Source organism: Rattus norvegicus, chromosome 12, assembly GCF_021556685.1.
Source record: "Rattus norvegicus strain SHRSP/BbbUtx chromosome 12, alternate assembly SHRSP_T2T, whole genome shotgun sequence".
Lineage (NCBI taxonomy): Eukaryota > Metazoa > Chordata > Mammalia > Rodentia > Muridae > Rattus > Rattus norvegicus.
In genome coordinates this window covers 44,359,857-44,504,035 of record NC_141545.1, presented here as the reverse complement: position 1 = coordinate 44,504,035, position 144,179 = coordinate 44,359,857, and positions in this window count along the sequence as shown.

Below are 144,179 nucleotides of genomic sequence, written 5' to 3'. Positions count from 1 at the left end.
CATCACTCGTACCTCTAAGGAAGTGATAACATCTAAGCTTAAGTCTCACTCTTGGGTTCTGGGGATCCCCAAGGTTAAGCGGTGCTAAATCTAGAATTCCCAAAGAACATTTACTCTTTGCCACTCCGTCTTGCAGTTCCCTACCATTGCGCCTACAACAGTTTCTGCTACCTAAAGGGGTCCGTGGATAGTTATGGTTGTGTAGGCAATTCTACTATTACAAAATAAATAATAACTTCATCATGGTGGGGTTGGAGCTGGCAAAGCAGTTGTATTGTATTGGAGTTTGTTATCTGTTCATAATCCATGAGTCTGTCTACTGGTTATCTAGTTAGCTAGCTGTCATCTGACCATGATTCTACATAACTGCCTATAATCTATGTGTCTATATTTTATCAGTCATCTACCTATCATCTGTCATGTATCTATTGTCTTTCTGCTCATTGTATCTACTTCTCTGTATCATCATTATCATCTATCACATATCTATTATCTGTTAATTATATCTACCTACCTGTATCTATCATGTGTAATCTATAAATCTATGTATCCATATATCATCTATTATCTATCTGTGCATCAATCCATCATCTATCTATCATCTATCTATCTATCTATCTATCTATCTATCTATCTATCACATATCTATGTCTGTTAACCATCTCTACTTCTCTGTATCTATCATGTATAATCTATCTATATATATCATCTATTATCTGTGTATCTATCATCTATCTATAATGTGTCTATCTACCATCTATCTATATATCTATCATCTACCTACCTATCTATCTTTCTATCTATCCATCATCTATCATTTCTCTCTTTTTATCTATCTATCCATCATCTGTCTCCCCTTGTCTGTTTTGTCTGTCTATCTGTCTGCCTGTCTATGTGTCTTTCTCTTTATATAGTACATTGCATATTTGCTTTGTTTTATGGACCTAGGTAGAAAGTATAACAAGCACAGGGCAAGACTGTCTCTGAGAGTGAGGTTTTGTGTGTGTGTGTGTGTGTGTGTGTGTGTGTGTGTGTGTGTGAGTGTGTGTGTGAGAGTGAGAGAAGAGAGAGAAAGAGAGAGTGTGCCTGTTGTGTTAACATGTGTGTGTGTGTGCGTGCGTGCATGCTTGTGTATGTTTGCCTGTGCACATGTGTGTGTGTGTGCGCGCGTGTATTTGCATGCAAGCACGTGCCTGACTCTGAGTATTTTGTGGAATATTCTTATTATTTAATTCATGGGTGATAATTCCCTAACCATCGACAACTTCTGAGAGTGCAGCAAACACTGACATACTAGATGTGACAAAGACTTTTTTTTATGCACAATAACAGTGGTGGATGGTGCCATCAGGAAAGTGTGGCCAATGGCTGGGAAGAGCCCTCTCCTCTGGGAAGGTGGAAATCCATCCATCATTTTCAAGTCGTATCTGAAAAGTGATCCCCCTCACTGACCACAGGATGGGCACCTGCTGGGAAGTGAATCCCCAGGACTGGAAGGAGGAAACAAGGCTCCCCAGGCCTGAAAGGCGAAACCACAGGCTTGTCACACGTGGCTCAGCCCAATTAGTGATGATGAAAATGGTTTCCTTCAGGGACAGGGTTTGTTCACCCGGGATGTGGCTCAACCAACCTTGGACCAGAATCTAGTACACTGAGCACAGCAGCTAACTAGCTGCTGGCCTCTCCCACAAGGTCACCAGGCTGACACATGGGTAGGTTTCCTTTCAGCTCAGACACAAGCCGGAGGTGATCGTACTTATCATAGGATGACAAATGACCACCTGTCCAGGGTCACATCACTCCATGGAGACACAGGGTCCTGTGTGTGTGTTGTGCGTGTTGGGCTGCACATTGTGCGTGTGATGGATTCTACAGTATGTACTGTGTGTGCTGCATACACTGTGCATACAATGTGTGTATTGTGCACGCTGAAGTGTGAACATTGTACGAAGGCTGTGTGTTTGTGTGGTACTACATAGATTCCACTCTATTATCATATTCTATATATTATATTGATTATTGTGATGAGGGTGCTGAGTATGTCCTACTGTGTATATTGTATCACATTGTACATTATATTGCATGCACTGCATTGTATGTATCATGCATATCACATGTGTGTACAGACATGTAACCTTCCCCAACGCTACTCTGACCTATTTCCCCTGAACTATATACCCTTAAGCTCTTCTCCTTGTGTATGTGTGTGCATGTGTGCACACATGTGTGCAGTTTAGATGCCAGTCGTTGATCCGTAAATTCCATTCTGCTCCTATTTTCACTCCAGGGTCTAGAACCTCTCCCTATAGCTGCATGGAAGCCTTCTTCACACACATTCATCCATACTCTGGTCATCTGTCCCCAACTTATGACATAGTTCTCACTTCCCACGTTACCCTCTGTCCCCAGCTCCCCTGCAGCATGCTAAGACTGGTACAAATCTTTCCCATGTACATTTTCATTTCGAGACCTAAGACCCTTCTCCTTGAGAGTCAACTCGAGTCAAATTGAAATGAAGCCATCAAAGCCACGCAGAGGAGATCCTGCACAGTCCTCCGTGCGTATGTATTCATCTGTATTTTGTAAAGTGGGCTTCAGATGAGAAACGATGTCTTTGAGGACCCACTCCGTACAACAACCTCATCCCTCCTTTGCAGGGCCAGCTGTGTTTGTCAAATAAAAGGAAGGGAAGCTAGCCCATGTACGGTAGTCTGCTGTGCAAATATTTGGAAAATAGTCAGATGCTTAGTGGCTTGTCTACACTCAGCCAGTGTTCCACGGGGACATCTTGGGACATCTGTGTTCTTGCATCTCTTAAAAGATTCTCTTCTTCTCGGAGAGGTGGAACAGAGGCGCTCCCGGGGATCCTGCTCTCAACTTCACCCAACCCAGGGTTAGCATCTACTCTTTTCCCAGCTGTCTGTCACCTGTCTAACTTCTACCAAAATTCCTCTCGCTGTCAATGACTCTTTTCTGACTTTAGCCCTCCCTTCTCCATCTCTTTTGCTCCTCCCTTTCCCCATTACCATCTCTTCATCCCTGTATATATCCGTTATTTTAAGGGTACTGGATGCCCAGTGTTCTGTGGTTAGCGGAAACACGGACACTGGGGCCAGACCAGTTGCTCAGACACATGGGGTTCATGTGACTAGTTGCTGGCCTTGGACAGCACACTCCTTGCCAGCCTCACTGTCCTTATGACTGCATCATGGCATTCAAGTGGCCGTCCCTACTTCTTGGGTCACTGTAACAATCAAATGTGATTGTGTACAGTTTACAGGCAGGATTTGGTGGCACAGGCCCATAACCCTGGCTACTTGAGGGCTAAGGCAGGAAGATCCGCAGGTCAAGCCTATTGGTGTCTATAGAAGAAGGCCTAGGGAATGTTTCTAGGCTGTACAACCCTTGCTTTAAGCGCACAAAGGCTCTGTTGCAACCCTTAGTTCTGCAAACAAAAACAAAAACAAAAGAAAAAGTGCACAGCAACGACAAACCCTGAAGAAGCTCCATCTTCTCTTCCGGGAACCCGTCAACACTGTGGAGTCTGAGTCATGGTGTTTGCATCAAAGTGTGGTGTGTGTGTGTGTGTGTGTGTGTGTGTGTGTGTGTGTGTGTGTGTGCGCGCGCTCAAGTGTGCCCTTACCCTCAGTAAGATATTCTGCGTGGCACAGAGGCCCCCAGATGATGACACCTATGGAGAAAACCAGTGAGGGGCATCATCTGAAGCTGCCTCGGGAGGAGAGCAAGGAGACAGAGCAATGCTCCTGTGGTTCAGCCCTGGATCCCAGGAACGGCCCATGGCTCTCAGGAGACACTGGAACTTCCAAACATGGATGAGGTCTTCAAACTGCCGGTCACAGCTAGGATGAGCTTTAAAATACCACACACTACATGACGCCGTTTAATGTTTCTGCTGTGCTGGGATATCTCCCTCATTCCCCCACCCCCTTGTGTGTGTGTGTGTGTGTGTGTGTGTGTGTGTGTGTGCGTGCGCGCGCATGCGTGTGTATAGGCCAGAGGACAGCCTCAGCTTGGTTTTTTTGTTTGTTTGTTTGTTTTTGGGACGAGGTCTCTCACCAGCCTGTAACTTGCTGATTAAGCCATGACAGTGGGCCTATGAGCCCCATTAGTCTGTCTCTACCTCCAGCACTGGGATTCTAAGCTGCTACCCCAGCTAACCTGCCTGCCCTCCCTTCCTTCCTTCCCTCCCTCCATTCCTCCTTCCCTCCCTCCCTTCCCATTGAATTCTGGGGATAAAACTGAACTCTGTGTGTGCAAGCAAGACAGTTACTTTACACAGATTGGTATCTGCAGCCCTGACTGAAATAAACCTGGGACAACATTAGAGGACATTTCAGCTTGGAGTCAGACTCAGAGCAACACTACAGCCATTTGCAGGCCTGTGCACTGAGGCACACCAGGCCACCCACAAGTGGGTGTGTGCAAGCATGCACACACACACACACACACACACACACACACACACACACACACCAGTTGTTGGTAGTTTTCTCTCAAGGAAAAGGAGTTTATGAGTCTTTCATGTGAATCTATGTGGATAGTAGACTCTAAGGCTGAGTAGTGCACAGAAAAGATAGCATGCCATTTTAGGACTAGGTCATTAAAGTTAAATGAAGCATTTGCCAAACTGAGTTTCGAGGGGCAAGTCCAGCTACCTGCAGGCCTCCATCTTGGCAAGGCCCCTGCTCAGCTTGGCTGCAACAGGGCCTGCTGAGCCAGCTTCCAAGTACAGGGGTTCTGGTCCTCCTGTCTCCACCTCCGGGGTGCTGGAGCCACAGATGCAATCCACTATACCTAGTTTATGTTGCGGTGCTGGGGACTGAACCTAGGACTTCCAGCATGCTAGGCAGGCAGGCCACCAAAGGAACTACGTCCCCTAGACATATTCTAGTTTTTCTTTTCTGGAACCATTTCCCACAACTTGCACCTTACAAGTCTGTCAGCCTGAACTTGAACTTTGACCTCTTGGGCCCACACACCATTGGTTTCCGGTGACCTCACAATCATTAACTGTGGTTTTCATAGGTCTTTCCATCCTCCATACTTCGAGACCAATTATTAGCGCCCACCCTGTTTCTACTCCTTGCTTGAAAACCGAGTGGGTTTTTCACAATAGGCACTGTAATGCTCATTGGTCACGGTGTGCAAAGGCAAGTTTCTAGAGAAATCCTAGAGAAAGAAAACCAGAAGATACAAGGCAGAGTATACAATCACCTAAAACAATGAGAATTACCCACAAAGCCATGGGTGCTGAGGGATAAGATCAGTACAGGTCCAGAGATGGGCAGAGCCACTCACCCCACGCTTTCAACCTGCATCTTCAGTGAGGGTAAGCCAAGGGTAAAAACATCCCCTGGTTCTATTTACCCAGCTGCGAGGCTGGGTCTCTGCCTGTCAGTTCAATGCTTTCTCCCTTTTCTCTCTTCCACAAAACCCAGGCCCCTCCCACGGAAGGAGCACGCTGGGAAAACACTCCCACCTGAGTGGCACAAAAGACCTCAGGAGTAGAGGAAGCTGGCTTGAGGCCAGATGGAGGCATCCTGGCTGCTGGGCCAAGCAGGGAGGTCTGGTGGTGTAGCCTCCGATCTCACATCCTCCACAATCCAAAGGCAAACAGCCCTGGAGGTTTTTGAAGAACAGAGGTAGGGGTGGCGGCTACTGTGTGGCCTCTGGATTGCTTTAATCTGTTTTATGAATGAATGTGGACTTAGAGAAAAAAACACGCACACAGTAAACATAACCAATGTCTCAGCGAACAGACTGAGTGAACATCCATCCAGCTCAGAGAGCTAGAACATTGTCTGCCCTACATAACCAGCCCATTCCCCGCTCCAAGCGGAATCCATCCCCGTCTGCCCCCACCTTCCCCAAATTGGAATCCATCTCTCATTACGCATCTCGCACAAACCAACTGCATTTCTTTATAATTGGCTTTTATTTGTCAACACAAAAACACAACACTCACCTCAGAGACGACGGGAGAAATTTATTCTGGAGCCAAACACAAGTGGTGTGGTCACAGGCTCACGTCACGCCCAGTTCCACTCCTCGAGGTAACAGCTTCATGGTGACGGAACAACATAAGTCAAAACACCATTCGAATGCCTGGACGGGGTCATCAGGTAGGTAAGTTACGTCTCAGAGCGAAAATCGCTGCTATAGAGCTCAACTGCTGATCCACCCTAAGCCTTTTTGGTTGGTGAAAGCAATAGGATGTTCAATCAATACATTCCAAGGGGCTGGGGATTTAGCTCAGTGGTAGAGCGCTTACCTAGGAAGCGCAAGGCCCTGGGTTCGGTCCCCAGCTCCGAAAAAAAGAACCCCCCCAAAAAAATACATTCCAAACGGTTTCACCTGCTAGTCTCCGCATGTTAGGTCAGACACGGTAGTCAAGGGATGGCCATTAACGAGACGAATGATAGGTAAATTGGATTCAGGGTCTAGACCAGCAACATTCCAGCTCTCTGCAATTGCTGAAGTGCTAATCAGTTACTCATTCTTGGAGAAGGTTCAGTGCTCTGTGTGGTTTGTTTCTGTGGGAACTCTTCCTTCACGTGTTCAACACACCATTTGTGAATTCACTGTCAGGGAGTCAGAGAACTTTGTTTCTGTTGCACGTGGAGGCGTTTGGTTCTTGCTGGATGGTCCTTCTTGCACCCTGTGAACCCACCTCGACTTATGGGCCAGTTTGACTGTTGGCGGACACTTGGGTTGTCACTAGTTTGGAATTCCTGTGAACAGAGTCACCATGAATGTTTTTTTTTTTTTTTCTGTGTGTGCCTCCGTGTGTTCATGCCTTCTAGGCACCTTCCGAGGAATGAGGTGGTAGGGATAAAGGATGTGTGTGTATCCTTAGCGATGGCCAGTTGTTTTCAGAAGTACTTGCATCTAGGTATGACCCCATGACAGTGTGTGAGGGTTTATGCACTCGTATTGTTTCTCATCTCTCACATAAACCGTGGCATCCACTGTTCTTTTCTAGTAACTGAGGCTTTTCTGGTAACCGGGTGATACACTCTTACGGGGACTTCTAAGGTCACTATCAAAGCTGATCACCTTTTACATGCTTGTTTATCCTTTAGAGACCGTGTGTATGTGTGTGTGTGTGTGTGTGTGTGTGTTTGTGTGTGTGTGTCTGTGTATGTGTTGGGGTACCTGTGTGTGGTGTGTGTATATGGGGGTTATGTCTGTGTCTGTGTTGGGGTACCTATGTGTGGTGTGTGTGTATGGGGGGTACGTGTGTTTATGTGTGTTGGGGTACCTGTGTGTGGTGTGTGTGTGTGTCTGTGTTTCTGTGTGTGTGTGTGTGTGTGTGTGTGTGTGTGTGTGTGTGTGTGTGTGAGAAATATCTGGGCTGGGCGGAGGTGGCACACACTTTTAATCCTAGTACTCAGGAGGCAGAGGCAGGTGGATCTCTGTGAGTTCAAGGCCAGAGTAAGTTCCAGGGCAGCCAGGGCTCCATAGTGAAATCCTGCCTTAAAACCCCCAAACCAGAAAAACTGAAAACAAAACAAACAAACAAAAAAAAAAACAACGACAGCTGTAAGGGATCAATCAATCACCCCTCCCAAGGGCAAACTGAGGTCACTGGCTTCTGCTTTGAGAGAAATATCTGATCATATCTCATGTAGCCCAGGCTAACCTCCAACTGACCCTGCAGCCAAGGTTGATCTTGAATGCCTGATCCTTCTGTGTGGTGGGCTTCAGGCTTGTGTGCACCACCATGCCTGGGCTAGAGTTTATATTTCTAAGAAAATGTTCTGACCTGCCCCACTCTCAGTGCTTTATCCCTGGAGTGTTTGGGGGCCCTTGCTGTGTGTCCTCAGGACTGGGATGCCCTTAGTGGTGGGAAGTCTGCAGGCTGGCAGTGAGAGCAACCTCCTACAGCCAGGAACAATGCGGAACCCTAGGGTTTCCCTTAGTGACTCTTCATTGACTGCAACACAATGGAACGAAGGAAGGAAGGTTTAGTTTAGCTCAGAAAGCAGGTACAGTGCATCCCGGTGGCAGCCCCTTGAAGAAGGTGGTCTCATGGCATCAGTGGAAAGGAAGCAGAGGGAGATGAACGCCCTCTTTCTCCTTTTTATTCAGTCATAGGATGGCACCATCCCCATGTAGGAGGGGTCTCCCCACTTCAGTTAGTCTAATCTACACCTTTGCTCACAGGTGTACTTAGAGGCCTGTTTCCCAGGTGACGTTAGATCCTATCATAGTATCAACCATTATCAATGAGTGCATGGCAGGGTCCGCCCAAACACTTTGCATTGGCATGTCGCTTTGGACAGGATTCCCAGGAGACTCTCATGCATATTCAGTTGGAATGTTCTAGAACTTTTGCCTTACTTTTTCCACCTCGCCCATCCATCATTCTAGAAGGCTTGAACACGAGCAGAATGAATGTCCTCAGCTCCTAGCACGGGGCGTCCGATTCGTGACCGCACGGGACGATCACTGGATGCAGCTTCCAGGCTGAGAAGGAAACAGATGTCTGTGTGTTACTGTCACTGATGTGCAAAGTGAGGTTCACAGTGTCCTAGGAAAAGGGGCCAGAGGTCTCATCCAGCTGGGGAGCCGGCCTCCCTCAAAGAGGGCATGAACTAGAGGTGCCCGCGTTTCCTGCAGTATAGCCATTTCTTTTCTCTCCAATGCCGCAGACTTCCAGAAGCTTCCATTCAGGGTTGTTTTGCTCGGGTGGAATGGGGCTGTCTGCATTTAAATTGTCTCTAAGGAAAACTACCCTGATGCCACATATCTATACACATACACCCAGAAAAGTGCACACGTGGCTACCCAAGATGCACTTGGGTCAGAGAAAGAGGCGGGGGGTGGGGGTTGTAGATGAGAGACAGGAAGCAGCATCTAGACTTCCAGGCCAGGACGGTCTATTTAAAACTTCGTGGATTCCAGGCCCAGAACTTATCTTCCCTGCTCTCTCTGCCTGTGGAGGCCAGAGGTGGACTTCATGTTTCTTCTCAGTTCCTCTCCACTTGCGATAGAGATACTCATCCGGAGCTTGCCAATTGTCTGGGCTGGCCACCAGAGAGCCCCAGGGACCCACCTGTCTTCTGCCTCCTTGGCTCTGGGAGCCTAGATATCTTTTCCCATACACTACTTCTGTGTGGCAATGGGGACCACACTCAGGACTTCAGGCTTTCTCAGTAGGCTCCTCCTTTATTGACGGTTACCTTTCCCAGTTCCCGTAAAAGGAACTCACAAGTTTGAGAATATTCTAGCTGCAAGAGGCCAAGACGTTGTTCCTTCAACTTGGGAGGGAAACGGATCACGTTTCCTGTGATGACTTCTGCAGGGAACCCAAAGCCTTTGACACCCAGAACCCAGGACTAAATACAGGCCCTCCCACTCCCACCCCACTGAATGGTGGGAGTATGTTCTGAGAAATGCTTCCTTAGGCTAGTTGGTCACCATGCCCGTGTGGTAGCTTGTTGTGCATGTGCACAAACTGAGGCCTGTAGGTTGGTCACTTCGTGTGGCTTTTGTAGAGAACACTTTGTTTCGACAAGGTCAGCTGTCTTCCACTTACCACCAAAGCGTGGTGAAGTCTGGCTGGCAGGAGTCATTTATCTTTACCCTCAAGTCCTAGCATTAATTGTTAAGCACTATACTTTCCTATAAATGGACAGTGCTTATAGAACACTGTCATAATTACCCTGGACTGAAGATATGGTTGAGGCTCACAGCATGTGTTTGCCATGCAAAAGAAAGCCTCTCCTCACCTCCCGAAAAATAAGACTTGACACATCTTGTCTTTTTCGTGAGCATGCCTGTCGGGGAGGGGCATGGGCATGTCACATTATGAGGGAGGGGCACGGACATGTGACACTAGAGGTCCATGTGTGGTGTCTTCCTTTACCACATTCTGTCTTATTTGCTGAGGCAGGATCTCACTGAACCTGGAGCTTCAGTTTTGGTGAGCATGACCAGCTGGTGAGCTCCGGAGATTCACCTGTCTCACTCCCCTACCCCCAAGTGCTAGGTTTTCAACATGTGGGTTGTGTCAGGCTTCTGTGGGATTTCTGGGTACCCGAACTCATCTCCTCCTGCTTGGGCAAGAAGGAACTTACCTACTGAACTAAGTCCTTCAGTGATCCATTCTTAACCAGCTATAGAAAACAGACTAAACATTCACCAGTGTTAAAATTGACACAAAGATTTATCATATCCCAGTGTTAAGACAGCTGTGGTGCCACTGACCCGACCTCAGGTCTACATAATATTCATTCATTCATTCATTCATTCGTTCACTCATTTGTTAATTAATTCATTCATTCATTATAACTAGTAGTTGCCCAATATTTAAGATAATGTCTTGCTATAACACAGGCTGCCCTCAAAATTTCAATCCTCCTGTCTCAACCCCCTATATGTTGTAATAACAGGTGTGTGCCTCTGTGCTCAGCAGTTCCATATAATCTGAGGGAACTGCTGTGGTGTGAGCTGTGTTTCACTGACCCGAATGTCACCCTGAAGCACAAGAATACGTAGATTAGAATTCCCAGTAAAAATAGGTAAAGGGTTGGAGCATTGTAGGATATGCCTTTATTTAATCCCAGCACTTGAGAGGTAGAGGTAGGCAGATCTTGAGGCCAGACTGGTCTACACAGTGAGTTCTAAGATAGTCAGAGCCATGTAGAGAGACTACATTTCAAATAATAAAAAAAAACCCAACTAAATAAATGTGTGTGGAATTGGAGATATGGCTCAGTAGCTAAGAGTATCCATAATTGTCTGTAACTTTAGACTTAGGGTACCTGGTGCTCTCTTCTGGCTTCTGCATGTACCTGCATTCCTGTGCACATATACACACAGGCATGCATATTTTTAAAGAAATATTTAGTGCACATGCATAATTTAAAAATTAAATATTCAGGATAACAGGGAATAGCACAATAACCTTTTTCATGCCGGCTGTCTTAGTTAGGGTTTTACTGCTGTGAACAGATACCATGACCAAGGCAACTCTTACAAAGACAACATGTAATTGGTTACTCTGGCTTACAGGTTCAGAGGTTCAGTCCCGTATCATCATGGCAGCATCCAGGCAGGCATGGTGCAGGAGCTGAGGGTTCTACATCTTTATCTGAAGGCTGCTAGTGGAAGACTGACTTCCAGGAAGCTAGCATGAAAGTCTTAAAGCCCATGCCCACAGTGCCATGCATACCCTAGGGCCACACCCACTCCAACAAGGCCACACCCACTCCAACAAGGCCACACCTATTCCAACAAGGCCACACCCACTCCAACAAGGCTACACCTACTCCAACAAGGCCACACCTTCTAATAGTAACACTCGCTGGGCCGAGCATATACCAACCATCACACTGGGCTTTCCTAGTTATAATAAACTCCCCAGGGTCTGTGAGAATTACTCAGATTGACTTAAAGTTGGTTAAAGCATAGGGACCTGAGGACATGGCTCAACTGGTAAAGCCTTCACTGCACAAGGACCTAGGCCTGATCCCTAGAACTCACACAAGAATGCCGAGCACAGAGGGCTGAGGTGTGTCTAAGACATTGTGGCCTACCGCGAGCCACACCCAGCACCACAGAAACATACTTTAAAAGACACTCAATACAGTGGGATGTGTCTGCCTTGTCAGTAAAGATGAAATGGGACAAGAGGATCCCTGGGACTCGCTGGCCTCTCTTCAATGAGAGACTGTCTCAAAAGGTAAGGTGGAGTCAGGCATGGTGACTCAAGCCTCTGCTTCCGGCACTTGAGAGGGAGAAGCAGGCAGATTTCTGTGAGCTGAAGACCAAGCTGGTTAACATAGTAAGCTCCAGGGCAGATAGGGCTGTACAGTGAGACTCTGTCTCAAAACAAAACAAATAAAAAAAATATAATAAAGAGGAGACTGAGACTGAGAACCTCTGGCCTCCAGCCATATGGGAGAGAGAAAGAGAGAGAGAGAGAGAGAGAGAGAGAGAGAGAGAGAGAGAGAGAGATAGGAGACAGAGACACACAGAGAGAGACAGAGACAGAGAGACAGAGAGACAGAGAGAGACAGAGAGAGAGACAGAGAGAGAGATGAGACAGAGAGAGAGACAGAGAGAGAGACAGAGAGAGACAGAGAGAGACAGAGAGAGAGACAGGGACACAGAGAGAGACAGAGACAGAGACACAAACAGAGATAGAGAGAGACAGAGAGAGACAGAGAGAGACAGAGAGAGAGAGACAGGGACACAGAGAGAGACAGAGACAGAGACACAAACAGAGATAGACAGAGACAGAGAGACAGACAGAGACAGAGAGACAGAGATATATAGAGATACAGAGATATACAGAGATACAGAGATATACAGAGATACAGAGATATACAGAGACACACAGAGAGAGACAGAGATGTACAGAGACAGAAAGACAGAGATAGAGAGGCAGAGATACAGAGATATACAGAGACAAAGAGAGAGTCAGAGACACACAGAGACGGGAATACATTAATATTCCTTTTCTCACTGATCTGGGAGTAGAACCCAGGGCCTGATATGAGTTAGGCAAGCTTTCTGTGGCTAAGCCGCGTCACCACCCAGAGCACGCACCATTGTCAACAATACTCTGCTAACAATCAATTCAGGATATTATCTGACCAACCACATGATACATTCCATGAAAACTGCTGGGAAGCCTGGTTTGTGAACATACAAATTCTTCAAGATGCCGGGGCTCCAATGCGGTAGCCAGATGCAGAAGGGCGGCTGACAGCTTGGGGATGCTCGAGCCAGCTGTGGGGGGGGATGGTTCTGAATGCATCATCTCCCCGAATGCTCACCACATTCTTAGTTTCCATCTCATTATTACTGGATGGACAGAGCTCAAATGAACTGAGGCTCCCTATATCCGCCATGGCGGATGTGCTGGACAGTTGCAACTTGACATAACATAGTATCACCTAGAAAGAGACTCTTAATGGGGAATTCTCTAGATCAGGTTGACCGGCTTGTGTGCAATGTGGGGGGATTGCCTTGGTTATTAATTGATGTGGGAGGGCCCAGCCCACTGTGGGCGGCACCATTTCTAGGCAGTGGAGAAAGTGAGCAGAGAACAATCAAGGTGTGTTCCTTCCTCTCCGTTCCTGTGTTTGAGATGGTGTGACTCAAGTTCCTCAGTGATAGACAGCGACTTGGAATTGTAAGTTGAATCAACCCCTTTCAGCCCAAAGTTGCTTTATACCGGGGTAACAGATATGTAATGAGGGCAGCCTCTGAATTCAGAGTAGTCTGCCATAAATACCACAGTGGGGGGTGTTATCCGATAAAGATGAGGTGGATGAGCAGCAGCTAGAGGCATAGGGATAGATGGGATACTAGAGGAGAGGATAACCCTCTTTGGTCCCTGTCTTATTGACTTTACCATGAACATCTCCTCCTCCAGCAGGCCTTCCCTCGTTATACAGACAGGCTTAGCTACCTCCTTCGTTATCCCCCACCCCCTTAGCTAACAGGAATCAACACGGAATGGGTCACGAAGCTATGATGTACTTAATCCCCTCTGTACTTCACTGGACACTAGACTCCATCAAAGCAAGTACTGCCCTCACCTAACTCGACCCTGTGGCCGTCCCACAGTGCACCACCCTCAGTATTCTGTTACTAACTGGATCTGCGAGGAAGAGTGCCCCCCACAACCCAGCCTCAGCTTCCCCACAGTGCTTCGTCTCAGGAGCTTTGAGGCAGGGGTGAAAGAGACCGAGATGCATCTTCATTCGTGATCGCGTTAGCGCGTTTTCGATGATCGGAAGTCAACTAGGCTCTGAGGTAGGTCAGGTGTGCATCTGTGGGGACGTTTGCTGTGCTCTCATGGGACTCAATAGGTCATAACAATTAACAGTGAGCACATCACCGATGTGTGGGTGTGAGTTCAGGAAATATGGCTGCCTCACGGGAACATAGGTGGGTAGAGATTTTACTGGGATTTTCATGAAACTCTCCTGCTAAAGAGATTTGTTCATTTCAGCAAGTGGTCCTCCTCCTCCTCCTCATGTCTGTTCTACCCTCAGATTCTTTTCATCCCATTGCAAAATTTGGGGGCGCAGAGAGCTGAGCAGGTCAAGGTACCTTGAAAGTAGATTCTGTTGATGTCTTCAGTTTCACACTTACATGAAATAGCCATGCTGCAGAGGCCTGCACAGCAAGGTCTTGGAGTAGATTCAAAGCAAGAGCTAGCACAGAGCTGAAACCTACAGTCCAACAGCTTGTGGAGAACCGAGCCTTGCCAAGAGCCCAGTGGTCTCGAAAGCAAGTCCTTTACTATTTACTTTTGGGGGAGACTTCAAATCCTGACAGTCTTTATGTAGCCCTGGGAGAGACCCAAAGTCGGGAACTCAGTGGCTACGTCAGAGCTAGACTCTTGACCCACCCAAACTGGGAAGCCATAAAATACATTTGTGTAAGCTAAAGCTTTTTAAATTTTGATTTACTTTTCATTTCATGGGCACCGAGATTGGTGTCTTGGCCCACCTGCGTGCCTGTGTGTGTCAGATCCCCTGGTCTGGAGTTACAGCCCGTTGTGAGCTGATGTATGGGTGCTGGGGATTCAACTTGGGTCATCTTGTAGAGCAGCCAATCACCTTAAGCACTGAGCCATCTTTCCAGCCCCCTAAGCAAAGCTTTTCATAGTTTCTTATGCAGCATGGCTGACAATCGCAAAGAATGGATTCCTGGTCCTCATGCACGTATGCCGTGCCTTCTACATACTGAACCACTCCTAACCCCTGCTGTTTGAGAATAGGATACTTTCAATGGATATATTCTTAAAATTACTTATTTACAGGTGGGGTGACATGTCACAGCACATGCGTGGAGGTCAGAGGACAACTTTAAGAGTCAGTTCTCTCCTTCCACCACGTGGGCGCCAGGGACCCAAAGTAGGCAATTGCTAAATCCCTTTAGCCACTGAGCCATCTCTCTGGGACCCATAAATATTTTTTGCATCAGGATGAAAAGGCTCTGACGGCAGGGTAGACAGGGACAGGGATGGGGCCATCTGTTGAAGCGAAGAAAGAAGTCTGTGGTTTGAGTACTTTGAGGGCGTTAGAAGGTTCTGGATCACTCTGGGGTGCTTAATGGCTAAAGTGCCTATCTGCCTTTGATCTCAGCTTCTGTTTGGGGTTGTTTTCAAGTCCCTCAGGCAGCACTGTTAAGGTTTGCCTAGTTGCTGGGCACAATTAATGCAGTGTGTAAAGATTTCATTAGCATGCGAAGAGAGCTGGGTTAAATCTTCCCGTTGTGGTAATACTAATGATTTCATCTAAAAATGTTCAGCCCCGTGACTGTACTTTGATCAAAGGAAATTTGTTTGTGTCCCTGGGGAGTCAAGCTCAGTCCCACATGACACACATTTATTTAGGATGGATAGGGTTTCTTGAATTGTGGATCTCCCAGGGATGTGCCATTTGTAGGAAGAGGGTGAGTATGGAGGGGCAACAAAAAGGGCTTGGCTCCTACTGGAAGGAGCTTGGGAGCCAGGGCCTTGATCCTCTTCCTCTTCTATCCTAAGTTTCTCTCTTCGGCCATGATGAAACAGACTAAAAACAATCTGAAGGAAGAAAGGGTTTATTTAGCATCTACGTCCAACTTTGAAGAATGTCAGGGCGAGGACTCAAGGTGGGAACCTAGAAGGCCTGCTTACTATTCCATGTAATATTATTTCTAACCCGGGAAAGCACTCACAGCCATGGAAGTACAGCATGAACCGTGGAAGGTGGTTCCTTGTTTGTAGGGCTCATGCTAACTTTCTTACACAGCCGAGTAGCTCCTGCCTAGGGAATGGTGCCACCCATAGTGGGCTGGACCATCCTAGAGCAGTGCCTCCCATAGATACGATCACAGGCCAATCTGTTCTAGGCCATTCCTCAGTCTAGGCTTCTCCCCTCAGATGACTCTAGGCTGCTTCAAAATGCCGGAAGAAGTTAACCAGGATATCCTCTTCTAACATACTTATATTGTCTTTTCTTCTTTTGTAGAACTCATCTGTAAAGTCTTTGGTGATCCCTTGGGAAAGCTAGTTACTCTTTCTGTGTGTCATTTTTTCCTGAGGTCTAAGTGTTGGTACTCGGCCTTTGAAATCCAACATTCTGGGTTCAGATCTTGGTTGGAGGGTGCCATTATTTCCTCCTGAAGTAGAAGGCTCTAGAAAGCTAACACATATTTGTTTTATGCATTTCTGTGTGATTTGGGGGGCTGTTTGGTTATTCGATAAACAAACAAACAAACAGCACATGTACGGCACGTAAGACCTAGAGCCCCAGGAGATGACAGGAATACCCATCTCTCTTAGCCTCACTTTCTCCTCCCAGATGCCACTCTTTCTAAGCTCCACTCTCCCACCTCTGTCATCATCTTCTTGGATCTGGGAGAAGGAGGGTACATTGGATTGAATGAGAAATGTTCTCCTTAAGCTAAAGCATTTGAACACTTATTCCCTGGTTGGTGGCACTGTCTGGGAAGGTGGACTTGCTGGATGAAGTGTGTCCGAGTGTTTAGAACTTTGCCTACTTTGGGTTTGCTCTCTCTGGTTCAAGTTTTGGGGTTGAGTTGTGATTTCTCAGCCTTCTGCTCGTGCCACCATACATTCCCACAGTGATGGAATCTTAGCCTTCTGAACACGTGGACCACAATAAACTGCCTTCCTTTTGGTGACAGGGTCTCAATTCATTCTTCCTTTTAGGGAGGTGGCTGGTAAGTTCCATGGCTGTTCTGGGCTTAGACGCTTTTTCCTCAGTTCTGGGAAAATGAAAGGTCACCCAGAGAATGAAAAGCAGGAGCAGAGGCAAGAGTTTAATTCATACCTCCTCACAATGACATACTCATTCTTTATCCATTCGCACATCCATACACCCAGCCATCGCTCATTTACTCATTCATTCATTCATTCATTCACTCATTCACTAATTCATTCACTCATTCACTAACTCACCTAGGCCTTCTGTTTAAGAGACAGATGTGGAAGAGTTCTGTGCTCAGCCTTGTGTTAGGAACAAGGAAGACCATGGTGATCTAAATAGATATTTGTTCTTCCACAGAAGGTCATGCAGTCCAGTGCTGGTAGCTCTCAGACTGTTAGTCAGGGAGGTCTATGAGGAAGGGTGGCATCTTAATCTGGTATTTGTGGGTCTCTACAAATTCAGGACTTTTTTTTTCTTTACTTCTGTGAGAAAGTCCTGCTGGGGGTTTTGATAGGGCTGCTTCTGACAGCTTTTGGGAGTCTGAACGCTTTAACAAAAGTAAGTGTTTCGGCTCTCCAACCTGTTTTTCTTCTTTCATGCACATCTTGCATTTGTTGCTCCACAATTCTTCAACCTTCTTAGGCAAGTTTGTTCCTAAGGACACCATTCATTCATTCATTCATTCATTCATTCATTCATCATTCGTTTTGTTTACTTAATTAATTTGTTGAGCCAACTTCTTGCTGTACAGATGAGGCTGGCTTTGAACTGGCGGCCACCCCTTCTGCCTCTACATCCTCCACCACACTTGGAAATTGTTGGAGACGATAGTGTATGGGACCAGACTGATTTCCTGTCTCCACGACTCAGTGTTAATGTACAGAGATGCATCTGATTCTCAATGTTGCTTTTGTATCCCGCGACTTTCTTCACTCTCTTTCTCCGTGTGTGTGTGTGTGTGTGTGTGTGTGTGTGTGTGTGTGTGTGTGATATGAGTGGGTGTATCTGAAGGTATGTGTGGGTGAATGTGGAGGGGGTGCTTTAAACACGTGTACATGTATGAACATGTCCAATTCAGCTAAATACTTCTGTTTCTTTCCAGTTTGGATGCTATTTCCTCTTCTTATCTGATTGCCCTGTGTGGGATCTCAGTATTATTTGGAGCAGGAACACACAGGGCATATCTGTCTTATTTTTCACCTCGGAGTCAGTTTTCCTCCTCGAGCATAATGTTAGTAAATGAATTTTTCACACTGGGCCTTCTTATTTGAAGTTGGTTTTCTTGTGTCATGAGCCCACTAAGAACCTTTGTTAATACACTATAAGCTCCCCTTCCCCCAAAAAAGATGTTTTCTGCTTGTATTGAGATAATCATATGAATTTTGTCCCTCTATGATGATCTATTACCCTGATTTCTCGACACACCCTGAACCTTCCTTGCATCAGAAAAATAAACCCCACCTTACTCTGACTTGTGATGCTTTCCATAAACTGTTGAATTTGGTTTATTAATTTTTGTTATGGATTTTTTTTGCATTCTTTCCTTTCATGACTGGAGTGTTTCTTCCTTGGGACATCTTTATTTGGCTTTGCCCTCAACTTTTCCTTTCTTTCCTTCTTCTTTCTTTTTATTATAAAAAGAGTTTTGCCGTTTTGTTGCTTTGGGGAAGATTTTAAAGAAGGATCGGTTTCACTGTTTAGTAGTATTCTGAGTAGCAGAGCCAGGTGTGGTGGTGTATGCCTTTAATCCCAGCACTCGGGAGGCAGACAGATGGGTCTCTGTGAGTTTGGGGCTAGCCTGGTCTACAGAGTGAGTTCCAGGACAGCCAGGGCTACATAAGGTAATCCTGTCTTGAAAAAAACAAATCAAACATAGAAACAAGCAAAAAATGTAAATAGAACTTATGGGGGAGTTGTTGATTCTGGCATTTTCTTTGTTGGTGTGTTCATGGTTATTGGTTTATTTATTTATTATTTATATTTGTTATTGATCTGCTGAACCTTATAGTTTATTAGTCTCAAGGGGTCGCATATTTCAGGGAATTTATCCATTCCTTCTACTTTGCCCAAAGCTGAAGTATAGCTTTTCATATCAGTCCTGTATGAACATTTTAAAATTTCGGTGGTATTATTTACTGCATATATTCCTTTTTTTTTCAGTTTATATTTTACTTGCCATTTTTAATTCTTCTTTTCCCAAGGCAGTCAGATCATCTCCTGCCCTCTACCCTTCTGTTTTCAATCCATTCGCTTCGTGAATCTTTTCTGTCACGATCTTTACTGTTCTCTACCTTCTGCTAACTTTGGATTCAGTTTGGCTGTTTTTAGTCCCTTGGGGTGCAGGGTTCAATTGTTTGCTTGACTTCTTACCTTAACTATTGATGCAAACCACCGTAATCATCGGCTCGTACGACCCTTTTGAATAGAACATTTTACCTGTTATCTCACTGTATTTATCTTTTATTCCCTTGCTGTTCAAGAGTTCGCTATTTAATTTTAATGTGTTTGTGAGTTTTCCTGTGTTCTTCTAGTTATTCATCTCCGGTTTCGCTCTGCCCTGGTGAAGGAGACACTTCGGAGTGTCCTGGTCCTCTTAAATTCGTTCGGACTTATTTTGTTTGCAGCGGATGCTTCCGGTCTGCTCGGAAGGATGAGCCTTCCAGAAGCCCCGGGTAGTCTGTTAAACTCATTTGGTCTCTTGTGCTGTTTGAGTCTGCTGTTTTCTTATTGATTTTCTGTCCGAGTGATCTATCTGCTATTGAAAATGGGGTATTGAATTCTCCTATTATTGTACTGCTGTCCATTTCTCCGTTCAGGTCTATCAATATTTGGGATTTTTTTAGATTTACGTTGAGCGCACACAACATGTAATCGGCTCACCTTCCTGTTGAGTCTGCTTCTCTTTACCATTACGCAATGACCTTGCTTCCCTCTTGTGATAGGTTCTTTACAGAAGCCTATTTTCCCTTAATATAAGCATAGCCACTCCCCTACTCTTGGGGCTAAACTTTACATAGGATACTTTCCCCCATTGCTTAACTTTCAACCTAGGTGTGTCCTTAAAGCCACAGTGGGCCTCTTGCAAATGGTACTCAATAGAATCTTCTCTATTAGCCTGGTCCTCAGCTGCTCCACATCATTTGACTGATGAGTTTAATCCACTTACATTAGAGACGTTATTGATAGTTGCAGACTTATTACCAGCATTTTCCTAATTGTTGTTCTTTGTTTCAGAGGTTCTTTCTCCTGCCTCCCTTGTCATATCTATGGCTGAGCCCGCCACGAAGTTTACGTAAAACTTCATAGGTCATGACATTATTTTAACCTAATCATCATTACTCAGCTTTAACTGCACTTAAAAGTTCTACACTTTGCTCTCGGTGCCCTTATTCCACCGAATGGGTGTCAAAATTTACTATTATATACTATATTTTTACTATAATATACTATTATGTATCCATTAAGAGCGTTTGTGTGTCGGTGGTGGGGATGAGGTGAGTATGCGCATGCGCTTGTGCATGCGCATGCTCTGTAGTTATCACTTCAGTCTTCTACCTAAGATGGCGTAGACCCAGACTCCCTATTACTGTGCATTTAGAATGATGTTGCACTTGGATATTTTCCCTCAGCACCTTTTGGTTTAAGTTGAACAACTTCCTTTAGTAGGTAGTGACCGTCTCACCTCCAGTTTCTATGTACTTAGATTCTTAATGATGGCTTTGCAGGGTATAGGATCCTTGACTGAAAGGTCTGGTTCATTTTAGCTTAGTTATATAACTCGCTTAGCCCAGTCCCCTGGCCTGAAGCATTTTTTTCTGAGAGACCTGATCATATTATAGGGACTCGGTTGTGTGTCACACCCTGTTTCCCTGCTACTTTCAAGATTCTCATCTTTTTTTTGAATTTTGATGGTTTAATTACAGTGTGACCTGGATAGGTCTCTTTTGGCTCCATCTCTTTGGGGGCCCTTGGAGTTGAGGAATCTGGGTGCCCATTTCCCATCTCAGACTTGGGACGTTTAATGTTTGTGTTTCTTTGGGTGTTTTCTTCTTCAGTGGAGCTTAACTGGAGCCAGCCTAATGCCGTGGCTTGCTTGCTTTATTTATTTATTTATTTATTTATTTATTTATTTATTTATTTATTTATTTAGACATATTCTCTCAATGATCAAAAGATTTGTCCACGTGTCTCCTTAGAATGCAATACAAAGTCACCAAGGCCAGGAAAGGGCTAAAGGAGTCTGAGCTGTGACAAGAATCCATGTTCCCGTGTTCTGTGCCCAGCACCAAAGTAAAGTAATCCTGGAATGAGGATGTGTGCTCAAAACTCCAGCACGGGGGAGGCAGAGTTAGGAGGGTCCTTGGGGTGGTGGGCTAGCTGGTCCCATCTGCTCGTGAGGTCAGGGTTCACAAAATGGTGGAGTCATGAGGAACCAGACTCTCAAGCACGCTCACACTCACTCGTGCCTGCATTTGTATGTGAGTATTCTCCCTCCCTTCCTTCTTCCCTCCCCCTCCCTCCTTGTCTATCTTTCTCTCTTTCCTTCTCTCTCTCCTCCCTCTCCCCCTCCCCTCCCTCTCCCCCCCTCATCCCCCCTCCACATCCTGCAGATTCTGAGTTAGGAAATTTGAGCATGGTGATCAATGAAGTAATACTGTGGGTGAGATTGCCACTGATTTAGTCCAGTCTTCTCTCATACATGTGGTTCCTTTATACAGTCTTTCTATCTCTAGTGGGCCAGGTGTGGTGATCCTCACTTTTAATCCCAGCCTTGTGAGTTCAAGGCTAGCCTGAGCTACATAGTGAGTTCCGGGACATCTGGGGTTAAATAGAGAGACCTTGTCTCCAAACCAAACCAAACGAAACCAACCAACCAACAAAACAAACAAACAAAACAATGACAAACCCCACAATTGATCAACTAATTTAACTTAATTTAAATACATATGTTTATTCTGGTACTTTCTTTCTCCAGCCCAGATCCTGGCTGATAGAGAAAAATGATGCAATAAAAAAATTAAATTGCATACATCATAGAGGAGAAAGAAATAAAAAGAAGTGCTAAGAGAAAAGTAGCCATAGTCTGGAACGGTACCCAGGCCTATGATCTCTGTGGAGGTGGAGGCAGGAGGCTCAGGAGTCAGAGACTATTCCTGGCTGTATGGCAAGTTCAAGGCCAACTTGGGATTCAGTTTAAATAGGAAGAGGGGGGCTGGAGGAGGATGAAGGAGAAGAGGAAGAGCAGGAAGAGGAAGAGGAGGAAGAGAAGGAGGAGGAGGGAGAGGAAGAGGAGGAGGAAGGAGAGGAGGAGGGAGAGGAGGAGGAGAAAAAGGAGGAAGAAGAGGAGGAGGAGGAGAAAAGGGAGGAGGAAGAGGAGTAGGGAGAGGAGGAGGAAAAGGAGGAGGAGGAAGAGGAGGAAAAGGATGAAAAGGAGGAAGAGGAGGAGGAAGAGGAGGAGGAGGGAGAGGAAGGAAACATGCTACCAGTGGCAGCCTTGGATGAGCAGTGTGCTCATCCATAGGATAGAAGCCCCTAAGACCTGACTACATCTCCTTCTGCTGTGTCTCACTTGGATGCTCCTCGCCAAGCCTGTGTCTCCTCTGGAGGCCTCTGACTTGTCTCTCATCTGCCTGCTTTTTTCCCCTCACCCAGCCCTGTGGAGGTCTGAGGGGGCCCTGGGTGCTGCCTCTTCCATGGAGAAGTCCAAGAGGCTCCTTTGATGTGGGTATGGTCTAGGAAGGAGTCATTTTGGAAAGACAGCCTGAAGGTCTCAGGTCTGTTGCCATGGTGTCCAAGCTGCATATTCTGGAAGTCTGATTTTGTTTTAGGATGTGGTGGCTGCCAATTACAGACAGCTATGAGTTCCTTTGCCTACCCCTAGGATATATTCTCTCTCTCTCTCTCTCTCTCTCTCTCTCTCTCTCTCTCTTTCTCTCTCTCTCTCCAAGATTTCTGACTATTTTCCTTTTGAACTACACATTTTTCCTATCCTTTTCTTGTGATTCGCCTTGCATATACATCCATGCACCACATATATGTGCTACATATTATATGCGTGACAGAGATGAAATGAGAGAGGGGGGAGGGAGAGGGAGAGGAGGGCTTGTCATATTTGAGGCTGTTTACTTTTTTGGTTGTCATGGAGGCCGAAACCTAGATTAGAAACCTAAAATAGTTAAGCCAGACCCAGGAAGGGAAGAGTGGGCAGATGGGATCCAAGTAGACCTTGGCCCAGCCGTGACTCAGAAGGGACAGGTTTGGGCTTTAGGAGAATGCAGAGAGGTGAGGGGTGTGAAGCAGAAGGGGGATGAGTCAGGGCCTGGAGGCTGACTCCTGAGGTCCTCTGTTCTCCTGAGCGGGCAGGGTGTCTCCTTCAGCACTCGCCGTGTCTTCTGTGGAGCTTCTGCCTGGACGCATCGTCTGAGTTCCCCTTGCCTGTGGTCTGATCTCTGGGTATCACCACTTGGAGGGCTGAAGCACCTTTGGGGTGTTGGTGAATCCTTGGCAACATCCGTGATCCCATGGAGAGCTCGGGCTCATCCAGAATGAGGGCCGCAGAGCCTCCTGCATCTTCAGCTTTTTCCTCTTCCGTCTCCCTTGGTGCACGCATCAGCCATTGGCCATGTCTGATAGACTCCGCAAAACCTGTTAACGCATTTGGTTAGAACATAAAATAAGAGATTGCTTGGGACGGTTAATTAATTAGTGTGTGTGTGCGGGTATGTGCGGGTTGATGTCGACTGTCTTTTCCCATCATGTTCTACCTTATTTACTGGGGTAGAGTTTCTTGTTCAAACTCAGAGCTCACTGAGGTGAGCAGGTGTTCTGTGGAGCAGTTTGCTCCGGGAACCCTCGTCAGCCTTCCCAGGCTGGACTTACAGGTGGGGTGGCCCTTGGTCACCTGACACTTACGTGGGTTCTGGGGATCTGTTTCTCCAGTCCTCTGCAGCTGATGCACCTGCCCGAACCCTGGGACAAGTCTTGAGAATCCTTAATGGGTATATTTTCATAAAAGGCCATTGAGGCAGACTAGGGCACCCCTGTCTGCAAGCCTCTAGGAGGCTTGAGGTTGCCCTAGGCATCAACTGCTGAGCTTCCATGAGTGCTGAGGGCAGCGGGTGCTTGCTCTAACTAGAGTGGAGCAGCAGCTGCTTTGAGATGGTAGACTGTGCCAATCAGTAAAGCGCCCGGTCACTCCCTACGCTGCCTCACCACCCTGGCTGGTGGCCTGACCTACTTCATGTTCACACAGGCCCGGAGCTCATCGACACATCACAAGGAGTGAGTCATTTCTCTTTGCCAGTGTACGCTTCAGGAAGGCAGCCCCTTTGTGTGGCCGGGATCACTCCGTGGCCCCTTAGGAAGTTACTCTGATGTGTAAGCCTTGCTCACCTGGCCTTGGCATATACTTGGCTCTTTGCTGGTCACCTCACCAACAAGCCGGGTCCCCTTAGGTCTACAGATGAGGCAGAAGACAAAGAGCTCAGTCTTGTAACCAAGGAGACGGGGTCATGAACCCCGGTCATGCTGTTTGTTGTCTGAAGCCAAGTTGCTCAAGATGACAAGCTTCTGTAATATCCTCTCTTGTAAAGTAGGTTATGTATAGGTTGCATCAGTGTCAAACATGGCCACGAAGATTGAACCCACTACTGTCTGTCCAATGCCCGTCAATAGATATGAACACACTAATATCCGTTGACCCTAGGGTAGACTTAGTTCTGGGAGCTTGCCGTCCATCCACACATTGAACCTCCCCACTAACTCTGTAGATAGTGTCATTGTCCCCTGTTTAAGGATGGGGAAGCAGGCAGAGGGGTGAGGCCACTTCCCAGGATGATGTCTAAGTAAGTAGGGAAGCCAAGATTGGAAGGAAGACCTCATGGCTTTAAACATCTGTCTAATTTATGCAGTGATTGTGTCAGGGTTTTATGAATCCAGTCTCTTTGGGACTTCCTGTAAGACATTTGAACCCCAGTGGGAACCCCCAAAATAACTCCAGGTTTGTATTTTTCCCACTGTGGGATATAATATCAGGTCCCAGGGTTTGAGGTCTCCATAGTGCTAGACTGACTTATAGCAAGCTATAACTAAATTCTGCCCCATTTGGCTATCTCTTTTTCTCTCTCCCTCTTTTTTCTCCCTTCCCCCTCTTCTTCCTTCTCTCCTTTCTCTCTCTTTCTCCCAGAGTGACTCTTAGTCTCTTATTCAAAGTGAACACTACCAAGAGGAAAAAAAAAAAAAAAACTAAACCCAGAAATCAAGACATCAGCGGAGGTTGCTGACAGGACCTTTGATCTGACCGGAAAGAAATATAAAGGAAGTCACAGAGAGCTCTCTTGACTGATTTCCGTTTAAACTAAGAAAAATCGACACCAGTCCCCAATCCCCTGATGAGGAGCAGCGGCTGACCTGCGTTTGGCACTGCACGGGAAAGCCGGAGGTCACATGGCCTACCCTGTGTGTGGAGAGCCCGGCTGTGAGGTCACGTGGCTTACCCTGTATGAGGAGAGCCGGGCTGTGGGGCGCAGATATCCACCGAAATCAGGACGTGGAATGGGGTTCGGTGAATCCGGCCTTGTGGGAAGTACGGAGTGGAGGTCTGTGAAGACGGACTTGACCCCATGGGAAACGAGATTGGTCACAGATGGTGTCTGTTTATTGCCTCCCTCTTGGACAGAGGTCCGATCTGCCTTTTCACAGCAGCCCCAGGAACGGTGGGGTGGGTTATTTTCATCTCAGATGTGAGAACTCTGAGGTTTAGGGTGTTTGGGCAGCAAACCTAGGATTGCCAGAGTTAATACCAACCCTATGACTCTGATATGGGGGTGCTAAACCACTCATCTCTTTTAAGGACTTATTTTTTATTTGTTCTCTCTCTCTCTCTCTCTCTCTCTCTCTCTCTCTCTCTCTCTCTCTGTATGTGTGTGTGTGTATGAGAGACAGACAGAGAGACAGAGAGAGACAGAGAGAAACGAAGATTTTTTTTCCCTAGAGCTGAGGACTGACCCAGGGCCTTGTGCCCTCTACCACTGAGCTAAATCCCAACCCCGAAGAGAAAGCAAGATTAAGCTGAAGTCACGCACATGAGCCACCACATGTGGGTGCTAGGAAACAAACTCACATATTCAGGAAAAGCAGCCGAGCTAGGAGCTAGTTCTCCAGTAACCCCATCTCCCCTCCTTCCCCCAACTAATCCATTTTAAATTAATTATGGGAGCTCAGAAATTTGCAATATTTTCTTTTATGGAAAATTCCTAGCTCACTCATTTGCTCTTTGAGCTTCTGTGTGAGAACAAAACGAATGGTGACATTTATGGAGCACCTACTGTGTGCTCAGCACCACACTTTAAAGTTTGGAGGTCAGAAAGGGTGGAAGAGAACAGGAAAGGAGGAGGGGGGTAGAGTAGAGTATGTCAGAGGCCTGGGATGATTTGGCCGTTAGGAGATATGGACCTGTGTGTCTGGCTTGGAAGGAAGTTTCATAGACACTGGCAAAATCCATGAACTGGAGAAGGGAACCACAAGGGGAAGACTTTTCTGAGACCCCTCATATCATTGCTGGGTTTTGCATTTTTTATTTATTTGTGTGTGCATTCGTCAACTGATCGCTCGCTTTCTCGCTTGCTCAAGTGTTACTGTGTCCACATGTGAATGCCTCTGTCAAGTTGTTGCTATGGTAGCATGGTAGCATGTGGGTGTGTCAAGGTGTTACTATGGAAGCATGCTCACACGTGATTGGGTGTGTCAGGTGTTGCTATGGGAGCATGTGATTGTGTGTGTCCAGGTGTTGCTATGGGAGCATGTGATTGTGTGTGTTCAGATGTAACTATGGAAGCATGCTCACACGTGATTGGGTGTGTCGAGGTGTTGCTATGGGAGCATGTGATTGTGTGTGTCGAGGTGTTACTATGGAAGCATGTTCACATGTGAGCATGTGTGTCAAGGTGTTGCTATGGAACTCAGAGAACAATCTGCATGAGTCAGAGTTTTTCCTTCCACTGTGCGGCTCCCCGGGATCGAACTCAGGTCATCAGATTTAATCACAACCCCTATTATCTGCTGAGCCACCTCACTAGGCCCCCCACACCCATAATGATTTCTCCCACTACTGCCTACAAAGAGGTTCTGTTTGCATTTTGACCTGTGGGCTGGAGGTGGCCTCGAGACCCTGTTGTTATCGTGGAGACCTGGATGGAGGACTCTGGAAATGCTGGTTGTGTAGTGATCCAAGGGCAAAGCTATTCAGCAAAGTCTCGTTCCTGTTCCTGCACTCTGCCTTTGGTGCCTGGGGCTAAGGCTGCCATCTTGGGAGCTGACAAATTCAAAAACAGTCAAGGGGGCTGAGACTGGAGCTCTGTGGGGAGACCGGTTGGCTAGCATGAGTTGACTCCTAGCACCTCACAAGCCAGGTGTGGCTGTCACACCTGTAATTCCTGCACTTGGGAGTCAGATGCAGGGGGATGGTGAGTTCTGTACCAGCCTGAATCACATAAAGATATATTCTACATCTAGAATACAAATAAATAAATAAACAAACAAACAAACAAACTAAACCCAGGTTTTTAGTGCTGGGCTTGCATATGCTGTGTACTCACCAATGTCCTTGGGGTCTCATCTGCAAGCATTTTTCAGGTCTTCATCTACAGGGACCGGAGCCCTGACCTCTCCCCTAACACTTCCCCGCTGAAGTTGAAGGGCGCGTGGTGGCTGGCTTCTCTGTCAGAGCCCCACCCCCACCCCCAGCTTCAGCATGGTCCTGGGAGATCCCTACTTGGCAGCATTTGTTAAAGGTTGACAACCTCTACTTCCCCTCTGACTTTTACATCTCCCCGGATTTCTTTTTCCTCACCGGTCCTTCAGGGGCTTCGACCCTCAGCGTGCATGTGCTGACCTCCACACGCTCCCGGAATCAACGGATTTGTGCCTCACAGGTGAAAGAAGAGAGCAATTTTCTTCAAGATGTGGCCTAAACCATTCAATGTCTCCGAAGGGCAGGGATGAAAGGGCTCCCACCTCACAGGCAGTGCTGTCTGGACATCCATCCAGAGGGCTCTCAACTGCGTCTGGGTCATTGGTTCAGCCTCTGCCTCAGGAAGGATCCGTCTGATTGTTGTAGAATTCAGTCCACACAGCAGGGATAGCCTCAGCTAGATTGGAGAACCTGAAAGTAATTGATGTAGAAAAATAACTAAAGAGTAAATATAACTGAGCTATTTTAGAAAGTGACTGGATGCTCATCTGAGAGGAAGATCCAACCCTGAATCTTTGCGACAGATATAATAGTACTGAGATCTGAAATGGTTTCTATCTCATTCTTTTTTTTTTTTCTTTTGAGATAGCATCTCCCACTGTAGCCCAAACTGGCTTTGAACATGCAGTAATCCTCCTGCCACAGCTTTCTGAGTGCTGGAATTACATATTTGAGCCAATGCTCCTGAGTGGGTCAGGGTGGGAATTGCAAGCTAGGACTCCAACCCACAGATTTCTCTGCCCACAGCCTACTCCTCTTCTGAAATGAGTGGTTAAAGTCCTGGGCCATTGGGGGAGCTTACATTCGGGGGTGGGGAAGGATCCCTGTGTCTCCAGGTTCCAAACTGAAAGACATAGAGCTCAGACCCTATGCCCCATTTCCTGTGAATTATAGTTGCTTCTTGGATAAGATGCTTCTCTCTGAGCTTCAGTTTCCCCAAAGATCCAGTGCAAGGATTGATAGGGGGGTGGGGCTGGGCTGTGAAGTGGCTGGATGTGGGGTTGGCCCCTACTGTGCGCTAATAGAACCCAGGTCAGGTTCACGTGTCCCTGGAGAGAATGCTTACAACATGGAGAAACAGAAGAGACCAAAGGGTCCCAGTTTCTGGTCCAGGGCCTCTTGCTCTTCTAGATATCTTTTGGTGGCTTGTCTCTACCCACTGACAGTGGGCTTCCTGGAGGCGAAACCCTCAACAAGCCAAATGATGATATAATCCTCTTGTGAGTGGTTAACATCATGGGGTACGTGTGGCTTTGGACAGATGACTCGCTAGGCCTCAGTTTGCCTCACTGGGAAATGGGACTCAGAACCTTAGAGGTCAAGGAGATGGTTTGGCTGCTAAAAGTGCTTGCTTTGCAAAGCTTATGGATCCAAGTTGAGTAGGGGAGCAGGCATCTATGCAATCACAGTTCTGTGAAGGCAGAGGTAAGGAGATACTCGAGGCTCTCTGATCAGCCAGCCTCACCTACATAATGAATGCCAGACCAGACCCCTCCTCTTCCTCAAAAAAAAAAAAAAAGAGAGAGAAAGAAAGAAAGAAGAGATGGATGGTACCTAAGGAATAGCATCTTGGCTACTCCTTTGACCTCTACACACATGAACAGACATGTGCACACAAGTGCATGTGCAAGCACACAGGTGCCCGCGTACACATCAACGCAGTACTTTCCCCACAAGAGGGATGATGAGAATTGAATGAGGCCAACCACATACAATGCCTGAAACAGGAAGTGCCTTAGCAACCCCCATTGGGCTCTTATTGTTGAGTTTTCCTTTTGTGTAGGAAGCTAACCATCCTGTCTCGGAGCTGCCCTTTTCAGATGGCCTCACTGAAAGGCAACCGTGGTTTCTTCTCTTTCTGGAATATCTGGGAAAGTTCAGCAATCGAGGGCAAATGGTGCTGGCAAGCTATCACCAAAGATGCTTCCTTGGGCATCCGTGTCTGCCTGGTTCTAGATATGTCTCACTCCTGCAAGCCAGAGTGAACGTCCATCACTGTCAAGTGCCTTGATCCACGTGCGTCTCCAGCTCTACCCAGAACTTGCAACAGCTTAGACCATCCACCTGGCCCATAAAAACCAATTAAAGGTAAATGTGTGCAGCCAGCAATTCCACCTTCCCATTCCCCTTGCAAAAATGCTCTCTCGGAGGCCCGTAAAAGGGTTGTCCGTCACCTCTCTGTTTGCGGCGGCAGCAAAATAGAGACCGCTTGCCTGGGCAGCAAGAGGAGACTGACTGAATAAATCACGGTCTGTGTCTGGAATGAAGACACTCAGCAGCTTAAAGCTGTGGGGGCGATCTATGGAAAGATCTTCAGGACGTATTGATAGATTGGGGGAAATGGTGGGATAATCGCATCTTCGTAAAATCAAGGCGGAAAGCTGAGTTATTGAACATGGCATGTAGCTGGGCACAGAGAAAGCCCTGGGAAGTAACTCGGCTGTGAAGCTGAGTGAGTCAGATTACAGGGCAAAGAGAGCAAGCCAGAGACGTGCTTGAAAATAAGGACGTTTTTTAACAAGAACTCACCAGGCAACATGCATGCACACTCATGCACTCACACACATGAATGCTTGTATGCATACACAGATGTGCATGCACACACAAGTGCATGAAGCCATACATGCCCATAGATCTGCATGTGCACAGACTCGCACACTCATGCATGAAGACATGCACACACATGCACAGGCAGGCACACACACACAGACATGCATACACGTGGACATATACACACAGACCTGTATACACACACAAGTGCATGAAGTCATACATGCACACAGATACATACATGCACAGACACACAGTCACACATGCATGAAGGCATGCATGCACACACATGAACACATATATACAGACATGGATACACAAGGGCGTGCACATAGACACATATGCACACACAAGTGCACGAAGCATGCATGCACACACATGTCCATGCACAGGCACAAGTGCATGTATGCACACACACATGTGCACACATAGACAGGCATGAGCACACACATTGACATGTGTGCACACACGCACACTGAGCTTGGGGTATAGCTCAGTGGGTAGCATACTTGCTGAGCATGCACAAAGCCCTGGGTTTGACTCCCCAGAACCACATGAACTGAGGTGTGGTAGCCCCTGTCTGTCATTCCAACACTTAGGTAGGGGAAAGATGTTTAAGTTCATCCTTAGCTACCAAAGGAGCTGGAGGCCAGCCTGGGCTACATAAGACTCTATCTCAAACCTTTATTCAGGCATGGAGCATTACAATCACAACACCGATTAACACAAACCAAATTCAATGCTGCAGAAATGAAAGTAATGACGTAATGGAGTGTTCACGGGAAATCGCAGGCTGCTCTAGGCTGCACACTCCATGGTGTAGGGCAAGAACCCAGCGAAGTGTTGGATGCAAGGAGCTATGCATAACTCAAGTCACAAGCAAAACCAGGCAGAAGGGAGCTAGGCTGTGTAAGACAAGCTCCTGGCAACATTGGGTGGTGAAGCAGCCCCGGGGGGATGCCTATAGAAGCTTCTAGACACAACAGCGCTCTCTTGATCTGTGTTCAGGCTGTACTACTGGTCTGCCCAGTTTAGGAAAATTCATTAAGTCGAGCGCCTGTGATTTGTGTACCTTTCCATATGCGTGTCGCACACCAGTAAATGTTAAAAAGAAAAAGAGTAGAGGCATTAACTTTTTTTTTTTTTATATGACAGGAGGAGAAAGCCCTTTATCTTCCTAGAAAATCCACCATAAACCAGTCCGTTCCATTCGGGGAGGCTTTAACAGGAGTAAACAATCATTTATTTAATGAAGGGAGGAGCCCAGAGCTTTCATCAGATTTTCAAAGAGAGCCTTCACCCCCAGAGCGATTAAGAACAAATGCTAGGACTGGAGGGGGTGGAGGGACCGAAGAAAGAGATTCAGAGAGAAATATGCTTCCTGCTATCAAGGTATCCGCCAGGAAATGTCAAGGGAAGGCTACAGGAAGCATGGGGGTCATGGTCGGTTCGAAGCGCAGCCCTGCTTCAAGTTCTTGGCCATTGGTGCCTCTCTCCTGCCCGCAGGGTGGGGGCTCACCTCTCCCCGCACACGTGCAGTTCACAGCAGCCCAGACGCTAAAAGGTGATTTAGAGGGAGGCTCAGGCTGGGGGTGGGATGCTCTGGGGGGGGTGTCTCCCCCAGACTCTCTTGTAATTTAGGGACGATTCTTGAATTCCCCCGGGGGCATTGACTCCTGGCAGAAAATAAATGTGGGTCACTCCTGGGATAGATGCTCCTCGGCATGTGTGTCCCTGTGAAGAGAGATGGATGGCCGGGGCAAGAGACTTTCCTCCATAAATCACACGGCATTTGAAATAGACCTCTTTCCTTATGAGATGTGAAGGGAGACAGGAAGTCAGGGTAGACACAGGTGCGGGCCATTTGCAAAGGCAGAGGGATGAGTTAGGGGGCAGAGGCAAGAACTGGGACACTGGAGGACACAGTATCCTTCAGGCGTGCCCCTAGTCAGCAAAGCATTGCGAGGACCCATGATGGACCAGCCTCCGTTTCTGGACTCCTTGGCTCCCATCTTGCATTCGGTTGCTAAGTTTCTTTTCTTGGTCCGCCCACTTTCTGTCTTTTGTTTCCCTCTCTCAGCAGCACGGTGTGGAGGGGGCAGGGAGGGCATGGTTGGGGGTGAGGAGAGTAGTTTACAGACGCAGGTTCAAAGCCCTGGCTCTGTTGCAAGCTGGCTGTGCGAACTTCTTCAGTTACTGCAGCTCCCTGATCCTTGCGTATCCTGTCTATAAAACGTCCACCCCGCAGTGTTCTCGTGAAGGATTAAATGAGATTAAAGGAGACCAGAGGCCTTCTGCGTGGCACTTAACTGATTTTCAATCCTCAACTATGACTGTTCCTTATGCTTTCCTCCATGTCAATGGGCCTTTGATATGCCGGGTGACTTTCTCCCGGGAGACTTTGGCAACGTCTGCAGACATTTCTGGATGTCACACTGGAGGCGGGAAGGTGGTGCTGGCATCTGAGAGAGACAAGCCAGCCATGCTTGCCGCCTGTCCTAGAAGGCACAGGGAACCTTTCCATGGCAAAGAGGCGCTCAGCCCAACCCAGATGTTGACAGAGGCTGAGGAAGCTTGCTTTAGGCTGTACATAGTGTGCTTGCCTTCCGTGGGGCTCCCAAGCTGTTTCACCGGTCCTCTCCTCTTGCCTTTGTATCGCTCAGAGGAGGGCAAGAGTGAACTCTAAGATTTATTTGCGATAAGGCTGGGTTCAGAGCTGGGGGTGGTGGTGGCATTTACCAGCTGTGTGTCCTGGGATCATTTAAACAACCTCTCTGAGTCATAGAATGATAGTAAGCACCTTTTGGGGGTGGGGGTGGGGTAGCTAGGATGGGATATAGGAATGACAGCCCCAAACACTGCTCAGAAACACATCTGTGACATGAGGGGGACCCCACACCTTTAAGAAGATGATGCCCGTCTGATGGGTTTCTTTGTTCTCAGAAGAACCTCTTTCCTCTTAAGTTTCTGCCCTTCCTTCCTCCCTTCCTTCCTCCCTTCCTTCCTTCCTTTCCTCTCCTTTCCTTTCCTTTTCTTTCTTCCTTCCTTTTTTCTTTACTTCCCCTGAGGTGGGAATGGGGGGTGCATGAGCGGGGAGGGGGGGCGGCAGAACCAAGTATGTCAGCTGCGGGTTAAACTCACCCAGTTTCAAAGCCAGTCCCCACCCCCAAGCTCTAAGATGAGGCCTGCTCAACAGGGAGAATTCGATGGTCTGGTTTCTTTCTCTTTCACTCCCTGGATCTGGTTATTAAAGTTTGGTTCCTGTAGACGGAGAGAGCTTTGAAAACCTTGGACTCAGCGCTCCCCGCCAGCCTTCTTATCCTGTCCCCCTCACCTCCTGTCTTTCCTCCCTTGGGGTGGATCAGAGGCTCCTGGGGTGGGCTGAGCTGAGCGCCATTCCCAGTTCACGCCATTGACAAGCAGCTGAGGTCCATGTGCACTTCCTGGCTCTGTGCATATGAGAGCCACCTGCCCTGTGCCCCGGCACGCAGGGCAGAGGGCATCCAGATCCTCAGCGGGAGTTTTTCAGCCTTGCTGCCCTCCCTGAGATTTCTATGTGTTGCCTGGGGCTCTGTCCCAAACGGTTACATCAAAGGAGGGGCTGGGAGACATGGCTCAGCTGGTAGAGTGCCTGCCTAACACATACCGAAGGGCCTGTATTTGATCCCCAGCATCCCATAAAATAGTGGAAAGCAGTGAGCACACCTGTAACCACAGCACTGGGGAGGTAGAGGCAGGAGAATCAGAAGTCCAAGGTCATTCTAAGCTATGAAGTGAGTTAAAGGATATCCTGGGGTATTTGAGACCCCTGTCTCAGTTTTTTTTTTAATAAAAAAAAAAGAAAGAAAAAGAAATCAAGAAAGAGAGTGTCATCAACTCCAAAGACAGATCATCAAACACCAGGCATGTGGCCAAGAATGTCCCACGCCTGGTTCCTGTCATTCAGTCTTCATGCTTTATACCAACCGGAGGGGACAACTAACCTTGCTTCCCTAGACCCATATCAGAGATGAGGAAACTGAGGCTCACAGAAGTAAAAATGATCTATGGGAGGTGTAAACCCATTATGTGAAAGAGATAGGGCAGAGCCCCCCCCCCCTATCCTCAGCAGGAACCCATGATTCTTAAATTCCGGAGTTGTGGTGATAATGTCCTGATTCATCTGGTTTTAGCTCTAGAATTTCCAGAGGCCAGCGGGCTGGTGAGAAGGCTCAGCAGAGAAAGGGAGCTTAGCAGCAGGATTTAGTCGGAGTCCCAGTTCAATCCCGGGAAGCCCACACCGTGAAAGGAGAGGTTTGACTCCCCTGGGTTGTTCTCTGACCTCCAGATGTTTGTCCTGCCCCACAAACAAATAAACAAACAAGTGTTTGTTAAAGTCAGGGCGCTGCATACCTGTGATCCCTTGGCCCTGGAGGGGCTGTGGCAGAAGGACCGTGTTTTCAAGGGTAGCCTGGGCTACGCACATGGGGAGACATTGGCACAAACACAAAATAAAGCAAAGCAACTCCACGTTCCCTGCCCCACATTGTTCTCCTTCCCAGCTCTTCCTCTCTCTTTTCTTCCCACTCCCTCTCCCTCTCTTCCTCATTTGGTTTTCCTTCTTGACCTGCTGGAAGGGAGGAGGTTGGATCCACTGTGATTTTTGTTGAGTGAGGAAAAGAGTGTAGCCAGGGTAGGATCATGGCTCATTGTAAAGAGAGCCATTATTTGGCACTAAAGATGCCTAAAGGGAGACCCAGCTCTGGCCTTGGGACCTTTCCCAACCCCTTCCTGACAGACATCGCCTTGTGTTTTCTGAACCACACCCTGTTAGTGGGAGCTGTGAACTTCCTCGATGAAGGCCTCCAGACTGGTACTCAGGGCTCTCAGGCAGCTCCTAGCAGCCTCCACCCCTGAGGCACCTGAGGCCGGCCTCCTCTTCAACCCACTGAACCACATCTCCCCGCAGCCGGGTAAGACTGCATAACCGCGTTCTGACCCACAGTGTGGGCGCGGTTAGCCTCTGTACCTGTGGGTCCCACATCTGAGGACGCTGCCAAATGTACCTCAAAAATATCAGGGGCCGGGAAAGGAGGATGGGGCAAGCAAGATGGCTTGGTGGATAAAGGGCTTGCTGCACAGGTGGGAGGGCTAGAGTTTAGATCCCCAGAGCTCATGTAAAGACTCATGCGTGGTGCACATCTGTAACCCCAGTGCTCCTGCAGAAAAATGGGAGGCGGAGGCTGGAGTGTCCTCGGAAGCTCTCAGGCTTCCTAGCCTGGCTTGAAAAGTGAGGAGCAGGAGACAGTAAGACACCACAAGGTGGAAGACAAAGACTGACTACCGGGCTGCCTTCTGACCTCCACGTGCGTGCCATGACAGGCACGCATCTGCACAAACACACATTATCAACTATCGCACGTGCACCGAGCACTTTCTCATGTTGCAAACATCTGATCCGAGTGGTTTAACAGCTACTTTTATGTTGTGACAGGTGTTACAAGGTCTGAGATGGTTTAAAAACCCACGATTCCAGGTTGTATGCAAACATGTCATTTTTATTTCAGGACCCAGAGCCTCTCTAGACCCTGGTGTCCATGAGGGGCCTGGTGACAGCATCCTAGAACCACCTCCTAGGCTGTGTAGGTTGAGGAGGGTTGTGATACCTATCCTGTGGTTCTTTTTTTTTTTTTTGGAGCTGGGGACCGAACCCAGGGCCCTGCACTTGCTAGGCAAGCGCTCTACCACTGAGCTAAATCCCCAACCCCTACCCTGTGGTTCTTAAACAGAGTCCAGTTATGACTTGTGACACTCATGGGACTGTTAGCCTTGGAAGGTCACGGGAACAAAATCTGGTTCCAGAATCCCCTTTTGGAGGCAAGCTGCCCCTGGATCAGTCACACCTACTTTGGCCTTTTAGGTTGGTGGGAAACAGGTCCACTAGGGTGAGCTGTGAGGTTTTATTTCTTATATCGGTATGGCCTGAAACAAAGGGGTGCCTAGTTAGAACTCTCTACACCTTTGTACATAGGAGCTCTATGCTCTTCAGTGGCGTAGACATGGTCGCTCCTCCCCTCCCCCACTAGCCAAGTTCATAAGGATAGTCTGAGAATATCTTATATTATTTTCTTTGTTTCTTTGTTTCTTTCTTTGTTTCTTTCTTTTGTCTATAGGGATTTGGAAGACCCCAAGCCAGCAGCCTCTTGAGGCCTATACAATATACATATGGAAAGAAAGAAACTTCCAGAGCCTGGACCAAGCCATAGGTTTAGGAAACAGGACACCCAAACAAGACACGTACTCAGGCAGAGAAACTGAGTCACAGCAAATCTCACGCATCTGTTTCTCTTTTCTGTTTCCTGCTGAGGCCTCCAGTATGTTCAGATCAATCAGTCATTGTTAACACTGATCACACAGGAGAGTTCTTCAGTCAGGCAGTCTGGAGAGGCAGGAGAGGGGATATGGGCAGAACATGTAGCAGGTAAGAACTGCCTCTCCCATCCCGTGCAGGAAGACTGATCTGCTCTTGTGGGTTCCTTTAAGAGTAGTTCTTGTATTTTAGCCACACAACTGTTCCCTTCAGTAGAAATATAACCCCAGACAAGGTGAACAATCTATTGCCCCCCCAGACTATGAATAAACCACGCAGTGTATGGGTGCTGGGAATGGATATCTCTGGAATACATGATGGTGGGCCAGTATGAGCCTGGTGGACAGGCCACGCTTCCTGAGACAAATGGGAAATCACCTTTTGAAGTTAAACATCTGCTTTTCACCACTGGGACCAGGGACACCAAAGCAGTACATGGTAGAACCTTCACAGATCAAACAGATATAGAAGGGAGGCTTCTCAGAGATGGCTCTCCCCGAAAGGGGAGTCAGAGAACAACAGAAAACTCACTGGGATCAGAAGACAAGATCCTCAGACAGATTTCAGAGCCGCAGTTCTCAACTTGTAAGTTCCAACCTTCTGGGGGGTCTACCTACCCTCTCACAGGCAGCGGCGTCTAAAACCATCAGAAACCATTACTATTCATAACAGTAGCAAAATTAGAGTTACAAAGTAGCAACGAAAATAACTTTATAGTTGGGGGTCACCACAATGTGGAGAACAGCATTAAAGGGTCGCAGCCTTGGAAAGGTTGAGAACCGCTGTTTCTGAGCCTTCTGCAGGGCAAGAAAGAGGGTGCAAACAGGAGAGAGGGGGAAAGAGAGAGAGAGAGAGAGAGAGAGAGAGAGAGAGAGAGAGAGAGAGAGAGAGAGAGAGAGAGGAAAAAAGGAACTCAAAACAAAACCATCCATTTCTGATTTCCTGAGCTCTCAATATGGGGATGGTTAACAGGGACGCTCTGGTTAATCTTAATTGCTGGGCTAGGGAAGGGAATTTTGGGGGTAATCAGATCCCAAAACATACAGGGCTTTATAGATTAAAGCCCAGTTATCTCTTAATCCCATCAAAACGTCATAATCTTGTGTCACAGCGGCATCTAAACACATCTGATTGAGATGCCATGAGTGCGGAATCTGGGATCCATCACAGCCCTGCCGTCCGGAAAGCAAATAACCCCAAATGAGAAGATTGGATTTAGTGTGGTCTGGAGACATTTACTACAAAGGCCGGAGCCCTGGCTCCATCCCTCCCTCGGGCTTCGCAGGGGGGAAACACTGCTGTCCCCAGATGCGTTCCTTTGAAAGGAAAATTTCCCCAAATGGAAAGAAAGAGACATCTTTTTTTCCCCTCTTTTTTGGCTGATTGTAAAATTAATATGTGCCTGCTGTTAAACACACACACACACACACACACACACACACACACACACACCCCACAAAGAAAAAAAGAAAAGGATAAAAAACATCTCGCCAGCAGGAAAAAAAAATAGCGTGTGTGTGCATATACACATGCGTGCATATGCATGTGCATGTGTGTGCATATATGCGTGTGTGCATGTATGTACACATGTGCATATCTGTGTGTTCATGTCCATACATATGTGTACATGCATGCATATGCATGTATGTGTGTATGGTGTTTGCACACCTATGGGCTAAAGTGTGCATGCCTTTCTACAAGCCTGCCAAGGCCAGAGGACATCTGGTGTCCTGCTCTATCACCCTCTATCTATTCCTTTGAGACAGGAACTCTCAGTGAACCTGGAGCTGCCAACAAGACCCACTCATCCTCCTGTCTGCTCACAAACCCTCATAGCACTGGAGTTACGGACATGCCCTACAGTGCCCAGCTTCCTACATAAGACCTTGGGATTCTAACTCTCTCTCTCTCTCTCTCTCTCTCTCTCTCTCTCTCACACACACACACACACACACACACACACACACACACACACACACACAGAGAGAGAGAGAGAGAGAGAGAGAGAGAGAGAGAGAGAGAGAGAGAATATGGGGGACAGGACATGTCACTGAACTCCCAGAGCTGGTGTCATCAGAGGGAATGCTGTGTCACTGCTGTGCACATGCATGGATGGGTGTGGACCGAGGGCTAGCAAAAAAAAACAAGGCCCAGCTTTCATGCTGTGAGGACTCCCCTTCCTCTTTCTCATCTCCCCTCCTGCACTCTTGCAAGGTTCCCAACGATGGTGGCCTGGCACTAGAGACCCTGGAGAACTAACAGTTGAATTCCATGAGATCACATGAAGGTCAGAGGTAGCTTGTGACTCCGAAGTTGATGGAAATCCACTAGGCATTTGATGGTCCCACAACGGGACTTCTGCTCTGAGGTGTAACACGGAGCGAGCTAGAGGAGTCTCTTCAGTCCCGTTGGTTGAGTGCACTCCATTGTCCCTCCAGAGCCTGTGATTTGATTTTGATGGCTTCCTTACGTGACTCTCTAGAAAGGCAAATGCATTTTGTCCGTGTGAAGATATTCTCTGCTAATCTCATGCAGATAGTGACCCCAAAGCTCCAGCAAACTCGGTCTGAACCGCCCCCCCTTCATCACACCTCACAAGAATTAACCAGTGGCATTTTAATGCTGCATTATTTCTGAGTAATGGGTGGGGGTGGCATCTTAACAATGTTGGAGCCCTTTGTGTAACCCGGGCTTTTATGTGCACGGTGGGAATGTTTAGACACATTCTGCATGTGGGGATTATGTATTTTGTATTGAGTTTGCCCCCCTTAGGCAGTTTATAAAAATTGTGACCTTTGAAGTCGAATCTATTTTTGGTGTGGAACTGCTATTGCGTAGAGGAAGGATAATGATTTGTGGGTGTTTTCTACGGCCATTGGCAGGAGAACTCTTTCTGTTTTGATCTTTTCCAAACAGATTTCTCTGGATCTCAAAGCGAGAGTGCCGCGTCGTCTGTAAGTGGCACATACACTCTCCTTCCTCTTGTCTGTTTGCGTTTAAAGATGTATTATTTTAAGGCGTTTGTTCACTCATGCCTGCGTGCGTGTGCGCACGCATATGAATGCAGGTAACCACGGAGGTCACTAGAGGGCACCAGATCCTCTGGAGCTGGAGTTACAGGCAGTGTTGAGCCACCCAATATGAGTGGTGGGAAGTGACCACTAGCCGACTGCAAGAGTTTATGCTTCTGATAGCTGTGCAATCTCTCCATCCCTATCTTAAAAAAAAAGAGGATTTATTTATTTATTGATTGATTGATTGATTGATTGATTGATTGTATGTGAGTACACTGTTGCTCTCTTCAGACACACCAGAAGAAGGCATTGGATTCCATTACATATGGTTGTGAGCCACCAAGTGGTTGCTGGGAATTGAACTCAGGTCCTCTGAAAGAACAGTCCACGGGTGCTCTTAACCACTGAGCCATCTCTCCAGATCACCTACAATGTTCAGAAAACCATTTAACACTGACAGCGATAAAAGCCTTGTCTTAATTTCCATAGACACCATTCTTGTTGTAAGTCACCATTAAATATGATCCTGCATGAAGTCTTGACATGACTCGGAATGTCTTTTAAAAAGAAAAAAAAAATGAGCCCTATTCTATTTCAGATTTCCTGTAAGGAGTTTTGGTGAATGGATTATGTTTTCAAGTTCCTCGAATAGATCTTTGCATACATTTCTATTTAGGGGTGTAAGTGTGCAGTATCATTTATTATTACTTATTTACCATATATAAGATATATGGTAAGGAGTTTTGCCTTTGAGGTTTTGGATAAGTTACATCTCTGTCTGTTTTTTTCTGGGCCGATTTGGCTTTGCGTTTCTTGGCGTAAGGCTTCAATGGAGAAAGACACATTTCGCCTTTGTGCCCTGTGATACATTGAAATCGCAGTTGTCAACGTCTTTCATGTAAAAAGAGCTGACTATTTAAGGAACCATTTTTGGTAAGCATGTTTTCAAAACATTCCCCCACCTCTGTGTCAGTTGTTTTATTCAAACCTTCACTTTTCTTTTGATTTAGTCCTCTGAATGCCCCCAAATACTAACTAATAACATTTATTGTTTAAGTGCATGTGTGGACACCTGTGCATGTGTGGAGTGCGCTTCCGTGGTATATTATTTATTTCTTACATTTATTTGTATGTGCACACCACAGCATGCGTATGGTGGCCAGGAGACAACTTACAGGAGTCAGTTCTCTCCTTATACCTTGTGAGACCCAAGGATCGAACTCAGGACACCAGGCTTGGCAGCAAGCATCTTTACCTGCTGAGCCATCTAGTTGACCCCTAGTATATTCTTTATTTAAAGAATCTAGGTTCTGTGAAAAGGCAAAAGTGACCAGGGGAAGAGAAGAGGGCTAATGTGTGTGGAGGGGGAAGTAGGTGGGAGGGAATATGGCTCAAAATACATATATATACATATATATGTATATATGTATACACATACATATGTATATATGTTTGTATGTATGTATGTATGTATGTATGTATGTATGTATGTATGTATATAAAATAAAGTGTAAGTCTGGAAAAATACCTTTCCTGAAAATCACATAGCTGGTACAGAGTGGATATCCCAAATATACAAGAACCCCTGTACTTTAGTTATAAACTCACCAGTGAACCAGGTTCAAAAATGGACAACTCCCTCTGAGTGGATCTTGCTGTAAAGGTGAGAGGAGACAGCCTCTCCCTTTTGTGAGGATTGGTGTGATATTTTAAAGGCAAGACAAGAAGTACTTAGCATGTGTAAGGAGGTCGGTCCCATGCAGTGCTGGTGTTAAGTGCTGGGTGTTAAGTGCTGGGTGTTAAGTGCTGGGTGTTAAGTGCTGGGTATTAAGTGCTGGTGTTAAGTGCTGGGTGTTAAGTGCTGGTGTTAAGTGCTGGGTGTTAAGTTGGGGTGGTCACTGTGGGAGACAGATGTTGATGCCTCAGAAAATTAAATGAAGATAAAGCCAAGGATCCAGCCATTCTGCCTCTGAATACCCTTCAAAGGACACAGAAGGAGAACCCAAGAGTCATTGCTCCGACTGTTTAGATGCACACAAGCAGATTAGGGCTGGTGGATAGGTGGTTGCCCAGAGCAACCGAAGAGGAAACCGTGGAAAATTGCCGTCTTCCAACGGAGAACCATGTCATTATTTGTGTCTGCAGAGAGATTCCGAACAATGTTTTGCTAGAGGAGTAATCTAGAAACTCACTGATAGGAGGAGTCTGAAGTAACCAACAGAGTTAAATGGAAGAAAGAGCCCAGGGCCAGAGCCTGGGAGAGAGCAACAAGGAAGAGGCTGTGCCCACAGGACTTGGAGTTTCAGGCCCGGAAGACAAATGAGCGCTGAAGAGCACAACATTGCCCAGAACCTCAGGCACTTATGAATTGGCTAAGAGGGAAGTCTCTTGCTAAATACCTTTATTATTGCTACTTATAAGGTTGCCGCTGGAGGTGTCAGAAAGGTGTGGAGGGAGTGGATCTTCCCACAGCAAACATTTGAGCTTCCCATGGGTTTCTGCATGGATGCTACTGCCATCACGCTCTTTAAGCTAAGTTACATACACTCGTGTGTTCCGTTGTCAACCAGACGCCAATCAAGGGGCTATCCAAGTAGCCAATGTTTATTTATTTATTTCCCCCTTCTTTTCTAGTATCATTTATAACCTTCCTATTGTCTGGGCGAGATTTACTTTTAAATATGTCAGCACCCAGTATTGGCAACAGCTACCAGTGCTCCAGGCATGGCTCTTGAGCCTCACAAGAACCTGATTATGTAGGTTCTGTATTTGTCACCGTCCTATAAATGGACTCACGGAAGTCCGGTAACCTGACCAAAGTCACCAGCCTTTAAGGGAGGAATATGGAGACCAAGAAATATGGCTTACACAGTTTGTAACCCGGAACATTAAACAAAAGGTTTGTCTTCCCGGAGGGCTGGCCCAAAGGAACTCTGTGTTTAGTCACTCATTCAACAATCTGTTTGATACATCTTCGCAGTGTTTGCCTCATGGCTCAGACTCTGCACCTTGTATGTAAGATCTGCCCATTTGGATCTTAAGTGTGAGGCAGGGGGATGGAAACTGTTGGGAAGAAAGAATGAAATTCTAGGGCCATAGCACGGGGCATCTGGATGTCACATGGATGTCACATGAACCCTAAAGCTTCTATGGTTCCAGTCAGTCTACCAATAATTACAGAGAAAGAAACTTATGCTGGACTCTTATATCAATCTAGAAAGCCAGCAGAGGGGAGACTGAGGAGAGAGAAGACTAAATATGTCCTCTCTGTTCCTAATATGGAGGGGACATACCTTGACGTGCCCCTTCTCCTATGCACAGAATTGCACAAGGACAAAAAAAAAAAAAATCGGCCCACGTGTATAGAATGCAGGGATGATGTTGCACGGAGACTTCCAGGAAGGTGAGTGTGTTAGAAGCCCCATCATCCAAAGCTTGCTCGGAGAGAAACATGAAACTGACCCCATAGCCCACAGGAAGCTGGGACATTTAGCTGGTACTGGGAGACCTTTAAATCATGACATGAGGACTCGGGGCGCTCTCAGATTGAAAGAGACAGGCATCAAAGTGGCTGTGCCTGGGCCTCACCTCCTCCTGTGGTCATGGGGGACAGCTGAGCTGCAGATGGCCTCGCTGCCTTCAACACGGGCCTCGCATTAGATGGTGTCAACAGAGATGATCTCAGCCCACACGTGGCCATGTGCCCCTGGTTAGCTCACCTCCATCAACCCCGTAATCTAATCTAGGCTTCAGCAATGCCTCTTCCAGGTTAAATACATTAAGAACTGGGCGGGGAGACGTGGGTCGTTCCAGGCGGCTGTGGCTTTTGCCTTCCTGACAAGCCTGACACCCCCCTTCCCCACCGCTCCGAAGCTTGATTCCCTAGAGACGCCAGGGGTCAGAACCTCACTGGGGTAGAAACAGGCAAGACACTAACAGAGGGAGACGGAGGATATTGGAAACACATTCTCCCCACACTGTGCGTTTTGGAAATCCGAGAAGAACCGAGGTGACAACTAAAGCTTCCAGTACTGGGGAGATTTCTCCTCTCCGTGTTTCAAAAAGGGTTTGATAAAGATGTTGGTGGGTGGGGAGAGAGCACATGCGCGGGAGAGCCAGCGAGCAAGAGCGACCCAATGCGGATGGTAACTGGGGGAAAGGAGGTTGCTCTTGATGCCTTGAGAACATCTTCATGCACATAGCTGTCCATGGCGTCCATCTGTCCTTCTTAGCAGTGGGCCCTTGGCTTCTCTTCTCCCCCCGCCTTCTTTCTCATTTTTCCTTTCTTCAAATAAGTTTTTATCAGAATATCTTGGCTTCCTTTTTCTCGTCATTACAAACCCTGACCTCGTGCAGAGGGGGAACGTCCACACAGCTTTCTGCTGTTCTTCCTCCTGTGCCCAGACTGCTTCAGGGCAGAGATTCTCTGCCCTGGATGCTGTTCCTGACTGCTTCCCGGGCTCCCTCAGTCTCCACCCACCTTTGCAGATCCAGGACTCACAGGCTTTTTCTCCTATGAAGCATCTCTCAACTCCACCCCCTTCAAAGTGAATAGCCACCTCCCCCACATCGACTGCTGTGATTTCCAAATGGGGCCTGAACGGGTGGCTTTTTTGCAACTCCAGTTCCACGGGAGCGGCGTGATGTGATAGTATACACGATTCCAGTGATGCAGTGGGATGGCCTACCAGATTCCAGTGACACAGTATGACGAGGTACCACATTCCAGGGGTGCAAGGTGTAATGTATTCCACTGTGTACAACATCCCTTTGCTCGTCCCCAAGGTCAATCAGTTCTTGCACTTCTAGTGCCACACTCTCAACCCGCCATTGTGGCAGTGTCTGGAGTTTTATGGTTCACACTCTGTTGTGTCTGATTTTCTTTTCTTTTTTTTTTTTTACCCCCCCAGAATAATCGTCATCATGTGAGTCAAAAGTTGAAGGTGATTGGTTTCCATCTGTGCATAAGAGTCACCAGGCGATTATGTCTCCAGTCCACTGTCATGAGGACTTAGCTCCTTTTGGAAGAGGTACTTTCATTGAAACTACTGTCATAAGCCATGAGCCACAAACAGACAAACAGTCCAGACTGTATCTTCTGGTGAACCCTGGGCATGTACCAGGGTAGGTTTTACCACACACCACCTTGGAGCAGCATTGAGTTTACCTGTCTGGTTCCCTTGTTAGTAACTGTTCTGTGTGGAGACCTATGATAGCCACGGTTTGGCTCCTCATGAGTTTATTAAACACACAAAGCAAGAATAAGAGAAAAGCAGGGAGCAGTGGGTAGATGAAGCAGCAGATAGATAACCAGATAGCATTGGATCGGGTATTCATAACACCCGGTGTGAGCTGACTGAGAGAATTATTGAGGGTAACATCACCACCAATAGCATCCAGCCAGAAGTACCTGGGGAGATGCAGTCTTGCTGAGTTTCATATTGGGTAAATTGTAACTTCTGCTGGTCATGTTTTACCCTCTAGCTGTTCCAAGGGACACAATGTTTTTAATCCCCGTGCTTTCTGTTTCTCCCTCGTCCTGGAAGGCCAGCCTGACCCAGGACTGGATGGGTTGGAGATCACTTGACATAAGCAGAATTGAATCTGAGTCATGGGCCTCTTCTCTCCCTTGTGCCCTTTTGTCAAGCCTAAACAGCACACGAACATTTACCAATATGATGTAGATTACAGTCATAAAAGGCCCCTCTCGTCATGCTGCTTCAGCCCTGCTCCAAACTCCTTAAGGAGCCCAGTGATGAGCATTAGATGCTCAGATGTTCACGGAGTTACAGCAAGGAAGAAATGAATAAGTGGACTAAGTATAACATAGGGACTGGTGGGGACTGAGGCCAAAAGAAGAGTCTGGGTAGAAGAAAAATGTCTTTATTCTTATTACTGGAACGAGGCTTGGATCATGACAGCTTTGTACTGAACACATGCAGAGGGCAAAGAACCAGCTCTCTCTCTCTCTCTCTCTCTCTCTCTCTCTCTCTCTCTCTCTCTCTCTCTCTCTCCCATTGAAGAATCCCTGTGACATGTGGGGTAGGGCACTGCTGCTCTAAATCCACACTGGCATACAGTGAGGTCTGGGTCCTACAAAGGGGACTTGGTAGCACTACTGAAGGTGAGGATAGAGGTGACCCCTGAGGCCCAGCAGTACATTAGGGGGTACGTATTAGGACTTGGTAGGTGATGTCTGTTCTTGCGGGGTGACATCTTGAAATCATGACAGCCACAACAGAGATGCAGAAGGGCCTTGGTGGCATGAGAAAAAGAGAAGGAGAGAGAAATGAGCCATAGATGGTGACAGTACCATCTATGTGATCCTCCATGCAAGCGAGTAAGGTGGAGCTTGGGCATTAGGAGACAGGGAAGATGTCTTTGAAGATGATCGAACACCCAGATAGCCATGTCTTAAGGAAGAATGTCCCAGGAAGAGAGAGTGTCAAGAGCAAAAGGCCCCAGGGGCAGGGACCAGCTTGGCATATTAAGAGACGAACACAAAGACCAGTGGAAATTGACGTGAGGCTGGGTACTCTGAGATGGAACAATGAGTGGTGCTCCTAGGGGAGACGGGGCAGAATCTCATGGGCCATGCTGCAAGGCACAGCCTTCCACTGAGTTTAGGCAAGAACCTTCTGGGTCTGGGCTCCAGCTCTCAGCTTCATTGGTGATTCAGCCACTTGGCATTTTCCTCTGATTCTTGTCTACTCCAAATAACAACACTCACACTCTTCCCTTGGGCCTGAGCCCCACCCGGCCCTGCTGAATCATGCTCTCTGGGGAGGAGTCCAGACTTGTGTGTGTGTTCTGAGAGATCTATGTGTGGTTTGGGTGTGTATTCAATGCAGGAAGATGAGAGACTCCTGTGGTGGATATATTCATATGTCTCTGTCTGTCTGTCTATCATCTACCTACCAATAATCTATCATTTAATAATCTGTATTGATTTGTTGACCTGTCATCTGTTAGCTACTATCTATTTGTATTCTCACTTTTAATTATGCAAAAGAAGCTCAAGGAATGTTGTCTTAATTACTTTTCTATTGCTGTGATGAAACACCATGACCTAGGCAACTTATAAGAGAAAACATTTAGTCTTGGGCTTACAGCTTCAGAGTTAGAATCCAGGAGGGTGGAACAAACGCATGGAGTCAGGAACAGCTGAGCGCTCACATCTTGATCCATAAGCAGGAGGCATGGTATGGGTGTTCTGAGACCTCAAAGCCTACCCCCAGCAATATACCTTTTCCAACAAGGCCACACCTCCTAATCCTTCCCAAACAGCTCCACCAACTATAGACCAAACATTCAAACATATGAACCTGGGAGCTCATTAGCATACAAGCAGCCACAAATCTTGAAATTGCATCTTCCCCCCTTTTATTTCAGCAATCAAAAATCCAATCCAAACCCTGGAACAGAGACCTGGAGATGAACTGATCACTCAGTTCTCACTAAATTGAACAAAGACCCAGTTTTGCTGTCATAGGTAACACTGGGATAGCTACTAGATATGGAACAATTTCAGTCTATTCATAGGGATTTCCTGTGGATGGGGAGTCACTGCATGTTGGATACCTTCTTTCAAGTCATACTCCGTTTTTAAATTTTTGATACATAGTGTTAAATTGCTTTTATAAAGCTCATACTCACTCATATCCTTCCCAAGAACATTCATTAGTTTTTTGTTTGTTTGTTTGTTTTTGTTGTTTTTAAAGTCAGCTAAGCCAGGAATGGCAGCATCCACCTGTGAGTCTGGGGTCTGGAGAGTAGAGAAAGAAGGATCGGGATGCAAGGCATTCAGCCTACACATCAAATCTTAGACTTGTGTGGGCTGCATGGTCAAAAAAAAAAATCGCAAAACAAACAAAAAAACCTAACTAATCATCATCATCATCATCAACAACAACAACATACACACACACATGCACACACACACACACACACACACATGTGCACGCATACACACACAACCCAAATAAGAAACAAAACAACCAAAAGTCAAGAGAAACACTGGAGAGACTGCAGCTACATGCAGGTTAAACAAAAGGTTAAGTGATCCTTTCCACAAACTCATTACAAAACGAGTAAAATTGAAATAATAATGGTAATAAAAAAACATGAGCTAATAAATAAAATGGAATGAAAAATTTATTAACGAATATTTTAAACGTATATATTCACACATGTTAGTTACCGAAGAAACACAGCCATACTGGTAATAAAATAGTTTGCTCATGAATTCACAATTAAATCATATTTATCATTTTGAGGAAAATGAACTTTCACATAACATCTGGACTGGCATAGACTTAATGGCAGCATTTTGACACTACATATCAAAACTCTTAAAAGCATTCCTATTCTTCACTGGATAATTCTCTTCACAGGATCGTCTTTTTTTTTTCCCCTAAAGAAATTAAAATGTGGGAATACTTAACTGTCAACTAGCTTATTGTGTGAACTTAGCACAGGCATTCTAGAAGAACACGGCAGAGGTTCCTGGAAAAGGATTAAAAATAAAACTATGACCCAGAAATTTCACTGCCTGCTAGGCAATTTAAAGAAAATAAAATCTTCCATTTGTATAAGTGGAGAGGAAACTGGAAAGGTTGTGCTGAGTGGAACCAACGAGTCACATAAAGAAAAAGGTGGCCCACTCTCACATGTGATATACAAAGGAGTTGGACACAGAATCAAGGAATAGAAAGGTGGGTTCTGGAGAGGAAGGGAGGAGAGGAAGGAAGCCTTTGGCAAATGTGGGTCAAGAATACAAAATGTCATCTAGACAAGAGGAATAAGTCCACAGGATCTGTTGTACAGTATGGCAGGCATAACTAATAGCCATGTATGACATTAAATTCCTAAGAAAGAAAGTAGTTCTCATAATACCATCTGAGTAAACTATGCCTCAGGCCTCCATCACCACAGACAGTAGCTGGCACACTGTCTCCATGCCGTGTCCACCATGAAACTGTGAGCTCATGCAAACCCTTCTTCCCTGAGGTTGGTCACAACAGGGTAGGAAACTAGTGTAGAAAGTTGGTATCAGGAGTGGGGTTGTTGTTGTGATCATTGTGAAACTGGTATCACAGGGGTCGGGGGTGGGGGAGATTTGAAAGAGTTTATGTCTGTGTGTTAGGGAAAACCTAAGCGGCTGTTATCAGAGTCACACACACACACACACACACACACACACACACATACACACACACACACACACACAAAATTACACAGAAATCCAGAAGAGCAGATGTCAACATAAACACAGACAATAAAGACTTGGCCTATGAGGCTTCAGAGGGGAAAAATAACTGTGGGAACTTGTTAGATTCTATTCATCATATATTCTAGCAGAGTCCAGATACTTTCTGCTTGCGTCTTAAAACAAATCGAATGAGACTGAGCTTAGAAATAATAGCTAATTTGTTTGATTTGAAGAAATAGTCTAACGCTCAGACTGTGGCATGGTGAAGCCAAACACTGAATGGGACTGAAGACACAGAATATGTGAAGTCTGCTAGGGCAAGGAGCAAGAGAAAACGTAAAGTTGCAGACAAGGAGGCTGTAATAGTGAATGAAATTAGCATACTTGGGGAGAAAAATGTGCTTTATACTAGGACAAGGTGTGTGTGGCCAAGAACTCAGTTCAACTCTCCAGGTTGTGAAGCTGAAACCTATTTTAAAATCATGTATTTGAAACAAGTACCTAAAAACAAAATGAGTCTCGGTACAAAAAGTTCCTCCACAGAGACTCCATGCTCCAAGTAGACTAGACGCTTACTTGCAGACTCATCTTCTCTTGTTGAGCCCTGCAGGCACTCGGCCACTGCAACAGTCTGACAAGAGAAGTTGTGGTAGGAGGTTTGCAGGCATGCAGTATGCATAGATGTGGGGGCATGCAGAACACCCAGGTACAGGGTCAGAGAGTCTTGCACCACGTTTCGAGATGTTGCCAAGGGCGAGCAATGTGCAGCAGGGAGAGATTGTTATCTGCGAAAAGATCCCAAGCTAGCTACGCCTGAAGTAATGAAAGTCAAGCTTGGCTTGCAAGTGGAGACCTCAGGATGTTGAAGAGGCTATGGGACATAGGCTAAGGGAATCTTGAAGTGCTGAATATGACGCTGCCCAATGGAGAAGCCATGTGTGGGGCAGAAAGATGAGGAAGTGGGTATCCCCAAGCTCACTGGAGCCCAGATGGTGCCACCAGGACCCCATCATAGATATAGAGCCACAAAGTTTCATGGGGTTTCTTTTTTCTTATTTGTTTTGTTTTTTCATGCTGGGTTTTGATCTTACTGAGTCAAACTTTATTTACTGAATTGAACTTTAGTTCAAACTTTAATTCCTGTCTTTCCATTTTTCTCTTTTGAAGTAAGAATGATTATTCTGGGATACTATGTGTTAAGAGTAAATAATAATAATAATAATAATAATAATAATAAATTATTTATTATGATTAATAATACAATAATCAGGGCTTATTAAGTTAAGAGACTTTGGATGTTTGAACTACAGGGGCTATTGAAATTCTACAGAATACCTCGGCATTTGAGGCGGCCATTAACCTAACCTTATCTTAGTCAGGGTTTCTATTCCTGCACAAAACAAGAAGCAAGTTGGGAAGGAAAGGGTTTATTCAGCTTACACTTCCACATTGCTGTTCATCACCAAAGGAAGTCAGGACTAGAACTCAAGCAGGTCAGGAAGCAGGAGCTGATGCAGAGGCCGTGGAGGGATTGCTCCCCACGGCTTGTTCAGGTTGCTCTCTTATAGAACCCAGAACCACCAGCCCAGGGATGGCACCACCCACAATGGGCTGAGTCCTCCCCACCTTTGATCACTAGTTGAGAAAATGCCTTAGAGCTGGGTCTCATAGAGGCATTTCCTCAAGGGAGGCTCCTTTCTTTGTGATAACTCCTGCTTGTGTGAAGTTGACACACAAAACCATCCAGTACAGGTCCAGGGATGGAGAATGTGATGGTTTGAATGGGAAATGTCCCTTATACACTTCTGTGAATGAACACATAGTCCCCAGTTGGTGGGGTTACTTTTTGGAGACTGTGGAACCTTAAGAGCTCCTCTGGAGGAAATGGACAGATGCAGGAGCATGGCTTTGAGAGGTACAGCCAGATTCTATTTCAGGCAAACTCTCTTCATTTTAGTCTACTGAGAAATAAGAAGGCCATGCCATAGGAAGCTCTCATCACGGACAGGAGCCCACCCTACCACTGTGCATTTGCCACTGTGAAACCGTGAGCAAAATTGAAATATTTCTTCCCCAGAGTCACTTCCTGTCAGGGTCTCGGTGTCAAGAGAACTGAAAGGAACTGGAATATTGACTCATCTTGGTCCCAGCACCCATGACAGGCTACTCACAACCAGCTGTAAAGGATCTGCCCTTGTCTGGCCTCCTCAGTCACCCATAGACACTTGCTGTATATATGGGTGCACACACATACACACACACCTCACAGACACATGCTGTATATATGGGTGCACACATGCATATGCACATACACATACACATGCACACACATACACACATGTGTGCATGCGCACACTCAGACACACACACATACCCCACAGACATATGCTGTATGCATGGGCACACACAGCACATACACACACACACACACACACACACACTCATGCATGCACGCACATACATACACAGAAACATGCTGTATACGTGGGTATGCACAACACACAGACACACCCCCACACACACAGACACATGCTATATATATATATGGGTGTAAACATCTATACACACACACACACACACACACACACACACCCCACAGACACATATTGTATACATGGGCATGCACAACACACACGGACGCATACACACATACCCCACAGACACATGCTGTATACATGGGTGTGCACAACACACACACACACACACACATCCCCCACAGACACATGTTGCATACATGGGCTCACACAACACAGACACACACACCCCATAGACACATGTTGTATACATGGGTGTGCACAACACATATACATGCACACATACACACACCCCACAGATACATGTTATATACACGGGCATGCACAATGTATGTGTGTGTGTATGTGGGTATGCATTGTACACATGCTAGTGCAAAGAAAAGTAACAAAGTAAGTAAATGAGACAGAAAGGAGAAAGGAAAGCTTGTAGCCAAGTTGGATGTTCAATACAAAGGAATAGTTGCACACTTCATAGAGTAGTATAGATAAGAAAACAATTGTTTATACATTGGAAACAAATATACATAAAACCCTTATCCTGAGATGGCAGACCAACATGGATTATGCAAAACAACTACAGAATGCCTTCTGAGCATGTACAGTCATCCCCTGGTTTCACAATTGTTTTCATCCAGAGAAATCTTGTGCAATTCACGTGCTCCCCAAGTCACTGCATACTTTAAAGTTGCATAACTTCTGGTATGCTCTTTGTGGGTGTGCATGGAGTGTCATTTTCAAAGACATTTAGAGTTGTTCGTGTAGACAAAATTGACGTGAAAAGGAGCAAAAGCCTTTGGAACAGCCCCCAGAGGGCTTTGCTCCATGCGGGTCACATGCTGAGCTCTGCATGTGTTGATTTGTGAAGAGGGTTGGATGTTTTTATTGTTGCTTAACAGACAGGCATTCCTGCCTCTTCATCTTTCCTAAATGTATTAGGTGATCTTTGACCTCCTTGTGATTGGCTAGAGTCTTGTGGCTGATTCTAACCACTGAGTCACAAATTTCCAGACTGGGACATATAATGACTGGCATGAGACTTTCATTTTCCTCTCTTCTACACCTTGAATTACAAGCTTGCTGACTCTCTCTGCTCTGGAAGGGTGGTTTCAGGACTGCAGAAATCGAAGTCTGGATGCTTAAAAAATGTTTATAAAAGGTTGGAGCAGCAGACAGAGATGTGTCTCTACAATTAGGAGAACTTGTGACTTTCACAGAGGACCCAGGTTCAATTCTAAGCACCCACATGACAGCTTACAACTAGCGTCAGGGGATCTGACACCATCTTCTGGGCTCTGTGGATAGTGCACACATGTGGTTCACACACATACCCGTAATCAAAACACACATGCACATGAAATAAAAGTAAATAAAAATTTAAGGGATTTAAAAAATTTAAACATTTCATATAGTATATATTTCTCCTCTCTTCCCCCAGTCATCTCTATATTGGGGTTTCTCAGGCCATGTAAATGCTATTCACTTTATTGCTATGTTATATTGTTCAGGGATGGAAATAAGAGAGGAGCTCTCTATACATCAAATGTATACACTTCTTGACAAATGAACTATGGGGCAGGAGCAACTGTACTTGTGTATGTGCACATGTGGAGACCAGAGGTGAACCTTGAGTGTCATTTCTGGGGAGCCTTCCACTTAAGTTTTGAGGTAGAATCTCTCACTGTGATGTGGGGCTTACAGACTAGGCAAAGCAGTTCCTGATCGGCTGGCATTGTTTATGTCAGCAATCCTTGGTCTCTCAGTAAGTCCTCGATTAGGTCCTTCTGCTGGAAATGCTTTTGCGGCATGGCCCCCTGGCATTTACATAGAGGTGGCCTTGCCATTCCTGCTACACAGTAACACATCCTTTCTATCCAGTAAACAACCTTGTGGCCCCAACGTTCTTGCTACACAGTAACACATCCTTTCTATCCAGTAAACACTGCTTGTGTTACCAATGGTCATTTATGATCTGAAAATCCTAAGCAGAAGATTCCATAAACAGTTTTCCCTTGTATTCTATTCGGAGCAGGGAGATGGCTCATGGTATACTCTCTGTTCCTCTCAGGATAGGATCCACTCATTTGTACAACGTACCCATACTGTATACAAGACTCTCTACTCATCCATTAGTCATTCAGTCTCTGTCTCCACCAGCAGATCCTGTATCAGGGTAATGTTAGCTCACACAACCTTGAACACACATCATCACAATCCCAAATTTGAGACTATCCTGGGTGAACATTTTTAGAACAGTATGTTGTGATGAGAATTTTGTCTTATTATTAATTGTGATAACTATTAATTCTGATTTACCTTCTATGGCTAATTTAAAAATCGATCTTTATATATGTACTGAGAAATTATGTAAGTAGTTTATACACATATATAAATAAAAATTATATAGTTATTTATAAATATGTAATATAATTTCCCCATACATACATAAAGATTAACTTGCAAGTTAATATATAAGGTTGGGGTCCCATGTGCTGCTTCATACATTTTCTGGGGGCCCCTGAAGCTGTCCTCATGGATCAGAAGGTGTGGCTCTCATATACATACAGTGTCTCAACCCTAATAAATGCTCAGCAAACAACCATTCACATTGGAATCTCAAATAATAGACTGCCACATGCAGGAACCTTGGCTTCTTAAATCTCTTTTCCGTTTCCCCTACAGCAAGAGTTACATCTTTTAAGACCTTGGGTGGCACACAGCCTAAGAGTTCAGTAAATATTGATCTGCAAACCCACCCATGTGGTTCTGTCAACCTCATGATGGTCCCAGAATGCCACGTTGAGTGTCTTAATTCCTCCTCTGTTCTATTCATGCAACTTTGAGGTTTTCTTCCCCCATCCTCCAACCGGGAGATGCCCCCAGGCCTGCAGAATCCTCCGCAGAGCTTAGGGACCACACATTCTCCTTGGAGGTTTAACGATCTGCCCACGTACTTATCGGAGCCTGCTGCCCCTGAGAACTATGGGAACTTGTCCAGCAGAAGGATGGCCATGCACTGCCACACACATACACACACACACTCATGTGCATCCACACACCCGTAGTTTCCATTTCTCTCCCACAAGGAGGGAAGGAAGTATCAGAGAGGGAAAGTCTCTGGGTAAACAGAGGCGATTCCGCTGCTCATTCTTTCCCTCGGGAGGAGGAAGCTCCACCATCTGTTTGCTCATTCCATCTTAAACCTTCATGTGAAGAAGAAAATGCAAGGATTATCCACCCCTTTGAAATAAATGTGAAAAACTCAGGCAGCTGCCCTGGGGCCTAGAAGACCCCTTGGAAGAGTAAAGGCAGGAACCAGACAGGGTAGGAGATTGGGAATCCAGGAAGAGCCCTGGGGCCTCCTGAGCTGTCTAGAACCTCTGTCAGTCTCTGTCCTGCCCAGTGGGGCTGGCCACCTGCCCATGCCTCCCAGGAAGTCATTTTTAGGTCCTTTTCTTCCTTTGGGTTCTCAGCCTTTTAGTCTAATTCTTTCTTCACATATTAGCAAAATTTAAAGTTGGTGTTTAAAGTCAGTGTAGAAGTAAATGGGTTTCATTATGGTATTTCCACACCTGTGGGCCTTTGATACTTTATTCTAATTCATTCCTCACCCCGATGCCTACCCCCTTGGCTCCTGTGTCCCTCCGGCTGGTTCCCTCTCGTTCCCCAGATGAATTAATTAATGGCCGGGCTGTGACGTGACCGCATGCAGGTACAGTAGAGTGTACTTTGTCCATATTAATCTCATTTGCTTCTGTCTCCTCTCTGCTTCCCCTTCCCCAATGATCCCCTTCTGCTGAGGTGGCTTTTAAAAAGACACGTTTAAATTCTACCTATTATGTATCCTGCATAGGGGTCTGTGAATGTGTGTGCCACTGTGCATAGCTGGAGTTATGAGAATAACTCTTAAGGAGTTAGATTTCCTCCTTTACCGTCTGGGTCCTGTTGGCGGTCACAGCACCGTGGCCTGCTGAGCATCTCCGTAACCTCAGCAACTGGTGCCTTTTTCAGAGCTGGGGATTGAATCCAGTATGTGATTTATTCATGGGAGGGCACACCTGTGCCACAGAACTCCTGTGAAGGTCAGAGGATAGCTTTCAGGAGTCAGTTCTTTTTTTCTACCTTCCCCTTATGTGGGTGCCAGGGTTGATCTTTGGCCACAGGGCTTGGGAGTAAATGCTACATCCTGCTGAGCCATCTCACCAGCCCTCCCTTGGAGACAGCAAAGACACAGGCCAAATCTGAGGGAAAAGGCTGTGGGGTAGGGGACATGGACTAAGAGAGGTAAAGGTTTATATAAAACACTTAGCATTTCCTCCTTTACTAATAGCCAGGTCATAAGGCAGAGGGACACCTGGGAGACAGGCTCCATCCTGCAAAAGAGACTCTGAGTCTCTGACATGATGAAAACTGTCTCAGATGACCGAGACCCAGGAGTCTCCAAGACATGGGGCTTTCAATGCTAAAACTAGGCAAGTTCATGGATGTATGGTCCAGGCTAAGGATGCCATGGGTCGTAACAAGCTACCTGGAAAGGAAGGCACTGAAGGGAAGAGTGGCGAGTGACATCGAAGAACGCAGTTGACTATTCCCCTTTGCAGAATTCCCTGCGGTCAGAGTTCCAAGCTCAGAGTTGCAGAGCAAATAGATTTCACTTTGGGTAAGAACGAGTCGGGGCGATGGGGCACATACGGAACCAGACCAGAGAAAGTCTGTCGAGGAAAGAGATAGCTTATCCAGGAGATCACATGGCACACAACGTAATGACTGGGCTTCGGGTCTCCAGCACCCACATACATGTTGAGTGGATGTGGCGATCTGTCTGTAATCCCAAAGGTTAGGAGGTTCAGACAGGGGGTCCCTAGAGTAAGTTGCCTTCTGTAGACTCTCATCCAAATGGTCAGGCTTTGGGTTCAAATGGCAAACCCTGTCTCCATCTATTAGGGACAGAGTAAATGAGGAAGACACGAGGCACTGACCTCACAGGTCAGTACAACACAGGTCACACAGGTCAATACAACAACAACAACAACAAGCCAATTTTTTTAAATCTACTAATACAATTTTAAGAACTAAGTCAAAATAGTAAACAACGGCAAACCACAAAACGCTGATGTAAAAGACAGGCATTGTGTAGAATTCCCTTCTGGCAGGAGAAACCAAGAGAGCAACTTCATCACACCGATTCCCTCACGCTCCGGCAGGCAAGTGATAAAATCATCAGATGAGGGTTCGGGCCTGTCTCCTGCAGTCACTTTCACAAGCGTGTCGTGTCTAAAATATAAAGGCGGCTTCATTAAATGATGGCTGGCTGCCGCCCCTGCGCTAATTTGAAATAGGCTTATTAGTTTAATGACCACTCCGAATCATCAGAATTCATTAGCGTTAGCGCCCCAGCTTTGCTCGACATCAGCCCAAGGCTCCAGGCTGCCAGACTCACCCTTTTCTCCGTGGCTTCTCACAGAGGAAGCTGTGTGTATGCTTGTATATATGCACAGAAGGTAGATGCAGTCATTTCACAAATTGGCACTTTTTGTCTTCCTTCACTGCTCATGGACCTGAGTGGCTTTCACTCAAACAACAACAGAATTACTATGTATCTTAGTTAGGGTTTTACTGCTGTGAACAGACATCATGACCAAGGCAACTCTTATAAGGACAACATTTAATTGGGGCTGACTTACAGATTCAGAGATTCAGTCCAGGATCATCAAGGGAGGAACATGGCGGCATTCAGGAAGGCATGGTATAGGAGGAGCTGAGAGTTCTATATCTTCATCTGAAGACTACTAGCAGAAGACTGGCTTCCAGTCAGCTAGGATGAGGGTCTTAAAGCCCATGCCCACAGTGACACACCCACTCCAACAGGGCCACACCTCCAAATAGTGTCACTCCCTGGGCCGAGCATATATAAACCATCATACTATGGCCACCTCCTGTTTTGAGCACAGAAATCCACAGATTGTGTAGAGGACTCTTTGAAAGGCTTTTATTTACATGTTACTTGTTCATAAGAGTTTGATCCAGGGGCTGGGAAAGACAACTTACTTGACTAAGTACTTGCCTTGCATATGAGGACCTGAGTTCAAACCCTGGGGCCCACCTTTAAAAGGCCAAACAGCCATAAAGACACATGCTTGTATTCTCAGCACTGGGGAGGTCAGGTTGGGAGGATGGCTCTCTGGGGCTCAACCAGTCAGCCAGCCTTGATGAGTTCCAGAGTAGTGAGAGATTCTGTTTAAAGAAAAAGGGTAGAAGGAGCCTGGGGAGCAACAATTCAGTCTGTCCATATGTGCACACGTGCAAGTCCATCTGTGCATGTGCGCGCGCACACACACACACACACACACACACACGAACACATGTGCACTGGCATACACATGAATGTACACACATACTATAGCATGCAAATGTGCCCCCAACCCACTCTGTGGCTTCCATTTCTACTCTTGAATGTTCCTTTGTCTTATTCCCCTGAGGACAGGGATTCCTGACATCCTCTGAGTGTGTACACATATTTACACATGCACAGGTACATATACATGTATACTCAGATATGCACATGCACAAACATATATACACACACATAAGCACTGCCCTGGTTTGGTTTTTATCAACTTGACACAAGCTAGGGTCATTTAGGAAGAGTAACCTAAAATGAGAAAAATGTTTCATCAGGCTGGCCTATGGGGGCATTTTCTTGGTTAATTATTGATGTGGGAAGCCCCAACTCACCTTGGGCAGTGCCAACTCTGGGCAGGTGGTCTTTGTCAGTATAAAAAGAAGCAAAGGGCCAACCATGGGAAATAAGGTGGTAAGCAGGATCTCTGTTCAGTTTCCGCCTTTAGATTCTGCTCTGATGTTCATTCACAGTGGACTATAACCTGTAAGCCAAATTGACTCTTTCCCTCCTAGTTGCATTTTGGTCAGTGTTTTATAAGAGCAATAGAAAACACACTGATAAATGTGCATATATACTAATGTACAGATAGATACATGTACATACATACACATACATGCATATATACATATGCACATATATACATTCACACATATATACATATACACACATGTATGCATTATACACATACATATATACATGCACACACATATACATGCATATACATATAAATTTACACATATACACATAAACACATATATACATGCACATATACACACATATACATTACACCTGTATATATATACACATATACATACATATACATATACACATACACATATACATATATACATATACACATACACACATGTATGCATTATACACATATACATATATACATGCACACATTTATACAGAGGCATATATACATATATACATAAACATACACACACATATACACATGTACATATATAACACTACACATGCATACATATACATAAATACATACACATACACATATACATATACACATGTATGCATTATACCCTTATACACATATACATACACACAAATACATATGCATATACACATCTACAAATATACATACACATATATACATGTACACATGTATGCATACATACACATATTACATATACATATATAATACACATATACATGTTCACACATATATACTCTACACATATAAATATGTTTACATATACACACATATTTATTGGCAAGGAAACCATGTCTATCTGTGGTGATCATAATTTCCAACCTGTCCAGACATCTTTTTCCAAGATGGATTCCTTAGATCTCTTCTGTGACAAGGAAAATAAACGAATTCAAGGCCCTCCATCAATGCAAACAGCAGACTCCACCCCCATAGCAATCTCCCTCGATGTGTGTGTCTATAACTAAGATATGAAAGGCCTAGGAAAGCCAAGAGCAGCAGACCACTCCAGCCTCTCTCTGGCTTGACTGGTAGCTGTGGTTGGCATAATGGCCTGAGTCCTAACTCCAGGCACTGTTTGAGAACAGAGATTTGTCAGTGTGAGGAAGAGAAGGAATTGTCCCCCTGTTCCTCTGTAAGAACTAGAAAGAGATTTTCCTGTACCTTGGAAGCAGTTTTATTAGATTATCATTTTTTTCTCCTCATTCCTTGTCCTTCCTTCAGAGATTCTCATGAGGGACGGCTGTGTTTACACTTGAACAAAACCCAGGTGTCCTGAATGATCTTTGGATCACGGTCCATGGGAAGGTGGTCCATCACTCTGATTCCTATGGTTCAGGAAGACAGGGATGGAGAGAGAAAGGAGTGGAGAGAGGGGGGTTGTGTGTGTCTGGAATCATAAAAATTAAGTCCAATCAATTTCTAATATGCACTACTGTATTAATGGAGCTGGAGTGTAATTAAACTGTTTGGCTAATAAAATGATGTCATTGCGTTTGAAGACAAAGGCAATGACTAGGGCGCGTGGGTGGTTCCATTGATTATGCTTGCCCTGCAGAGAAGAGGTCCTCAGAGCCTACATCAAAACTGGGCAGAGTGGCAGACATCTGGAACCTCAGAGATGGTGTGTGGGGACAGACAGATCCCTAGAGCTCCCTATTGAGTGACCTCAGGATTCAGTGAGCATTTCTGCCTCAGAAAAAAATGCAGTGATGACTGACTGAGATAGACTTAAAACCAAGACCTGCCCTCTGCCCTCTGTGCCCTTATATGGTGCTTGCCTGTTCAGTCTCTCTCTAGAGCCCCTTGCCAGCAGGGACTTAGAGAATCAGCCAGCACACAGGGACAGCTCTTGGGGGTGAATTTGAACTGCAGATTACCAAAATCACATCAGTTTTGTTTCCTCTCCTCTCCCACAGGTTATCACAAACGCCTGGGTCTGCTTTACCTTCTTTCCCCAGAAAGCAGGAAGGGAAATGGAGATTCTTATAAAGACCTCGTGTAAAACAGGAAGCTGGGCATAGCATGGCATATCCCAAAGAGCAAACCCCAATGGGTTGGGGAAGGAGGGAGCATAGTAGGAGTGGTCTGCCATAACTTTTCAAATCCTGGTACCCAGGCTTCTTGGATAAGTTGTACTCTTGCTTTCTCGTCAAAATATGTCTAAACTCTCTCAGTAATTGAAGGTCTACTTGTGGGTGACAGACCTGTCCAGGGCTGCGCAACTCTAAGGGACTTGGGTCCCCATGGGCTACAGAGTTTACTGAAATGAGCCTGCAGCCCTCACCTACCCTGACATACAACTGAAGGACTGACTGTCCAAGTGTAAAAGAACAGAGGCCTGGGAGCCAAAGCCCACTCTGGGTATGGATCCCAACAGAGAAAAGAATTCCGGCTGAGTGGTTGAAAGGATAGATTTTTACAGGAAGCCACTTATAGACATGTCGGTGGGTTGGAAGACTAGAAATAGATGAGATGCTCAGGGACTTCTGATGACTCTCTCTGGGGCATGGGGTTGCAGAGAGAATAGTCCCAGAGTCCAGGGAGAACTTTACCATGGTGCTAGGTCATTGCCTAGTAAGAGGGGTAAACATGGTGGGTATAAGCCTCTGGGGAGAAGGTGCAGAGACAGAGGCTGTGGAGGCATGGGTGCCCCGGAACTTCTCAATCTTGACTTGTGACTCCCATTGTGCAAGCCCAACTGAAACCCGATGTCCAGGCAAGCACAAGTCATCTAAGTTCCACAGGGACTGTAGAGAGGATGGATGCAATTTTGGTGATGGAGAGAGCAGAGTACACATCTTCAGTCCAGGACAGTAAAGAATGGGACACTGCAACCCGCTTGTCTGTTGAGAACAGGGAATTGGTGGGAACAAAATGTATTGGGTGGTGTTCATAGGCAGGGTCGATGTTAAAGTTTCCTCACGTCTTGGAGAGGAGTCATCTTCTCCATTGGACTTTGGTTGGGATGGGGTCTGGAGTCAGGGAACCGAAAACAGGTCCTTGGTTCTCTGTGTCCTCAGAGGTCTGCTGGGTGACAGTGATGCTTCCCATGGTGCCAGCCTTCAAGATGACTCTGGATGGTCCTACAGGGATGGGACACACTCCACTTTCCCCTGGGGCTGGTCTATAGGGCCAGCAGCATCCAGCAGAAGCCATGGAGTGTCACTTTTGAGCTAGGCAACAAAGGTACAACAATCTCTCTCTTTTCCCATCTTTTCTCCCTCTTCTTTTCTCCCTCCCTTCTTTTGTTTCTACCAAGATCTCTTCTTTCCTCTCCTTTCTCCTTCCCCTGTTTCTCCCCCCATCTCTCTCCTCCCTCTTTTCCTTCTTCCCTCTCTACTGGTATACGGAAGAGAAGTAAAGAGACTCACATAGAGAGTTGCTGGGCCTTCCTGACATCACCTCACAGAACAGCTTAGGACTAGATTATACCCAGTTGAACCTTCTGATGAGATGGCTACCCTCCTGATCACATGAGCCTATGAGCCAGAACCACAGTGACGTTGCTCCCACAGTCCCGACTATCAGAAGGTGTAAGATACCAGACATCCAAAGTTTTAAATCACTCATTTTTGACCAACAGTAGGAGCTTGGCATCAGAACCATTTGCATATTCATAGGCATAGACACTTTTATTCTATGCTTATCACAATTATTCACCAATCGAGAGGACAACCCTCTCTTAAATATGTGGCAGCGCACTTTGATTGGCTCCCCAAGACTCAGTTTCCCCAGTTTACAATAAAGATGCCAGCAATGCCTATCAAGGCGTTGTCTGAGGACTGGATGGAGTAAGACATTCCAAGTGCCAAGGATGGAGCCTGAAAAGCACCGACCACTCAACAAATTCAGTTTCTATTAGTCAGGGAGAGAAAACAGCTCATTATGAAGATGTCAGTTGTAGTCGTGATGACACCAGCTACCTTTTGCCACTTTCCCCCAAACAGCGCCGCCTACTGGCGACCGAGTGTTCAAACACATGGACCCCTAGGGGGATCATCTCATGCAAACCAACCCCTGACAAGGTCCTCCAGGAAAGTTCGCCACTGTCCCATGTCGTAGTTCATAGTTTGGCTGTTAGTTCCTTTGCTTGATCAGGAACAAGTCTGTTCCCAGTGGTTGCCATGCACAGGGAGGAACACCCGCCAGCCCCGAACAGCCAGCATTCAGAAAGTCCTCCAGCCCAACCGTGAAGAATCAACAGTGTCCACCCATGCCTCCCTGGCAGAAAAGGGAATGCCTGATTTTTCTGGACACGTTCTGTCGCTCGCTGGCCACTTGCCCGGCTTTACTCGGCAGTTCCATTCTCTAATGACCCGGGGATGAGTGTCGGGGACTGAGTCATGGGGGGCCGGGTGGGGTGCGGATGACCACATGGTGTGGACCACAAGCCATACAGGCTTGCAGGGGCCTCGCAGCCTCAGGGAAAACAGCGGCATGTACCAGAATGCAAAAAGATGGGGGAAACCAAGCTCAGACATGGTTCCCTTTAGCGTGGGAAACTGTGGTGGTTTTCCCATCACGGCGAGGAACTCCCTGGCAGAAAAGGGAATCCCTGATTTTTCTGGACGCACTGTTCCGGCTGAGTGAGAACTTGGTCTTTGCATTCCTGTCCTAACGCTCTGGTTGCCTTTCAGGACAATCTCCCCCAAATCGCAGGGGGAGGGATGATGACTATGTATTTTTTTCAAGTCTTAACACTACCCCTAGGGCCAGGTAAAAAGGAAATATCAGTGGGTGAGGTCCTTGCTCAGCAGAGAGCAGTGCCTAACACGTGGAAACTCCACTGGCCAGCTCCAGAACAAAAGCAAAACAAGACAAGAAGCAGAAAAACAAGTCAAGATCTTTCTCAAGCACTGAAAAAATTAATCTGTAAAAATCTATAGTGTTTGGGGCAGGCAAGATGGCTCAGCAAGTGAAGGTGCTTGCCACCAAGCCTGATGTCCTGAGTTCAATCCCTGGGACCCACATGGTGGAAGCAGAGAACCAGAACTTGTTCTTGTAAGTTGTTTTCTCTGTTATCTATGTGTGCACAGTGTGCACATCACACACACACATAAACACACACACAACACACAACACACACAACACACAACACACACAACACATATATACACAACACACAATACACACACAACACACAACACAACACACACATACACACACAAAACACACCACACACACAACACACACAACACATATACACAACACGCAACACACACACATAACACACACAACACAACACACCCAACACACACCCACACACACCCAACACACACCCACACACAAACATCCCATAATATTCTACAAGTTTGCAATAAGCATGCTTATAGCTAGAGTATCATTACCTTTTATCGGGCAATCTAAAGATTAGAGATGAATATCAAGGCACCCTGAGTGCTTTGGGTTTCTTGTCAAAATAAGCAAGCTGGGGGCTGCTAACTAGTTGCAGAGGAAAAGAAGGGAACAAGGAGTCAGGAAACCAGGGAACAGTGGAGGCCAGCACCCAAAAGACTGGCGTGTGCCGCTGTGTGGGAAACTAAACTTCACATCGTGCATTTGGGGGGCGGGGAGGGTGACAGGGGCACGGGGCTCTCCGTCACGTTGCCAACACTGCCTGCCCAGGCCTCATCGGAAGCTCACTCTCATCCCTGTCTTTCTTCTCTTTTACCCCTCTTTTCAAACAAGAGCACAGGCATTTAAGCTCCTGTATCAATCGCCCTTCTCCTTCCCACTCCTTGCCTCTCTTTTCCTCCATTCCCTGACACGTTTTCGCCTCCTTGACATCTCTTCCTATCTCCCACGTAATAATTCTCTTCCTTGGGTCCCCCTCACTTTCCTGGCATCCAGATCTTTTCTGTTCCCCTCTTCCATTGCTGTTCTCCGAGAAGGTCCACTCTCCATCTTAGGCCTCCAGACCACCAGCCGCCTCACTCAGGATGAATATTCGTTATGATAAAACGCTCGGTCCCCACTCCAGACCTGCTGTATCAGACACTTGGGGAGTGAGGCCCAGCGAGCTGTGTTTTAATCAGACCCCCAGGGGATCTGGACGCACGTTCAAGTTCGAGACTTCTTGTCTTAGAGGGAGATGTCAATTCACCAAAAACATGTGAGCATCTGTGAGTGCTGATCCAATAAGCCTTCATTTCTAAACATGTAAAACCCTCCAGTGCCCATTAACTAATTAGGACGTCAGACCACCAGGCTGGCTGGGATGCTCTCAGGAACAACAGGAGCAATTACACTCAAGTTCTCTGATTACTATCAGGCTGTTAAATCCCTTGGCCAACCTGCGCAGTCCCCACACTCACTCTCTGCCTTGCCTCCTCGCTTCCTCGCTTCCTCTGCTTGCTTCTAAGCTGTACAAGAGGTGAAGGGGGTGTGTGAAACTTCTATCCTGCTGCCTGCAGCATTGACCTGTCAGTCTGCTCAAATATATTCTTCAGATACTGACAAGAATGATCACCTGGGAGAGATGCCATGGCTCAACCCAAAAAAAGGATGCAGAAAACACAGCTCTCTCAACTTCAAACGATGGACTTTTCAGAGTCCAAGTACCCGGTGGTTCTCAGAATCCTGAACTTGGGCTAGGGCCATGGTTGGTCAAGTGCTTCTTGCACAAGCATGAGGACTCAAATTTGGGTTCCCAGCATTACTGTAAAAAGCCATGTACAGTAGAAGGCACCTGTAATTCCAGAGCAGGAGACATAGAGACAATAGGATCTCTGGGGCTCACTGGCCAATGGGCTTCAGGTTCAGTGAGAGACCCTGTCTCAAGACACACAACAAAGGAGGATTGAAGAAGACGCCTGAGGCTGATCTCTGACCTTCACACAGATATACACATGGGTGCATATACATCCACTGTGTTTGGCTAGCTTTATGTTGATTTGACACAAGTTAGAGCCATCAGAGAGGAGGGAGCCTCAGTTGAGAAAAATGTGTCTATAAGATCATGCTGTTGGTAAGCCTTGATGGAGGAGGAGGTCCAGCCATTGTGGGTGCTCCTGGGTCCGATCAGAAAGCAGGCTGAGCAAGCCATGAGGAGCAAACCAGTAAGCAGCACCCCTCCATGGCCTCTGCATCGGCTCCTGCCTCCAGGTCTTTGCTTTGCTTGAGTTCCTGCCCTGACTTCTTTGGTGATGTACAGTGATGTGGAAGCAAAAGCCAAATTCAGCCTTTCCTTCCCATGTTTCTTTGGTTATGGTGTTTGAACGCAGCAGTAATAACCCTAGCCAGGACATGCATTTAACAGGTTATTAACTGTACATTCACACATGCACATACATGCTCATGCACATACATGCTCATGCACATACATGCTCATGCACATACATGCTCATGCACATACATGCTCATGCACATACATGCTCATGCACATACATACATACATACATGCTCATGCACATATATACTCATGCACATACATACTCATGCACATACATGCTCATGCACATACATACTCATGCACATACATGCTCATGCACATACATGCTCATGCACATACATGCTCATGCAAATACATGCTCATGCACATACATACTCATGCACATACATACTCATGCACATACATGCTCATGCACATTGAAGCCTTGGCCTTGACTTCAAAACTCCAAGCTCCACAATGAAATTCTCCACAGCACAAATGCATTTGGGAGATGCTCTTCCAGGACACCCATACTTTCTCCCTCAGAGCACCAGCCACCTTCAGTTGCAGGTAATGAGAAGGCAGAAGCCACTATTACACGCAGTAGTATATGCTGACCTTGTGAAGACAGTGGTTCCTTAACATCCCTCCCCGCGGGTTGCTCAGTGGAGGGTGACCAAGTCGGGTGTCCAATCTGTGAGGGTGGTGACATTGGCTATGATGGACTTCAGGACAAAGGCTGAGAAAGTCAGCCTTGTATCATGTCCCTTACCCAAGCAGGAACTTCCTCCCAGGATTCTAATTCTGCAGACCTGGCACAGGGCCTGGGCGTCTAGATTTTTACAAAAGCTCCCTGGAGGTTTGGATGTAACCAAGGGTTGAAAGCCATTGATTTATGTGAATCTACGCGCAGTGTTTAAAGAACGGTGTATCCTGAGACATATGGGAACCAGGAATGCCTGCAGTCTTTGAAATGCTGTGATTGAAAACAGACAGATCTTTTTATCAAATCATCCCCGGAGCCCTGAGCAGGTGAAAGCGGGTTAAGGTTTTACCTGAGGATAGTGACACAGGGTTCGGAGAAAATGATTCTTAGTCTTTAAAAACTTGAACTCTGTAAGATAGGGCTTCAGTTCGGTGAAAGAAAAATAAATAAATAATTCACGGGGGAAGAATGAAAATGTTTACAGCCCATTTTCCTTTGTTAAATTTGAAAATAGTTTTATTGAGTCCCACAGGGGATGCATTGTTGCTGTTTTGTTTTATTTTGTTTTTTTATCACTGAGTTTGTCTGTCTTGGTGGTCTTCAGCTTGCTTTGAGCAGTAGAAGTCTACTCAAGAACATTCCTAGAACATGCTCAAGGAATGTCTCCCTAAATCTCACTGATATTTGGAAGCAGCGGAAGTCTGCGATGTAAACAAGACTGGGAATCCATAACCTACTCTGCAGATGCTACACACACACACACACACACACACACACACACACACACACCATACACCGCCAAACATGACATACATAACAATACATACAGGTACATAATATACACACCACACACATGCACCACTTAGATACATACAACACAACACACAGAGACACACATACCTCATAGTTATACACAGACACACACATACGACATAGACACACATACCACATACACATACAACACACAGAGACACACACGACATGCTACATACCACACATACCTACAGGCATACACATATACAACACACACAGACACTTGCACACCACACACACACACCATGCACACCATACAACAGCACACACACACAGACATACACATATACAACACACACAGACACATGCACACCACACACACACCATGCACATGCACACCATATAACAACACACACACTACACATATATGCTATACACACACCACACATACACACAGCACACTGCATACCACAGGCATACATACCACACACACACAGAGACATATGCACACCACACACTCACACACACTCACACACACATACACACACTGCACTACTGAGATCAGCATCCCCCTATATCAAAATTCAAGATTATCTGGTAAATTGGAACACATCAGCAGATTTCTCATTGTTTAACTCAGATGTGGAAGGGTTCACACCTTCTGTCTCCCTCAAGTCACTGCAGCAGCTTCAGGGATTGTCCTCAGCTGACACTATCTTCCTCCTTTAAGGATAAGTAATTAGGGCAGAATCATTGAAAAAAAAAATCAACTGGTTAAAAGTGAACAAATATCAAACCAAGACTCTGGCCTGGGGTGACTGTGGCTGCAAGGCCTGGGGTGACTGTGTCTGCAAATGACTAAATTAGTAAGAACCGAGACTGCCTGGGTATTTTCCCTCCTCTTTAGACAACCTTTCCCGACTCCATTGTGTATGAAGAGCTCCCCTGAGGTCCGGCTAGCACAGAAAAGCAAATGGACAAAACTTGCCATGTTGAATGCATATGATTTAATGAGTTTAGACAAGTGTATGATCTCGTAAAACCTTCAGGGGTGTGAACGGAGAGTAGACTTCAATACGAGGCCCTGAATTGCAAAAGTCCTCAAAGAAAGCAGATAGGAAAAGCTTTAGTGAGCTTTGCTGGTACAGAATTTTGAAGCCAAGGTAGAGACGCATCAGGATGCCGCTGGGTGTTTGGAGTGGTGCATGAGGGACAGCAGAGGAAGTTACACAGGTGAGGCTCGGGTCCTCAGTGGTGCGGAATGACGAAATCCCTTTTCTCTTCATCTGTCAGCTGCTGAAGGAATTCACTTAACACCGTACCTTTGATTACAGAGCAATGAGTCTGTATTAATAAGCACCTTTACTACTTTTCTTTAAAGATATTTATATTATCCGGAGCTGATTTAATTGGAATAGTGTGCTTCTCCCATGAACACCCAGCAATGCATGCTTAGGCAGCGGTTGGTCTCTGAGGGAAGGCCTGGTTTTACCCCGCAGCTAAGAGGTCTGGCGGAGTGGTTAAAATAGTGGGGCGCGAGCCTAGCATCCTTGATGGGGTATTCGCCAGAGAAGACTGCTCAGACATGGAGTTAAGCCAATAGAGGGATCCTTATTAGCCAGCCAGCAACCACACCGGGTGTCTGGATCCCAGTGTGACCCTAAGGCCTTTCTCAGGGTGAGCTCTGAAGCACAAAAACCACGTTCATGGTCGACATACTTCAGATAACAAGAACAGTTAGCCAGAAGCAGAACCACAGGAAGCCAGAGAGCAAGGTTAGCGCATGTAGAGATCTTCCCAGAACTGTGAGCTTTGGTGGATTAGGCCTTCGTTTTAGTTCTGACAGGTGGTGCTGTCCACACGCTGGGTTTTACAGCCTGAATGGTGCTTCCCCCATGGAGTCAGGTGTGCTAAGGTCTTGGGACCTATTAAAGTCTGGACTCCTGTTGTACAATACATATCTCAGCAACTAAATATGTCATGTTAGGACTATTTTGTTGCTTCCTTAGGAGGCAGTAGTAGAGGTGGATACTTGTATGTTTGAAAGCATTTAAGTAGCGCCTTAATGAAAGTTTTTGAGAATTGCAATACATGTAAACAGTGTGCTCTTATCATATTCATCCAGACTCCTCCGAGATCCAACCCTGCCTTCATTCAAAGCCTTATTGCAGTTTTCCCCAAGTCTACTTCATGCCCACACCAGGAGATCCGCCTTGTTCTGTGAGAAATGATGAGTTTCTCTCTTAAGGGATGTTTGTTTGTTTGTTTGTCCCTCAGGACATTTGTAGGGCTCTCCACAAACCTCAAATGCATTGGCCCAGTGTTACTTGCATGGGCAATAGTTCTCACTGTGTCTCCTGGCTTCATCCATTCCTTCCTCCTCTGACTCGAGCCATACACCTCCGCTGGAAGCTGATTCAGATTCTGGCCCTGAGTCTCTGCCTGATGGGCCATGCCTCCACAAGCCAATAGGCCGCCCTGTAACTGCATCTCAGGATGTGTGCCTGTAATAGGGGTCCTGCCCCAGAAGTGTTAACTTCATAGGGTACTGACCACAGGAGTTTCCCTTCCAATCAACACCCATCCCTAAAATAGAAAGAGGACGGGAGATCGTCCAGGGTACAGACAAGCCCTCGTTTCAAGTCCACGGCCCGAGCAATTATATAAAGTTGTGTTTTCTCTGGCGAGAACTGCCCTGGTGGTGGGGATTTTTTTTTTCTGTCAGTTTAGTCTATAAATGAAATGGAGTTACAGCTCCTATTAAAACAGAGCACTGTGCCCTCGGTTGGCTCTTAACGGGTGGGAAAAACCCATTAAGTGCTTGTGAACTGTGTCTTAAATGCAGGAATCTTAATCCAGGGATCTAATAAATCCCTCTCCCCGACTCAAGTGAAAGTTTTAGGTCTTCCGGCATCCAATCCCTTATTTCTTCCCCAAAACTTCCTCACAAAGTGACCCTGAGAACTGAGCATCCAGGGCAGTTCTACCACTGGGGTACTGTAATTTTCTTTCACAGAACCTTGAACACAGATATGGTTCACAGTGAGCTACTGTTTTAAGAACAGGCCCGAATTCTTGCTCTGCTATATGGGGGAAAACATGGGACTTCTATGGCTGGTTTGGGATATAATAGCTCATAATATCCTAGGACCTAAGACCTCATGGTGTTCTCTGTATTTACCTGTCTGCCACCAAGTTCCACACTTGCCACAGAGTCTTCTCCTTTGAAAGTGTAGCTTATCAAGGTAGAGTCAATGACTTAATACAACTACATCTGTTTATCTATTTATCTATCATCCATCTATCATCTATCTATCTATCTATCTATCTATCTATCTATCAGTCATCTATCTATATCTGTATCTATCTCTGTATCTATTTCTGTGTCTATCTATCTATCTCTGTATCTCTGTATCTATCTATTATCTATCTATCTCTGTATCTATCTCTGTATCTCTGTATCTCTGTATCTATCTCTGTATCTATCTCTGTATCTATCTATCTATCTATCTATCTATCTATCATCTATCTATCTCTGCATCTATATCTATCTATCTATCTATCATCTATTGATCTATCTAACTATTATCTATCTCTGTATCTGTTTCTGTATCTATCTATCTATCTAATCAATCTATCATCTATCGATCTATCTATCTATCTATCTATCTATCTATCTATCTATCTATCTATCCCCATCATTTATCTATCTCTTCCTCTTCCCTCTCCAGTATTTCACTATATAGTCTATGCTAGCCTTGAATTTATGATCCTCCTGCCTCAGCCTCATCCAGGTGAGAGCACATTCCTAGGAAACTTTGAGGCTGGTGGAAAGAAACCCAGTCTTCATACTGTGAGCAGTAGGGAACAATGCCCATCCATATTTAAGCTTAAGTTTGGTTTTGCCTGTTTGTTTTTCTTGCAAACCAAAGAATGCACAGTGAGGCATATGTGTCATCCATTCACTTGGGAAGTAAAGGCAGGGAGTTGAGGAGCTCAAGACTAGCCTGGCCAACTGAGACTCTATCTCAAATAAATGGGCAAATGAGATTACTTTTAACCCCGTTGTAACTATTTCAAAGGCTCTAAAAGGACTTTCTGCTGTCACAGAGCAACCATCACAATTAGGAAGTCAACACCTAAACGATGTGACCCCCATGTCTCAGGTCTCATCCCGTTTTGGATCTTCTGATAGATAAATGATAGGTGATAGATAGATAGATAGATAGATAGATAGATAGATAGATAGATAGAATGTCAAATGTTGCAGTTGGGATTCTGGCGTGACAGAGCTTTCCTGTTTCTTTCAGACTCCTTCAGTTAAGCCTAATCTGTCACTCCTGGATTTTCCTAGGGCCAATGCACTCTAGTAAGACCACAGTGTCCTTCACAGTAAACCCTATCTGTGGGGAAGGATCTATACCCCAACATTCAAAACGGGGTGAAAATAGGGAGCCAGTGCCTACCCACAGCCATCTGGTTTGATAGGACTCTCCTGCTATGGACCACACCTTGTGGATTCACCTATCCTCTTGCAGAGTCCATTCTTCTGTCTGTCTGTACTTCCCTTCCCTCTCTCCCTTCTTTCTTTCTCTTTGTCTTTCACATTTTCCTTTCCATTTTATCCTTTCATCAAATGAATGAGTTTGTCCTTCTCTGTCTCTCTGTCTCTCCTCTGGTCACACACACATACACACACACACACATACACACATCCACACATACACACATCCACACAGACACATACATACACACATATATACACACATGTACACACATATATGCATATGTATATACACACATATGTATATACACACATGTAGACACACATACATACACACAAATATATACATATACCCACATGTACACACACATACATACACATACATACACACATAAACACACAAACATACATAGTACACACACACATACACATATTCACATATATATCTACACATACACACATGCACACATATATATGCATACACACATGTAGACACATACATACGTATACACACAGAGATATATACACATACACACATATACACACATACATATACACACATGCACATATTTTGAGACATGGTCTTACAATTTGCAGTCCTGGCTGGCCTGGAACTCACTATGTAGACCAGGCTGGCCTCAAACTCAGAGATTTACCTGCCTCTGACTTCCAACATTATGTGTTTAAAATCTAAGAATGTGCACTTTCTCACTGAGAGTGAACTCGGGACCCCTTATTCACACTGCACACCAGAATTCCCAGCCTCCATGCACACCAGGGCCACCATACGGAGGAATGACTTTCGGAATTGATGTGATTTTCTGTCAAAAATCATTTTTTTCAAGTTGAGAGAGGAACAAAACCACTCAGGAAGAAAGGAACCAAAACCCAGATCTCAGACTATCTCAGTGCCTCACCCACACTCGAGTCTTGCATTCTGTGGAGGGGAGATGCCTGAGAAATTGGAGTTGGTGAGAGCCGAGATTGTCCCAAACACCACCAGGAAGATGGGAGAGGAAGTGAGACTGAGTTCATGCAAAGTGACTTAAGAGAGTTGGTCGCCTATGCCTTGGCGTGTGAGTGGAGGGGGCATTTCCCCACAGCAGCGTTGCCTGACAGTAGCTCCCTCTCAGGGTCTGTGCACTTCCAAAGGCTGGCTTATTACTCTGAATGTATTTGGAGGTGAGTTCAGATACGACCAGGTGGACTGAAGAAAGGTCAGAATCACAGGGGTAGATCTGGGGAGAGAGGGGATGGGAAGGTGTAAGGATGAGGAGCAGAGTGGGGACCACAGCAGGAATGCCCCTGTTGCAGACAATGGGCTGACCACGAACAACCTGGACCCTTCTCTTCTCCAGAAGCCCCTCCCCCTGCCTTGCTCTCAGCCACGCCTTGTCCAGCCCCCTTTTCAACTCTCTCCAGAAGCCCCTCCCCCCGCCTTGCTCTCAGCCACGCCTTGTCCAGCCCCCTTTCAACTCTCCACCCATTTCTTCTGTTTCTGCACAGAACCTTTCCATTCAGTCTAGACACTACTAGGGGTCTCTTCCTTTCGCAAACAAGAGAGAAGGCATTGTTCTGTGTGATCTGTCAGCATATGCAAATCTGCATACACACATGCACATGTAATACATACATAGATACCATCCCGGGAGTGCTGGCGATGGTGGGATGCTCGCTGGCTGGCCTTTCTCTCTAATCGTGATGTGGTGGGTGGGTCCAGGTGGAGACATTCCAGGCGGCAAGCAGGACTTTTTGAAAAGCTTTTTTATTGCCCACTTGGCAATACCAACCCTCCCCCATCACTCAGCCTACTTTGGAATTAATTAACGCCCAGCTCAGAGAATGTGGGCTTTATGGCAATAAAACCGCTCCCTCATCCTGCCCTCCCTCTGAACCCAGGGCCCTTGAGCAGTGTGTGTGTGTGTGTGTGTGTGTGTGTGTGTGTGTGTGTGTGTTGACAGGAGGGTGGATTGACAGTCCTTGATCTGGGAGGCCTCCCTCTTTGACAGAAGACAGGTAGAGACAGTAGCTACTCTCCAAACAACCTGGCAGCTTCTTTATTGCTCTCCAGGAAGCGCCCAACCTTGAGGGCCAGGGATGAGTTTAGATGCCACCACTCCTTGCCCAAGTTTTACTGAGTGTTAGATTCCATTGGAGAAACATTTTGAAATCCCAGTTTCCGAGCCAGGCTCCTGACCAATTGAGCTAGAATCCCTGGAAGGGAGACCTGGTCATGAAAATGCCCTGAATCTTGTTGTCAGCTACGTGTAGGACCCAGGCTCAGGCAGTGTTCTTCAGCACACCCTGGTGCCACCATCTTGAGAGTGGCTGCTCTTAGATTCTGTGTGCATCTCATTCACTCCCAAGTGACAACACTTGAGAAACGAGATCCTACCCAGCATGCTCTGCAGCCTCTCAGATCTAACAACCCAGGAGCCCCCCCAGAGAACACACATTTAGCACTCTCACCCTGAGCCCTGCCTTCAGTTCCCACACCAACAGTTCTTAGCAATTTGCATTTTCAACCATTTTTTGGGTTGCACACCTGCAGCTGGTTCAGAGACCGCACTTTGAGCAACACCGGTTGACAAGGGCTGCTTGGGTGGTGCCCTTCTGTGGGTGTTTGGAGCCTGGGTGTAGGCCCTTTTGCTTTGGTAACTGGATTCAATATTCTCAACTCTCACACGCACCCTGATATTTAAAGAGAGGGTCCTCCAGCATTTGAGCAGAGGAGACAACCGACCTAATGTAGTACAGAAGTCATGGCTGAGATGTTAGTGATATCGGAAAAACACCATTTCCCACATGCCACAAACTCTGGGAGATCTGGGATTACCCATCATCCTCAGCTCTAATTTGAGGTAAGATTTATTTCATCTTAATCCCTAAATATTCTTAGCACGTCTCATGCCTTCCCAACTCTCTGAGTTCTTTTTTATTTTCTTAGTGAGTAATTGTTAGGAGCTTTCTCTCAGAGGTCTCAGCTGACTGGTGCATTAAGAACGATGGGATTAGGGTGCTGGGGAGCTGGACCAGCCATTTTCTCTCTTGCAGAGGACCCAGGTGTAGTTCCCATTATCCCACACACTAGATCACAACTGCTTGTAACTCTGGTTCAGTTCCAGCAGATCTAAAGTCATCTTTTGGTCTCCATGGACACCCGCACACATGTTACACATACAGATAAAATAAAAAGAATCTTAGTGTTTAGTTATACATGCTGGCAACTAGTAGTCAAGAGTCTGAGGCAGGAGGATTACAAATTTGAGGCCAGCCTGGGCTACATAGCAAGTTCAAGGAAAGCTTGGGCTATACACTGAGATTCCATCTCAAAAGAAAAAAAAATGGGTGTTGTGGTACCTAGCTGTAATCTAGCAGTTGGGAGTCTGAGGCAGGAGCATTGCTACCTGTTTTAGATCAGCATATACTACATAATTAATAACAGCGTAACCAGGGCAGCATAGAAATATTCTTTTAAAATCCAGTAGACATAAAGACAGATAGTTAGATAAATGATAGGTAGATGATAGATATATTATAGATAGATACATAGATACATAGATAAATAGATAGATACATAGATTCATAGATAGATAGATACATAGATTCATAGATACATAGATAGATGGATTGATAGATACATACATAGATACATAGATTCATAGATACATATATAGATAGATGATAGATACATAGATAGATTGATAGATACATAGATAGATAGATTGATAGATACATAGATACATAGAGAGATAGATAGATAGAAAGAGAGAGAGAGAGAGAGAGAGAGAGAGAGAGAGAGAGAGAGAGAGAGAGAGAGAGAGAATCTGCCTGCTAGGGAAAGGGGAGGTTGGTGAATGAGGGACTAGAACGGTAAAGAGTTTCGTTGTCTTCTGAGTTTGCCTCATGTGTTCCACATCCCCATCATGTGTTTTACATAAAAGTTGAAAGCATAGAAAAGGATCTCTGTTGTTTCTCTGAAGCTCTGTGCAAGGAGCCAGAACTTCAGAACCTGCATCTAAGGGGGGGGGGGGTTTCTGTGACTCTGAGGATGACTCCTTGAAGTTTACCTCTTTTTCTTAGGGAACTGTCAACCTATTTTGCTATTTAAAAGAAAAAAGCATCACTGGATTGCACAGTTAGGAGCACTGGCTAGTCTTCCAGAGGACCTGGATTCAGTTCTCAACACCCACACGCAGCTCACAGCCTTCACCAACTCCAGTTCTGGAGGAATCTGATACCTTCTTCTGGCCTCCACAGACACTGCCTGAACATGTGTGATGCCCAGACAAACACCAAATACAACACATGAACACACACACACACACACACACACAGACACACACACACACAAAATTTGGAAATAAAGAATACAACACCAGTGTGCTGGGTGTGACCTTGCATACAGAGCTGTGTGTGATCAGTCAGGTCCCTCATAGAAGAAATCAGGTGAGACTTGTCCTTCACGTATGGCTTATTTCCATTAGTGCAATGTCTGCGGGATTCAGCTGTGTTGTCATAGGTAGCATAGGTTCCATTTTCTTGCCTGAGGGCTCATCTTCCTGACCCGCTCCTCTGCTGTTGGACAGATCTGCTTTGTTTATACTTTGGTCATTGTGGCAAGCACAGGGTCTTCATCATGAGGAGAGTAACAGACATCCCCTGGGGTCTCCGCTTCAGTTAGTATGGTCCACACCCAGAAGTGGACTTCTGGGTAAACCTAGCTTTTCCAAAATGGCATCACCAATTTCCATCCTGTGAGAGTTTGAATGGCTCACTGTTTTCCCTGTCACTAACGGTTGTCAACCACTTGGGGACAGTTACTCTGACTGTCTGGATGATAAGTTATTGAGTGTTTGACTTGATTAGCCCTAGGATTCATTACAGATGTTGAATATCTCTCTAGAGACTTGTTGGACGTTTCATGATTTCTTAGGAAAATTGTGTATTAAAATTACCTATTTGTCTATCTATCTATCTATCTATCTATCTATCTATCTATCTATCTATCTATCTATCTATCTATCTGCTTATTTGTCTACCTATCCATCCATCCATCCATCCATCCATCCATCCATCCATCCATTCTTCCATCCATCCACCCAATTTTTGAGACAAGATCTCATGTAATCCAAGGGGGGCCTCTGACTCACTTGGAGCCAAGGCTAGCACTGAACTCCTAATCCACCTGTCTTAGTCCGCCAAGTGCTGGGACGGTAGGTGGGTACCACTGTGCCCAGCTTATTCATGTATTTTTAGTTGGTGCATAATAACCAGATGTGCTTATGAAGTACATGTTTCAGACACCGATCAACATATCAGTTAGCATGGTGTCTTCCTGCAAACTGGCCATATTTCATGCTGGGAGTCTTCTGATGCTTTCTCCTAACCTTTATATAATGCCTAATAAATTCCTGTGCCCTCCCCTCTCTTCTCTTCGTGGTGACTCAAACCCACTCCTCCCATCTCTGTGTGGGTACATCATTCCGTCCCCCGGTATCCTTCCTTCCTTCTTCCTTTTCTTTGGCAATCTCCATTCTTCTAAGACATCACACTTTTACTTTCCATGCGTGACTAAGAACGAGGATGTTTATCTTTTCCTATCGGAGTGCTCCCCAGCACTATCCCCAGGCCGCAGATAACATAATTGCATTCTTTTCAGTGCTTAGACCTGTATAAAATCCGGGTCCTTCCTTCTTTTGTTAATATGGCTGGGTCCTTGAGGAGCTGTGCAGAGAACTGTTGACATCCGCCCTCAGGCTCCAGACAGCACATAATAGCCGGTTCCTGGGACGCAGAGTCAGTAAACTTTCAGGGAAAAAGGCTGTGGTGCATCCTGACTTCCCCTGACCCAACCATCTCTCAACACCTCAAGTTCACCCTCCCCAGGGGACCTTTGTGAAGTCAGGGTTTTCCTGGATTATACCATCCCCCACAATCCATCCAGTCCTTGACACCTTCCCGGTCAATCCCGGTCACATGGTTTCTTCCTGTCATGCGTTCATTTCACAGGTATTTCTTGGGTATTTATTATGTACCAACCAGATCCAGTAACAGTGATTGAGCCTCCACAGTAAGACAGATAAAGGACCTGCTTCCTGGCTTCTGAGCTTTTATTTTTCTTGATGTGTTTATACACTGCATAACATCTACAGTTTTACGAGGTTTTGGCAGACTGGAGTGGATGCCTTTGTTCTTGAAGAATCTTTCTTCTGTTTTCTTTGTCCTCGCTTCCCCCTTTTCTACAACTTGTTGCCTCTGGCTATCAAATAAGCACACTCCTAAGGAGGTCACCCAGCCATCAAGTGCTCCCGCCCAAACGAGGGCCCGACTCCTCCACCACAGAGCATCATCACCAGGGAATGCTGAGCAGGTCCTGCTCTGGGTGCTAATTCCCGAGCATCCTCATGGCTTCTGAGAGTCAACCTCTTGTTTTTCTTAAGCAATGCTGTTCTGTGGGGAGGAAGCTTGTCTTGGGATCGTCACCCACAATGTGGAGGCCGTGCGTGTCAATGCACACACCAAAGGCAGAGTTCGCTACTTAAAGTCAGACTGACTCCACTCCCGTGGTAAAGGAGGTGCAGGTTAAGCTGAGTCTTGGCTGGTTTTGATGTTCCTTCCAGCTGAAAGCAGACTCAGACGTCTGAGTGGAAAGGTAAATCATGGTCCTCAAAGCTTCCTTTGAGGAGATAGCACAAAGCAGGATGGGACCAGATCCCAGGCGAGGAACTGACAAGCCCTGGTCCTTCCACACAGCACTGTTCATGAGACACCAGTTATCCCATGCTCCCACAGAGCCATGAGTGTCTGTATCATAGTGATGGACCAATGAGGCCAATCGTCTGTGTCCGAGTATCTGAGTCAGAGACAATTCTGAATTATGAGAAGTTGGATGCTGCATTGAGTTTCATGGACCATATTGTCAGAGTCGAGCGCCAGCCTCCCTCCTTCCATGGGGGCTCTGGCTTTATCTCCATTGGCACTGGGGTTGGTAGAAGAACTCACAGCCATGTGATGCCCAAGACCAGGACTCTGGTAACATCAGGGCACCAGGGAACCTGGGTTTGGACCCTCATATTGCTCTCATCTGGGCCAAAGATTCTTCCAAAGCAAAAATGGAAATGCTTTGGGCAAGCGTCCCTCCGCCACATGTCAGCCTTGACAGCTGAGCTCAGTCCAAGAGAGATTTGTCAATCCAGGACATTGTGTAAAAACCCTCCTCGGATGGAACCCACAAGTAGATATTCTTCTTCTGGAGACTTCTGAGAAGCAGGCCACAGCCTTCATCAGCCGGAGGCAGAGAAGTGAGTCACTGTTGAGGGAGGATTGTCTAGGGTCTGTGGAGAAATGACACTGCGGGTCCTGCCCAGTTTCCTCGTCCACCGCGATGGAGGTGGAGCTGGCTAATGATCTGTAATTGTCACCTGGGTCACTCTGAGGTTGTTCCCACTTGTGCCTTCTACTGCAATCAGCCCTATATCTTCCTGAAAGATTTGTGGGGTGAGCGATTTGACACCCCCCCTTTTAATTGAGTCTATATTACTATTTGGAAATATCTTAATTACATTTCTTTATTCACTTGTTTGTTTGCAGGAGGCCTGTTATCTCATGTGTGGGAGGTCAGAGAACCATGTGTAGTTGTTTAGTTGTTTTGCTGTTTCCACCATGGAGAACCCAGGAACCCAACCTCAGGCCACCAGACTTGGCAGCGAGGACCTTTACCCACTGAGGCATCTTGCCAGACCACCCTTTGTAAATTTTAATTGTAATGATGGTCATTTATAGGTCCTTATACACTTATTTAGGATGGTGGTGGCAGGCACAGTGCTCCTGCAGGATACATATGTGTGTGTGTGTGTGTTTGTAAGATGCAGGTCCCGAATTGTTGGTTGCAGAAATGACAGAGGAGAGTCTTGACGTCTACTTGGATTGGGTAGAGGAGGCTCCCAGAGCTGAAACAAATCTTGAGACCACTTACAGCTTCACAAGAGTGGAAGGAAAGATTTATCTGTGATGGGTGCTCTCGATGGGTCAATAGAGAGCCAAGCTATGTGAACTGAATACACGGTTTTTTTCCTTACACCCCAATTATCATGAAGGAAGCTAGAGTCTCAAGTGAAAGCTAGTCAGGGGTCTGAGGAGATAGACCTATGTCCTGCCAAACATGAGGACTTGAGGATAAATGTTTTAAAGGGTGGGAAAGGCAGAGGTGAAGTAGACCTATAATTGCAGACCTGAGTAGGCAGACGCGGGACGGTTTCTGGGCTTGCCGGCGATCCAGCAAGGATCCAAGGGGAGAAGCTGTCTCAAAAACGAAGAATTGATAGATTCCTAGGAAGAACAGCACCTAAGGTCGACCTCTGGCTCGGTGCACATATGCTCACACATGTATAGAAGCTAGCCAGAGTAGGACACCCACCATGCTCCAAGTCTGACGCCAGCCTAAGCTTTCCCAGTACACTAGAAGATTTGGCTTGTCCTTTAGAAAAAGCAAACCAAGTAAGAAAAGGCGTGAAGGTGGTGCCTGGGTAGGTGTTAAGGAGGGGTGCTTGCTTTGCAAGCAAGAGGACCTGGGTTCAAATCTCCAGCATCCACATAAAAGCCAAGCACGGCTGCCTGTAATCTCAGCATTTCCATACAGAGACAGGCAGATCCTGGAAGCTCACTGGACCAGCCAACTTAGCCAAAATGGTAAGCTTTAGTGAGAGACCCTCAATGCAACAATGTGGAGAGCCACAGGGAACTAGCATCTTGCTCTGGCCTCTGCATGTAAGAACACTCACATTCAATTCATTCGTGTGAATGTACACAAACACACACACACACACACACACACACACACACACACACACACAAATAACAAAAAAAGAGAGGGAAAGAAAAAGCCAAAAGCCAAATCCGTGTATGTGCACAGTGAGTTTGGACCGAAGGCTTCCATCAACGTCTGACTGTTAGTTACCAGCACAACATGTTTCATTTTAAAGCCCTCCCCATTCTTTTCTTTACAAATATCCCAGATGCCAAGATTCCCCTTGCAGGCCAAACCCTGCTGGTATTTTACAAGCTCTGGGAACATCTTAAATTCGCTCAGTTGGATTAAGGTTGTTGTGTGGTGGGATGACAGCCTCTCACAGGGGACCCCTAAGGATGAAGGCTGTGGACTTGTCCTTTGCTTGTGTGACAGGCTTAGGATTTCTCTGGTAATGCTATACTTCAGAATCCATCTCTGCAGGGGTGTCTTCTCCCAGACCTGCGGGAGCCATTGAGAAACAAGCACCAGGAGGCCGAGGCACCGAGTGTGAAGGGCAGAGAGAGATGAAGTCTGTTTCTGATGAGCACAGGAGGTCCCACGTTCCTGTGTTTTGTGTATTCTCTCTTCTCTGCCCAATCTGGGCACCCCATCAGTTACTGTGAAACAAGAGGCTGAAGTGAGTGGCATCCTGGGATGCAACCCAGAAGGATGATGGGAAATTCTTGTTCTCAGAAAGGCTGGGCAGAAACCTTAAATTCTTTATTGCATTGTAGTGTATGTGTGGGATAGGGTGTGTGTGTGTGTGTGCATGCATGTATGTGTGCGAGTATGTGTGCATGTGTTGTGCATATGTGTATGCATGTATGTACATGTGTGTGCAAGTTTGTGTGCATGTGTGCGTGTGTGGGTGTGTGCATGTGTGTGTGCATGTGTATATGTGTGTGCATATGTGCTTGTGTGTGTGAGTGTGTGTGCATGTGTGTGCATGTGTATATGTGTGTGCATGTGTGCTTGTATGTGTGCATGTGTGTGCATGCATGTGTGTGCGTGTGTGTGTGCATAAGTATGTGCACATGCGAATGAATGCTTGAGTGCATCTACTGAGAGTACAGCTGTGTGACAAGAGTCTGTCCTTTCCTTCCACCACATGGGACTTCCATCATATGTGAGAACGCCTTGGGTTGTCAAGCTTGGCAGAAGCACCTTTACCCACCCAGCCATGGTGCTGGCCCCAGCAGCAAGTCCTTCTTAATGTGTATTTTATTTATATGTATGTGTGCATATATGTGTGTGCACAGACCCTCCCACAAGATGCCTATAGAGTCCAGAAGAGAGCATTGAATGCCCTGGAACTAGAGTTGTCGGCAGTTTTATCCACTGGTATGGCTGCTGGGAAGTGGAATCTACTTCTCTGCAAGAGCATCTGGAGCTCTGAGCCCCTGAGCCATCTCTCCAGCCCTCAGAGACTCTTCTGCAGGTTAAGCTTCTGTCAGGTGCTCCAGCTTGGCTGTGTATGAAGTCTGACATAGACAGGCTTGGACAATGGCTTCTGAGAGCCAGCCATAATGGGTGGGAGGACTCAGGGACAGAGTTCCATAGACATTTAGACAGGAAGCTTGAAAGACAGAGCTAAAAGTTGAAGATATTTATGTCTCACTCAAAACCAGAGTTGACAACTAATTTCTTACTTTGTATCATTAAAAAAATGCTGTGTGTGCATGTGTGTGTATGCATGTGTGTATATGTGATTATGTATGTGCATGTGTATGCACATGTGTATGCATGTGTGGGTGCATGTGCATGTATGTGCATGCATATGTGCTTGTGAGTGTACACTCATGTGTGTGTGCATGTGTGCATATGTGTGCATGTATGCATTGCATGTTTGTGTGACTGCATGTGCATGTGTGCATGTATATGTGCTTGTGAGTGTACACTTGTGTGTGTGTGTACATATACGGATGCATACATGCCATGGCACATATGTGGAGGAGGTCATAAGTCCTCACCTTCCACCTTATTTGGGACATGTCTCTGTTGTTCACCACTGTGTGTGCCAGGCTAGCTGGCTCATAGGATTCTGGGTATTTCCCTGTCTCCATCTCCTATCTCATCATAGGATCACTGAGATTACAGGCAGGCATGCCAAGCTTATTGTATTGCCTGAGGATTTGAACTCATGTTACTATATTCACACACCAAGTGCCCACAACCACATCGAGAGAGGCCGGAGGGAGGATGTGACACAGCTGGGGGGCTACAATCTCAACTGTGTCCACACTGTGAGCAGAGGATGGCCTCAGGGGCCGTGACCCTCAGATCTCAACCCCAGTCTCCTACTGTGTAGTCCCACAGAGTGACTGGATTGTCTGTTTGGTCCCCTGTAACCTCCAGGTCACAGTGGTGTCTAGATTGAGATGTCACTATGATGGCCAATGGGACAGATGCCAAGGGTAGATTGGATGATACTCACTAAATAGATGGATCACCAGAACTGGACTTCATGAGACACAGTCCCCTGGCATCATCCCCACAGAGGGGGCAGACTGACTTTCTATGGAGTCAGACTTCCAGTAGCACATGGGAGCAAGCTTCCACATGCTGAGGAAGGTCAGCTTGACTCCATTACTCTCTGGGAACACCCAGAGAGATCAAAGAAAACCCTAGTTGCTCAATAGGACCATGACTGTCCCATCACTGTCTGGAATTCCAGTGTGCTCCAGAGCAGGAGGAGGTGTTGGTACTGGGCTCTCTCTTCAGGCATGCATTGGAGGCTGACAGTGTGCCAAGGCTGGGGGGCAGTATCGAGGTTGCTAAGATATGGGCTACAAGCACTGAGCCCAGAGAACTTGACATACAGCGGCAGAAGACATGGGTACCCACTATTAGAGGGAACATCTAATTTTTACTTTATTGTTCTGGTAAGAGTTTAATGAGCTCATAAAAAGAACAATAAAAACAAGAACAATAAAATGTGTTAAATAAAATAAAATATGCACAGTCAAGTACAGGGGAAACAAGAGACGTGGGAGAAAAGGGTATACCATGTAGCCAGTGGTTAAAAGTATGGCTTTCACAAATAGACTAGATCTACAGTCCTGGGTCAGCCTCTGCCCAGACAGCAGTGTGAGCAACGATTCTTCTGCCAGGTCTCTGTGTTATCCTTAATTGGGGAAGAGCTGTTACTCAGAGACTTTGTGGTAGAGGGATCCCAGAAGAGCCACACAGGTTTTCATACCTCAGACATGCCTTTGAGCTGTGGGGATGAAGTCTCCATGGTGGACTCATGGAGATCACTTGTATCCACACCTACCTCTACCCTAAAGACCTCCAGAAAGACACAGATATGCACTCGAGGCCACTGATACACAGGCATGGAGGACATGGGGAATTCACACACACTGGTTAAGTCTAGTCCACTCTCACCCAAGGTCTTGGGAAGAGGTTGATTACTCTCTCTTAGCTAAGCAGAGTGACATACACAGTTAATGTGGCAAGAAGCACAGTGAGAAAAATAGGCAACTCGGAAGGATCTAGGAAGATATTTGAAGGAAGAACCTGGTGTCTCCTGTTATAGTCAGCTGGGCATGTGTGTCAAGGTGTCTTGTTTTTCCTGTTTACTCTCCTCTCCTCTCTGATCTGACCCCTGACCCAGCCCTCACATGCACAGGTGTACTTGTGATTGCAAATACAGTCATATCTAATATTTAGACAATACTCCCCTCCTACTGCCACTAGATTTAACTACAATTCAGGATGCCCAGTAGATTATAAAACAAACCAAAACAAAAAAACAAAAAACAACCCCAGAACCTTCTTGTTTATTTCTGTACTTTTGTTTCTTTTTCCTTTGTTGGGTTTGGGGTTGAGATGCAATGGCTGCTGTGAGGCAGCTATCTTGGATCAACAGTGGATGGCTCATCCTAAGGAAGGCAGAGCAACAATACGGAAGGAGCCTGGGCCTCTGGGTACTTGAGACCAAGAAGCTGCTGGTCATCTTAGGTCATTTACCTTTCGGATTGATCTCTGTGTGTGTGTGTGTGTGTGTGTGTGTGTGTGTGTGTGTGCATGTGTGCACGTATCCATGAGTGTTTGTGTGTATGCATGTGTACACGTGTGTGTATGCATGTGTATGTGTGCATGTGCACATGTGCATGCATCCGTGACTGTGTGTGTATGCAGATGTATATGTGTGTATAAGTGTGTGTATGTGTATGTGTGTGCATGTCTGTGGTGTGTGGTATATGGTGATAAATTAGGAAGCAGTGTCAATAGTCTAGTATTTTTTGATACTGAGACTCATGAACAGTTTGTGTTCTAGTTTGCTGTGATAAGATAAGCAGCTTAGGATAGAATGGGCTTCTTTCAGTTCAATTCGGCATTACAGTCTGTCACAGCAGGGAAGTCACAAGGGCAGGAGCTGGAAGCAGTTGGTCACATTGTGTCCACAGTCAAGAGCAGAGAGAAATCAATGAATGCATGTATATTCACGTCCTTGCTTGTGCACAGGATGATTTCTCCACGCCACATAGTTTAGAATATCCCTGGCTAGGGAATGGTGCCACCCAAGGTGGGCTAAGTCTTCTCACGTCAGTTAATTTAATTAGGACAATTCCCCACAGATGTGCCCACAGGTTCACCCAATGCAGACAGTCTTTCTTCCTAGGTTGTGTCAAGTTTGACTTTTAAGACTCACCATCACGGTAGCACCTTCACATCTTGTGTTGTGTAATGGCTTCTTTTCAGACGACACCTTTGAGAATCCCCTCCTCTTCCCCCAGGCATTGAAGCTTTTGTGGCCTCCTTCAGTCTGCCACCCCCAAGATTGTGCAATGCACACTACGGAGTCATCGGCTTCCTTCTGCCTGGAATTTCTAATTAGAGAAAATGAGGATGGGATGGGAGGGGTGGCGCACACCAGTCCATCCTTTGTTTTCCTTCTGCCTGATTCCTCCACCCCTCTGGAATGTCGAGTCCAGGGCAACGGGTGTGGCTTGTCCCTGCCGACCACTTCAGTCTTACCGCTGAGCAGTAGCACATGGTAAAGCAATAGTGTAAAGCGTTCTTCCCGGGCACCCATCCTTTACAACGCTGGAACTCTCTAACACTTTCATTTCTTAGCTGCCGGTTGTCATAAGGTCCCTAAAGAAACCTCAGAACCTGCCAAACGCAAATGGAAAAAGCAAATGCTTTCGTGCTTTGAGCCTGCGGTGTGTAGCTCTCCGTGCAGATTTCCTGACGTTTTATTTTTGGTTCTGTTCTCAGAGGCTAGGGGTATTAAATCGGTGCTGGAGAAGGTTGAGGACAGCCTGTTAGAAAGGAACAGGCTCATGGTGCTAACTGAATTGCACACCGGCATCCGATTGCGTTCTTGCTTCCTGGGAGCATGGCACCCTGGGAGGGAAAGTGTGGCCTAGGAGCTCACCATTACTGGATTTACCGTAGATTTCCATCCCTTTTGCTGGTCCCCAGCGATTCCCCACCGTGGACCACCCTGCTTCTTCGGTTCTTAGGTGCCATGTCTTCCTGCCCAGTCTGAGAGTTCCTTTCTCCCTAACTTGTTAGGGATTCAGTTACCTCTCTGTGCAAGAAGCCTTGGAAAGTGTGCCTCCCACCCACCCACCCACCGAGAAGCACGCATCTGACGCGGGTTCCGCACCTACTGTAGGCCCCGGGGCTGTGTGTTACATAGAATGCAGGCCAATGCCTTGCCATGATCCTGTGACTCAGCAAGGGTGAGTCCCGTGCAGAACTGAGAGTGTGACAGAAATTAAGAAAGCACCCCACAAAAACGAACATTTCTTGCTAGTGATACATAGATAACTTACGGCATTCTGGACTGGTCCACTTAAACTCCACATCCGGGTATCCATCTGCTGACGCAGGGTCCGCCAAGATTTGTGTGTAGGATGCTTGGTCCCTATTGGATGGTGCTACGTCTTGAAGCTTTGATGTAGGAGCTACCTACAAGAAGTAGTTCAGCTTTCATGCTTGTGTTTAGTCCCTGGTCCCTTCCTGTTTCTCTGGTTCCTGTCAGCCACAAGGCAAGCATCTCCCAAATCTCCCAAATGCCTGAGGCTATTTCTTCCCGTGGTATAAAGTATTGGGAACCAGGAGCAGAGAAGATGCACCCATGTGCTGAAGTCTGGCAAGGACGGCCAGTCTTGCTGTACCCATTTCCAGATGGGATAACAGAGGTTCAGTCACCCAGCCCGAGATGCCAAGAGGTACAGTCAGTGGCTCACTCAACACCAGGGTGCAGACCCAGCCTCCATGCTGGCTTTTGGAACACCAGCTCCTGAAGTCAGAACCGGTTTTACCAACTCAACACCTTTCGGAGACGGGTGCAAGTGTCGAGTGCCACGAGAGTGGGACATACCTCTGTGATTTCCAGAGACTGGGGACTTTCTGGTTATTCCTGAACGTTTTTCTTCGTTAGGTAGTGGTTTGACTCCACGGAACTTCTAGCGCCCTTTTAAATTCAGCTCCAGGAAAACCCAGGAGAGGAAAAGCCACCAGTAACACGGGGGGAGAGCTCAGTTGAAGGCATGGCTTCTGTTTGGGTTGGTTTGTTCCGGCAGTGTCTCGGGGTTTTTCGTAGACGTGCTCCACACCACCTGAGCTCCCTGAAGCTATGGCACGAGTGTCCGATGTTGTTCTTTTTATGTTTTCAATTTATTGTCTGTCCCATTAAAGTTTTTTTTTTTTCATCACAACGCTAACTAGCAGGTGGATGGCCGTTTTCTGAAGATGAGCATAGGGGCCCTGGAAAAACTAATAGGACACTCTGAGGATGTGGCTGTTATCCCTGCCTGATGGGATGCTTTCTGGCTACAGGAATGAAGGAAGCAGGCTCTGTATGCAGCACTTGCACACTCTAAGGCTTCTGCAATGTTTATGCCTTGCTCTGCTCGTCGGGAACTCCACAAAGCCAGGCTTATGGGAGTGGATGGGAACTCTCCCTGACTCCTGAACATCTCCCTGGGGAGTCACCTGAGGCTGTCTTCTGCCAATTCCTCCTGTGAGTTCCCCTGCGGATGGATGATGGGAGGGAGAGTGGAGGTAGAGTGCAGCCTCTCGGGGTGTATGCATGGAGGCAGGCCGAGTTGAGCAGGTTTTCCAACAACTGTTGGATGGCTGATTTTAAAATACACATTCCACAGTGTGGCTTTGTTTCGGAAATTCTCAACCAGTGAGGGTCTGGAAGAATCCCGGAGACTCTTTGGATCATTTCTAAAACACCTCCTCTGTAAGGAACCGAGACACCCAGTGCCCTGAAAAATGGCAGTGGAGGCCTGTTACTTGTTGCTTCCAGAAGTTTCCTGAAACAACGGGTCAAAGGTCACCTTGGTTTTGTCGACTTCGTCAGGGCCCATTATCAGCACTGCAAGCGCACTTTTGTGTAAAACAGCCCAGCCATTTATTTGGCTTCTGCTACAAGTCAGGCGCTGCACTAAGAACTTAAAACACATTATTAATCCCTTGATGGTTGATCTTCACTGTCAGCATTATGGATTTAGACTCACTTAAGGGACACACCCCTGGGTAAGTCTTTGAAGGCATTCCCAGGGAGGTTTAAGTGAGGTGGGAAGACCCACCCTGTGGACCGCAGCACCATTCTCTGGGATGGGATCCTGGAGTGAATAAAAAGGAGAAAACAAGTTGAACACCAGCACTCCTCTCTCTCCGCTTTGCGGCCGTGGATGCCGTGACTAGCTACCTTACACCCTTGCTATCCCAGCTTCTCAGCCGTGATGGAACTGTCCCCTCAGACCACGACCGCAAGTAAACCCTCCCTTCCTTTCATCAGTTATCCAGTCCCCGTCATGAGAAAATCGGCTGGCACAAACCTACCTACACATCGTGTGGGAAGACGGCTATGAACACATCCATTTCAGAAGTAGGAAAGCTAACGGAGAGAGAGGACAGGAGCCATGAGAGATCTCGCAGCCAGCGAGCTGCAGAGCTGGGCATCTGGTCCCGGCTAATTTGATTCCATCTGACCTCTTGTCAAGGAAACAGAAGCTGCTAAGGGGTTTGCAGATCTAGGACTACAGTGAAGAGTTAACCGCTCACCTGGCAGCTTTAAGGCAATGGTTTTCACTGGGGGCGGGGGTCATGACCCTTTGGGGATCAAATGGCCCTTTCTCAGGGGGGTCGAATATCAGATATCCTGCCTATCAGATATTTACATTATGACTCATAACAACGGCAAAATTGCAGTTATGAAGTGGCAAGGAAATAACTTTATGGTTGGGGGTCACCACAGCATAAGGAACTGTACTAAAGGGTCACAGCATTTGCTGGTTTGAGAGCCACTGGCTTAAGGTGACCGAAAGCCGCTTGCTCACAGCACTGAAAGCCAGGAGCAAGAACTCATCATCACCAGTGTGGAGGTGACGTCCAGCACGGCTGCACATCCTCTGGGACACCGGGAGTGGGTGGAAACTCACCCTCCTCTTTCCAGCCTCAAGGGTCAGAGGCATCTTTGGGGTGTGGCTATATCTCTGATCCCACCAGCCACTGAGAGACCCCACCATCTACAGTGTGACCAAACCCCCCTCAGCCTCTCAAACTTCCTTTCAGATTTCTCTCACAGAGACACTTGTCTGGGCTGGGTAACTCACTCAGTGTTTCCTGAGCGCTAGGACCAGAGTCTGGTGCCAGGGAACCTACATAAGACAGTGCCTGGTGTGCAGATGCACACCTGTAATCACAGTGCAAGGGAGATGGGCAACCCTGCCTATCACTGTCCAGCCACACTAGTCCAATCATAGGGCTTCATGGTCTGCAAGATCTATCTAGAAGGACAAAGTGGGGAGCGTCGTGAGAATGACACCAGAGGTTAACCTCTACCCTCCATAAGCACACACATCCGTAAACACATGTGTGCCCACACAAGCACACGTACACAGACCCCTGGAGACTTCGTTGCGTTCATTACACCTAGCAGGTTAATGTAATCTCAGTATCCCTAACTATTTCTGCAAGGACACTTCTTCTAAATGTCTTGTAGATTCTGGGTGAACATCATCATATTTAAGGATGTCAACGTTGACTTGGCTGCGGGGTGTCGCTCAACTGTGAAGTGATGGGGACAGGAGTCGACCCAAATCTAAAGCCTGTCTCAGGTGGACTTCTCCAGACTGTGACAACTGAGGACAAGCAAGACCCACTCAGGAATGGACCGTGGCTGGCAGACTGGAGGGAAGTAGCTGGCACCTCATTCCTACAATGAAATGGCTAAGAGATCTTACTTCAGGCACAACCCACACCTTGCCACTGTTTGAACTGGCTTTCTTGTAATCTCCCAGTTGAGCCTGTAGGAGACTTCCTTTGCCATCAACCAAGGAGGAAAGCACTTGGAAAATGCTTCTCAAGTCTTCCCCACTTCTGCCTCAGCTCTAGGTACTCTTACTGGGAAAGCCACGTGTGTCCTGACTCAGCAGATTACGACTGGGTTGGGAGATTTAATAGCATCATCTCCAGGCTCTCCACAGAGTACTTGGGAAATGCATGGCAGATGTCCCTGCCCCAGGTGGGAGAATGGGATTTAAATGGGAAGATGAATCAGGGGTGGATTAACTTTGCCTGGTCTCTTTCGATCTTCCACACATGCTCAAACTCAGTTCAAGCAGGAACCCTTGTTTGGGAGGGAGAAGGGGGCCTAATGAGTGACGTTTCCCTTTTCCCCTCCTTTCGCTTTCAGAGGCCGCTAAGTGGATGGTCTCTGGCCAAGGCAGGAAGGTCTGAAATACCACAGGAAAGTAGACCTTTGAAGTCCCCTCTGCTGAGCCAGGAAGCAGTGGTGTTGCCCAAAAGGCTCACCCAGGAATGTAATCTTCCGGGAACTTTACACTAAGGACTTAGGAAGCCCCCAGAGACTTGAGGTTGGAATCTTAATGTTGATTTGGGGGAGGGGGAACCCTATCTGAATATCCGGATGGGGCTCTGGGAGGAGGCTACAGGATCCTGTAGGTTACTGTTTGCATCTCAGTCTTGGAAACCACTGGGTGAAGACGAAAACTACTGGTCCAATGCTAAAACTGGGAGAAAGTCAGGAGCCAGAGGATGCTAAATCGCCCTTCTAGACTCCCTGTGGAAGCCCTCGCTCTGCAACAGGGAGATTCAGATAAACAGCATATTAATCTGTTGTGTCTGTGACTCCCTGTGAGGTCATGTAGCCCAATGCGGGGGTTGTGAGAAATTAGGCAATAATGAAAGGTTTCTCAATGCACGATGAGCAGACATTAATCCAGAAATCAAACTCAAAAGGTATCTGGGGTATTTGGGGATAGCACTAGCCCATGTTGCATCATGGGATTTCACTACAGTCTTGGCTCTGACCACGTAGCATACAAGCTTTGTCCTGTGCTGGCTGTCACACCGCAGGACGCCAGCAAACACTCCCTGAAACACCTCATCTTAGATTCCAGACTAAAGCAGACTACAGACTGAAGTGATCCAACTGTGCCCACAGACCTTTCTGCTCTTACAAGCACACGACGGCTGAATCACAGAAAACAAAGACTTCTAAGATTTCTCTACATTGATTCCTGACTAAGTATGTTTTCGGATTGAACTCGGTTAGAATCTTTGATGTTGTGGTTGCTGACTTGAGTTTCCTAGAGGGGGAAAAACTATTCACTGAAATTTGCCTTGAGATTAGGACAGAGTTTCCAACAATTTCTGAAATGACCTTAAATGCACCTACCATTTCATACTGCGTTTTTTTTTTTATTCTGAGTAGCATCATATATAGCATTAAGAATTCTAAAATCCAAGTATCAATCAACTCTGAAAATCATCAAACATTCAGCTGAGATCTAATTATGTAAAAATATCTCATTAGTATGTAAATTTGTCTTCATCTTTAATATATAATAAAGTGATATGCATCACAAAAACTTGCTTTAAAACAAATTTCTTTATGATTTAATTTTCCCTACATAATCAGTTAGTGTAGCTATACTTGTAGGGTCATATGAAAACTTTTCAGGGAACAAGACGTCTTGAGTATAAAACATGTTAGAGACCTTGACTTAGACAATGTTATCTGGCCAAGTGAATGATGGGTCCGGGGTGGTGGTTTTGCTGGTTGATTCAACAAGGTGCTTGGCACCTTGGCAACATGGCAACAGCTATGATCCTTCTAGGAACAGACTTTCAAGCTCTACCCATTCGCTACATCAGAATGTAGCACTAAAGATCCCAGACACTCAGCCTGCACATTTAAGTTGAAGAGTACCACTAAGCTTCTATACTGTGCCCAGAGCAGACATCAATAGTCAACTCCAGATTTGTTTTCCTCCTTTCTTTATGAGCTCAGAATCTTTCTGTGCCGTGCGTGGTTCCAGTTAGTACCTGCCAAGCAACACGTATTGGCTCCAAATTAGACCTATCTTGCACACCGATGTCAATTTTTTTTTCTCCAATAGTCTCTAGCCCAAAGAACAGAGATTAGATTGTCCCAGGTTTCTGAGAATGAGTTGTAGAATGGATGTATCCTTCGTGTCCTTGGATCTTTCCCCTGATAGCATTCACTCCATCTTTGGCCCATGCTCCCAGAAAATCAGAGTTCTCCCAGGTCCCAGTTACCCAGCATCTGTTATAGGTGTTAGCATTTATGGTGGGCCATTACCTCTTACGGAGCTGAAGTGAAGATGGAAAGATATTGGTAATCCCACGCAGCCCCCACCGGATCTGGCTGGCTGTTACATGGGTATCAGACCAGGCAAGTTTTGTCTGGGATGCAGCCCCCGTGTCCCAGCTCTAAAAATGACCACCACATAAACTGGATTCCATGCAACAGTGTTGGGGGAAGGAAGGGGAAGGCAGAGCATAGGGCTACTAAGACAGAACACTAATGACTATAAATAGCCTCCTTTTGATGTCCTGTCCAAGGCCAGGTGGGAAATCCTTCCTCCCTTGCTTCCTCCCCCCCAATCACCTTCCCCTCATTTTTCAATCAAGAGTCCGGAGTCGGGCCGGTCTTCACATTTGTTTCCCATTAGAATACCTTCGGCGACTTCGGTGTGTTATGTTAGATAATTGCTTTAATAACAAACCGAGGAAAGACTTTTGAACACTTTAGGAAGTCATTTTTTTTTTCTCCCACGAAAATCTAACAGATGCTGACAGAAGACTTGGGAACAGGGGAAGAGAAAGAACTGGGGGCGGGGCGGGGCGGGGGCGGGGGCGGGGCGTGGGGCTCGAAGCTGGGCACTGCTGGGAGTCTATCAGCAGGAGAGGCTGGTGTGCAGGCAGAAGGTAGGGATATTTTTCCCATTGGGAGAAGACTCGATAGGGCCATGATGCTCGTGAATGGAGGCGGGGAGATGCATTTGGCCAGTGGGGCGAGTGAAGGGTGGGCAGCATGTCCAATTACATCTTTCCTGGGATGCAGTGGCAGAGTGATAGAGAGATATGCATCCGTCTGCACGGATGGACCGAAGGGGGAAAAAAAAGCATTTGTGTGGCTGGAACTTTGTAGAGCTTTCACACTGTGCGCCAAAGGACTGGGAACTTTCTCCGTGTAATTCATTGTTTGCAAAGCTAAATGATCAAATCCACCAGAATAACTTCTATTTTGCACAAGATGTCAGGTTAAAAATAAAGCAGCTATGGCTAACAGGCTCGGGGTGCTATCCCATCTGTCGATCATCCAAGCGCATCGATTCTGCGGCGAGCCTACCCGGGAAGACTACATTTTGTTCACCCGTTGCAGGTGAGGTAGTTGAGGCACAGAGTGCTTGCAGTCAAGAACTCACAGTGAATAAACCTCACGTGATATTCCCACAGGCTCCCTGGGGGGGTGAGTGCAGAAACCCCAATGTCAGGCTGTGTCGCCGCCTTGGAAATGAAGTGACCCCCACACCAAACACATACATGGCCAAAGGCTTCCGGGTTGAAGGCTTGCTCCCCAGGTGCCAGTACTGCTGAGCAGTGACAGTAGGCTGAGGGATTGCCTTCCTCAGTGGACGAATCCCCTGACTGGTTCGTAATGCAAAGGTGCTGAGAGGCGATGGGTTCCTGGAGGTGTGGCCCACAAAGAAAGGTCTTGTCTCTAGCCCCTCCCTTAGCGCTGCGTGCTCTTCACCAGGACGGAAGCTCCCTTGCTTCTCCTCAAGGTCTCTGCCATGATGCTCCACCTCACCAAGGCCCAGAAAGAGCAGACTCAGCTAACCGCACAGCGAACCTTCCAAAAACCACAAACCTAAAGGAACCCTTGCTCTTAGTATATTGCGTCTCTCTGTCACGACAAGAGGAAAATCTCTGCAACACTGGTCCCACGCACAGCATCAAGAACAGGTCAGAGCTATGACATGAGCCGTAAGCCTCGTGGTAGGAGAGGGGCTCCCACTGAGCGTTAACGGCATTCTATCCAGAGGAGAAGCAATGAAGAGTAGGATTCAGTTCTCACACCGTGGCATGGACAGAGGAGGCCCAGCCATTGGTCAGCTGAGTGCACATGCAGAATGATGTAAAGATAAGAAGGCCTACACCAGCCAACCCCTTAGGAAGGATCTGTGCATGAGCCCCGCCCTGCCTGGTATATCACTGCCTCGTCCTCTGCCAGCTCCACTGGATGCAGTGACTATAGAAGGCTTTGTGTCCACAGGTGTGCTTCAGCTGGACTCACATACTGAAGAACTTTGATTAACAGCAGATGGGAACCAGAAGAGGCTGGGGATGGACGCTGCCTCTGGGCTCATAGGAGGCACGACAGGGATCTGTGAGCACCAGCACTAGGGTGGGCAAGGAGTAGGGATTCACAGGGCAGGCCCGGCTCATGGGGAATCCCATTAAACCATCCATGCATTCATTAAACAAGCACCTACTACGCGCCAGCAAACCTACTATGTGTCAGGTCCCTTAGCAAAGCACTGGAGGTATGGTAATTGTTATGTTTAAAAAAAAATAAAAAATGGGTGGAACCAGTTCCTGTGGATACCCTTGTGGTTGGGCTCTTGGCAGGCCATTGGAACTAGTGCTAATTTATCTCAGTGGCTCTACGCTGCCCCCAAGTATTCTCGGACTCGGGTGGGTCACTGCCACACTAGTTTCACATAGAGACCACCTATCTTGCGCTCTCTTACTGTGGACTCTGCTTACATTCCCAACATCTACCCCATGGTCCCTACCGTCTTATAACTCTCCGCCACTGCTCTGTTTACACTCCCAACATCTGCCCCCTACTAGTTATGGTATAAACTCCCAACAATCCATTAAAATCAAGACTCAACAAACTGCAACCCGACAATCAGATTTATATGCTACATTTTCAATCCACAGTACATCCACACAATAAACTCACAACCAATTGCTAAGGATATAAATCGCCCACCTAGATAAGATACATTTGCCTATAGAAATCCATCCCAGATACCTTGGCAATTCAGGACCACCCAGATCTGGGTCCTCCTTCCCCATCTCCATCTTGATTCTCCTTCCTTCTCCTTCTCTCCCACCTCACAAAAACTTTGTCCCCCACCTTATTTTTTTTACTGTTCAGTCGTGGCCTTGACCTAACTGGTGCCAGCTCTCACCTGCATATAGACATCAATCTACAGGTAACAGACATCCGGTCATGGTGCCTCATAACCATAATCCTGACACTCAGGAAGCTGAGGCAGGAGGATTGCAGGGTTGAGACTAGCCCGGACTACACAGACAGACGATATTCTCAAGGAAATCCAAAGAAGGGAAAAGAGGAAAGGGACGGAAAGGAAGGGAAGGGGAGAGACCAACAGACATTGTCCCCACACAGATGAACTGGGGACCCTGATTTGATGTTTTATAGATACAGGGGGAATCACACAGAGCCCATCCCAGACCCACCTGCAGGAAGTCATGGGCTCAGTACCTTCCCTGTAGAAAAAGCTCTCAGAGTCTTTGGTGGCAAAGATCATGAACTCTGATACCCTTTTCTCTCATCCACCAAGGCAGCTGACTTACATGACCTCACAGCCTCTGCAGGTAGATGTCAGGAGTCTTGCTTACTGATCCAACTGCCATTCACCTGTCACACTGCCAAGGCGCTGAGGGAGCCAGCCTGCCTTGCAGTAGAAGGAGCTCGTGCATATGTGTGAAGGGGCAGGGCACCCCCGCTCCCCGGAAACTAGTATGATCATAACAACCTGTAATATTTGTTCAATTCTCAAGTCTTTTCAAAGCAAGTGGCCGCCCCATAATTATCTCACACGCCTCTGGGGCAGATAAAGCAGGGCCATTATCTCAATTTTATAGCTCTTAAGGTGCAGAGGGGTCCAGGGACGCCCTGAGCCACAACGGAAAGCTGAGACAATGCTGCACTTGAAAGGGCTTGGAAAAATGAATAGAGGAGAGTCGATGAAATGGCAGAACAGTGTGTGTGTGTGTGTGTGTGTGTGTGTGCATGAGTGTGCATGTGTATGAGTGTGTGATTGTGTATGTGTGCATGTATGTGATTGTGTATGTGTGCATGAGTATGCATGTGAGTCTGTGTATGTGTACATATGTGTGCGTGTGTATATGAGTATGCATTGTGTGAGTGTGTGGTGATTGTGTGCGCATGTGAATATATGAGGGTATATGTATGCGTGAGTGTGTATGTGTGTGGTTGTGTATGAATGCATGAGTGTTAGTGTGTGCGTGAGTATGCATGTGTGTGAGTGTGTGTTTGTGTGCATGAGTGTGCATGTGTGGTTGTGTATGTGTGCATGAGTGTGTCTGTAAGTATATGAGTGTGTATGTGTGCATAAGTGTGTATGTGTGTGAGTGTGTGGTTGTGTATGTGCATGAATATGTGTATACATGTGTTAAGTGTGTGTTTGTGTGTGCTCATGAGTGCATGTTTGTGAGTATATGAATGTGTTTGGGCATGAGTGTGCATATGCGTGAGCATGTATTTGTGTATGTGTGCACCAGTGTGAATATGTGATTGTGTTTATGTGCATGTGTGAATGCATGAGTATTTTTGAGTGTGTGTGTGTGTGGATTTTAATGCACGTGTGTAGATACGTGCTTTCCTGCCCAGGTCTCTGATAGCATGTTCAAGAACTACTCTCCCTACCCGCAACACCCCTCCTCTCCTGTTCTTGCTGCCTTTCTCCCTCCCTGCGTGTATCACTTGGCTCTCTCTCCTGGTGACCAAAAGGTCTCCTCCTCCACACCCACATCCTGTCCTGCTCAGTAATGGCTCTCTTTCCTTACTGGGAAGTCAGAGGCAGTGGTGTTCTGAACTACACACAGGGAACGGAGCGAGGTGTGCAGGAGGCAGGGAACTGAGGAGACAAGCAGAGCTCAGCTGCTGCCTGTGAGTACAATGAGAAGAGGACACCGGAAATGTGTGGTGGTGGTGATGAGCACGAAGTGTGTCACCCTCCTCAGTCCCTCAGTTTTCCTGGGTCAGCTCAGAGCACAAAGCATTCTGTACTCAGATTTAAACAGATCCTGTCCTGTCAACCCTGTGCCTTGGAAAGATTCTGTGGTTGGGAATCACAGACTGCAGCCTGTGGGAACCAGTTAAAGAAACCAGTTATGGTCACCCCCAGATCTGGATTCCATAGCCATGGTGGGTGGGAGTGGGCAGCTTCCTGAAAGCAAAGGAAAACCATCACCATGTGTGTGTGTGTGTGTGCGCACATGTATTCCTGTGTGTGCGCATGCATGCATGCATGTGCATGTGAGTATGTATATGTGTGCATGTGTATGTGTGTATACACATGCACATCCCTGTGTATGTGCATGAGTGTGTGTGCATGAGTGTGTATGTGTGTGTATGCACACGTGTGTGTATTTGTGCATGTGTGTGCATGCATGTGTCTATCTTAGGCTCCTCTTGTGAAGTTTGGGTCCGTGTTGCATCATGTATCATAGTCCTCAGCTCCACCCATCATGCCATATTCCTGGATCTGCATAATTTCCTTCTTTACGACTGCGCACACTTTTATTGCACATAGATACCACCTTTTGGTTGTCCTTCCACCTGTCGATGGGTACTCAGGCTGACTCAGTAACTATTGTAATCGCTCTGCTAAACCATGGATGTGCAGGCATGTCTGTGACACATGCTGACATGATAGTCCCTGGGCACACATATGGTCAGGAGTGGCACAGCTGGGTCATATGTTTTCAGTGTGAGAGACCTCCGTTAGCGACTGCACTGGTTTGTGATTGCAGCAGCCTCTCCAGCATCCCGAAACTAGGACGGGTTTTAAGAAACCATCATATGGAAGTAGGCATGGACACCCCTCTAACCCCAGCACTTGGGAAGCAGGAGCAGGTGGTTTTAAGGATGGCGAGGTCCACACAGTGAATTCCAGGCCAGCCAGGACTGCATAGCAATAGCCTGTATATATACCTATATGTGTCTGTCTGTCTGTCTATCTGTCTCTGTGTGTGTGTGTGTGTGTGTGTGTGTGTGTTTACAAAGTAATATAAATGTATGGTTCCCAGCTCACCTGAGATGAAGGAGAAAGCCAGGGACTTGAACATCTATGCTCAGTTGCTGAGATGTCACTGAGGATGGATGTGGCACCTTGCTGCCCTTCGGGATTTGTGTCTACTTCCTGTCAGCCAATGGAAAGCAGAGAAGCAGGCCAGCATCCACACACCAGACTGTGACATTCTCTAACTTGAACTACTTGCAAAGTGGAGAGATAAAAACAAAGTCCATGGAGGGGGTGGTACAGGCAGTCCTGGGCAAAAGGGAGCCAGCGCTCACTGGCTGCCTGTGATGTGTTAGGTGTTCTATGCCTTTATTGTCCACAGCTTCAAAGAAGAACCATCCCAGGCTTGGGAGCCAGGGAGATGTGTTTCCCGATGTCAACTCTGTCTATACGGTCTTGGACAACAGACTGAACCGTTCCAAGTCTCAGTTTCCATGTCTGCAAAATGGGAAGGGTTCTAAAACAGGAACTTTCTGAGAGTCGAACTCACATGAGACACACTGGAAGTGACGACAATGGGCCGGGGCCTGTGCCCATTTCCCGTTGCTGTATCAGAAAACCTGAGTCTGTGCAGATTATAAAAGAAGAGAGGAGTTTGTGGAGGCTCGTGGTTCTGGTGACTGAGGAGCCCAAGAGCTGTGACTCTTCTACCTCTATAAGGACTCTGCTGCACAGTACCTAAGAGAAAGCGGGTGTGAACCCCCGAGGTAGCTACCCCTCTCCAGGGGAAAGATATTGATCCATTCACAAGGTGAATGGCTGAGACACCTCCCAGAGCCACCATCAGCACAGACCTGAGCACGAGAGACATAGCCAAAAGCCTTGTCCCAGAAACACACACATGTTCTAATGACGTGCACAGAGTTTCTGACACAAGCCTGGTTGGCGACATCGTTTCCATGTCAGAAACAGACACACAAGTTTGGCAAGGTCCAGGTCACTTACTCCAGGTCTTATGGTTGATGAGAGACAAACAGGAGTCTGTTTTTGGTCTGTTGTACTCGTGTGTGTGTGCGCGTGTGCATGTGCACATGTGTGTGTGTGTGTGTGTGTGTGTGTGTGTGTGTGTGTAGACATGATTTTACAACATAGTCCTGGCTAGCCTGAAGTTTGCAATCCCCCTGCTTCAGCCTCCCTGATAGCTGGAACACCTGGGTCAGTCTGCTGCATCCTATACTCCTGCAGTTTGAATCTCCTTCACCTGGGGGTGCATGGGTGGATGGCGCCAAAGCTCTGGGGATACGAATGGAAGCCTCAAACCAAGAGACTTTACAGGAGTCTCTGCTTGAGGTGGGTACACAAACACAGGCGGAAGTGACCAGTGAGGGTTAAAGGAAGCTCTTAGAAAACACCTCCAGCCCACCACCTCTTTTCCCTACTGGGAGTGTTGCAGATTTTTAAAAAAGGAAAGAAAGATGAAAAGAATGCAAACTGGGGTGACCCAGGACTGAACTAATCTGGCAAGGAACAGAACAAGAAAGAAGCCAGCCAAGAGCTGAAGGAAGCCATGCCAGCAAGCAAGGGTACTTCTTGGGCTTGGGCCAGGCTGGCACTACCTTTGAGAGCTTTGAGAACGTAGTCTACAAGAGGAAAGAGCAGAGCAGAAGGTAGGGATCTGCTCCTGGAGCTCTCAGGAGTCTGGCTATTCTTAGCCGTGTCTGGGGGCTGAGGAAAGCACTCTGGCTGAATTATAGACACGGCGGGCCTTTAACAACTCCCTCCGGTGGCAGTCGGGCAGCCAAGCAGAATCCATGAGATGTTATCTGGAAGGCGCATGGCTGTGTAGAAATGTTTTAGAGGTCAGGACCCAACACAGAGTTTGAGCTTTTATAGTTTATAGGTGTGCGTGCGTGCCGTGTGTGTGTGTGTGTGTGTGTGTGTGTGTGTGAGATGTGTGTGTGTGTGATGTGGTATGTGTGTGTGAGATGTGGTGTGTGTGTGTGTGAGATGTGGTGTGTGTGTGTGTGATGTGGTGTGTGTGTGTGTGTGAGATGTGTGTGTGTGAGATGTGTGTGTGTGATGTGGTGTGTGTGTGTGTGTGATGTGGTGTGTGTGATGTGGTGTGTGTGTGTGATGTGATGTGTGTGTGTGAGATGTGGTGTATGTGTGTGTGTGATGTGGTGTGTGTGTGTGATGTGGTGTGTGTGTGTATGTGATGTGGTGTGTGTGTGAAGTGGTGTGTGTGTGTGTGTGATGTGGTGTGTGTGATGTGGTGTGTGTGATGTGTGTGTGTGATGTGGTGTGTGTGTGTGTGATGTGGTGTGTGTGTGTGATGTGGTGTGTGTGTGATGTGGTGTGTGTGTGTGATGTGGTGTGTGTGTGTGATGTGGTGTGTGTGTGTGTGATGTGGTGTATGTGTGTGTGTGATGTGGTCTGTGTGTGTGATGTGGTGTGTGTGTGATGTGTGTGTGTGATGTGGTGTGTGTGTGTGTGTGATGTGGTGTGTGTGTGTGATGTGGTGTGTGTGAGATGTGGTGTATGTGTGTGTGTGATGTGGTGTGTGTGTGTGATGTGGTGTGTGTGTGTGTGATGTGTGTGTGTGATGTGGTGTGTGTGTGTGAGATGTGGTGTGTGTGTGATGTGGTGTGTGTGTGTGATGTGGTGTGTGTGTGATGTGGTGTGTGTGTGTGTGTGTGTGATGTGGTGTGTGTGTGATGTGGTGTGTGTGTGTGTGTGTGTGTGTGTGTGTGTGTGTGTGTAGGGAGTGGGTGTGGGGGATGTTTAGACCCCATCCCTGGATATTGGCCAATCACATAACCACTGTGCTGAACTACTGAGACTTGCTGCCGTGTGAGGACCTGGGATGAATGAAGAGTAAGATAATCCGCCTGCCCAGGAAGGTTGTGGCTCTGCTTCCTCAGGGCTTGTTCAGACTAGAGTCTTCCAGTCAAGTTTGGAAGGTCTGACTGGCCGGCAGATGTGACTCGCAACATCTGTCATCGAGGGGTGAACGCAGGCGAGAACTGGTTCAAGTGCAGATGTCATCAGGCAACATGAAGGAGAGTGGCTCGGCCAGAGGTCACCCCGGTGGAGTGGTAAGTTGATTGGGCTCCTTACAGAGTGTGACTGAGGGGTGGTCAGTCAACCTGGGAACTTTGCACTCAGGATGAAGGATGGTTCTCCCACCACATCATAGAAGAAACTCCTCTTCCAGTCACCTATTTTGGCTTATACAACACACGAGTAACTCCCAAGGGTCCGTCCGAAACGTGCTAAATTAAGGTGAAATTGTTACAAAGGGCGGGGCTCTGAATCTCAGGTCAATCCCTGGACTCTCCCCACCCCCGCATCCATGAAGGGACATCAGTAGTCAACGAACCTGATAGAGAAGGACTCTTGCAAACAGGCACAGCTGATCCAGGGGGAGTGGTGGCTGGTTTGCTCAGAAGGTCCTGTTCCACAACGGAAGGTATCTCAGCTATACCTCCAGCAGACTTCTGGGAGGTGCGGATGCTATACATGGAGTTTCAGAGTCCTGGCAGTCATTTCAGACGTATTTCTCCTTGTTCTGTCTGGCTAGGAAGGTGGGTTTGGACCAGTCAGGAATACATTCAGCCTCATACAGATGAGCAGCCAGCTGACACAGGGGATTTTTTCAATGTTAACTTCCTTATCATACATTGACAGATGGTATCACATGCACTTAGAGCATGTGACGTGGTGTTTTTGTGCATGCAATGGTTCAGGGTTTGTTCGACCTGCGGGCCACGTGTGGACCGGTGCAGCCGAAGCCAGGTACAGTATAAACCAACGTCAAAGTGTACGTTTAGGTCAGACATTAGGAGGTCTGTTTGGAAACACGAAGGGATGAAGATGTTGACCGTGGAGATGGTGAGGAGCCTGATGATGATATTAGTGGTGGTGATGAAGATGACAGTGAGATTGAGGAAGAGGAAGATGATGGTGATGGTGATGATGATGATGATGATGATGATGATGATGATGATGGTGGTGACGACAACAGAATCTGATGCTCAGATTACTGGGTATCTCTGGACGGAGGAGATGAGAGGGGGCCCTATCAGAGAAGGTCACATAGGAAGGTTCAAAAGTTAAGTCTTGTGTCCAGGCTGCCATGGTGGCATACACCTGTAATCTCAGCACTTGGAAGGTAGAGGCAGGAAGATGAAGAATTCAATGTAAAGAGTTCGATGCTAGCCTGGGCTACACGAGATGACAAAACAAAACAGAAGTCACAGTTTAAGTCCTATTTTTGTTTATTATTGACCCTTCTTCAAGCATCTATCTATGTAGCCAACACTACCGAGTGCCGGGGGCATTTCAGAAGGTAATGCAGGGACTTGGGTGGCTCCTTGAGACCAGGGAAGGGAGTCACACCTGAGTCACTCGGGCTCCAGTTGACTTGTTAGGTCAGGCTCTACATCTATAAGGACACACACGTATGTGGATGTCGCAGAGCAGAACTTTGGGTTGGGTTAACTTTGTTTCTTGCTCAGTGTTCTGGATCTCCATCATCTTAGGGTGCGGCCTAAGACATCCCCATGTCTGAAATCTCAGAACATCTTAGTATTCCTTCTATCATCATGGGGGGCGGTGTGCCCTATGGCCCTTCCTTCCGTGCCTGAAATCCCAGAGAGTACCCGACTTTCTGTAAGCTATGTATTTTCCTAGGACTAGTACTGATCACAAAACTTAACTTTTTTTTTTTTTACATGTAAGACATCAATAACAATAACTTCAAAGAACCAACTAATTACTACAGATAAACTGTCATGAATGTGGTCTCTCTTAGTAGTCAGGCTAACTTCTCTCTCTCTCTCTCTCTCTCTCTCTCTCTCTCTTTCTGTGTATGTGTGTATGGTGTGTGTAGTGTGTGTGTATAGTGTGTGTGGTATGTGTGGTGTGTGTATGTGTGGTATGTGTATGTGTGGTGTGTGTGTAGTGTGTGTGTAGTGTGTGTAGTGTGTGTGTAGTGTGTGTGTAGTGTGTGTGTGGTTTGTGTGTGGTGTGTGGTGTGGTGTGTGTGTGTGTGGTATGTGTGTGTGTGGTGTGGTGTGTGTGTGGTGTGGTGTGTGTGTGTGGTGTGTGTGTGTGTGTGTGGTGTGTGTGTGTGTGGTGTGTGTATGTGTGGTGTGGTGTGTGTGTGTGATATGTGTGTGTGTGTGTGGTGTGTGTGTGTGGTGTGTGTGTGTGTGTAGTGTGTGTGGGTGTGAGAGGTGTGGTGTGTGTGTGAGGTGTGTGTGGTGTGTGTGTAGTGTGTGTGTGCGGTGTGTGTGGTGTGTGTGGTTTGTGTGTGGTGTGTGGTGTGGTGTGTGTGTGTGTGTGTGGTATGTGTGTGTGGTGAGGTATGTGTGTGTATGGTATGTGTGTGTGTGTGTGGTGTGGTGTGTGTGTGTGTGTGTCAGTGTGTGTGCCCATGTGCCCATGGGGTATATCCTCTACACTTTCAACCATCATTTGAAGCAGGCTCTCTCACTGAACCTGGAACTAGGCTGACAAGGGCAGTCTAGAGAAGTTCTGTCAGGATGGTGGAACACACATGCACAGGTCCTCTCCCCCTCCCTCTCCCTCTCCCCCTCCCCCCTCTCTCCCCCTCCCCCTCCCCCCTCCCCACCCCCCTCTCCAGTAAACAGCAGAACACTGCATGTCACAACCGAAAGCACAGGGAACTCCTTCCCGGAAGAATGAAGCTTTTGTCAGCTAACTAACAAGCTAATGGCATTCCGCACACAAGAGGTAAAATAGTAAATAAACTACATTAAAAACTAAAAGGCTCAGGCTTTCTGCAAAGCAAGTGGGCAGCCCTATGGGGGCTCTGGTCAGACAGTGGGCCTCCTCCCTGTAGGTGTGTGTGTCTATGTGTGCACGTGTATGTGCATGTCCTCTACTGCTCTGCTCTGATTTTGGTCTGGGCGTCACTTCCGAATTGAGGCTTTGGGAACTGTCCGGACTTCTGCACCTCGCCTTGAACTTGCAACTTAAATGGCACCTGGAGAGAAACCATATAGTCAGATGTGAACGTCCTGGTGGGAGGCTGAGCCTCAGCTGGACGCCTCTGACCTCCAACCTTATCCTCCACGCTGCCCTCCTGTCCCGTCTCTGTGGTGGCGGCTCACTGGATGCTTACTTACTCAACATTAGACGTTCTTTCTGTGTTTACCCATGAGACTCAGAGGAGTCAGAACCCCTGTTTTACAGCGGAAATGACTGTGGTCCTGAAAAATAAAAGAATTCCCAGATGTCACGCCAGTAGCAAACCCGAGAGCCAGGCGGTAGAGGAAAGTAGCGGTGGGTAGAGCCACCGAGCTTTTTAAAGACACAGGTCCCTGCCAGCCAGCACTGGCTCCGGCTTTGGAGCTGTGGACAGTGTGCTGGATCCGGCCTCCCTGTGGTGTGCTGATTATGTAAGGATGCATGACCCATTGCTTCTTCATGTCCTCCGGACATCTCTCCATAAACTTTGGAGTCATCCATGACTTGTCTCTTCCCTTCATACCCATACACCCAGTGCTCTGGTGCCCTTTGACCTTCACCCTTTACTCAGACTCAGCCGACCAATCTCTTCTCTCCCCTCATCTAAGCCCCGCCCCCCAACCCCCAGGTTGCTTCCTCAGGCTGTGCCAGGCTTTCAGTTCCTATTCTTTCCTCCCATGATGGACTCTTAGCTGAGTTCCCTTACAGAGGAAGCACAACCTTTAATCCTTGCAAGGGAATCCCAGCTGCCCCCTCACGCCCATGGGGCTTTCTTGGGCTAATTCAACAGGAAGGAAAGTGATTCGTACCCGACTCAAGCACAATTTTAAGAATCTCCTCACCACCACGCACCTCTTCCCCAACCTCAGGATGAGATTAAGCAAGCCCCAGATCACCCCAAACCTAGTTGAACTGACCCTCAGCAGCCAGGTCTTGTGTGAGCAGTATTGCTACATATAGGGGAATGTTTGTCACACAGCAAAACAGAGCCGAACCTGACTGATATTCCTCATTTCTTTCGGTTTTTGGCCTTTGACACAGGGTCTCACTCTGTAGCCCAGGCTAGCCTTGAGCAGATGTTCTTGCTTCAGTCTCCCCCAGGTGGGCAGCATTTCATGCCTTTGTGTCTCAGGCTTGTTTTCCGTGTCAGATGCTGGAGATGACTGAGTCCAAGGCCCCACAGTGTGTAAGGTCAGTGATGCACAGAGCTTTCCCAGCCAAGATTGAGAACCCATTAACACACTGTGCCCCAGGCGGAGCAGACTTGCTGAACAACCAGAGAACCCAGCTGCCAAGAGCTGAGGGACAGAGAAGGGGTTTTAAAGAATACCGATCCAGTCCCAGGGATCCGGAAAATGAAAGAGAACTCCGTGACATGTAGCGAGGCACCGGCGCTAGAAGGCATGAGGTTGCCTGATCAAGCCTCAGCTCTGGTGCTTGATGGGGCTAGCTCCGTAGAGAAGCTATAGGACTTGAAATCGGCTCTGACACTTCCCCATAGCAAGCCATCTCTGTGGCTCAGTTTGTTTATGTGAAAGTTGGGGGAAGTGGGACTAACTTCTCCCAAGAGCTCTTGTGTGGAGCCAACTACCTTATAGCAACTATGGGATGGCTGTTCTGAGTGAACTGTAATACCCCTGTAACATTGGTGGCTGATCTTACTACTGTGGCAATCAAAGGACCTTACACCAGCTGCTTAGCTCTTTGGGAGCTGGGTTATCACGATAGCTACTTCTGATCAGAGCAACTTATGTGGGGGGAGGGGGCGGGAGGGGTGGGGGATAGCTTTTTTTTTTTTTTGTTCTTTTTTTCGGAGCTGGGGACCGAACCCAGGGCCTTGCGCTTCCTAGGTAAGCGCTCTACCACTGAGCTAAATCCCCAGCCCCAGGGGGATAGCTTTATTGGGGCTCACAGTTCATCGTGTTGGGGAATCCTTGTTCACTTTCTACCGCTGTGATAACCAAGAGCAGTTTAGGGAGGAAAGGTTTTATTTGGTGTACATTGTCTAGGAAGGAGTCCATCACTGAAGGAAGTCAGGGCAGGAACTCAAGACAGGAACCCAGAGGCAGGAATGGAAGCGGAAGTCATGGAGGAATGCTGTTCACTGGCTTGCTTACCATAGCTTGCTCGGCTGGCTTTCTTACGCAACTCAGGACCACCTTCCCGGAGGTGGCTCCACCCACAGTGGGCTGGACCCTCTGGCACGAATCACTTAATGAAGAAAAGGCCCCACGGATTCCTCTACAGGCCAATCTGATGGAGGCGCTTTCTCTCCCGAGGCCCTATCTTCCCAGGTGACCCTAGTTTACGACAGGTTGAGGAGGCCATCAGGCATCAAGGAAGGCGTGGCGGCGCAAACAAGAAGCACCTCCGTCTGGGAGCATCCACGAAGAGATGAACGCTGGTAATCAGCTGGATTTTTCCTATACTCTTGGACCACAGCCCACGGGATGATACCACCCAGATCCTAGGTGGGTTTGCTCTGCTCAATCAAACCCCTCTTCACACTCTTGCCTGAGCACACCCAGAGGCGTGTCTACTAGGTGATTCTAAATCTACCCACTTGACACCAAAGATGAGCCACCAGTGTCCTATCTATCCATCTAAATTTCTTCCGGCACCCCAAGCACCATGCTGATTTTAGGGAGATGGAGACAAGAGATTTGAGTTTTTCCTACCCCACTCTGTATGATGAGCTCAGCCTTGGGGTCCCCAAGCACCCCATCTCTAACACCAGGTGACACACCCAGCGTTACCGTATTGGAGCGTCTATGAGGAAGCAGAGGTTCTGAATTGCTAAGGGTGTTATCCAAAGTCGCACAGTTCCCATATGGTTCGATGGGATTCTACCTCAGGCAGAATAAATGAGAACAGAGTGACAAAAACATCCAGGAGTGAAAAAATCCCACACAGAAATCTAAACCATTTTATTCCCATGCGGGAGGGAAGGTGTGGTTCTGGCCTTCTCTGTCTCCATCCTCACTGAGAATTCAATTAAAAATAAGACCCCCTCCATTGCCCCAGAGAACGACATTGAAAAAAGTTGAAGCCAGCACTTAAGAACTAAGAATCCACTGTGGGCTCACCCTGTCCCTTGGGGGTGACTTTTTAAGCCTGTCTTATTCTCAGGTGGAGGACCCTTGCAGGGCTGGGAGAGAGGCTCCCAGGTGCTGCCTGCTTCGGGGCTAGAGGGAAACCAGGGCACCTAAGTTCAGAGAGGCCGCAGACAGCAGCCTCATTCCTTAAACACCACGCCATCACAGTACACGTGGCCTAATCCCTTGAGATTCCTCACTGTCAGGAAAGTGACCGAGTGGAATTTGGAAATTAAAGGAACCTTACAAAAACAGGCTTTAATGTTTCTTTGAGGGAAAGAAGAAATAACTACTCCTATTGAAAATGAAGAAATACCACTCCTACTGATAATGGGTGGGCGGAGTTACCCATCAGGCTTTGGGGCTTCTCACTTCTACCAGACGTTTGGACCCCATTGCAGATTCTGGATCTTACTCCCCTTAACAAACCACCCCCCAAACAATGTCATCTTCACACGCACACCACAAAATCCAGGTTTATCGGTACAAACTCCCCCAAACAGAATCTGAGGGTTCTTAAAGGTATGTGCTTTGCAAGGAACTGATGGACATGTCATGGGTATTGATAAAGTTGAGCTCTTCGTGCCTTTTCTGCTGGGGTGGAGCAATGATTTATTACCTGGGTTTCAACACACCTTGCATAGGGGGTCCCTGGGATTGGAATCTGAGCGGTAATAACAGGCACATTTGTGTTCTGTCAGACACACTCCCTTTGTAGAAGCTAACAACAGAATCCTTCCTACAGAACATCTTCAGAGCAGCGTTGGGTTCAGTGTTCCCCTGCCTGACCTGAGCCTGAGGATGGGAGGTCTTTTCCAGGGATTTAGGAATCAAGGCCATTGTTGTAATCTTGCCACAATGAGCCCAATCCCAGCTATTCTGTTATCCAACTGGGGGAGATAAGGCTGGGGTGGGTGTCCTTGCTAGAATTATTGCGTGGCCTGTGTGGATCCCCAGATTCTATCTCTGGCACTAGAGATATCTAGTTCTATCTAGATCAGGGCATGACAGCGCATGTCTTAATCCTAGCACTTAGAGATAGATGCTAGATGATCAGAGACTTGGTCATCATTGGCTGCAAAAACAAACAAACAAACAAACAAACAAACCCAAAAAACTCCATGGTGGCTCATTCTACAGTAGATGTTCTTTGTGGTGGAGGGTAAAGAGCGTATTACCATGTGGCAGGGGCCCCTACTATCTGTGTGGAGATCCTCAGCCTATGGAGGTACAAAGATGCACTTTATGGAATGAACTTGATTTGTTTGGGTTCAGGTACAAGCTCGGATGTTCCATATCCTGGATTTGAACCCTACCATGTGGCAATTTACTTTGAGAGCCCTCACCCTTTGCTTATCTGTAGTCTTTAGAGTGCAAGAATTCGATGAGAGTGAGAGGTGCTCTGCCCAGTGCTGTGTGTTAGTCAGGGCTTTCATGGATGGATCTGATAGAATGTGAGCAGATATCTGTCTATTTGTCTGTCCATCCACCCATCCACCTTGTATTTATCTATACATGAAACAGTCCATCCATCCATCCATCCATCCATCCATCTACCCATCCACCTCTCCATCCATCTATCCACCCATCCTTCCATCCACCTATCCACCTATCCATCAATTCATCAATCCATCGATCCATCTGTCCATCCTTCTATCCATTTACTCATCAATCCATCTACTTATCCATTTATCTATGCATACAGCCATCTACAAATCTATCCATCTTATCATCCATCTACTTCATCCATCCATCCAGCTATCCACCCATTCACCCACCCACACATACAAACATACATCTATCCACCCATCTACCTTATATCTATCTATACATGAAACAATTGATCCATCTATCCATCTACCCATCCATCCACCTATCCACCGATCCATCAATTCATCATACATCGATCCATCTGTCCATCCATCCATCCTTCTACCCATCTACCTATCCACGTATCTATGCATACAGCCATCTACAAATCCACCCATCTATCTTATCATCCATCCATCCATCCATCCATCCATCCACCCACCCATCCATCCACCCACCCATCCACCCATTCACCCACCCACACATACAAACATACATCCTTCCATTCACCCATCCACCTGTCCATCTATCTATGGATCCAATCATCCATCCATCTCCCCATTCACCTATCCATCCATTCATCTATCCATCTGCCCATTGATCTTTCCATACATCTATCCAGCCAGCCAGACATCTGTCCACTTATCTAGGCAATAGCAAATGTAACTATGAAAGTTTGGAAGACCAAACTAGCTAAAGGTAGACCCACATTAAATCCTACTTTACAGGAACTCTAAAGGGTATTTGTTGGACGAATTCCTTTTTGTTCCAGTGAAGACTGTTTGTACAACTTGATCCCCTCCACTGACTAGCTGAGTCACCCACATTTTGGCAGTCCCACAGCTCAAATGTCTGACTTGGACTGCAGAGATGGATAAGGAGTCTGATGTACAACCAGAAGGACCTGCGTTTGAATCTCCAGAACTCACATAAACTGTGGTAGTGCCAGCTAGCCTATCCATGCAGTGGCAAACAAGAGACCCTGCCTCAAACAAGACAGAAGCAGAGGACTGATTCACACTCTCCCAAATGACTGAGGGAAGCCCTCTTTGTGGCTTCAGAGAGAGGCTAAGCTTTGCAAACCACAGGAATCTCTTGCTGCCTGAGCCCAGGTAGGGGGGCAGGATCATTTGCTAAATTCTCCTTCACTTTCACACCTGTCTCCTGGCTGCCTCCACCTCAGCCCTCCAGCCTCAGCTCAGGGCTAACGCCCTGCTCCTCTCTGAAGCTAGGAATTAAGAATGAGCCACAGGCTCTGAACTGCGGTGTCAGCTCGCAGCAGCTCTCACCACACCTCATGCCTCACAGGCTTAGTGCAAGTTCCAAGGTGTACGGAGGACCCCAGATCTCTCCTTAAATTGACACTGAGTGTGGGAGATGCTGTCAGTTACCAAAGCCTCCCTTCCCCTTCTTCTACACCACAGAAATTTATCCAGTTTTGCAACTACTGCTGATCTCTGGATTTGGAGAGAAGGTGGGACCTTCCCCGAGCCTCAGGGGTGAGCACAATAGGTTTATATTATGATTCATGTAATCCTGCTCCTGTCTGCCAGCAATTGATTAAAGAGGAACACGGAATCCAAGGCTGGCTGAAGAAATGAAAGAGAAAGTTCCCACTTGAGAGAGAGAGAGAGAGAGAGACAGAGACAGAGACAGAGACAGAGACAGAGAGAGACAATGAGAGAGAGGAGAGGAAGAGAGAGAGCGAAAGAGAGAGCAAGAGCAAAAGCAAGAGAGAGAGGAGAGGAAGAGAAAGAAAGAGTGAGAACAGGAGAGAGAGAGAGAGAGAGAGAGAGAGAGAGAGAGAGAGAGGCACAACCTCATGACCTGATTGGTTAACCACAAACCCTGATTTTTTTCCCCCCATGACTATACTCATTACCTGACAGTCACAAGGTGGCCGCAGTAGCTTCAGGCATACACGTCCCCTAAATAACCAGCTGCATGCTACCATATCAGAAATCATCTCACAGGGGTCATGAGTAGAGAAAAACCCCACTCCCTCATCCTTCTGTTGGTAAAGCTCTGCTTGGGTTCCCATAATTCTCAGCCACTGAACTCCAGCTGCCCATGGAAGGGCTTCTCAGCCCCTACACCGGTGTCTTAGACCTAAGCTTTCTCCTGTGACCTTCTGCATTAGTTAGTGTCCTGGTGCTATGGCAGTAGGGGAGGAAGGATCTATTTGGGCTCACGGTTTCAGAGAGAGCATTCCATCATGGCAGGAAGGCGTTACAGATCAGCTCCTGCCAGGCAGGTGAGAGATTACAGCCACGAGCCTTCAACCAGCACCACACCGAGAACTAGAAGACAGGAGCAGAGGTATGGCCAGGTCTTAAACACGCTACCACGTGACGTGACTAGATTCCCATGAGTCCATGAGCTTGGCATTTCTACCTTTATGTTGCAGGGAAATAGAACAAGTAAAGGTCAAAAAAAAGTCCTATGAGGTCACACAGCCAGCAAGTAATGATGGGAGTTAGGGCTTTAATCATTTGGGAGCTAGAGAGGTGGCTTGATGATTGAGCACTTGCTGATCTTGTAGAGGACTAGAGTTTGGTTCCCAGCATCTGTATAGGAACTCACAACCATCCTTAGCTCTAGCTCCAGTGTCTGGCACCCTCTTCTGGCCCCCATAGGTACTACACTCATATAGCCACGCACGCAGTACGTATGTATGCATGCACGCATGCACGCAGTACGTACGTACGCATGTACGCAGTACGCCATACGTATGCACGCATGCACGCAGGCAAGCACGCAAGCGCTTCCATGAGTGATTGCACACAGACAGATACATACATATAAATAACAATTAAATCTTTTTTTTTTTTTTAAAGACGAACTGTGTCTAGACTTGGACCAATGCCAGCAAGTATAGCTTCTGAGTCCGTTCCCACTGTGGCAAACTAGAGATCAGAGATGCTATCTCTCAGGGCTGACATGAGAACGTGGCCAAGGGCTCAGTGTGGAAATAGGTGTGTGGGTCCTCTTTGGAAATGGCGAGAGAAGAGAGAGGCTGAGGGAGGAGGGTGAGGGCGGAGGCGGCAGGAGGAGGAGCCTGCAGACATGCACTAATTAAGGGCTTCGTCACCAGCTCAGCGATGTGTCAAGATGACAGTCAGTCAAGCAGATGAGGACAGCGAATTTAACATTTCCTGGGGGATGCCCAGGCCTAAGCTAGGCTGGCAGACAAGAGCGCAGCAGTGACAAAGGAAGCCGCCAGAAGGTTACTTACATGAAATTACAGTGAAGGACTTGAACTCTGTCACCCGGGTGCCTTTAACTGTTTCTTGGCAAAGGCAGCAGGGTTCACTAGCCTGTGGAGTAGGCTCATTTTTCTCGGGTTGTTCACTAGTACACAAGCAGTTGGCATGGGTATTTGGAGCCAGGAAGAAAAATGCGTGCTGGGTCTTGTATGCTTCGTCTTTGGGCAAGTCTGTGACTCAGTGTGCCCACTCTTAAGTGCTTCAGCAGCCTCTATTATAGAACCTCATCCCTGCCATCAGTATCTTCTGACACATGTGGCCCTGGGGTCTCAGGCCCTTTAACACAAAGGTCAAGTCTCGGATTCAAATTCAAGTGCTTGCTCTGGTTGAGTTCAGACCATCGAAGGGAGCTGGGGAACAGCTGCCTGCTGAGAGCTAAGGTTTTGACGAAGACAACGCACCTGCCAGAGATCTCCCAAAGCAGGGATCTCATCTCTTTAGTCCCACCGTCCCCGAATTTCACAAGGGCTCCTCATTGGCTGAAACTAACTAGCTACTAATCAGCAAAGACTTCTGGGAAATGTAGTTTATGCCCTATGGAGGGGAAGGGTGGGAAAGAATATGGAAGGAAGCAGGCCAATAAACCTGTTAGCAATGCCAAGACCCTGGCCTGCGTAAATCTCACACATTCGAATGGCAATTTGTGCAATTCATTAATTCTCTGGTTTGGGATACTATTGTGAAATAGTCGTAGCGGAGCCGTTCAGGATGTATTAGAACACGCTGACTTGAGCAATCCCCTGCAGTTATTTCCCCAATGCTGGACATGTGAGGCTGTTTCCACATCCCCCCCTCCACCTTTGTGTTCAGAAAGACCCTTTCTGCTTTGGTTCAGACACAGCCCATGCAGTTCCACTGAAGGGCCTACACCCAAGGTAGCATCCCTCTAGCATAGCTAATGTGTTGGTATTCTCTCTGAGTACCAATTCTTTGCAATACTGCCTCTTATGTCTTCCAGGCCCACCAGCCCCTAAGGGAGCAGGTAGCTGAGAGGGTTAGTAGTATGGACAGAGAGTAAGTTCAAAGATTCAGGTTCAGTGCTGGCTGGTGGTCTACTCTTCAGTCCCTTCCCCAGGCCTGTCTGAAGACCTCATACCCATGACCCTGCTTGAAAGCATCTGCAGAACGCTCATGAGCACCTTCCCACACCAAGGAGTCAGATCACCTTCTGGTTACAGCTTTAGGGTGCACACAACTAGCTCTAGCCAGTTCTAGAATTTATCATGTGCCCACAACATATTCTTCAACCTCTCCAATCTTCTCCTTTCCAGTTTGAGCCTGACTTCACCAGGGCATTGATGCAGCAATTGCCATTTTGGACCATTTGGGGGAGGAGGAGGATGGTGGTGATGATGATGGTGGTGGTGGAGGTGGTGGTGGTGGAGGTGGTGGTGGTGGTGGTGGTGGTGGTCTGCTGTGGACTTCTAATGAGGAGAAAGCCCAAGGCAGCAAGACCGGAGGCTTAGTCTCCATACTCCTTTGTAACCAGCAGTGTTCAGGTCCACGCCTTGGGCTAATTCCCTTGTGTGCTAACTCCTTCCTCTTCCGTCGTCGTCGTCCCTGCTCAGCTAGGGCACAGTTAGCACAGCACCGGGGTTAGCGGGCAGTCCAAACTGAATTACATGTTAAATCAATTTACCCTTCCTCCCCAGGGATAGCACCGGCAGGTTCCACATGAATAATGACTTGTCTGAGGCAGTAAACTGGATTATTTGAACAAAAACGGGGAAAAAACAACTCTTGTTCATTTTTTAATGATGGCTTCTGTATCCAGACTCTGGGTTTGGACTTAAGGCGAGGAACAAGGAGACTGGGAGAACGGCTTGCAAGCGCTCGCTCCCTTTACTTGCGTGGGGATGGTCTGTCATTCGAGTGCGATCGTTTACATTTAAGTTGTGAAATCAAATTCCCAAGAAGCATTTTTGTCTCAAGCGTTCGCTGGCATTTCAGTCCCTTCTGTCTTTATGTTTACGTTGGTCCTTACTGCAACTCAGATCTGGACATAGCTCCAAAGATCTTGGTGTATACAGCATTGTCCTCAGCTTGGCTTTCCTAGGACATAGCGCGAACTTTGAGGGGCGTGGCTTAGAGAGAGGTGGGTTGTGGGTCTTGGGGGTGGGGTTGGAGGGTTGCCCTTGAGCATTATGGGAGCGCAGCCTCTTCCACTGCCCAGGTTTTCTCTCTAGGTACAAGATAAGTGTTTTCGCTCTGGCAACATCTTCACCAGTGATGTTGTGCCGTCCCCAGATCCCTCTTGCTGCCAGAGACCTAGAAGCAGTGAGTCTGCCCTAGGAACATTCCCACAGTGGAATTTGCTGCATGACATCCAACATCTCCATGGCCTCCTGCAAGCCATGGCAATCCAGACTCTACAGCCAAACAAGCATCTCTTCACGAGAGGGATAACAGCACAACAACAAAGGCCATGGGCTGGAGCAGTTTAGTTAGACTTTGAAGTCAAACTTACCACAGGCTTTCCCTCTGCAGCGAGAACAGTAGCACCAGGGGCCAAACTGAGGGACAAAGAAGGCGGCAGGTGTGTTCTAGTTGGTAGAGTGCCAGAATGATGAAGCCCTCAGTCCATCCCCAGTACCATATAAGCCAGTCATGATGGCACAGGCTGTAATGGCAGCACTTGGGAGGTAGAGGCAGGGAGATCAGAAGTTCAAGACCAACCTGGTATATGTGAGATCCTGTCTGAGATGGAGGTGTTGATGGGGCAGGTTCTGAGAGAGGAGCTCCTCTGAGAACAACTGGCGTTTGGGAGAAGCTAGAGAAGGCTGTTGAGGTCATTGTTTGCCCTCATGGTGATACTAACTTTATATGCCTTCAAGACCACAGGGAATCCCTCAGAAGGCTCACAAGCACCACAAACTGAACTATGTGGAGTAGGTACCCTCTGATGCTTGTCAGTAAAACGTCCAGCACTCTCTGTGTGCTGAGGGGTCACCTTTGCCCCTCTGCCTACGAAGTCTCACGAACAGAGTACAAATGTAGTCCTTTGTACACGTTTTGGCGAGTTCTGGGCTGGCAGGAGAATCCTGGAGATGAGACAGTTTCCCCGTGCACTCTCAGGGCCGCCTTATGAGGAAGATGGCTGTGTGTTCCAGAGAGACGAACACAACAGACTTCAGAGCCAGGTCACTTCCTATCAGGGTGACGTTTGGAAAGTTACTTAACCTCACTGTTCAATGATTTCCTCACCTGGAAATTAAGAAATATGACCTGCCCCATGTTACCACAGACAGATACAGTGAGGCTCTTAGAGTTTTAAGTAGAGCTTGTAGGGAGTTAAATGTTACGATTATTGCTACTTTGTTATTGCTGCTACTGTTGTTACTACTTTGCTGGCACTCAGGCAGGCGCAGTGTGTGTGTGTGTGTGTGTATGTGTGTGTGTGTGTGTGTGTGTGTGTGTGTGTATGTGGGTCAGGATTAGGTATCCTCTTTGACAACAGATCTCCACTTTATACATTGATACATATTCTGAACCCAGTTTGCAGCAGAGATTTCCCATCTCTGATTCTTGAGCACAGTAATTACCACCAGGCTGCTGCCCTCACCTGCTTTTTATGTGGGCTCTAGGAACCCAAACCCTGGAAAGAGGATACTGGAGGAGGGGAGTAGCTCCTTATGTGAGTTGCAAGAGCTTCTCCTCAAAGCACGAAGGCTGCATCCCTGACCAGCAGAAATGGTTCGGAGAAGGCTTGGTCCCATCTTAGACCATCTTTGGCTTGTAGGAGTCATCTTTACCCCTTTTCTGCCACTGCACAACCATTGCTCACAGCTGAGGGTTTCGTGTCCTTTTATTCCATGGTGTCCTATACTTTTATCGCATTGGCTCTTCAGCGCCTTGCCCATCTACCCTCTGTTAGCAGGTCCTAGTTTCCCATAGTCCCCATGGTTGTTGTATTAGGGGTGTAAAGCCAGATTCCACATCTCAGAGGAAGCAGGTGACATTTTTCTTTCTGGGTCTGGCTTATTCCATTGATTCTCCATTCCATCCATTTTCCTGCAAATGACATAACGAGCCCCCCCCATCCCCCACATCCTCGAACACCTCCCCCAGCGTGTCTGTGTCCCGGCTTCTTTGTTTTACAAAAGGCATCAGTCATGTTGGATTAGAGCCCGTCCTAATAACCTTGTTATAACTTAATTCCTCTTTAAGACCCTGTCTCTAAATGCAGTTACATTCCGAGGCACAGGGGTTAGGTCTCCCACTGGGGACTCTTGGGGGTTGGGGGAGAATCAAAGCCTGCAGTGACACCTCTGGCTGTGTGGGAATGGACCAGGCTGAAAACAGTATCCGTGGGGACTGCAGAATCGAGGAGAACCCCAAGTGCCACGAAGGCAAAATGGACATGCCCCAGTCTTTCTTGACTGTGGAAGAGACACTGTCCCTGCCCTGGGTGAACTGTTCAATCAGCAGAAAACATGACTGGACATCCCAGGTTTGAATCAGGGCCTCCACATCGTCTACATGTTGGATTTCAGGGTGTTGGCATGCCCAAGAACCCTGGACCCAGATTTTGAGAAAGTACCATTTTGGTTTTTTGTACAAAGCCAGTCTGTGTTCCCTGGTTTCTATACAGGAAGCCAGGGGCTGTTGTGGGAAGGGAATGTGGTTCAAACAGCTCCTGGGAGCCCAGCAGAGGCAGCACTGAGAAATTCCCAATGTGTGTCAATGTTTGCTTTTCTTTCGAAGACAGGGTTTCAGGTAGCCTAGGCTGGCCTTGAACTCCTTGTAATGCCCATGGATGATGGCCTCGAGCTTCCAGAGCTAGGGTTTACCTCCCTAGAGCTAGGTTTACAGCCCCGAGCCACTACGTTCAGTTTGTTCCACCCCAGAGCTGGAACCCAGAACCTCATGCATGCACTGTGACAACCAAGTCACATCCCCCACAGCAAGTTCCCTCATGCCTTTCATCACAGTTCCGCCCACAGAGCCTCAGAGCCCAGCCACATCTTGTTTCCAGGGCTCTTAGCCTCCCTCGATGTGGAACAGTCTGGCAGCTTGTAAAACCGGGAGAGACCCGGGGATGTAGGAGAACAGTCTGTGTTGTCAAAAGAGCAGATTTCCAGGCCCTCTCCCCCCTCCTACCAATCCCAGAGCACCTTGCCTCAGACATGCCCTGTGCTCTTCTAACCCAAGCCTTAGAGTCCAGATCCCTAAGAAATGGCTCCCATACATGGCGCCCCCAAACCCCTCTACCAGACCAAAGGTAACGGGTATACTTTTCCTAAGCGGACTCTCCGTCCATACCATCTCAATGGTGACATGTTTTTGCATCAATCCAATGCCATGGCTGCAGTATTCTGTGACCCGGTTACTTTTTTCCTTTTGAGGAAAATGCACCGTGGATTTTACCTCTGCCGAGAGAAGAATGCATCCTACTCTAAATCCGGCAGTGCCCCCAGCCTGTGGCCCGACTGCTGATTGGATTTTGATGTGTGTGTATCGGGGGTGGGGAGGATCTAGCCCCACCTGATGTCTCTAATCAAATGCACACCGGGCCAGAGAGTATCTCTTTCTGCCATTTGGGGATTAAGGTTTTCTGCAGCCTTTTCTCTCACAGTGTCTCCATCTCATCCGGGAGACAGCATCGCCCCATAAATCAGGATGCAGAGGACAGTCAAGGTCATGAATCCCAGACTTCATCCCCGCTCTGCTTCCCCAGTCAACCGGGAAAGGTGAGTTCCCAGGGGGCCTTGCTGAGTGGTGGTGACCCAGGTGGGGCCTGCTGAGCAGCCAGCTCTGCACACTCAAAACCAGCTGTGGAGGGGAGCAGCCTTTTCTGAACCTATCCGGTGTCAAGAACAGTGCACATGTCACACAGCCCTGCGGGGAGTGGCTGCTGTGGTCCCCCGAAGGCTGAGCTGATCATTCGAGCTGGTCTTAGACACACAAAGGCTGTAGGATCATGGTATCCATCCTTCCATCGTTTAAATTTTAATCTTCCTTCCTTTTTCTCCTTCATTCCCTCTCTCTGCTTCCTTCTCCCCTCCCACTCTCTGCTTTCTGTTCCTTCCATACCTCCACCTCTCTGCCTGCTTCTCTGTTTGCTTGCCCCTTCCTTCCTTCTTTCCTTCTTTCTTTCCTTCCTTCCTTCCTTCCTTCTTTCCTTCCTTCCTTTTTTCCTTCCTCCCTCCCTTCCTTCCTTCCTCCTTCCCTTCCTCCCTTTTCCTTCCCTCCTTCCCTTCCTCCTTCCCTTCCTCCTTCCCTTCCCTCTCTCCCTCCCTCTCTCTCCCTCCTTTTCCTTCCTTCTCTCCCTTCCTCCCTCCTTCCCTTCCTCCTTTCTTTCCCTCTCTCCCTCCCTCCCTCTCTCTCCCTCCTTTTCCTTCCTTCTCTCCCTTCCTCCCTCCTTCCCTTCCTCCTTTCTTTCCCTCTCTCCCTCCCTTCCTCTCTCTCCCCTCCTTTTCCTTCCCTCCCTCCCTTCCCTTCTCTCTTTCCATTCTTATATACTTATCACTGGAGTTCCCCTGAGTGTAGAAGCCTTCTCATCAACCAGGATGCCCAATGCCAGCAAGCCAGGCTCAGTCATCTCCTGCAGGACACACACACCAAGCAGCAAAGCCTCTGTCCTCAACATGTCCCCTCCTGTGACACCTATGACACCGGTGGGGTCCGAACCTGGTGCACAGTCTTGGCGCTCTGGAGTCAGGAAGTGTTCACTGTTAAAGTGGGGTAGCGGCTGGCTTTTCAGTCTAGTGTTTTGTTTTGTTTTTTCTGGTGGTGGTGGGAGCCAGGGTGTCTTTTAATGGGTGTCTGATAGGAAGAGGTGGAACTCTACAGAGGCTCTGAGAAGGATCTATTGACAGTCCAAGTCTAGGAAACACAGTGCTCTCTCCCTATCAACCACATATTGTTGAGTTTATAGTTCAGAAACTGAGGACTCTCCCAAGCCCTGGGCTAGACAAGGAACCTGGATACTCTAACATCTTGCTCCCATCCAACATGTCTACCATACAGGTATCTTTCTAGCATGACCTATGTGACCCTCCCACCCATCTCTGGTCAGGCTGACAGCAGAAGGTCCAACATGATTCCCCAGCATTGACTCTGCCTAACAGAAAGCCACTAATGTGCTGGGTCAGAGGGCAGTCCTATCTTTCCCATTGGACCATTGGGAAGTCACACAGTGCCTGTGAGGGTTTTGGCAAGAAGCAGAAATGTCCTCAAGGCAGGAGAGTTTGCGTAGAACTGTAGAGTTGGGGTGAGAGCTGGGGAACTTATCAGGCAAGGAGAACCCCACCATGGGAATGAAGGGGAAGCAAGACCATGTACAACATAATGGGTTTCCAGCAGAGAGTGGGGAGTGGGGAGTCAAATGACTGTTCTGTGGGCCATATTGTCCATCCTATATAGAAGAACATCTCTCAGATCCCCAGCGCCTGTCTCTCACTAATACAGATATTATTTTAACCCTTCCCTTCTACAACCAGACCTTCTGTTCCTAAACCATGTCAAGACCAACGCAGAACCGAAGAGCAGCAGCTCAGCTTCAAATGTGAATGGCAGGACCAAATCCTCACTTTGTTCCTTTCTTAGTGTCTTCCTTACCTGGGGCTGGGACGCAAGGAGACCCCGGGGGTTCACATGGGTATGGAGTCATGTGAGAACTTGGGATGGATCCCCCCTTCCTTTAAGATCTTTCCCAATGAACTTACACAACCAGAGTTCCCAACTCACTGCCCGATTTTAAAACCAAGTTCACAGTGCCCAGCAATCCGCTTTAGGTAATCACATGAAGCCTCAGTACAGTTTCGACCCCCAAACAATGGCCAGGTTAAAATGTGACAGAATTAATCAGCAGGGATCTCTGACATGTCAGCCATTTTGGGATATCCATTCAACCTGGCCCTCAGACTCTGCCTCCTGCCTTTTTTTTTTTTTTTTTCTTGGTTCTCTTTCTTTCAAGATGGGTGATTTCTCCCCCACCTCCTCTACTCTCTCCTCTGTTGAGGTTTGGCCTTTCATTGTGTATCATAATGCTAAGTGTGGACCCCCAAGACCTGGTTGCCCCAGAGATGAGAGAGTCCTCAGGTATTGCCTAACCCATGGCAGCTTCTCCTCCATTCCTCTTTGTGGTTCCTCTGACTCCAAGCCTGGAAACCCTGCCTATGTCTCTTCTTCCCAACTATTGGCAGCTGACCTCCTTATTTAACTATCAAAAATAACTTAGGGACAAGGTCACCAAAGCGTCACTTGGGTCTATGTTCAGACTCTCTTCCCTCTGGGATAACCAAGTCTTTAAAAAAAAAAAAAAGATATTAACATTAAAATACAAACAGCATCAGGCCAACCCAATAAACTCCTCCCCTTTCCTTGCCTCCTCTTCTCCTCTCTCTCTCTGGATTTTCTTCTAGGGCTGACTATGAAGACATACATTGGACCTGCCATGCCTTCTTTCTCTATAAATCGTGTCATGAACTTCTGGTGTCAACTCTTTCAGAGGCCTTAGCTCATGTGAAGGACATGACCTCTGACACTAAAATAGCTTCGTTTTTATGAATCAAATAAAATTCCACATGGAAAATACTCAACACTGTCACTCCAGACAATGTCTTATCGTTACTTTGCAAAGCACAACACACAACTCCGTCTCTAGGCTCCCGCTCCCGTCAAGCTCCATTCGATGTGGAATTCCTCAGATCCAAAGCTAGCAGGCACCAGGTCTCTCCTCCAAGATCAACAAATGAGGGAGGGCCGTCTGAGAGATCATCGAGACCTCCTAGATGCTTGATTCAGGAGGACGAGAACCAGAGAGCAATAGATATTGTTGGCACCCTCTTATATGATTCCAGAGAAGGTGGAGATGCGGGTCAGGCAGCAAACATGGCAGTGAGTATCAACTCGGGAGCGGCTGTGATTCTTCTCTTTATTTCTTGTGGGATGGGGGTGGGGGTGGGGGTGGGAAATCAGAAAAGCTTCAGAAAAGAGATGTGAAGGTGTTGGGTCTCAGCATCCCCTCAAATAATTATTCTCCACAAGCGACTCCCTTCTGGTCACTCCTTAACCCTCATGTGGGTTTTCAGCCCAGAGTCTTGCTCCAGGCCTTGGAGTTGCACTGGTTTCTCGGGACCTCTATGCCACATCCAAAGACGGCAGACCCTGCCGAGAGGCTGCCTGTGGACCCCAGGTAGTGAGATGCTCAGACATTTCTAACCGTCCGACATCTTCCAAAGGACCGGGGGCTGCCTCCACCCAGCACTACCGGGAGCCGCATCGAGGAAATGCATTAAGAGGAATCAGCAAGAGGTGAAGGAAGCGCGTTCAGCCTCCCTACCTCTCAATTATTCATCATTCATAATTTCCAGCAAATCTCTGGCTGTTTACATTATTGAAGCGCTTCCTAGGGCTGGGGCCAGGTATTCGGGAGCCGGAGCAGGGGCATACTCTTGAAAGCTGTTAGACAACCCCAAGGGAGAAACGGGGTCTCCAGAGTGGCTGGCCGTCCACCGAGAATACACCTTTTAATTGTTGGCTTTTGTGGGAGCCTGGGATTGGTCAGGATCCAGTGTGCGGTTTACCATGATACTTCAGAGGTGTGTGTGTGTGTGTGTGTGTGTGTGTGTGTGTGTTAAGCTGCTGGGGTGGTAGGGAATGACTGCGGTCCCCCATAGCAGGCTTCATGAAGTTGTATAGGGAGAGTGAACTGCCGTGGGTCTCATGATCCATTGCGTCAGGCTCCTCCAAACCTCCCGAATGAATATTCGTTGCCTATCTCTCTCCGGACCAATATTTTGGTTTTCGGATTTAAAAAAAAAAATAGCAACTGTAGGTCTCTTACCCACACAAGCCACATCATTCTTGCAGAAGCATAAGGCTCAGCCTCTGTCTCTTCTTTCGTGCTCCCCCATCTGTCCCAGCCTTCCGAGGCCGGTTCTGTATCTGGTTCTACAGGACCACAAATGCTGTACTTCATATGCTCGCACTGTGGCAGTAACTATTCCCATTGCTATGAGGAAACAACCTGACAAGGACAGCTTGAGGAGAGTGGGCTTTATTTGGGCTCACAGTTTTAGGGAACAGCCGAACCCAGTGGGAGGGATATAAGGCAACTGGTCACTGCTGTGGTGTGTGGCAGGTCCACTAACTCTGGCTCTCAGGGGATGAGTACAGGGGATATGGGAACAAGCTGGCTAGCTGGGCCAGCCATATCGGCTGTCAGTCTCAGAACTTCACACATGTTCAGGTGCTTACACACACATACATGAACACACACACACATACACACATGAGCACACACACACACATGAACACACATACACACATACACAAACACATACATAAATGAGCACATACATGAACACACATGAACACATACATGAACACACATACACACATGAGCACACACACACATGAACACACATACACACATGCACAAACACATACATAAATGAGCACATACATGAACATACATGAACACATACATGAACACACATACATGAACACATATACACACACACATGAACACACACGCACACACACACACACACACAGAAATCAGGGAACTCTACCTTCCTTCTCCAACACACTAAAATGAAGTCCTTTGAAGTCCGCGTGAGCCCCTCTGTCTGATTTCTGAATGACTCCCTCCGTCTCACCTCACAGAACTCTCACAGTATCAGCCTCCCTCACCTTCGATTCGGTAGCTTCAGCAAATTCTTCTGTCCTCAGAATCCTCACCCAGCCCCTTCTCTTATTCAGAAAGCCCACTCCAGCTTTCATCAGGGAAAGACTCTTCTCTTGTCCCTCAGTCCCCTACATTGCATGTCTGTTCCCTGGGACCCTCCTCCCTGGCTGGCCAGGAAGCCCATCTGTGCTGGTTTGCAAATGACAGCCCTGCTCAGCCTACCTGCAAAGCAGAGGTCTTAGGCTGAGGTCCCAAGTAGATTGACTTGTGTGCACTGCCTGATGTGTTGTGTCGTTGGACTATACTCACTTTTAAAACCATTTGTCAATGTTTTATTTGTTGGGTTACTTGTTCGGATGTCAAAGAATCCAACCCCATGACTTGCTTGAGAATTCCAGGGTCAATGGCCAGTGTCTCCTGTGAAATCAGCTGTGCAGGGCTTGTGCAGAAAATATCAGTAAACAAACAAATGAATAAGATTTGTGATCCTTAAAGAGTCCCCACGAACCCCATGGTGTCATCTCCTGCTGGACTTTCTACCCCTGGTGAGCAAAATCACCTCATAAACCATCTGACATCCCGACATCATTGTAGGCTCTTAGGACAGTTTTGAACCAGGGATCCGCAATTCTGGGACAAGGATATATGTGCTATGCCCCGCCCATACTAGAACACCACCAAACCAAGGGCGACTCTCACCTTTGGGACATGGGCATCCCATTGTGGAAGGACCTTGCCTACTGCAAAGACCTTCTTTAGAATGCCTCTAGATCTGCCTGTCTACATCTGCCTACCATTGAGTTTGACTTGCAAAGTTTAATTAAGAATGTAGATTCTCACATTTGATACTGGAGACCCAGATGCTCCACTCACTGGCCTTGTGGCTTTCGGGACAATGGACCATAGCTCCCTGGAAGGGACCACAGCCCACTGAAGTTTTATGTCATTTACCTGTAAAATAGAGATGACTCAGGCCTTCAGCCCAGAACTTTTCCTGGTCTATCTAGTCTCCTTCTAGGTGAAATTGAAATTCAGTAGGCCTGGAACAAGTTTCAAACTAGAAGCAAGAGGTTCCCCTAAGAACCCTCAGGGTCTGGAGATTAAGGAGTTTCTCCACCCACAGCATGGCTTCTGTTCTGCAGAATGCTTCTCTTCCTCCCTCATCAAGTCAGATAGAATCTGCGGGTTTTAGCTTTTTAATTCCAGGACTAATTAACCCTTTGGAATATTAGCATTGTTTTAGAGATCTTTTTTAATGTCCTTATAATTTAATGAGCAGCGCAGACTCCATTAGCCAAATTACACCAGGCTGTTAAGGCCAGCCTAGGAAGACGCTAATGAAAGTTTTTCTTGACATCCCTCTCTCTGATCACTCGTGTTTACGTGACAATTCACGAGTCCACTCTAAAGGCTCATGCCTTACTGCGGTTTGCCTGAGTCTGTGTCTGGCTATGTACTGAGGAACCCTAAAATATGGCAGAGACTCAATATTTTAATAATATTTTAATCTTTATTTAATAATAAACCAAATGTTGTTTTAGTTAATATTTAACAGGGGAACTCCAGTCCAGATTTGTAAATTCACTCTGCTGTACACACCACGGGCATTGTTGGGTGATAGGGACCATAATTGAAGCATTAACCAGTTGCTTCCGTTCTCCAATTAGCAGATCTCAAGTCATCAGCTGGGATCCTGGCACGTCTGTGCTTAATCATGTATCGATGGGAGCTGGTCCTACCAAGTGGCCTCATTCGTAACTGAGAGAACTTTGGTGGGAATGCCAAACACATTTCCTCCCAACAACTCCGGGGAAAGCCCCAGGAGTCTTGAGTAATCGCCCCACGGTGTTAAAGGAAACATGACTCTTGGGCTCTCTAATCATGTACAAAAGGGCAACTTGAGGTCCCAGGTCAGCTGGGTTTACACTTGCCAAACACTGAAGTCCCAGTCCCAGGTGTGAGCATATTACCTTTATCTCTTTCTCACCTGCTCCCCCCCCCACCCCACACACACACACTCCCTATCTGGTGTTTCTGAGATGCTCCTTTCCAGAGTTCAGGACTTTCCAGTGTGTTCCAGAAGTGCGTGCGTTACCGCTGACATATGACTCAGCCCCACTCAGCTTGACCCTGAAGCAAGGCTCCTTGGCTGAGTCCAGGACCCACAGATTCCAAAAGGGATGTTCTGATGGTTTGAATGGCAACTATTCCCCCACAGGTTCGTGTGTTTAAACACGCCTCAGTTTTGTGGTGTTCTTTGAGGATATAGTGGGAACCTTTTAGACATGGGTCTTGGGTGGAAGACATCCAGCCATGGGAGCAGGACTTGGAAACCACAGGTCAGCTCTACTTCCTGTCTGTTACCCTTGTGCAACTCTCTCACTGTCACAGCCGAGAAGGGTATTGCTGGGGTCGACGTGCCTTTCCGGCTGTCAGGATCAGCCACACCATGGTTGAACCACAATTGATCCTTCCTCACTTGGATTGTTTCTGATGGGTATTTGGTCACAGTGACAGAGAAATAGTTACTCTACACAGGGTCCATCTACAAACCCAAGTGCCTTCATGGGCCCCTGGCATTTCAAGGTCACAATCCACAGACTATGCAAAGACTCAGAGACACTAGTGCTTCTCTGGCCTTGCTCTGCCCAGGCACCTGAGCAGACTACCTCGTGTCTCATCTCTCTCTCCGTAAGATTCCCAGCCACCTTTAAACTCAGCCCTGTCTGTGCTCAGAACACATCTGTGGCTCTATACAGTCATCATGGGGAGCAGGAGGGCTGGCCATAAAGTTGAAGGAAGTAGGTTCTTGGGGGTGTGCCTTTGGAGTGACGCACTTGGGAAGAGGAAGCCTCACCTGAGGAATTGCCTTCATCAGATTGGCCTGAGGTCATGGCTGTGGGGGCTTGTTTTAATTGCTGATATATGAGCCGGGGGACAAGACAGTAAATAGCATTTTCCCATGGGTCTCTGCTTCAGCGTCTGCCTTGAGTTCCCACCTTGGCTTCCCTCAGCGATGAACTGTGACCTGTAAACTAAATAATCTCCTTTCCTCCCCCGAGTTGGTTTGGGTTAGTGCTTTATCTTTATCACGGCAATAAAACCATACTGAACAGAGACTTCATCTTACTCCAAGTCCCTCCCTCCTCCCTCCCTCCCTCCCTCCCTCCCTCCCTTTGTCTCTTACACACCTCTATATAGATAGATATATAGTATGGATGGATGGATAGATAGATAGATAGATAGATAGATAGATAGATAGATAGATAGACAGATGGGTGGACAGATGGATGGACAGACAGACCGATGGATGGACAGATGGATAGTTGATAGACAGACAGATAGATAGATAGATGATTGGTAGATAGATAGATGGATGATAGATGATAGCTAAATGATAGGTAGGTAGGTAGGTAGATAGATAGATAGATAGATAGATAGATAGATAGATAGATAGATAGATGGATAGATGGATGGGTGGACAGATGGATGGACAGACAGACCGATGGATGGACAGATGGATAGTTGATAGACAGACAGATAGATAGATAGATGATTGGTAGATAGATAGATGGATGATAGATGATAGCTAAATGATAGATAGGTAGGTAGGTAGATAGATAGATAGATAGATAGATAGATAGATAGATAGATAGATAGATAGATAGATAGATGGATGGGTGGACAGATGGATGGACAGACAGACAGATGGATGGACAGATGGATAGTTGATAGACAGATGGATAGATGATTGGTAGATAGATAGATGGATGATTGGTAGATAGATGGATAGATAGATGATAGATGATAGTTAAATGATAGATAGGTAGATAGATAGATAGATAGATAGATAGACAGACAGACAGACAGACACACACACACACACATGGAGATGAGCAAACAACTTCTGGTGTTGTTTTATAGATGATTAGGCAATCCTTACTTTGTTTTTAAAGACAGGGTCTCTCTCACTAACCATGAGCTTGCCTAGTAGTCCATTCTGGTTGTCCAGAGCACCTCAGATATCAGCCAGCCTCCACCTCCCCAGCTACATGCACACCATACTACAGGCAGCTTTTTGAAGTGTGAATTCTGGGAACTGAACTTGTGAGTGCTTTGCAGACCGAGCCATCTCTCCAACCCCCTTCCTTGCTCTGTAGCACTATCTACTACTGAAATAGCTCAGACTAACAGCACACCGTCCACCGGAGACTTCTGGAAGATGCTGGGATGTGGAATAAATATGTGGACCTAGAGCAAGCTAATTCTAAGACAGGGTAGAGAACATTTATTAAAAAACACATGGGACAAAACATATGAATATGATAGCAGGTCTGGAGAGACGGCTCAGTGGTTAAGAGCACTGACTGCTCTTCTGCAGGGCCTGGGTTCCATTCCCAGCAACCACATGGTGGCTCACAACTGTCTGTGACTCCAAGACCTGACACCTGCACACCTACGTGCAGGCCAAACACCAATATGCATAAAATTTTCATAAGTAAATTATTCTTAAAAGCAGGAGTTGGTGGACTTCACCTTGAGGCTAGGATGAAAGGATGGGTGAGACCAAAGTTGTGGCTAAAAGGAGAAGCAAACTGGAGGTGGGGGTGGGTGGGGTGTGGAGTCGCATTCCCTACAGCAGAGATGAAAAACTGCCCCAGGAGTAGGGAGCTACGGAAGGTTCTGTGCACTGGAAATAATAAGTAGGGCTGTGCTTTCTGGTCCTCAGAACATGTGTAGAATAGTAGCTGACAACTTTCCAGGACCACTGCACTTTCTCCTCGTGTCTGGGCCACAGAACCACACCGCTCACAAGAAAACAGCCGTGGAGAATGTGTTCTGTCGACTATTCTCAGCCTACAAACCCTGCTCTAAAGAGAAACACTCTGGGCACCATTCCGGGTCTTCTTTCTCAGAAAGGCTAGAGGTGATGGGGTGTCAGGAGGGGAAGCTGCTGGCATGGGAGGCAGGGTGGAGAGCGTCTGTGAGTCTGGCCCCACGGAGTCCTGGTTTTGCCTATCTGCCAGCATCTTGTGGTTTCCTAAAGGGCTGGGGGGAGACAGTCACTCTCAGAGAGAATGGAGGGTAGTGAGGGACAGAGGGTCACGCAATGATGCTCACAGCTCATGGAACAAGTTACAGAGCGAGGCAGGGATAGATTCCTAGCAGGACCTTACCGGCAAAGATAGAGTCATTGATAGGAGTGGAGATTTAGGGTGTCAGCACACGACAGAAGCAAGCTGAGAAGTAAATGCCAACTGTTAGCATCTGTATGACCAAACCGGTGAGCACTGGATGCAGTCAACACTGAGAGTCAGGGACCGGCCTTTCCCAAGGGAAAACAGAGGCAAGGTGCCTTGGTAGTGCTCTATTGCTGTGAACAGACACCATGACCGTGGCAACTCTTATAAAGGACAGCATCTAAGTGGGGCTGGCTTCTGGTTTCAGGGGCTTAGTTGATTATCATCATGGCCGGGAGCATGGCGGCATACAGGCAGACATGGAGCTGGAGAAATTGAAAGTTTTATACCCGGATCTGCGATCAGCAGGAAAAGACAGAGAGCCGTTGGGCCTGACTGAAACCCCAAAGCCCATCTTCAACTTCCTCCAACAAAGCCATACTTTCTAATTCTTTCAAATAGTGTTATTTCCTGGTGAGTGAACTTTCAAATCTATGAACCTAGGGGGGTCATTCTTATTCAAACCACCATACATGGGGGTGCCAAACGAATGCAGAATAGTAATAATGATAATAACATCGTCATTGTTGTCATCATCATCATCATGTTTTATCACCTCAGTTGCAAAGAGAATTCATTGAGGAACTACTTAAACACAAAACCTAATGTCAAAGGTCACCACCATGTTGGATCGGGTGACATCAAAATTCATCTAAGGTGCTCACTATATACAGAAGCACAGCCCAGTCTCTCTCTCTCTCTCTCTCTCTCTCTCTCTCTGTCTCTCTCTCTCTCCTTCCCTTCCCCCCTCTCTCTTTCTCTTTCACACACACATACAAACATGATTCCTTTTGTTTACCAAAGGCAGCTCATGGCCAAAATGTATTTAGAACAATCATTAATAACCTAACATTTCATTCCATTCATCGACTCCATCATTCCCTTGAGACAGGCTCTTCTCTGGAATCTATGCTGGCCTTGAACCCTTCCCAACCCTCTTGTCTCCACCACTCAGGCACTGGGGGCACAGGCAGCTCTACCTCAGAAGAGAAGGCCACCAAGTCCTTCCCTAGTGTACCCAGTGGGTGGAGGAATTTTTTTTCCCCTACACACCACCCAACCTACTCCTGATGGGTACCAAGCATGCTCAAAACCTCGAATTCTGTGGGGCACAATTTCGGCAACCAGTATAAGACGAGAGGCTGAGGCTGGGGCTTGAAGCATGTAGACAGTGACCACAGAGTAAATACGAGAGTGATAGATTGTGAGGGAACTGTCTCATCTCTACTGGAAGTTCTCCTAGGGAGCACTCAGTAGACCCTTAAAATAGCATCCTTAATCCTCTCCTCCTGATGAGGCCAAGGAAGGCCTCGGGTGATTCAGGCTTGGCTCCTGTGGAGACCGTCAACTCTTCACTCTCCACGGGACCGAGGCCAGTCTGTTGATCTCTCAGCTCCAGAGTGCCCAGATTAGATCATGACTCATGGTTCCCCACTGCAAGTAGCATGATTTTTTTCCGGGGCGAAGCTGAGGTTGGCTGGGTCTGTGTGAAATTCTTCCCTGCCCCCCAGGCACAGTCAGCAGGCAGGGACTCCATCCAAGACCATCCCCAAGTTCAACAGCAGTGGGGATATACAGACCATGGGTCCCAGTGAAGCAACCGTAGCTCCTCTCCGCCATTTTCAATCCAGTCCCAGAGCTCAAAGCCCTTGGGAGTCCTGGCTCGGCCATCCTGAGGAGTACAAAAGAGACTCCCTTACACTACGCATTCCAGAAGTTTTCAGCTGATGCCTTAGAGACAGATTGGGTGTTAAGGGAGTAGAGAGGGAGTCGGGGAAGGCCCGCTCAGCTAGGTTACCCAAGTGAGATGATATCCTGAGACTCATACCTTAAATGGGACACTGGAAACAAAGCGCTATCTACTGCACAGATCCTTATGCATTAAGCCAGATGACTCCATCTCTGAGGAACCTGGGTTCTGGGGATGCAGGATGCTCACAGGCTGCCCTAGGACAATGGGACAAGGCTAACGTGTGGCATGAAGCGCATTCTCAACCTTAATAACAGAGGATAGTTGAATGAAGCCACAGGATATTTTGTGGCTCAAAGACAGTCAGCGCGACTTGCGTGCTTCCTGTGAAAATAATAACACCACTGTCCTGGCTACTGAATCAGCTCTGGGGACAAGGCAGAAACTGGGACAGAGGAGCTTCGTCTGAGGGGTTCACTGCTCCGGGATGCCAAGGGAGAGCTGCAAGATCTTTCAGGTCCGGTCTCTGGAAAGCACAAGATGCAACTACATTGTGTTTTATTGGTCAAGAGAGCTCCTACTCAGGAGAGGGGTGGAGCGTGCTAAGCTCCGCCCCTCAATCCTGCACCAAGAGTGAGGCCCTTCCCCAGGGATATGACTCTTTCCTCCCGGGAAGGAGACACCAGGGCTCTGTGAACACCTTTAATGGACCGCACCTATCTTTCAAGGTTGTTGAGAGGATTAAAAATGATAATTCAGACCAAGTGCCTGGCGCATTTCTGCACGTTAGGGAAGCCATCCCTTCCACTGGGCGGGTACAGATATTTGGCAAGCGAAGGCCGCTGGGATTTAGCACCTCTGCGCCTCCTCAGAGAAGTGGCCTTGGGCAGGACACAACCTGTGCAGCTGACTGAAGCAGCTCAGGCTGATGCATAGAGATCCCGGTGCGATAGCCATTGTTGAATACAGCTGAGCCCAACCCTACGGTGGGTATCAGCATCCCAAACCAACAGGACTCTCTCTGACCCTCCCTTGGCCTCGGCACTGTGGCTTCCTCTTCGCACCCACCGCCGCGACGCACAGTTTCAGCGGACGGGCTCTCGGTCCCTACCTGCCTTACGCTAAGAGGCCGTGGGTGATTCAAGCTGATTCATGGGTTATTCAGACGGTGAATCCAGGGCCGGGGCGTAGTTCAGTCAGGGGAGTGTTTATCTAGCATGCACCAAAGCCCTGGGGTCGGTGCCTAGCACAGCACAAACCAGGCATGGTGGTGCACACCCCGTAATCCCAGCGCACAGGAGATGTAGGCCGAAGGATCGGGAGTTCTAGGTCGTCCTCACAGCGAGTTTGAGGCCAGTCTGGCATACATGGGACTACATCAAAAAACAAACTAAACCAAACAAAAACAATAAACGGTGAATCATAAAGTCATGAGTCTTCGACAGAATAACTCAGAGGATGGAGTATTTTTGCTGATTCATCCTCAAAGAAGTTCTTGGAGGGGCCATTTTCCAGTACCGTGTCCCTCAAGAACCTGTATTGGGTACTCAGTGATTCTCATCTCGATGCTGCCTGGCTCCCGTCTCTTTTCCCTTCCTCTCCTTCAATTGGTGGAGAATCCCAAAAGAAAAGAAAAACCAGAAAGGCCCCAGGGCAGGCCCCAGACATGGCGAACAACGAGTGAGACACAGGGAGATCTTGGAGAAGGTGATATGTCCCAGAGCCTGGTAGGGATAAAGAGTTGGGGGTTGATGATGGTGTTTGCCCGAGCCAGAAGAGCAAGTCCTTGGCTCATCCGAGGGATGGGGCTGGTGTGCCCTATCAGAAAATGTTCAACCCACAGCATCTTTCTCGGCTGGAATCAGGCAGCTGTAATCCCTTCAAAGGAGCACTTAGAAGCGAAGGGAGGAGCCCAAGGTGCTTTTTACATGGCTAAAAAGAGAGAAATTAAACACACGCATGCACAGCCCCACACCCTCAGCTCTGCCTATGGGGGAAACACAACTATTACTACCCACTCCCTAAATCTGCAGTGATTTGTGGTCTGGGTTGGGGGGGGTGGTTATTTATGGTTTGAATGGGAGGGACCTTATCATTCTACACCTCCCAGGTAAGTTACCCCCAGCCCGAGAGGGACCCTCTCTCCTAGCCTTGGAGTCTCCATTCCAAGGAGGAGACTTGCAGAAATTCGAAAGAAGAGAGGGAATCAGGTGGGTGGAGAGGGCCCCCTCCCTGGGAAGTGGGTCTGCAGAGGAGTGAACAAGGTTGGGGAGGGGTGGGGGTTGTGATCAAGGCGTGGGTGAGGGTGGCTGGTGCTGCTCTGGCTTTGAAGTCCCGGGAAGAAGCAGTCATAAATTTCCTGCTGTGAGAGATGAAGATTATAAAATACCACTCTTGACTGGGGGTTGGGGTGGGGCTGGCTCATGAGACATCCATTACCACCCAGGAACTCCCTCCAGCCCCATCTAAGCCGCCTTGTATCTCTCAGAACAAAATACTGCCGTACTTGGCAAGCAGCCCAGAAGAAATGTATACCTGCACCCTGTATACTTAATATATCCCTATATTAGATATTTCCATATATATTAGATGTAGCTTCGTGGCAGAGTTGTATCCGGGTTATGTGCAGTGCTGGAGGTTGAGCACAGGGCTACACAAATGCTCTCCCGCTGAGCCTCCTCTCCAGCCCTCACTGCACAGCCCAGGCTGATCTTGAGATTGTGATCCTCCTGCCTCAGCCTCTCCGCATGCTGGAATCATGGGTGTGCACCACTGCAGCAGCCCAGAATAACCTCGGTGAGCGCTACTGTCCACCGCATAGCAGGGGACTGTGCTAGGCTTGGACACAGCGTTGGATTAGGGTCAACAACCGAGTGTTGGTCAGTTGTGTATCTCTGAGCCATAGTTCTCAATGTCTCTGAATCCCTGGGGTTTCATCCTGACCTAGATATTTTAAGGATGAAGTGAAATCACAAGCAAATGCAAGAGGGGTGGAGGGGTTGTATACACTAGGATTATAGTGTGTGCAACTGAGCTGTTACCCAGGGAAAATCCAAGGGAGCCCTACTTTTTACTGAGACTCTGATGTATCCAAAACAGCATCCTAATGCAAGGGCTCCAAGCCTCCCTGGGGAACTCAGGTGTCAAAGCTCTGGCCCTGCCCATTGATTCTGCCCCAGATCCTGGAAGGAGAAACCCTGGCAACTGCCATTGTATTCCATGGGCTTCCCCTACAGAGCCCTGTCCTGGGTTCTCTGGGGGACACAGTGGGAGAATCGCCAGTACTTCGTAAGAGGGATTCACAGGATTGTCTTACAGCATCTAGGCTGGCTAAGCTTAGGCTGGGGTGCTGTCAAGGCTGAAAACACAGTGGCTCCTTGGTCTGTGAAGCCAATGCTTCAAAAGTTCAACAGTTCCAATCTGGTGCAACCGGCCCAGAAGTTTCCTGGAGAGTCATCAGCCTTCAGTTCAGAATTGGAAGGCAAACGAAGCTGGAATGTGATGTCACTGAAGGACAGCAGCAGCGGGAGCAGCAGAGTAGATGCACTCATCAGCAAGAACTGAGGCAGGCAGGTGAAGAACCCCTGCTTTTCCCCCCAGACCTCAGCCTGTCTGGACCACAAGCAGGAAGGAGTCAAGCAGTCTGCAGTGGAGCTGTCTATCCTCGGGTGATCCTTTCTGAAAGCATTCTCATGGACCTATACATCGGATTTGCATCACAGAGCTCACTAGCATATGGGATGTCCACCCCATGGGAAGAGGCAGCCTCTTCCTTCCTGCACCTCAGGGTCCTGACCAGCATCCTTTGAGGTGTGCCTTAGCTTCTTCACCCTATTGCTGTGATTAAAATACTGTCGACTTCAAGGAGCTTCAGTTTAGAAGTTATAGTGCCCTGAGTTCAAATCCAGTTATTTATGTGCTGTGTGTACTTGGGCAAACTGCTTGACCTCTCTGAGCTTCGGTCTTTACTTCTCCAGCATGAAGCTAACTATGTTTGGATGGAAGGAAGGGTGGTAGATGAGACCAGGTGGTGTCAGTAGGCGTTACATAGGTTCATGCTTTGCTTCAGAGGCCATGAGGGCTTCTTCACCAACAACTTATTGGACAGAGACTTGTCCAGGAGGTCAATAGAGCACACTTCTGAGTGAGCATGCCCTGTGGCTTGTCACAGAGAGATGAGGACAATTGTCTGCTCATCCCAGATGGATCAGGGGCAACAGATGAAAGAAATGATTTGACTGAAGTCTAACTTGAGTGGGGGCAATGAGCTTATTGGAGTTCCTTATGTATGGATGACGGGCAACTTATGGGAATACGAATAACTCAAAGGCAGTTTCTTCATGAGACAGTCCACCTAGGACAGGATGCTTTCTCTAACCTTGTAAATTTCAGCTTATGGGCTCTCTCTCTCTCTCTCTCTCTCTCTCTCTCTCTCTCTCTCTCTCTCGTTCTCTTTCTCCCTTTCCCTCTCCCCCTCACCCTCACCCTCACCCTCCGCCTCCCCTCCCCTCCCCCTACTCTCTCTCTCCTCCCTCTCCATCTCTCTCCCTCTATCCTTTTCTCCCTCTCGTTCTCTCTCTTCTCCCACCTCTCCTCTCTCCCTCCCCCTCTCCTCCTCTCTCCTCTCCCTTTCTCCCCTTCTATCATTCTCTCTTCTCATCCACCTCTCTCTCCCCCTCCCCTCCCTATTTCCCCTCCCTCTTCCCTCTCCCTCTTTGTCTTCTCCCTTTCCCACTTCCCTTTTCCCCTCCCCTTCGCTTTCCTTCTCCCCTTCTCCCCCTCCCTCTTTCCCCTACCATCCCCTTCCTCTCTCCTTCTCTCCTTCTCTTTCTCTTCTCTTTTTCCCTCTTCCCTCTTCCCCTCTACCCTCCTCCTCCCCTTCTCTCTCCCTCTCCCTTTCTACCCTCTCTTCTCCCACCTCTCTCTCTCTCTCTCTCTCTCTCTCTCTCTCTCTCTCTCTCCCTTCCTAGAACCTCGCTGTGAGCCTTTTAGACCCACCAGCCCTCCCCACCACAATGACCAAGGCTGTCTGAAACTGTGAGCCCAAACAAGCCCTTCCTTCCCCACAGAAGCCACTTTGTCAGAGACTTTATCACAAGAGAATTCTAATTCAAGTACTGGCATGGAACCACAAAACAAAACAAAAACAAACAAAAACAAAAACAAACAAACAAGCAAAAAACAAAAACAAACAAACAAACAAACAAAAACAAACAAACAAAAAACCATGTTCTGCCCTTTAATGAGGGCCTTGTCAGGGTTGGGGATTTAGCTCAGTGGTAGAGCACTTGCCTAGCAACCACAAGGCCCTGGGTTCGGTCCCCAGCTCCGAAAAAAGAAAAGAAAAAAAAAAAAAAAGGAGGGCCTTGTCTGTCACAGGGACAAGCCTAGGTTGAGAAAAGTCCAGTCACTTGAGAGCATAGGTCAGGTATAGGAAGAATCAGGTGTTCCCTTTCCTGCCAAATATTTGCCTGGGGCACAGTGACATAACAGAACAAGATCTTTTCCTTCCTCCCCTCACCCACAACTAATCCCACATGGGAAAAAGAATCGCTAAAGGAAAATTCAGTCATCTGTGCCTACAGTGAAGAGCGGTGCTGTACTTGTAGAACCCTGAGTTCAAATCCTCCCATGGGTGAGCTGTGTGACCTTGGCTAACTCACTTAACCTCTCTGAGGCTCATCCCCTAGCATGAGGGAGTAGGCTGTTCACACTCCGAACACCATCACTTCAGCCGCTGAGGGCCCGACACAGCCAGGAAACACCCAGAGAGCAGGCACCAGTCCAGTGAGGACCTGCTAATGGAGACAAGGTGGTCTGTTCCCCTCCCTCCACGCCTCGGGTCGATACACATTGATCCCAGTTCAGCTGAGCAAGGGCCGTCTTTCAAAGTTTATTCTGGTGTCAATTTTTATAGTTCTTCCCGCAGATCAATAGCACGCGAAGACATTAAGGCAAACTTTGCAAAGCTGATGGCTCAATAAGAGTTTATGAATGGCTTCGGCCCCGGCTCTCAGCGTTCGGGAGAAAGCGCTGCCTTTACTCTGATGATTAAGAGAGAGAAAGGCATCAATACAGGCTGCTCTCTCAGCCCCGGGGAGGCAGGAAGGCTGGCCCACTGGCTACCCTTGTTTTCTCCACAGCTGAGGAAGTGGTTGCAGAGTTAGCCATGATTCGAAATGAAGCAGTGTTTAAATATGGAGCCTTACAGATGGGAGGAGGTAGCTCTTCCCTGCCTCATGGGCACCTAGCCCAAACACCTGCGGAACTCAGCCTCACCTCAGGGTGCCACACACCCACCAGATGGGGGAAGACTCGCTAAGGGGAAAATCAAATTTCTGTGTGCTACAAATAGAAAGAAAGACCACAGCGCCAATGAACAGAAGGGAAGCTGTTCCTTCAGGGGATAACCAAGCAATTCAGGGTTGAAGGCAGAGGCTGGCTGTGACTTGGTGGGCAGAGTGCTTGCCTGGCATTTACGAAGCCCTGGGTGTGGGGTGTATACCTGCCATCCTATCACATCGGGGGTGGAGGCAGGAGGATGAGAAGTCCAAAGTCATCCTTGGCTATGTAGTATATTTTAAGTTATCCGGGATACCTGAGATAGTATAAAATAAAACAGGAAATGCCAATTGTAACCACAAAGAGGGATTTTTCACCCCCTGTAGTCTTCCACTTGGAAGAAACTGAAACGTAAGTAAGGCTGAGCTACAGAGTCTGCATCCAGCTCTTCTAGCAGAGGAACGAATCCATCTCAACCAAACTCGAGGGCAATTTAGAGCATCAGTGTGGTGATTTGAATAAGAACGGCCCTCATAGGCTTGTGTGTTTAAACGCTTAGTCATCAAGGAGCGCCACTATTTGAGAAGGTTTAGGAGGTGTGGCCTTGTGGAGGAAGTGCGTCACTGGGGGTGGGCTTTGAGGTTTCAAAAGCCCATGCCAGGCCCCGTCTCTCCCTCTCTGCCTTTGGGTCAGGATGTAGTTCTCAGTTATTGCTCCAGCACCACCCCTGCCTACCGCCATGCTCCCTGTCATGATGATAATGGACTAAGCCTCTGAAACTATGAACCAGCCCTCAATGACGTGTTTCCCTTTGTAAGAGTTGCCTTGCTCATGGTGTGTGTTCACAGCAATGGAACAGTGACCAGGACAGTCTGGTAACTCTAACTAATCCGTATCCTAATGGGCACAGGCCTGCGTGTCATATGCACATGCCCCGAGCTGACATACTTCATGCTGTTCACTGAAATGTTGTTTAGGTAAAGGAAAACTTGACAAAAACTGTGACCGTCCAATCAGTGGTGATTAAATGAGAAGCAAGAGGCTAGTGAATCCAAGGAAACAGCAGAACATAGACTCTAGAACACATGCTCCAGAATATATATTCTAGAACTCACACTCCAGAATATATATTCTAGAACTCACACTCCAGAATAGATATTCTAGAACTCACACTCCAGAATAGATATTCTAGAACTCACACTCCAGAATAGATATTCTAGAACTCACACTCCAGAATAGATATTCTAGAACTCACACTCCAGAATAGATATTCTAGAACTCACACTCCAGAACATATGCTCCAGAACATATATTCTAGAACATATACTCCAGCAAAGTGGTTTAAAGTAAAACTAGGTAATGGAGACTTTCTGAGGATGTTCATTTTTCTGGAGGGAATTTTAAAGACATGGGGAAATGCCAAGCCACAGAGAGGAGAAAATGGGCTCTAAATGCATTAAAGGGGGAGGAGGGAATAACTGTGAGTGTTTTATGCTATGGCCTGGGAGGCACAACGGAGAAAGGGGCACGTGGGAAAGAAGGGTTGACCTGGAGCTCATGTATTAGTAGTGATGTGGTTCAGAGAGATGCTTCTCCTTGGTGAGTTTGGTGGACAGACTCAGTCTGGGCAGTGTCATCTCCCTACCCCTCTTTATTTCATTTTACATCTTAAAAATAATATTTTGTTAAGTCTTCGAGGATTTTATACAGCGCATTTTGGTCATTTTCTCCCTTTCCTCAACTCTTCCTGGATCTGCTCCACCTTTCCTATCCAACCCATCCAACTTCCTGTACTCTTAAAAAAAACAAAAACAAAAACAAAAACAAAAAACAAAACAAAACAACAACTCCCCCGCCTCCTATAAATCCATGCTGGCCACGAACTCACAGCAATCCTCCTGCCTCAGCCTCCTGAGGATGGTACAGACACAAACCATCCCACGGCTCTATCTTTCCTTTCTCATTATGTATCAGTGTCATATGTGCTGAAGATCAGTGACCAAAGGAACTTAAATGAGCTCATTCTAAGTATCACATGATATCGTAATCCGGGAAGTGTGAGCCAAGGTTGACTGACAGGCTGGCTCCTCCCCCTCAGTGGAATTAGAAAGTCACTGTAGGGTCATTGTGATACCATTTTTTTCTTTTAATTGAATTTTGTTTTCACATTTCAAACGTTATTCCCTTTCTCAATTTTCCATCCATAAACCCTCTATCTCTTAACACTGCAAACCAGGTATAATGGCCCTGAAGGAGCTCTGGGAGCTGCTCATGTGTTGATTGACAGCTCTATCTTGTAATATACAATCAGTAATCATTGCCCTTCTGTTTTAATAAGCAGCTACAGTACTGCCTGTTTGCAGCCCGACCAGCCGGCCTCTGCTATCTAGGAGACTGGTGTAGAAACAAGGCAAAGAAGCTGGAATTTCAGTGGGAGGGAGGTGTGAACAGGGGTCAGTGTGAGGACAAAGGAGAGAGCTCTCTACAGAGGAGAGAACTCCTTAAGGGAGGTGAGAACTTACTCATAAAACAGTGGCTACTCACAATGGCCGGGCTGCTGTGATGCTGGCTGGCAAGCCTCAGATCTCATCAGCCCCAGTCTGTAGAGTCTCTGGTATACACCAGGGTCCCCAGGTGTCTCCAAAGAGAATCAAGTGTTGGTGACAGGATGGGGATCATATTTGCTGGGAAATTCCCCACAGGAAATGAGAGTTCCAGTGGCAACTCTGTAGGACAGCTTAGGCCCAGAAACTTCTGAGACGGGCAAAGCAAAGTGAGGAGGAACTGGGCTGAACCAGCAGCCCAATGAGAGGACACAGCATAGCTATAGTACACGTTTGCATGGGATAGAAACCTCTGGTGTGTTTAGAGTGTGTGTGCGCACGCATGTGTGTACATACACACACGCGCGCGTGCACGTGTGGGCATGCAACTCAGCTCTGTATGTAAAGGCTGAGTGAGTACACACGGATCTCTTTTTCTTAATTGTGTATGTTTTTTGCATGTTTACACACATGTCCGTGTGCTCACACGTGTGTGCACGCACAGATGGAGGCTGGATGTCGACTCTCACTATCTTCCGCTATCCCTCTCCATCTCAGTCTTTGAGACGGGGTCTCGGAATGCAGACTTTATCGACTCAGCTGAGTGTGGATGGAGCTCCAGAGACCTTCCATTCTCCACATCCCCAGTGCTGGACACACCTGTGGGCGAACGCTGTTTCATAGTCCCCACTGTGGTTCTGGGTCATCCAGAGGCATACATGACAGTGTGTGTGACGTCCTTGAGTGTGAACAGCACCTGAATAAACAGGGAGAGACTCCGTGGTGTGAAGTGGCCGAGCATGGCGAGCAATCTTATGAGTGGGATGTGTCCTGAGGAGGTGACCTGGGCACCATTTTTTGAGATCAGGAGGAAGTCCTCAGAGTCCCATTCTCTTCCCCACCCCCAGCCTGGTGCCCCCGTATGGTTTCCCAGCTCCTCAATGGCCCGGGATAGCTCCCACCTTATTCCCTGAGATCACCCAGCATCCTTCCCAGCAACCTTCCCAGCATGCCTGATCCTCCAGCTCACAGATCCTGGCCAAGAATTGCTGTCCCTAGTAAATATTTCAGCGCTCTTGGAGATCAATGATGTATCATCGATGGGAAATTGGACGTAAATCATTCTGGCTTCCCTGTCACCCCAGAAATCAATGTTCACACATTAGGGCTATGAGCTACTTAGGAGGTTCTGATGGATTATGCTCAGAGTCAAGGCGCCACACCTGAGTCCTGCTGTTGTCTATCCTCCCCGGGAGGATGGAGCTGAAGGGCAGATGTCTGGAGAGGACAGTGCTTCTCAGAGAGCTGCTGGCATCAACCACAGTAGCAAGTCATTGTTGAACCTTTTGGACATGGTGAGGCCCACGGCTGACACAGGTAGAGCCATTTGGGGCAGGACTCACGGGATATAGGTACAGCAGTTCCTAGTCTGAGCTCTGTTCCTGTCCTGCAGAGACTGAGGAGCCCTGGCCACACACTCCTGCAGCTGTGAACTCTGCCATGGATTCTCTACTGCGACGAATGGAACCTTCTTAAACCAGGAGCCCAGACAAACGCTCCCTCCTTCGGGCTTCTTCTGTCAGGATTTCTGCCGCAGGAAATAGAAAAGTCACTCTTGTTAATACCTGCCACCACGTGGGTGTTGAAAACTGTCCACACGAGAACACCCTGCGGCCCGTGAATTCTGCTTCCTCGCTCACGCTAAAGTATGTGGGCTGTGGTGTCGTTTGCGACGGACATAAATGAGTAGTCCACAGAGGGCTATGGGTCAGATTATCTACGTGTTACCTAGGAAATGAGACGCCATGTAGCTGCGGTCAGCTATCGGCAGACAAGGGTGGTTCATTATATATAATAAAACAGCTTATGAAACAGAATCCACCGGATGGCCCTGCTTCAGGGAATGGGACACTTGGCTTGATTTATGACGCCGCTCTTAGAAAAGTTTGAAGCGCAGTCAAGCCTTCACTCATGAGTAACTTACGTGACATATTCACTGATTACCCCATTGTGTGCGAAGACTACAGATGTGTGTTACGTGCAGGCGTAATTTTACATCTTGCCTTGGTCTGTCTTGCAACAGGGTCTCTCTATGAAGCCCTGGTTGTCCTGGAACTCACTCTGTAGACCACACTGGCCTCAAATGCACAGAGATTCCCCTGCCTCTGCCTCTGCCTCCCGAGTGCTGGGATTAAAGGTGTTCCCCACCGTGCCCAGTCACACCTCTGTTTGACTGGTATGAAATATTCAGAGGTGACTACTACGGACACCGTACTTGCTTTTGTGTATGGAACATGCGCATTTGGATTAAAAACAGCTAGGAAACACATGCAGGGTTTTAATGATGGGTATCTCCAAGTGGGAGTTACCCCTCCATGTTTGCAGGCAGTATACGCACTGTATAGATGTTGCCTATAATTATGGCTTATTTCTCTTCTGTTGTCATAGTTATGATGCTGTGTATAACATATAAAACATAGGTCTGCTGAAACTCTGGTTTCTAGTTTTTATTTGCACGTGTAACATATATATGTTTCCTGCTGTTTTTTTTTTTTTTTTCTGGACCCATGGTCTCATCACTAGACAGCCCAGGCTATCCTCCAATGCCAGATTCTCTGCCTCAGCCTTCCAAGTGTTGAATTCACAGACCTACACCACCTTACCTGTCTTGTTTCTGGCTTTACACAATGATCCACAAACTGGGCAGGCCAAATTTAAAGGCTCTCCTCACAACACAGTGAACAGACACATAAGCATCTGAATCATTGTGGAAATGCACCCACAGAGACAGCTAGCTGCGCACAGCAGATCGGAAAAGTCCCACAGGTCACAGGGACACATGGATACAACCTCACCACTGGGCAGTGTGACACCCACCTGCTTGTTATCCTAAGCCTAAAGGCCCTGTGTCCTGATTCTAAGGACCCTGTCTCTCACAGCTAGGACACTTGCTCCATGATCCCTGGAGTGTCAGAACCTAGCCTGCCACCTCCCTCTGTGCAGAGACTGGACGTGGCAAGAATTTGGTATTCATTTGCAAAGAAAACCCCAGCTCCCTGGAGACTATGCAGCCCCCACTTGGCCCTCAGGGCACCGCCCTGCCTATATCGGTGGCAGTGGAGTCAGGGATTCAGACTGCCAGCTATGAGGGCTCTCTGGGAACAGGGCTGGGCACCCTTCAGCTCGCACATGCCCTGAGGGCTGAGCCCAGGGTAGCCTGTTTTGTTACGTCTATCCCCAAAGTGGACTGGGAGACCCGGAGGGGGAGCTGAGGACCAGGGGGAGGACAGGGGACCAGCTCATTGGGACTTCCTATTTGCTAAAAGCTGCCGGTTCCCACAAATCCCAAAATAGAGTCGTTGGCAGAGACATGGACTCTGAAACACAGAGACAGCTGCGAAGAAAAAGTGGGAGGGAGTGGGTAGGAGGGCCAGCAGCTTCTGCCTGGAGCTTCAGAGGGATTCCCGGGGCCTGCATGCATGGATAGATGGGAGTTCTCGGTACATCCCCTTGTCTTCACAAGCACCCTGATTTACCCTCTCCCAAAAATGTTCACGTTGCTCAGAATGCGCCACACAGAGGCTGGGTGTTTCTTCCCGCTCACCAGAAGTTCTTCTCGGAGTTTAGTTTAAACTCAGCATGAGGCAGCCATCTCTGTCTGTCACTGAGCCTCTTGCTCCACTAAGGACCTAAGTTCACACTCGTTTCCATCTGAGCAGATCCGCACAGCCTTTTAATGTATGTTTTCCAAACAGCTTCCCGGCTAGAGCGCTGTGATGAGCAGAGGAACCAACTAGATGCTCCCCACCCAGACTTGAAGGAGCCGTCACCTGTCACCCACATGGCAGAGGACGGCTCTGAAAATGCCAGGTTCCTAGACAGGAGAGTCATTTTTCTTGGCGTCATGATTAAGACAAACAAACACATGACCAGGGACAGGCGAGTTGGCTGTGCAGATAAAGACGCTTGTGACCAAGCCCGATGACATAAGTTCGGTTCCCAGGACCTACTTGGTCACTTGATTAAAAAGTGAGAATTGACTATATCCTATGTTCTCTTCTGATCTCTGTTCTTGGACCTACGGTAGAGCACACCACACACACACACACACACACACACACACACACACACACACACACACACACACACATAGATATACCATACACATAGACACACATATACAACACACAGATATACTACACATACACACCACACACATACACACACCATACATTACCATACACACATGCACACACACATATGCACATACACATACACCATACATATAGACACACCATACACATAGACACACATACACACCACACACACATACACACACATATGCATACCACACATACACACACATAAACATACCATATAAAAGACACACGCATACACAGAATTCACACACATACACACATATGCATACCAGACATATATACACACCATAAACATAGACACACATACACACCACACACGTACACACCACATACACACATATGCACAACACACACATAGACACAACACACACCATACATACACCACACATACACCACACATACATGCATACGCATACCACACATACACCAAACATACACATACATACACACACCACACACCACACATACAGGAAACATACAACACACATACACACACACACACACATATATATACATATATAGCACATAGCTATATATGTATAAATAAATTTTATAATTTTAAATATAAATTTAAATATAATTTTAAAAATATAATTTTAAAATTCTGTCTCAGATTTGTCACCCAGGGTGGACAGGTAGCATTTGCGTCTGAGGAAGGCAGCAAGAAAGGGGGCATGAGGGAGACTTGCCTTACAAGCACTGCTACCTGAGTTAGGACCACAGAGTTCATGTTAAGAAAAAGAAGAAGAAGAAGCCAGGCACAGTGAACAACTTGGCCTTGTAACCCCAGCACCAGGGTGATGGAAACTTCCAGATTACCACCGGCCAACCTGCCTCCACTAATCAGTGAGCTCCAGGTCAGTAAAAGACCCTGACCCCCACCCCCAATAAAATCAAGGTGAATGACTTCTGAGGAATGACATCTGAGGCTTCCCTCTTGTTTCCACATGGAGAAGGACATAGGAGACATGTAAACACACACACACACACACACACACGCACACACACACGCACATGCATGCGCACACACACATGTACACACACATGCGCACACACACACATGCATGCACACACACTCACGAAGTAAACTAGAGATAGAGTCAGCACTGATTGTGGCTGTCCCAGTGAAGACTAGATGGCCCAGAAAGCAGAACAAACAAACAAACAAACAAACAAGCAAACAAACAACAAAAACAGACACCAGGGAGCAGAGCCAGAATGGCACACAGAGTGCAAAGCTCATAGCCAAGGCCTTCTCTGCTGCCAGCATCCCAGCCCCACACCCAACAGCCCCGTTTCTCTCAGCTGGAGAACAGAATGCCTCCCTAGTGAGGTTGAGCATCATTCAGCCACTGCTCCCTCTGTGCACCGCTCTCTTCCCAGAGCACTGACGGTCTTCCATAAGAGGAAGGGCTGGGAGGGAGACACGGAGCTGGACACTCGGGAGGGAAAGACCCCCCAGTGGGCTGCTGAACAGGAGGAGTGTGTGTGTGTGTGTGTGTGTGTGTGTGTGTGTGTGTGTGTGTGTGTGTAGCTGCTGATCTCTCTGCCTCAGATTTGTACCTGAGCAATGGGAACACTGAGGCAGGCTCTCACAGACTCTCTGTTCGTGAGGTGCTAAGAAAAGAGGCCTCAGTAGATGCTGGCTTCAGCTAGGACCAGAGAAGGAAGGTGTCTCACCCACCGCTGCACAGCCAGTGCCTGGCAGAGACACGATCGTTTCTAAAGCCTAGCTGAGGACACAAACAGCTGCCTCTGCTTGGGGTGGCGTGCGGGGGTGCCCTCTCTTTCCCTCTGGCTTTGTGCTCTGGAAACTGCCTCTTCTCTCAGGGCTGGGAAGGCGACTATTGCTCTGTTCCCACACAGGGAACCCTTCCTTTTCAGTCCCAGCTTTGAACGGGGCCAGAACTTTTGTAGAGACTGGCCGGGCTACCCGGCCTCACATGCCTCTGTGGATTCCTTTCTCTCGGCGTGTCAGGCTGACAGAGACCAGTCCAGGCCTGGCATGCCTGGATTCTGTCTGCCCAGGAAGCCCTCTAGGCAGAGCTCTGACGACAAAGGCAACACGGGGAGGGGCTGGCCACTGGTGGGCATCTGGGCGTGAAAAGCGGGTGACAGCCTCGACCGCCACCTTCTTTTCAGAGAGCGCCATGTTCTGTCTTTCTCTGTCCCCGGGAGGGCTTCTCTTGGCTCCTTTACAGTGGTAGAAACTGAGGCTTGAGGATGTCAAGGCATTTGCCCCTTGGCACACGTGTGGTCCAAAAGGGTCACCACAGCACGAGACTGCTTGGAACTGCTGAGAATCGAGCAACCAACCCAAAAGTGTAAGGGCCATTGTGCCCTGGCCCTAACCCACAAGCGTCATAGAACACACGTAATTCTATATTAAGATATTGGCCTTGTTTGAATCTCAAAATAGGACCCTTCAGAAAACTCCAGTTCGGTTTTTCCCCAAACCCCAGGCATTTAAATACCAGTTAC